At 46.1% G+C, this 132,597-nt stretch overlaps 1 protein-coding gene across 3 annotated transcripts; it reads right to left on the bottom strand.

Annotated features, from left to right (window-relative positions):
• Positions 1 to 11,625: 11,625 nt before the first annotated feature.
• rnf103 (ring finger protein 103) lies at positions 11,626 to 87,535 on the bottom strand. 3 transcript variants are annotated; one of them, XM_038793293.1, is made up of 7 exons: positions 86,909 to 87,527; positions 70,681 to 70,820; positions 36,585 to 36,645; positions 30,166 to 30,345; positions 16,333 to 16,454; positions 15,324 to 15,438; positions 11,626 to 13,918 (listed from the first exon to the last, which is right to left on the bottom strand). In XM_038793293.1, the coding sequence occupies exons 1-7, from the start codon at positions 87,132 to 87,134 to the stop codon at positions 13,776 to 13,778; spliced, it is 987 nt and encodes a 328-aa protein (XP_038649221.1). In that variant the 5' UTR covers positions 87,135 to 87,527; the 3' UTR covers positions 11,626 to 13,775. The 3 variants fall into 3 exon arrangements, with proteins under 3 accessions (XP_038649221.1, XP_038649220.1, XP_038649219.1); XM_038793292.1 differs by lacking the exons at positions 70,681 to 70,820; positions 86,909 to 87,527 and adding an exon at positions 43,994 to 44,132; XM_038793291.1 differs by lacking the exons at positions 11,626 to 13,918; positions 15,324 to 15,438; positions 16,333 to 16,454; positions 30,166 to 30,345; positions 36,585 to 36,645 and adding exons at positions 60,281 to 62,307; positions 68,272 to 68,387 and having other exon boundaries at positions 86,909 to 87,535.
• Positions 87,536 to 132,597: the final 45,062 nt, after the last annotated feature.

Genomic DNA, 132,597 nt, shown 5'->3' with positions numbered 1-132,597 from the left:
CATGCTACTATCATAGAATTTACAGTGCAGAAGGAGGCCATTTGGCCCATCGAGTCTGCACCGGCTCTTGGAAACCGCACCCTACCCAAGTTCAACACATCCACCCTATCCCAATAGTCCAGTAACCCCACCCTACACTAAGGGCAATTTTGGACACTAAGGGCAATTTATCATGGCCAATCCACCTAACCTGCACATCTTTGGACTGTGGGAGGAAACCGGAGCTCCCGGAGGAAACCCACGCACACACGGGGAGGATGTGCAGACTCCGCACAGACAGTGACCCAAGCCGGAACCCTTAATGCCATGCATCTTTATCTTATGCAGCAACCTTTTGTGTGGCACCTTGTCAAAAGCTTTCTGGAAATCCAGATCTACCACGTCCATTGGCCCCCCGTTATCTACCGCACTGGTAATGCCCTAAAAAAAACTCCATTAAATTAATTAGGCAATGAACATTAGTTAGGATGAACATAATTACTCTGGAGAGAGTGCAATAGAGATTTACAAGAATACTGCCAGGGCTTGAAAACTGCAGCTATGAGGAGAGATCAGACAGACTAGGGTTTGTTTTCCTCAGAAGAGGAGGCTGAGACATGATCTAATTGAGAGCTACAAAATTATATGGGGCCCCAATTACCAGGGGGCATAGATTTACAGTGATTGGTAGAAGGATTAGAGGGGATGTGAGGAAAACCTTTTTTACCCAGAGGGTGGTGGGCATCTGGAATTCACTGCCTAAGTTGGTGGCTGAGGCGGAAATGCTCAACACATTTATAAGGTACCTGGATCTAATACTGTAACCAGCAAGGCCCTGGACCAGGTGCGTGCTGGAAAATGGGATTAAAATGAACAGCTCGTTTCTTGTTTCCCTTGGTCGGCGCAGACAGAATGAGCTGAATGTTTTTTTTCTGCACTGTAACATTTCTGTGGTTCTACCTATGATCATTCCCCAGGTCAGCCCACTGCTCAGGATAATGGCATTTCAGTTCCCATAGGGAATGCCACAATTACTTTGTAGCCATCTGGGATGGCCACTTTCAGCATATAAAATAGACACTCGCAGAGCATACAGGGAAAAATGGACAATGCAAAGTAGCAAGCAGGCACAGAGCCTGAATGTGTATTTAGATGACAGACTGCAGTCAGAACCGAAACTCTTGGCCGATTTGCACATTGATGGCATATCTCCGATAAACAAAAGACTAGTGCTCAGGTAGCTGATACCGTCGCAGACATTCCAGCGCCACTACCTCAGCAAGAAGATACAAACAAAGCAAGGCCAATGGCCACTTAGGACACGCCCAGCCATCAGGGCACCCGCCCCCTTATTGGCTCAGATCGATGGCAGTGATCAAGAAGCTGCCCAGTTGATTGGGACCACGTTTAAGGCCCGCCTAAAAGTGCGCGAAGCACCCCCCCTCCCCCCCGAGTATAAGAAGGATCCCCGTCATGTGTTCGCTCTCTTGGATTCGGCTCTCAACTGGAGAGACCCTTCCACCTGCACCACCAGAAGCAAGTTCAAGTTCAACGCTCGCTACCAGACGGACGACCTTAGCTGTACTCCTGCTACCTCTTCGAACCCAACAGCCTCAGATCCGAACAACGGCTACTGTTCCTCTGACCTAAGTGGGCACCCGAAGTTAAGTGTAGGTATTAGTGACAGATATAGTTTAGCCTGTAGTGTTATTGTGCATGAGTAAATCATACTGTGTGTAAATAAAGTACCATTCACTTTGAACTAACTAACTGGTGTATTGGCTCTTTGATCGATATTCGGTTGAACCTTGTGACGGTATCAAGAGGTACTTGGCGACTCTGAAAAGCATATTCATAATTAAGATTAAGAAAAGCGACCTTATTAACCGCCATACTTATAGCCACTAAAAGATAGCAACATTACTGGCGACTCTGGTGGGACTCGAACCCACAACCTTTGAATTAGAAACCCAATTGGAAATATAAAAAACCACAAGCGTAAGACCAGTATCGATCAAATCTCCAAGATTCAGAAGTGTGTAATTTGCATGCGTACTAACAAGGGATATAAGGTAACCTCGATAGATTTTGTTGCATAAAACTGTCAGGAGTCTTGTAGACCGAAAGTAGCTTAAGCCGTACCCGTATTTGCATCACCCCTTTATTCCCCCCGTTCCAAATTTATGATAGAAACCCAGAGATTACAGTAGGGATGGCAATCAAGGCAATGGAACGCCTTATGCATCCACAAGAGCTCGAGGTCGCAGCGACCAATAGAGCAGAGCAGTGTCCCATATGGGAAGAGGAGATTCGGAAGTATCTAAAAGGGAAAGGATGGCCCCTTTGGAACAAATTTTGCGCAAATGAGGAAACAGGTCCCGGAAGCATAGGACAGACTTGGTGGGATAACCTGACCGAGATTCATACAAACTTTTCCTAAACTCTTTTTAAGCCGATGGCAATCGTGTCCTGCTTGGCACAATTGCGAGGCACAGAGGAGGACGTGAAGACGCTCCACAGAGAGATTCAAGACAGAGAGAAGAATAGTGAGGGAGACGTCACCGAATGCGAGAAAGTTAATAAGCAACTCAGAGAGCAGTTAGCAGCGAAAGACAAGGAGATGGCTGGTGTCAAATGGCACACCAATCTTGTCTCACTCACCTAAGCAGCTTTCAGTCCCAGTACGATAAGGCCTACCAAGACACGCAACACACGGTATTGGTAAGAGACAAGACAGAACTCCAAGTCGAACAATTAAAGATGCAATATAAGGATTTAAAGGCAGCCCTACGAGCACTCCACAGTTCCACCATGGAACAAAGGCAGAGAGTTCGGTGGACCACGTCAAATGCCGAAAGCAAATTGCAAAGACCTGCAATCCCTGCTCTCAATACAAAATGGTTTCCAAGATACATTTGGACCCCAGCTAGATCAGGAAAATGGCCCCGATTGGCAGGAGCTAAATGAAACTGCAAGCACCCCCACCCCTGACTACACAGGTAGTGCACAATCCCATGAACCCTGTCACCACACAGCACAGGGCCACAACAGACGGAGACCCCAATTTTCTGTACACCACCCATTAACTGTCACCCAATTAAAGGACGCGTGTGACAAAATCAAACCGTTCCAACCCACATCGGACCCGCACCATTATTTTGCGAGAGTTAAGCAACAGGCGACCATGTACGGCCTGGACGAAAAAGAGCAAGTTAAGCTCACGGTTTTGAGCCTTGACCCCTCAGTCGTGGCATCACTTCCCGACCCACAAAATGTAGAAGGAGGTATCCTCCAAGAAATGCATGCAGCGATCCTAGATGCGAATCGGCTACAATAAGGGAGATCCCGTAGAAGGACTCAATAAATGCAGACAGAAAAAGACAGAGCACCCAACAGTGTTTGCTGGACGCCTTTGGACCCACTTTCTACTGCAGTATTTGGAGAGTTAGTCCACGCCCATTTGACACCAGAAAATATGGCCAAATGGACTTGCATCTTAGACTTCGACTCGACCGAAGCAGGACAGAGAGCTTGCGCCAATTATGACCCCTCAGATGACACACATAATGAGGAATGAGTATTGAAGAAATGATCCTGAGCTTGGGAACAGTCCCTTCAGGGAAGGTCAGAACAAGGAAAAGTAGAGGAAGAGCAGGCAGATGCTAACATGCATCCAGTCAGGACACATCAAAACCCCGCATGGGTAAACGAGGGAAGAAAACAGCCCACAGCAGCCTAAATCACAAGAATGCTATAATTGTGGACAGTTAGGACATTATGCCCGAAAATGCAATGCCCCCCCCCCCCCAAGAAACAGCAGCGAAACCAGGCAAATGCCCCAAATAAGAACAAAGCCAAGCCCATTCAGTGTTAATGCCCGTTCCGAGAACGCAGACATAAACGGTACCGATTGCCGGTGTTTGGACTCCCCAACTTGGGTCTGCGACACCCTTTGGGACAAATCCGGAAGACCGGTAGTAGCAGGCACAGTCCGGGGACACCCCGTAGAATTTCTTTGGGACACAGGAGGGTCCCGCACCACGATAAATTCCTCCACAATGTTCCAACGGGATACATGGCCCACCACAGACACTATTACCCTTAGCAGCTTCACAGGACACTTACAGCAGGGACACATTACGGCCCCTGTGCTTACACAGATAGGCAACATTAAGACAAAACACCCTGTTGTTCTAGTAGATCTACCCCAGACAGCCAAACACATTTTGGGGATAGGTTTCATGAGCTCCCACAATCTTTCGTTCGACCCCGTCAATAGATGTGTGTGGAGAATGGCAAAGGCAGCACGAGCCCCCGCCACGCTCACAGTTGGAGACTATGCACACAGGGTTAGCGCACTAGGAGACTTCTGCTTTGACCCACGAACCATTAGTCAAGACAAAGAAGTGAGAGACGTTTTACAAAAACACAAAGCATCTTTTGCCCAGCACAAGCACGACTGCGGCAAAATCACAGGTTTAGTTAACATCACAGGTCCCGATTCTAAACCCCAGAAACAGTACGGTTTCCCCCAATAAGCAGAGGGAGAAATTGCAAAAGTCATCCAAAGTTTACTTGACCAAGGCGTACTTCGTTCAGTAGCTTCAATTAACAATGCCCCAATTTGGCCCGTAAGGAAACCCGATGGCTCATGGTGACTGACCATCGATTATAGGGAACTAAACAAAGTGACACCATTAGCAGTCCGACTGTGGCCACGAGTCCCGAGACAATGTTTAAACAGGGACTCCAGTCGAAATTTTTCACGGTTTTGGACATCAGCAACGGCTTTTGGTCCATTCCATTGGATAAAGCATGCCAATACAAATTTGCTTTCGCCTTCCAGGGACAGCAATACACGTGGGCATGCCTACCACATGGCTTCCACAACTCCCCCTCCATTTTCCACAGACAATTGGCAAATGGATTAGCTAAATTTTCCCGACCAGAATGCCTCCTTCAGTATGTAGACGACTTACTCCTACAGACGTACACTAAGGGAGAGCACATTTTGTTTCTCGCCAAATTATTACGACTCCTTCACAAAATCGGATGTAAAGTTAACCCCAATAAGGCCCAGATTCTCCAGGAAAAGATCGTTTATTTAGGCACAGTAATCACCCATGGCAAACGTGAGATCGAGGAGAAATGCATTGACTCCATTGTTAAATTACCCTAGCCCCATAATGTTACAGCCCTCCGATCATTTCTAGGACTGGTTCGCTACTGCAGGAACCACATAGACAGTTTTGCCAAAAGGCAGCCCCTCTTTCCGAGCTCCTAAAAATGCAAGCCCCATGGAAATGGCTTCAACAACACAAGGATGCTGTGGATGCATTGAAACGTGGCCTGAGCACAGCTCCCACTTTACAGGTACCAGGCGCACTCTCCCCATACGCAATAGAGGTAGCATCCGCCGACCAAATCCTTTCGGCCATGCTCCTTTGGGAAAGACACGATCGTTTAGGCCCCATAGCCTACACCTCACGAGTTGTCGATCCGGTAGAGCAAGGATTTTCTGCAACCGTAAGGGACTTGCTCGCAGTTTTTTGGGCTGTTCAGTACTTTGCATACATAACAGGATTCAACCCTGTAACCATTTTGACAGAGCACACCCCAACCCAACTTCTACTCGACGGTAGACTAAAGGATGGCACAGTCAGCCAAATTCATGCAGCACAATGGACCTACTTCTACAAGGACAGGACATTACGGTTAAAAGGACTAAGACACACACGTTTCTAGCAGACAATTTACAGTACGCGGGCACCCCACATGTGTGAGAGATCATGACCACCAAGCACAATGCAGGACCCTTTGTCCCCAAATCAGCTCCCCTGAAACCATGTACACCCCAGAGACCCCAGCCCACAGACACAGACAGCTCTTAGAACATAAGAACATAAGAACTAGGAGCAGGAGTAGGCCATCTGGCCCCTCGAGCCTGCTCCGCCATTCAATTAGATCATGGCTGATCTTTTGTGGACTCAGCTCCACTTTCCGGCCCGAACACCATAACCCTTAATCCCTTTATTCTTCAAAAAACTATCTATCTTTACCTTAAAAACATGTAATGAAGGAGCCTCAACTGCTTCACTGGGCAAGGAATTCCATAGATTCACAACCCTTTGGGTGAAGAAGTTCCTCCTAAACTCAGTCCTAAATCTACTTCCCCTTATTTTGAGGCTATGCCCCCTAGTTCTGCTTTCACCCGCCAGTGGAAACAACCTGCCTGCATCTATCCTATCTATTCCCTTCATAGTTTTAAATGTTTCTATAAGATCCCCCCTCATCCTTCTAAATTCCAACGAGTACAGTCCCAGTCTACTCAACCTCCCTCATAATCCAACCCCTTCAGCTCTGGGATTAACCTAGTGAATCTCCTCTGCACACCCTCCAGCGCCAGTACGTCCTTTCTCAAGTAAGGAGACCAAAACTGAACACAATACTCCAGGTGTGGCCGTACTAACACCTTATACAATTGCAACATAACCTCCCTAGTCTTAAACTCCATCCCTCTAGCAATGAAGGACAAAATTCCATTTGCCTTCTTAATCACCTGTTGCACTTGTAAACCAACCTTCTGTGACTCATGCACTAGCACACCCAAGTCTCTCTGAACAGCGGCATGCTTTAATATTTTATCGTTTAAATAATAATCCCGTTTGCTGTTATTCCTACCAAAATGGATAACCTCACATTTGTCAACATTGTATTCCATCTGCCAGACCCGAGCCCATTCACTTAACCTATCCAAATCCCTCTGCAGACTTCCAGTATCCTCTGCACTTTTCACTTTACCACTCATCTTAGTGTCATCTGCAAACTTGGACACATTGCCCTTGGTCCCCAACTCCAAATCATCAATGTAAATTGTGAACAATTGTGGGCCCAACACGGATCCCTGAGGGACACCACTAGCTACTGATTGCCAACCAGAGAAACACCCATTTATCCCAACATAGGATTTATGTGGATGGCTCCTCCACAGTTTTAAATGGTAAAAGAATCACAGGTTGTGGTATTTATGTAGAGGACGCGCGTTAGAAGAAATCTCACTGAAATTGGCTGGACATCTAGGTTCGCAGGCAGCCGAATTAGCAGCCGTAGCCTACATTGTACAGCACCCCAACTTGTTCCCGACCCCAGCCGACATATACTCCGACAGCCTATATGTCTGCAATAGCTTAACTGAGTTCCTACCCCTTTGTTTCCGCCGACAGAAAACCCCTACCCTCAGCCCCATTACTCCAGCATATCCTCAAGACAGCTAAAGGCCGTAAATACGGTATCGTTAAGGTTCGCAGCCACCATCATTATTCCCCCCTCCCACCCTGGTAACGTTAAGGCAGACGCCCTAGCAAAAGCAGGTCCCACACATGGTCACTTTTGGAATCCCTCTGAGAGTGCCCCAGTACACGCATTCCTGGTCTCACAGACCAATATTCAAGATTTAGCCCAAGCCGAAAAGGAAGACGAAAAGCTCAGGGAGGTTTTAAAAGGTAACTTCCCCGCCCCCTATGATAAGTACAGAAACGCTTTAATAGCACACAATGGCATAATTTTAAAAGATGGTATTTATGTGGTCCCCACCCAAGATAGAAACCAGATTATCTGCCAATTCCATGATAACCATGGACACCAAGGGATAGATTCAACCTTTGCCCACCTCAGACCTCTCTGCTGGTGGCCCGATTTAAAATCCAATGTGACTCATTACATTGAGAATTGTTTGATTTGTGCCCAGAACAACCCAGACAGGTATGTAAAGAAAGGTCAACTCAGTCACTCCTGCCCTGCTAATGGCCCCTGGAGGAATCTACAGATGGGGGGTAGGTCCCCTACCCCTCCTGCAAAAATGGTTTTAAATATGTGTTGGTAGTGATCGACATCTTCACGAAATGGGTGGAAGCTTTTCCATCCAGAACTAACACGGCTAAAACGACAGCCAGCCAAGATTCTAACACAGCAAATTTTCACACGATGGGGACTTCCCCGTAGTATCGAGTCAGACCAAGGCTCACACTTCACAGGAGGCGTCATGAAATATGTCCTCACAATTTTCGGCTTACGACAAAAATTTCATACAGCCTATCACCCCCAATCCAGCGGGATTGTAGAACGCTTGAATCGAACCCTCAAAGCAACCCTGAGGAAAATGTTACAGCAGCATAATACAACATGGGACACAGTTCTCCCATTTGCACTCACATTCATTAGGAACACGGTATCAACTTCAACAGGATACACTCCCCACACCTTCATGACCGGACGACCCATGAAGGAACAGAATACTTATTAGGGCTTGATTTGGCCAGCCACACAGTCACCGGCCTCACCCATGAGAAAGCAGTACAACAAATCCTGGAAAACGTTAAAGCAGCCCAGCTCGCCACAGCTGTTAGGCTTGGCATACAGAATAAACAGAGTAAAGCATGTTTTGATAAAACGGTACACCCAATGGAATTTTCAGTAGGACAGCAGGGATCATGCTCTCCCCGTACAACCCCAGTTCATTTATTTTCCCCAAATTCGCAGGACCCTATTCAATTTCAGACAAAGTCAGCCCCTCCGTGTATAAGATCACCTATCCCAATGGCAAGTCTGGATGGTTTCACATAAACCAGCTTAAGGTTTATGGCACACAGAGCAACCACTCCCACCACAACTCACTCGCAGCAGCAGACGAACACGCCCCGGCCACGGACGACCTATTCCTACCCTCCCCCAACAGTCCAGCCCGTCTACAGACACCACTTTGACTCCACCCCCAGACACACGACTCCACCCCTCCCTTCATTCGATCAGCACCGACAGCATTGATACGTTAGACCGCATGGAACCGCCACACGATTTAAATTCTGTACCAGGCCCACTCCCAGCAACTCGGAACAGGAAATGTTTAACCCCTTTGAGACCACTTATGTAAAAGCTCCCGAACCGGACCCACTGCCCGATGATGATGGATTGCCCCCTACCGCCTCCAACCTAGACACTAAGCATTGGCACCGCGACAATTCCTACCAACTCATCCGTAACGATGAGATGGACCCCACATCGACCCAGGCCGCCTTGGCACAGCTACTCCAGTCATGAGTGTGGCAACCAGGAGAAGATGATGATTCAGAGTCTGACTCCCACCAGGCTAGCCCCTTTGCAACTCTTTTTACAGTAGAACAATGAGGTGTCCAGATGATGAGAAAAAGGATTGAGATTTACAGTGCCCTTCTTTCTGATGGGAGCCTGCCCGCTTTCTTGTTTTTAAAAAAATGTTGAATGTTTGTATGTTGTTCGATTCACGATAGTTTATTCATGGCCCCACACCAAATCTTGATGCAGTCATCACTGCTCTTTTAATGCCATACGGCAGTTAAAGGGACATGTTTGTCGGCAGACACCAGTTGACACAGTAATAACTACTCTTCTGATTCGACGGCAATCATAAGAACCAGTTTATACACGGTGAACACAAATTCTTTCCGTTCTTGTCCGGTCACCCAGGCAATGGAGTAACGGCGCTGGTCCCCGCCCTGCCTGAGAACCCCTATCTGGTCAGCTAAGCTCAGGTAGTGCACCTATGGCACTGGTCACTGCCCTACCCAGGGATTCCACCCATTCTTGCTCCGCCGCGGCCCATATGCACCCCATTCAGAGCTTTTATTTTGAAACTCTTTTACTGTTTCTGAGGATGTGGTTTAAAGAATACTCTTTGCCACAAGTTTTGTTTGCTTTCCGGGGACCCTGAGGTCACTATTCCCACATGATATTTACATGTTCATACACTTGGGTGAAACAATTTGCTGCTGGACGGGGAAATTATCCGCCCACTCACCGCATCGATCACACAAGCTGCGAGACTGCTCGCACTGTGACAGTATTTTCCTTTCGGATGTCTTGTCCCCAAAAATATTTGGTTTTAAAAAAATGAGGGAGTCACATATGGTGACAATTCTAATGGACAATTGATGGAGAAACGGACAGACATGAGAGATATTAAACAAGGTAATAACAGATATTTTGCTTGCCTCTACAGGAAATCCAAAACACCAGCAGAGGAAGACGAAGAGAAAAATGAAGATGGACATAATGACCTACATTTGGATCATCGTGCGATCACTACAGTTGCGCGCGGACACGACCCCCCCTTAACCCCCACCCCACAGGCTGTGACTGTTTCCCATCCCTGCCATACACCACACCCAGAAACAGCCACTGACATATCAACCTGGTGCGACAACCTCATAAAATGGTTTCATACATTGTGGAAGCCCTACTAGTGATAGCAATACTCTGCAGTTTCACCCAGATACTGAGACTTTGGAAATGGCGAAGGAAAGTCTCCTGCGCTCCAGTATACACACTTAGACCCCCTATTTTCAGACTCCAGCAAACCCCCCCCCCCCCTCTCTAAATAGTGCATCGACTTTTTCTTTTTGTTCTAATAAAAGAAAGGATTTGAATGTTCCGTACTTTACCGCCAAGAGACAGAGAAATGTAATGCTGCTACTGTATAATTTTATACTGTTTGTAAATTCTTTTATTGGATAAACAGCCTGAAGACAGTTTAGAGGAAGATAGTTAGAGATTCCCGTGTTTGAAGAAAGAAATGTAATGTATGCTTGAATGTTATAGTGCCCCTTAGGATTTTATAATATGATGTAAATAAAAGCAATTTAGGTAAAGATTCAAATCCATAGGACAGTGTAGGATAGAACCTGTCCTTGATTGCGGGTGCTCGACTTAGGCATAGAAGAAGATTCAGTAATGTGATCCTTCATGCTTTGCGTTGAGGATCATAAGGAAGGAGTGTAGCCATTTAGTATTGGCCACTTTCAGCATATAAAATGGACAGTCGCAGAGCATACAGGGAAAAATGGACAATGCAAAGTAACAAGCGGGCACAGAGCCCGAATGTGTATTTAGAAGACAGACTGCGAACAGAACCAAAACTCTTGGCCAATTTGCACATCGATGGCCCATCTCCGATAAACAAAAGACTAGTGCTCAGGTAGCCGATACCGTCCCAGACATTCCGCCGCCACTACCTCAGCAAGAAGATACAAACAAAGCAAGGCCAACGGCCATTTAGGACACGCCCACCCATCAAGGCACCCACGCCTTTATTGGCTCAGATTGATGGCGGTGATCCAGAAGTTGTCCAATTGATTGGGACCAAGTTTAAGGCCCGCCTAAAAGAACTAACTAACTAACTGGTGTATTCGCTCTTTTGATCGATATTCGGTTGAACCTTGTGACGGTATCAAGAGATACCTGGCGACTCTGAAAAGCATATTCATAATTAAGATGAAGAAAGGCAACCTTATTAACTACCATATTTACAGCCACTAAAAGATAGCAAACAACTTCCAAAATACCTCAAGTGTCCCATGCACTGCTGCGCGCCCGAACCCCCCAGCAGATCAGGGACGAAAACAATGCACAGGCTTGGGTGGCCACCTGAAATCCTTTGCCCTGAAGAAAGATTCTGGCAGTGATTCCTCCTTTACTTTACATAGATCTTGGAACTAGAAATCTTCATTCTTGTATTCACATTCTGGTTTGTTGACGAGGTAGCAGGGCAGAAAGATTTACAAAAAAGATATTCCAGCTTTCCCAAAGTATTAATTACAACATTCCACAATCTTATAATATGTATAAACCAAATCCTTTATTAAAGTTGCTTCAGAGGTTATGAATCTTTTACATCACAGACAATGTCAATAAGCTGATACCAATGAGCCACACAAACATTTAGGCAGATATGAACTTTGTCATGGGCATTTTTCTAATCCCCTTTGCCTCCATTCTGAAATGCTTTTGCGGATCAAGAGACTAAATAATTGGGACCGCATTAATGGCAGTGTGAAATTGCAATACAACCTGAAGTACAGTATAATAAATTCACACTTTTAACATAATTTGGAGTGCCCACCTGAAGTGTGTCACTGCAGTCAATCCGGCTTCAGTATTACTTCAACATGAAGAAAGGGGCAACTGACTAATTCTGTCAAAAACAGATTATGGTACAGTTCAATTGAGGACGTTTATCTGTATAATAATGCAGTCCCCCTGTAAATTTGAGATTAACCATCAATGGAATTACCAAATTAAAATACAACAAATGATCCAAAATACGTTTCTAGCCAAAATTCCTGTCCAATTTTGAGAATCAGTGTCATGGCAAGTGTCTCTACAATCTGCTAAACCAAACCCAAAAGCCATAATCCATTCATAAATATGTATCAAAGCAAAACAGCCAGTAAAACAATTGTTCTAAAAAAAAGTTGCGCAACTGAGGGGAAAGTGTGACCCGATCTATAACTATTCTGACATTGTAACAATGACTACCATCAACAAGTACTTCATTGGTTGTAAAACGAGATGTCTTGAAGTCACGTTTTAGAGTCACGAAAGGCTCCATTTGCTTTCATTGCTAACATTGAACAAACCCAGTTGCCCATGAACGTCAGTGTCTTGTGATGGGGAGCTCAGTTCTCTACAAGTTAGCTACAGAAAATTCTGTAACCAGTTTTCCCTCCCACGTCGCAAAAAAACCCAAAACAATAAAAGGACCCCATACACTTAAACGAATCAGCCGCACGTAACATAAGAAAGGTAGGTGCGTTGTCCACAATCTCGGAGGAAGGAAAAAAAAATCTGTAAATGTTACATCACCAAGAATAGATCGTGTCATTTGTAAAGGACTTACTCACCAATCAAATGAGTACTAAATCAATAATGGCCTATATCCAAATTAAAAATCAACACAGAGATAGTTCTATTCTCATTAAAGGCAACAGAGCTGAAACGTTAACTCCGATTTTCTCCCAGAGATGTTGCCGGACCTGTTGAGTATTTCCACCATTTTCTGTTTTTAATTCAGATTTTCAGTATCTGCAGTAGTTTTCTTCTCTGGTACCATTCGGGGTTGTTTGACAATTGAAGTCCAGCAACTTTAAAGGAATTTCAGTGATCAAAGACTAAGGCAAAGAACTCAAAATAATCCCAAAACGCTGGGTGATTTTATACTCATAACATCTCCACAGCGTCATTAAAGCCCAGTATGGCAACAATAAACAATAAAACAAATTAGAAACAGACTTGATTTAGATAAAGTAAAAAACATAACCCTTGTATGGATGGGCATATCAACTGTCGGACTCTTTTTGCAACTCAAAACTACAATCATGCTCAAGTTAATTTATGAGGCATTTTGAATGTTTCCTACAAACTGCTATTAATAGTGGTACGATTGATTTTAAAAATAATGCTTATGGACTGTTTGTTGTATTAAATAAGGCCACATAGACAAAATGTCTTTACATACACTATCCATTTAACGAAGGTTCAAAAGTGTAGACAGGTTTGCTAATGTCGCTGTCAAATGGGGACAGGACAGGATAAAAACATGCCATAACCATATTCTCTTGATAAAGATTAAAGTACAGGAACTCCAAACTTTATTATATGCCCGGGAAGTGCACTTTATACTATAAGAAATTAACATTAAAGTGCTGAATTATGTTGAATAATAAACTGGTCAATTGGCTAGAAAAAGCTGATTTAACGCAAAGGGAGGAATAACGTTCACAAGTGCAATTTTTGTTTTTCTTGGGAAACTTTTCCCATCTGTACAAATTTAACCACTCTACCATTCACAAAGCAGGAAATGTTTACTTTGGTATTTTGAAAAACAAAATTACACTGGACAGAAAGGAGGGGGAGTGCAACAGGATCATGTGGTTATGGAGTGAAGCTGTGAAGTGGGAACTGTACAGCTGAGTTATTTGCACACATCAACTCCGAAGGGCAGCCAGTCGTGACTGCATCTCTTCAATATCTTCCTCTGCCTCACCCTCTTCAGGTGCAGCTGCAGCCCCTTCCAGCTCTGGCTCTGGGAGAGCGTCTGTGACTTTGCTGGGAGCTTTCCCAAGAGCGCCTGCAAAAATAAATGCAACAAAAGACGTCAAAGGTCAGGTTCTGATGATAGGTCATTGACCTGAAAAATTTACTTGTTCTCGTTTCACAGATGCTGCCCGATCCGATTAGTATTTCCAACATTTTCTATTTTTGTGTTGAAAGCAAGTACTGGCCTATCACTGTTGTGTATTAAGAAACAGAAACAGAGGCAAACTCGTCACTCCCTCTCTCTTCAATGATGATCATTGACTTATTGCAGTTCTGTAATCCCAGGTATCCAACAATTCATACAGTATTGTTCCAACTGTTACTCAATTGAGGTTTCAGCAGTTATTACCAAGGCCAGCAACCTGCTCTGTCCTGAAAGCTGGCTCTCAGGGATACTACTAAATTTCATAAAATTGACACAGTGGCGCAGTAGTTAACACTGCAGCCTCGTAGCTCCAGGGACCCAGGTTCAATTCTGGCCTTGGGTGACGGTCTGTGTGGAGTTTGCATTTTCATTTCTGTGAGTTTCCTTCAGGTGCACCGGTTTCCTCACACAGTCCAAAGCTATGCAGGTTAGGTGGGGGGATTGGCCATGCTAAATTGCCCCTTACTGTCCAAAAAAGGTTAGGTAAGATTACTGGGATAGGGTGGAGGGGTGTGCTTAAGTAGGGTGCCCTTTCCAAAGGCCGGTGCAGACTCGATGGGCTGAGTGGCCCCCTTCTGCACTGTAGGGATTCTATGTTACTGCTGCCTCACAGGGTCAGGGACCAGGTTCAAATGAGGCTCAATTTCGGCCTTGGGTGACTGTGTGGAGTTTGCACGCTCTCCTCGTGTCTGCATGGGTTTCCTCAGGGTGCTATCTATCCTTCGATAGCTCAGGAGGTAGAGTGGAGGACTGTAGATGATTAAAGCTGACATCCGTGGGTCGCTGGTTCAATTCCTGCTCAAAGGAAGTCGTACCTCCCTTTTATGGGCGGCAGGGCAGCACGGTGGTTAGCACTGCTGCTTCACAGCGCCAGGGTCCCAGGTTCATTTCCGCTTGGGTCACTGTCTGTGTGGAGTCTGCACGTTCTCCCCAAATCTGTGTGGGATTCTCCGGGTGCTCCGGTTTCCTCCCACAAGTCCCGTAAGACGTGCTTGTTAGGTGAATTGGACATTGTGGATTCTTCCTCTGTGCACTCGAACAGGTGCCGGAATGTGGCGACTAGGGGCTTCTCACAGTAACTTCACTGTAGTGTTTGGTTTCCTTCCACCGTCCAAAGATGTGCAGGATAGGTGGACTGGCCATTATCAATTGCCAGTGTCCAGGGATGTGGAGGTTAGGTTATGGAAATGGGTCAGGGGAGTGGCTCTAGGGTGCTCTTTCGGAGGGTCAGTGTAGACTCAGTGGGCCAAATGGTGTCACTAAGGATTTAAACATAGTGGCTTTAGTTTACCTGCAGTAACCTCAAAAAGTATCTGATCGATTTCCATCTCTGCTGCTTCTTCCATTTCTTCCTCATCTTCCATGCTTTCAAAAGTATCCTCTAGCATCTCCTCAATAATCCCTGCCTGGGAATATAAAACAACATACATTATGTAAAAGTAGTTTATTTATCCCATTATGCACAATACTAACATCATCACAGTGTCACATATTCACAGAGTGAGAAAGAAATACCAAGTTACTGAACTAATCCACAAAATAATCTGAGACAGCAATAAGTACGAGACTGATAAAGGCACAAGAAACCTTGCTTTCAGTTCTTATCTACAACTGAAACATTTTGTCTCTTCTTTCCAAAAGACGCAGACTGATCTGCTCAGTCGTTTACAGCATTTACATTCTGGTTGAGATTTCTAGCAGTTTTTTGCTTTTCGCTTAGTTCAGTAAATTAATCTACTGAGCAGTTGTGCCAAATAAACCAGCTTTAATCTGCATCCTTTGCTGAATTGGTTAATCTTTGGTTGGGCAACAAGACATTACAATAATTTATATCTCCTCCAATCTAGTATAATACATCCACTGATCACGGTGCTACCTCCCCTATATTGGGGTTGCTGAGGGTGTTATTGTGAGAGATACAGGATCACGCCCTCAATGGTTGAATAGCCCATTAGGAGGGGGAAATAATAGCAAGAAAAGATATTGAAGCAATCCAGAGCAGCTTGAGTTTATGCTGAACATTAGGTCACAGGTTTGATTTCAGCCGTGTGAGGCAGCAGAAGAGGTCTTACCTCCCAGAGCGCTCACGCAGGAACTAGATAGATGACTAATAGATGACTATTACCTCCCAATTCCTAGTGGGATCACCCGAATCTGATCAGTCAGGATTCCTTCTAAAAGGAATGGGTCTGCATTTTTATGACAAGTATCAGGCAGTATGTCCGATATGCAGTCAACCTAAAACATGATGGCTCTACAGAGCTGCAACTCCAAAGGCTGGAGTCTGGTTTTTGTCTCACCTTCATCATTTCTTTGGACAGATCTCTCATGGTGGCTTGAATTTCAGGGATTTTTACTAAATTCTGCATGGCTTTCATCACCTCTGTGCTCTTCTGCAAGGAACCAGTGACTCTCGATATAGCTGTGGAGAGAAGGGCACGATAAGGAGTTGAAAATTGAAGATTGGAGCAATAATTTTCTGATCATCTCTCTGGGAGTTGAAAAAGTTTCAGGGCTCCACCATTCTGAGCAGAAAACCTCCAGCAATAACAATGATCACAGTGGTCCAATCTACATATAAATTAAAATGAACATTGTGCCCAAACATGTGGCAGCTCTTAAAATAAATTTGACTGCAGAGGAGTCAAAAATGTGTTTATTTTAGTGAAGGCATTTATAAAATTGAAATGCCTCTCATATTGGGGGTGGGAGGCAATAAAGTTGGGCATGTAAAACAAAACAGAAGAGGTTGAAAGTGAAGCGTTGTTACAGATGCTGAAGATTTTCAAAAATTCATTAAGGCAATGTGGCCAACATTTATTGCCCATCCCTAATTACCCTTTAGAAGGTGGTAGTGAGCGGCTTTCTTGAACTGCTGTGTTAGGGAGGGAATTACAGGATTTTGACTCAGCGACAGTAAAGGAATGGCAATATATTTTCAAATCAGGATAGTGAGTGACTGGGAGGGACAACTCCAGGTGGTGGTGTTCCTAGGTACCTGCTGCTCTTATCCTCCTCGGTGGTTATAGGTTTGGTAGGTGTTCTCTATGGAACCTTGGTGAGTTACTGCAGTGCATTGTGTAGATGGTACACATGGCTACCACTGTTCATTGGTGGTGGAGAGAATGAATATTTGTGGAAGGGGTAGAATCAAGCAGGCTGTTGTGTCCTGGATGATGTCGAGCTTCTTGAGTGTTGCTGGAATTGCACTCATCCAGGCAAGCGGAGAGTGTTCCATTACACTCCTGACTTGTGCCTTGTAGATGATGGACAGGCTTTGGTGAGTTATTTGCTGTAGAATTCCTAGCATTTGACCCACCCTGGTAGCCACAGCATTTATACGGCCAGTCCAGTTCAGTTTCTGGTCAATTATAACCCCCAGGATGTCGAATCATGGGGGATTCAGTGATGGTAATGCCATTGAATGTCAAGGGCCGATGGTTAGATTCGCTCTTGTAGAAGATGATTTACTGTCACTTGTGTGGCGCAAATGTTACTTGCCACTTGTCAGCCCAAGCCTAGATATCTCCAGGTCTTGCTGCATTTGGATATGAACTGCTTCAGTATCTGAGGAGTAATGAATGGTGCTGAACATTGTGCAGTAATCTACGAACATCTCCACTTTTGACCTTATGATGGAAGGAAGGTCATTGATGAAGCAGCTGAAGATGGTTGGGCCTAGGACACTATCCAGAGGAACTCCTGCAGTGATGTCCTGGAACGGAGATAATCTACCTCCAAACCACCACAACCATCTTCCTTTGTGCCAGGCATGATTCCAGACTGATGGGTTTGTAATTGGCGGGGATGGATTTGTCCTGTTTCTTGTGTACAGGACACACCTGGGCAATTTTCCACATTTCTGGGTAGGTGCCAATGTTGTAGGTGTACTGGAACAGCTTGCCTTCAGCACTATTGCAGGAATATTGTCAAGGTCAATAGCCATTGCAGTATCCAGTATCTTGGAGTAAATTGAATTGGCTGAAGACTGACATCTGTGATACAGGGGACATCCAGAGGGCTAGATGAATCATCCACTTAGTACTTCCGGCTGAAGATTATTGTGAATGCTTCACCATACCATTTGCAGATATGCAGGGCTCCTCCATCATTGAGGATGGGGATATTTGTGGAGTCTCCTCCTCCAGTTGAGTTGTTGAATTGCCCACCACCATACACTGTTGGATGTGCAAGACTGCAGAGCTTAGTTCTGATCTGCTGGTTGTGGAATTGCTTAGCCCTGTCTATTGCTTGCTGCTTATGCTGTTTGTCGTGCAAGTAGTCCTGTGTTGCAGCTTCCCAGGTTGACAGCTCGTTTGTCAGTATGACTGGTATTGTGCCTGGCATTCCCTCCTGCACTTTTCATTGAACCTGGGTTAATCCCAGGCTTGGTGGTAATGGTAGAGTGGGGGATATGCCATGCCATGAAGTTACAGATAGTGGTTGAGTTCAATTCTGCTGCTGCTGATGGCCCACAGTGTCTCATGGATTCCCAGTCTTGAGACGCTAGATCTGTTCTGAATCTATCCCATTTAGCACGATGGCAGAGGCACACAACACGATGGTAGGTACCCGCAATGTGAAATAATAATCGGTTATTATCACAAGTAGGTTTCAATGAAGTTACTGTGAAAAGCCCGTAGTCGCCTGTTCGGGGAGGCTGGTACGGGAATTGAACCCGCGCTGCTGGCATTGTTCTGCATTATAAGCCAGCTGTTTAGCCCACTGTGCTAAACCAGCCCCTTTACAATGTGAACTATGTGAATGTGGTACTTCATCTCCAGAATGGATGTGCAGTGGTCACACTGTTTTTTAAAGATTTTCTTTTAAATTTAAGAGTTCCCAATTTTTTTTCCAATTAAGGGGCAATTTAGCGTGGCCAATCCACCTAATCAGCACATTGTTTTGGTGTGGCGGCAAGACCCACGCAGACACTGGGAGAATGTACAAGGTGGGTCACTCTTACCGATGTCGTCATGGAGAGATGCATCTGCAGCAGGCAGGTTGGTAAGGATGAGGTCAAGCATATTTTTCCCTCTTGTTGGTTCCCTCCCCACCTGCCACAGTGCCAGTCTAGCAACTATGTCCTTTAGGACCCAGCCAGCTCGCTCTGTGGTGGTACTATTTATCCACTCTTTGTGATGGGGATTGAAGTCCTCACCCAGAGTACAATGTGGGTCCGTGCTACCCTCAGCATTTCCTCCAAATGGTGTTCAACTTCGAGGAGTACTGAATCATCAGCTGAGGGGGGGGCGGTACATGGTAATCAGGAGGAGGTTTTGTTGTTCATGTTTGACCTTGTACCTCTGTTACCAATCATTCAATATGTTCTGTTCTACTTAGATAATTGTGAATGGAGTATTGCGGGAAAAAAATTGAAGATACTATTTTCCAAATGTTACATGGGTCACCCTCTACCTCAAAAATAGTTTTGCATTTTTATATAATTTGTCAACATCCAAATACACGTGTACAGTTATACACCTTTATGAAAATGGGATATAATTTACATATTTAATCTCAGAAAGCTTGGCAGCAAGTGTGGAATGATGCACGGTCCTTCTGTATACTACTCTCCAGCCCCGTAATTCGACTTGCATTTCAACACGATGCTCCCCTGGGAATGCAAATTTTTACATTAAAAAGCATTTGCTATGTATAAATATTTTTTTGAAAAATAAATTTTAAGCAATAACTGTGATATTTGGGTTTAGCCACAATAAACTGGCCAGGTTGCTACTTCTCCAAAAACTATCTGAATGGGAACTGGTTCTTTCACAATGACACTGCCTCTTCACCCCAGTTCAGAGGCATTCTATCCCCCAGTTGAAATGGGAACTAGCCCATAGTTCACAGAAGTACTAGTTATCATTAATGTTCTTTGCACTGCTTGTTTTAGCTACAACTTCTAAGTAATGTCATGCTTCTGTCAGTGAGTCTGTGGGCAGGAATGGCTCATTGGCTGTGAAACCAAGGAACACCTATTTGTAATCCACAGCGCAGAGTATAATCCCCAGGGAAAAGCAACATAAATCAGAGATAAACTGCTCTCGGCAGGCAGTTACATCATCATCAGGGAGTAGAGTCCGGTTTGGGGATTAGAAAAATCTGGCTGGCAGAGTTACTTAAAGCAAGAACTATATTCCGTGGGAAGAGAAATTATATATTTTTTAAAATACCATTGACAACATTTACAGAACACTCCACACTTTCAGTTTGAGACATATTTGTACCCATTGTGGGTGGTACTTGGATGTGGGCAGCAATTCTAAATTTACTTGCTCCACGTTTAGGAGAAGTTAAACTATGTTTACATTTCTGCTCACATGTCAGTGCTTTCTGATTTATTCATTGAAATTCTGAATCAGTTATTTTTTCTTATAAAGTAAGCTGATATTTTGGGTAAAATTGTATTGTTTGTTACTCCCGAGTTCCCTACTATATTGATAACACTTGTGACACAGTGGCTAGCACTGCTGCCTCGCAGCGCTGAGGTCCCAGGTTCAATCCCGGCTCTGGGTCACTGTCTGTGTGGAGTTTGCACATTCTGCCCGTGTTTGCGTGGGTTTCGCCCCCACGGCCAAAAGATGTGCGGGGTAGGTCGATTGGCCACACTGAATTTCCCCTTAATTGGAAAAAATGAATTGGGTACTCTAAATTTATTTTAAAAAAAGAAAAAAGATTGCAATATGCATATTTAAACCCTTCATTCGTGGACTTTTTCAAAATTCATTCATGGAATGTGGACAACGTTGGTTAGACCGAGAGACACTCCCCAACTGCCCTTGAGAAGGTGGTGGCGAGCTGCCTTCTTGAACCGCTGCAGACGAGGTGTAGGCACACCCACAGTGCGGGTAGGGAGGGAGCGCCACAATTTTGACCCAGCGACAGTGAAGGAACGTCAATACATTTCCAAGTCCCCAACAGAATGTGGGTCATACAGACCCATATCTCTGCTGAACGCAGACACCAAAATCCTAGCCAAAAGGCTAGAAGACTGTGTGCCTGAGGTGGTCACAGAGGACCAGACGGGCTTCGTCAAAGGTAGACAGCTTACCGCGAACATCAGGCGCCTGCTGAACGTGATAATGACCCCCTCCGGGGAGAGAACACAAGAGGTGATCGTCTCCCTGGACGCAGAAAAGGCCTTCGACAGAGTCGAATGGAAATACCTCATAGAGGTACTGGAGCGGTTCGGGCTTGGAACAGGGTTCACCGCTTGGGTAAAGCTCCTATACAACGCTCCCATGGCGAGTGTACGGACCAACAATACCAACTCCCAATACTTCCAGCTGCACAGGGGCACCAGACAAGGATGCCCACTGTCCCCGCTGCTGTTCGCACTAGCAATCGAACCGCTAGCAATCGCGCTCAGGGCAGCAAAAAATTGGAGGGGGATCCGAAGGGGAGGTAGAGAGCACAGAGTCTCACTCTATGCGGATGATCTGCTCCTCTATATCTCGGACCCACAAAGCAGCATGGACGGAATCATAGCGCTCCTGAAAGAGTTTGGAGCCTTCTCGGGCTACAAACTCAACATGAGCAAAAGTGAGATCTTCCCAGTACACCCGCAAGGGGGGGGGGGGGGGGGGGGCAGCACTAAAGGGGCTGCCGTTCAAACAAGCCCAAAATAAATTCCACTACCTGGGGATCCAAATAGCCCATGACTGGAAAGGGATCCACAAATGGAACCTCACCAGCCTGACGGAGGAAGTTAAAAAGGACCTGCAAAGATGGAACACACTCCCGCTCTCCCTCGCGGGGAGAGTCCAGACGATCAAAATGAACGTACTGCCCAGGTTCCTTTTCCTGTTTAGATCCATTCCGATCTACATCCCCAAGGCCTTTTTCAAAGCGCTGGACAAACATATCATGGCGTTCGTATGGGGGGGGGTAAAAATGCTAGGATCCCAAAGAAGGTCATACAAAAAACAAAATCCAGGGGGGGGCTAGCCCTCCCGAATCTACAATTCTACCACTGGGCGGCAACAGCCAAGCGAGTAAGGGGATGGATCCAGGAGCCAGAAGCCGAGTGGGTGCGTGCGGAGGAGGCCTCCTGCATGGGAACCTCCCTCCAGGCCCTCGCCACGGCAGCACTCCCATCCCCACCCAAAAAACACTCCACCAGCCCAGTGGTGACAGCCACCCTCCAATCCTGGAACCAACTGCGGCAGCAATTTGGCCTGTACAAAATGTCGGACAAGGCTCCCATCTGCAACAACCATAGGTTCAAACCAGCACTGACCGACGCCACCTTCAAAAGGTGGAGGCAGGACGGGGGGACACTGACAGTCAGGGACCTATACACGGACGACAGGATCGCAACACTGGACGAACTGACAGAGAAATTTCAGCTAGCTGGGGGGAACGAGCTACGGTACCTGCAGCTCAAAAACTTCCTACGAAAGGAGACAAGGACCCACAACCGCCACGACAGACACTATTGGAAGACCTACTGGACGCAAGTATCCTAGAGAAAGGGAACTGTAGTGACATGTATGACCGACTGGTAGATAGGGACGACACCGTACTGGACGCAACAAGAAGGAAATGGGAGGACGACCTGGGGATGGAGATAGGGTGGGGACTCTGGAGCGAAGCACTGCATAGGGTCAACTCCACCTCCACGTGCGCAAGGCTCAGCCTGACGCAACTAAAAGTGGTACATAGAGCCCACTTAACGAGAAACCGTATGAGTAGGTTCTTCCCGGAGGTGGAGGACAAATGTGAGCGGTGCCAAAGAGGCCCGGCCAACCACGCCCACATGTTCTGGTCTTGCCCCAGACTTGTGGAGTACTGGACAGCCTTCTTCGAGGCTATGTCCAAAGTGGTGGGGGTGAGGGTGGAGCCATGCCCGATAGTGGCGGTCTTCGGGGTTTCAGACCAGCCAGATCTATTCCTGGGGAGGAGGGCGGACGCCCTTGCCTTTGCCTCCCTGATTGCCCGCCGTAGAATCCTGTTTGGCTGGCGGTCAGCAGCACCACCCAGAGCTGCAGACTGGCTGTCCGACCTCTCGGAATCTCTCCAAATGGAGAAAATCAAATTCGCCATCCGAGGGTCGGACGACGGCTTCCACAGAACGTGGGAGCCATTCATGCAACTGTTCCGGGACCTGTTTGTGGCCAACGTACATGAGGAAGAATAGTCGGGTGGCCAAGAACCAGGGGAAAATGGACGGGAATCGGGGGAAGGTAGCCGGGGGGAGGGGGGCTACGGGCTCGGTATGGGGGTTTGATGGCAAGCCAAGGCCCAAAACCAAACTATAAATAAATGCCTATAAACATGTGCCTCGGCCATATTGGGGAATGTAAAATATGTATGCTGGCTAAAGGGGGCGGCCACAATTATTGTTATGAAGATGCTTACCTGTAAATATTCATGTTAAATTTTTGTGTTTTCCTTTTTTTTTTCTCTCTCTAATAACTTGTAATTTGTCATATATAAAATATGAAAACTCAATAAAAAAACATTTATAAAAAAATACATTTCCAAGTCAGGATGGTGTATGGCTGGAGAGGAACTTGTAGATAGTGGTGTTCCCATGCATCTGCTGCCTTAGGTGGAAGATGCTGTTGAAGGAGCTTTGGTGAGTTGCTGCAGTACATCTTGTGCATAGTACGCACTGTTGCCCCTGTATGTCGGTGATGGAAGGAGTGAATATTTAAGGTGATGGGTGGGATGCTAATCAAATGAGCTGCTTTGCTTCTTGATCTGTTGGAGTTGTACTTATCTTGAAAGTGGAGAATTTTCCATCACACTGCTGACTTGCATCTTGTAGATGGTAGTCAAGCTTTGGGGAGCCAGAATTCCTAGCTGTTGACCTGTTTTTGTAGCCATAGTATTTACATAGCTCTTCCAGTTCAGTTTCTGATCAATGGAAAACTCTGGGATATTGCAGGGAGGGATTGTTATGACCACAGCAGATTGCTCAGCAAACCAAATCCCAGAGGGAAACTTGGCTTACTGGGTCATATGCATTTTTTTAGTACTCCAAAAATGAGAAAGAAAAGTGCTGATCTCAGCAGCAGGGAACCAGGTAACACTTTTGCAATTTAAAAAGTAACATTAGAGGCTTATTAATAAAAGAGGGAAAAAAACTTCTGCACTTAAAGATTACATTTACACAGTTTAGTCTTACAAACTATTTCCCCCGAAAGACTCAACTTGGTCAGACCTACAGGTAAATACAACCCAAAGCAAAAATCCCTCATAGATGTTTAAAAATCCAGTATTACCCCCAAACAAAACTACTGTTACTTTAGTGAGGCATACCGCACAAACTCTCAACTAGTATACCAAACTATACCACACAACATACCACACAAACACTCAACTTCTATACCAAACTATACCAACAAAAAGTAGGGCGGTAGAAAGAGGGAAAATCGATCGTGGATACCCAAGGAAATAAGGGAGTGTGTCAAATTGAAGGAAAAAGCATACAAAGTGGCAAAGATTAGTGGGTGACAAGAGGACTGGAAAATCTTAAGGGGGCAACAGAAAGCTATTAAAAAAGCAATAAAGAAGAGTAAGATAGATTATGAGAGTAAACCTGCTCAGAATATAAAAACAGATAGTAAAAATTTCTACAAATATATAAAACGAAAAAAGAGTGGCTAAGGTAAATATTGGTCCTTTAGAGGATGAGAAGGGATAATAATGGGAGATGAGGGATTGGCTGAGGAACTGAACAGGTTTTTTGGGTCGGTCTTCACAGTGGAAGACACAAATAACAAGCCAGTGACTGATGGAAATGAGGCTACGACAAGCGAGGACCTTGAGATGATTGTTATCACTAAGGAGGTAGTGATGGGCAAGCTAATGGGGCTAAAGGTAGACAAGTCTCCTGACCCTGATGGAATGCATCCCAGAGTGCTAAAAGAGATGGATAAGGAAATTGCAAATGCACTTGTGATAATTTACCAAAATTCACTACACTCTGGGGTGGTCCCGGTGGATTGGAAATTGGCAAACGTGACATCACTGTTTAAAAAAGGAGGTAGGCAGAAAGCGGGAAATTATAGGCCAGTTAGCTTAACTTTGGTAGTAGGGAAGATTCTGGAATCTATCATCAAGGAAGAAATAGCGAGGCATCTGTATGGAAATTGTCCCATCGGACAGACGCAGCATAGGTTGATAAAGGGCAGGTCGTGCATAACTATTTTAGTGAAATTTTTTGAGGACATTACCAGTGCGGTAAACAACAGGGAGCCAATGGAAGTGGAAAGCATCAGAAAGCAATTGACAAGGTGCCACACAAAAGGTTGCTGCATAAGATAAAGATGTAAGGCATTAAGGGCAAAGTAGTAGTATGTATAGAGGATTGGTTGAAAGCAAAGAATGGGGATTAATGGGTGTTTCTCTGGTTGGCAATCAGTAGCTAGTGTTGTTCCTGAGGGATCAGTGTTGGGCCCTCAATTGTTCATAATTTGCATAGATGATTTGGAGTTGGGGACCAAGTGCAATGTATCCAAGTCTGCAGATGACACTAAGATGAGTGGTAAAGCAAAAAGTGCAGAGGATACTGGAAGTCTGCAGAGGGATTTGGATAGGTTAAGTGAATGGGCTAGGGTTTGGCAGATGGAATACAATGTTGACAAATGTGAGGTTATCCATTTTGGTAGGAATAAAAGGAAAAGGAATTATTATTTAAATGATAAAATATTAAAACATGCTGCTGTGCAGAGGGATCTGCGTGTGCTAGTGCATGCGTCACAAAAAGTTGGTTTACAGGTGCAACAGGTGATTAAGGTGACAAATGGAGTTTTGCCCTTCATTGCTAGAGGGATGGAGTTTAAGACTAGGGAGGTTATGCTGCAATTGTATAAGGTGTTAGTGAGGCTACACCTGGAGTATTGTGTTCAGTTTTGGTCTCCTTAGCCGAGAAAGGACCTACTGGCACTGGAGGGTGTGCAGAGGAGATTCACTAGGCTTCACAGCTCCAGGGTCCCAGGTTCGATTCCCGGCTGGGTCCCTGTCTGTGTGGAGTCTGCACGTCCTCCCCCTGTGTGCGTGGGTTTCCTCCGGGTGCTCCGGTTTCCTCCCACAGTCCAAAGATGTGCGGGTTAGGTGGATTGGCCATGCTAAAATTGCCCGTAGTGTCCTAATAATAAGTAAGGTTAAGGGGGGGGGGGGGGGGGGGGGGGGGGGGGTTGTTGGGTTACGGGTATAGGGTGGATACGTGGGTTTGAGTAGGGTGATCATGGCTCGGCACAACATTGAGGGCTGAAGGGCCTGTTCTGTGCTGTACTGTTCTATGTTCTATGTTCTAACCCCAGAGTTGAGGGGGTTGGATTACGAGGAGAGGTTGAGTAGACTGGGACTGTACTCATTGGAATTGGATGTGGGGGGGCGGGGGGGGATCTTATAGAAACAGATAAAATTATGAAGGGAATAGATAGGATAGATGCGGACAGGTTGCTTCCACTGGCGGGTGTAGAACTGGGGACATAGCCTCAAAATAGATTTAGGACTGAGCTTAGGAGGAACATCTTCACACAAAGGGTTGTGAATGTATGGAATTCCTTTCCCAGTGAAGCAGCTGAGGCTCCTTCATTAAATGTTTTTAACATAAAGATAGATAGTTTTTTAAGTTATGGTGTTCGGGCGGGAAAGTGGAGCTGAGTCCACAAAAGATCAGCCATGATCTCATTGTATGGTGGAGCAGGCTCGAGGGGTCTGACGGCCTACTCCTGCTCCTTATCTTCTTATGTGCTCACATCCACACTGCTGTGGAAATCCAAAACTTCACAGGAAGACTTATTTTTGCAGCCTTATGACTTTTTTTGGCTGGCTGGGTGGCTGCACCTTCTCCCAGCCCAGAGCTGCTTCCAGCAGGTCTTTCTCACACAGCCACCAACATCTATCAACATCTCTCCTTAAACATCCCTTATGCCTTCCATCTATGATTCCATTGTCGTCACCAGTTCTTTGAGGCAAACTTGTCCCAAATTTAAAAATCTTTCATATTTTCCTATAACCCTCACATTCAGGTAACATAACAGTTAATAACCTTCTCTTTGATTATTGCAAGCTCTAAAAGCCTCTTCCCTTTGAAATGTAACAGCCAATAACAGCAGGTCCCTAGGTATCTTTTAATGTCAATTTCCAAACCCAGTCTATTTACTTATAAGCCACTTGATCAGGCAAGTCTAACTACTAAGTCATGTATCTAACACCTTCAGTCCGCTCAAATCTCCCACACACAATGTCTCCATTAATCTTTTCCCAGCTTAATTAAATCATTTATATCCATACATAGTCTTCTTCACGGAACAAGACTATCTCCCCTCCCTACCAAAATATCAAAAAATAACATCCATTCTGATAATAATAATCTTTATTGTCACAAGTAGGCTTACATTAACACTGCAATGAAGTTACTGTGAAAAGCCCCTTGTTGCCACATTCCGGCACCTGTTCGGGTACACTGAGGGAGAATTCAGAATGTCCAAATTACCTAACAGCACATCTTTCGGGACTTGTGGGAGGAAACTGGAGCACCCGGAGGAAACGCACGCAGACATAGGGAGAACATGCAGACTCCGCACATAGTGACCCAAGCCGGGAATCGAATCTGGGACCCTGGAGCTGTGCCGCAACAGTGCTAACTACTGTGGTACTGTGCTGACCCATTCTCACAGATATTCAAAATGGTAATGCCAATGAGTGTCATGGGGAGATGGTTAGACTCTCTTGTTGGAGGTGGTCTTTGTGTGACACAAATGTTACTTGTCACTTATCAGCCCAAGTTTGAATATTGTCCAGGTCTTGCAGCAAATGGACATGGGACTGCTTTAGTATCTGAGTAGTCACCAATGGTGTTGAACATTTTGCAATCATCGGCGAACATCCTAACTTCTGACCTTATGGTGGAGGAAATGTCATTGATGAAGCATCTAAGGATGGTTGGGCATAGAACACTACCCTGAAAAGCTACAGCACCAATGTCCTGTAACTGAGATGATTGACCTCCGACAACCACATCCATCTTTCTTTGTGCTCGGAATTACTCCAATCATTGGAAAATTTCCCTCCAGGTTTCCACTGACTTCAATATTTCCAGGGCCCCTTTTGCCATACTCAGTCAAATGCTGCCTTGATGTTAAGGGCAGTTACTCTCACCTGGACTTCAGCTCCTTTGATTTTCATTTCTTTCAGCCTATGAGTATTTTTCGTCTGTATTCACACAGGAAAAAGACAAAGTTGTCGAGGAAAATACTGAGATACAGGCTACTAGACTAGAAGGGCTTGAGGTTCATAAGGAGGAGGTGTTAGCGATTCTGGAAAGTGTGAAAATAGATAAGTCCCCTGGGCCGGATGGGATTTATCGTAGGATTCTCTGGGAAGCTAGGGAGGAGATTGCTGAGCCTTTGGCTTTGATCTTTAAGTCATCTTTGTCTACAGGAATAGTGCCAGAAGACTGGAGGATAGCAAATGTTGTCCCCTTGTTCAAGAAGGGGAGTAGAGATAACTGCGGTAACTATACCAGTGAGCCTTACTTCTGTTGTGGGAAAAGTCTTGGAAAGGTTTATAAGAGATAGGATGTATAATCATCTGGTAAGGAATAATTTGGTTAGAGATAGTCAACATGGTTTTGTGAAGGGTAGGTCGTGCCTCACAAACCTCATTGAGTTCTTCGAGAAGGTGACCAAACAGGTGGACGAGGGTAAAGCAGTTGATGTGGTGTATATGGATTTCAGTTAAACGTTTGATAAGGTTCCCCATGGTAGGCTATTGCAGAAAATACTGACGCATGGGATTCAGGGTGATTTAGCAATTTGGATCAGAAATTGGCTAGCTGATAGAAGACAAAGGGTGGTGGTTGATGGGAAATGTTCTGACTGGTGTCCAGTTACTAGTGGTGTACCACAAGGATCTGTTCTGGGGCCGCTGCTGTATGTCATTTTTATAAATGACCTGGAAGAGGGCGTAGAAGGATGGGTGAGTAAATTTGCAGATGACACTAAAGTCGGTGGAGTTGTGGACAGTGTAGAAGGATGGTACAAGTTACAGAGGGACATAGATAAGCTGCAGAGCTGGGCTGACAGGTGGCAAATGGAGTTTAATGCAGAAAAGTGTGAGGTGATTCATTTTGGAAGGAATAACAGGAAGACAGAGTACTGGGCTAATGCCAAGATTCTTGGTAGTGTGGACGAGCAGAGAGATCTCGGTGTCCATGTCCATAGATCCCTGAAAGTTGCCACCCAGGTTGAGAGGGTTGTTAAGAAGTCGTATGGTGTGTTAGCTTTTATTGGTAGAGGAATTGAGTTTCGGAGCCATGAGGTCATGTTGCAGTTGTACAAAACTCTGGTGCGGCCGCATTTGGAGTATTGCGTACAGTTCTGGACGCCACATTATAGGCAGGATGTGGAAGCATTGGAAAGGGTACAGAGGAGATGTAGAAGGATGTTGCCTGGTATGGAGAGAAGATCTTATGAGGAAAGGCTGAAGAACTTGAGGCTGTTTTTGTTAGAGAGAAGAAGGTTAAGAGGTGACTTAATTGAGGCATACAAGATGATCAGAGGATTAGATAGGGTGGACATTGAGAGCATTTTTCCTCGGATGGTGATGTCCAGCACGAGGGGACATAGCTTTAAATTGAGGGGCGATAGATATAGGATGGATGTCAGAGGTAGGTTCTTTACTCAGAGAGTAGTACGGGCGTGGAATGCCCTCACCTGAAGAAGGAGCCGTGCTCCGAAAGCTCGTGTTTGAAACAAACCTGTTGGACTTTAACCTGGTGTTGTAAGACTTCTTACTGCCTGCAACAGTAGTGGACTCGCCAACACTAAACGCATTCAAATAGTCATTGGATAGGCATATGGACGATAAGGGAACAGTTAGAGGGGTTTCACAGGACGGCGCAACATCGAGGGCCGAAGGGCCTGTACTGCGCTGTAATGTTCTATGTTCTAATGTTAGGTGGACTGGCCATGCTAAATTGCCCTTAGTGTCCAAAATTGCCCTTAGTGTTGGGATTACTGAGTTATGGGGATAGGTTGGAGGAGTGGGCTTGGGTATGGTGCTCTTTCCAAGAGCTGGTGCAGACTCGATGGGCCAAATGGCCTCCTTCTGCACTGTAATTCTATGACTATTTTGTTCGAATCCCAGGACCAATACTAAATACTTACATAATTGGTTCTTCATGCTCATTAGGACAGAGTTCATTTGGGCTTTTGATGCATACAGCTTGCCCACAGTCTTTCTTGATCGTACAATTTCTTTAGCTAATATAGTGCACACATCCTTTTGGCCCTTCTTTGCAGCTTCTTTCACAGATCTTTTAACCTTTTCCTCTTCCCTTTGAATGTCTATCAAAGAGAGAGAGAAGAATTTTTAAAAACAAGCATTAAGAAAAGAATATGCATTTATATAGGGCATTATCTATTCAATGTCTTATTACATCTCCCAAGACACCTCAATATGTTTCACAAAATTACTTTGAACAGCATTTGTGGGGTGAAGTGAACCAGTTGAACATACAATACGCAAATTAGGAGGAGTAGGCCACTCGGCCCCTTGAGCCTGCTTCAACATTCAATAAAATCATGACTAATCCGACTGTAATCTCCACCCCAAATTCCCGCCTTCCCATGAGAACATTTCACCCCTTGTTTACCATGAGTCAATCTAGCTCTGCCTTAAAAATATTCAGAGACTCTGCTTCCACCATCTTTTCAGGATGAATGGGCAGAATGGTAGCACAGTGGTTAGCACAATTGCTTCACAGCTCCAGGGTCCCAGGTTTGATTCCCGGCTGGGTCACTGTCTGTGCGGAGTCTGCACATCCTCCCAGTGTGTGCGGGGGTTTCCTCCAGGTGCTCCAGTTTCCTCCCACAGTCCAAAGATGTGCAGGTTAGGTGGATTGGCCATGCTAAATTGCCCTTAGTGTCCAAAATTGCCCTTAGAGTTGGGTGGGGTTACTGGGTTATGGGGATAGGGTGGAGGTGTTGACCTTGGGTAGGGTGCTCTTTCCAAGAGCCGGTGCAGACTCGATGGGCTGAATGGCCTCCTTCTGCACTGTAAATTCTTTGATATAATTCTATGAAGAGAGTTCCAGATGCTCATGACCTTCAAGAGAAAAAAAATCTCTTAATTTCTGTCTTAACTTATTTTTAAACAGTGACCCCTAGTTCTAGATTCCCCACAAGAGGATACATCCTCTCCACCCTGTCATTACCCTTCAGGATCTCAATCAAGTCACTTCTTACTCGTGTCCCTTTGTAGCCTCCTTTTGCCCTCTTCCCAATTTGCTTTCCCACCTACCAACAAATTTTAAACCCGGCCTTCAGTCCCTTCATCCAATTATAGAAATTGTAAAAAGTTGAGGTCACAGCACTGATCCCTGTGGCACCCCACTTGTTACATCCTGCCAACTTAAAAAATACCTTTTTATGTCAACTCTGTTCTCCGTTGACTAGCCGATCTTCAATCCATGCCAATATGTTACCCCCGACACTACGAGCATTTATTTTACGCAATAACCTTTTGATATGTCACCGTAACAAATCAAAGTATAGTATAGTCACTGATTCCGCTCTATCTACAGCATATGTGACTCCTTTAAATAATTTGTTTAAGACCCTAGGATGAAGCTCTTCTGGACCCGGGAATCTGTCAGCCCGCAGCCCAAACAATTTGCTCAATACCACTTCCCTGGTGATGGTCGTTTTTCTGGGCTCCTCCCTCCTTTTCATTTCCTGATCTACAGCTATTTTTGAGATGTTTCATATATCCTCCATAGTGAAGACCAATGCAAATTGTAAGGGGAATAGATAGATGTTTCTGTGGCCACAAAATGAGACTCCAGGATGGTAGCACAGTGGTTAGCACTGTTGTTTCACAGTGTCCGGGACCAGAGTTTGATTTCCGGCTTGGGTCACTGTGCAGAGTTTGCATGTTCTCTCCTTGTCTGCAAGGGTGCTCCAGTTTCCTCCCACAAGTCCCGAAAGATGTGTTGTTAGGTAATTTGGACATTCTGAATTCTCCCTCAGTGTACCCGATCAGGTAGAAAGACAGAAAGAGGAATAAGAAAAGTGATAGGCAGAGAAATCAAGGGCCAGAATCAAACAGGCCAGTGAAACATAATGGGAATGGGACAAGGAATGTTAAAAAGACAAGTCTTAAGGCTATGTGCCTTAATGCGCGTGGATGAATTAATATTGCAGATAGATGTGATGGGGTATGATATAATCAGGATTACAGAGACATGGCTGCAGGGTGACCAGGATGGAAATTGAACAACCAGGCATATTCAGTATTTACGAAGGGGAGATTAAACGGAAAAGCGGTAGGGTTGCATTGCTGGTTAAGGAGGAAATTAACACAGCAGTGAGGAAGGATATTAGCTCTGATGATGTGGAACCTGTATTGCTAGAGCTGAGAAACACCAAGGGGCAAAAGACATTAGTGGGGGCTATATAGACCCCCAAACTGTAGCAATGTTGGCATTGGCATTAAATAGAAAATCAGAGATGCGTGCGAGATTAGGGTTAATCCAGTTGAAGGTAGTGCAAAGGGCTCATTTGACCAGGTCTAGGATGAGTAGGTTGTTTGCGGGAGTGGAGGATAAGTATGAACAGTGTGAGAGGGGTCCAGCTAACCATGTGCACATGTTCTGGTCGTGTACTAAGCCTGTGAGGTTCTTGGTCGCCTTCTTTAGCACCATGTCAACAATTCTGCAAATTGAACTGAAGCCCTGTCCCTTGGGGTGTTGGACCTGTCGGAGCTGCAGACGGGACAGGGGCTGATGTTCTGGCCTTCGCTTCGCTGATTGCTCGAAGATGGGTGCTGATTTTGGAGGGGAGCTTCTCTGCCCAGTGCCTCGGTGTGGCTGTGGGATCTTATGGAGTTTTTATATCTCGAGAAAGTTAGGTACACGGTGATGGGGGCAATTAAGGGGTTCTACTAGAGATGGTAGCTGTTTATTCTGTATTTTAAAGAGCTGGTGACCGTTAGTTGCTAGGGATGGGGAGAGGTGGGTAGGGGAGGAGGGGGGCCTTTTTTTGTTGCGGGTCTTTGGGGGGTTGTTTGTTACTGTTCTACAGTTATTTATAAAATTGAAAATGTTGAATAAAAATATATATATTTTTATAAAATAGGATAAAGGAGAGACACTCTCTTCTCTTCTCTGCCAGATCGGCGCCCGACTCCAAAAAACGGTCAATTACTGCATTTATTAACGGAGTTCTGAGAAATGGAGGAGTCTCGGCCAGAATGGGAAACAGCATTCAGTGTACCTAAACCATAAATGGCCCAAGTGGATGGTCTGGGACCTGTCGGACAGAGACATTGGGAAGAAGCCCACTCAGCGTTAGGAAAACTTGTGTTTAGATGTGAGACAGCCCTAACAATACTTAATGGCATTCGAGAGTTAAAAGAAACAGAGGTAGAAAATTTAAGACACAATAAAGATGTGGAGCTAGAAAATTTAAAACAATAGTTGAAAGCTGCAAAATCAGATTTACTTTGAGGTGCAAAAGAATCAGATTAATTTGGTACATATGAGCAAATTGCAAGTGGAAACTGAGAAAGCTTATCTGGAAAAGAAACGAGCTGTTAGTGAACAAAGCTCAGTTCAAAAAAAGCCCCAAAAGATTGAATAAGAGATGTGGTAATTTACAAGCAACTGTAAAAGCGTTGCATCAAACATGTACAACTTTTCGACATCAAACCACTGACCATTTGGGATGTCAGCATGAGATTGATAAGCTGAAGTTGCAATTCCAGATCTGGAGGGATCTGGTGCACCTTTGGAGCTGTAAAATTAAAGAATAAGGAGGAAGGTGCAATAGAATGAAGTGCACTGGACTAAGTCACACAAGAATACAGCGATTGTGAGGAAGTTGAGAGGTTTGACCCTCCTCCTCCTTGGTCTGAAAATCCTAGCCCCAGTCCCTCCACTCCGCAGTACGAACCCATCACAACAACACAGACCAGAGGTATGGAGTATGATACGCCACATACAGTTATCAGAAATAGCAGTATATGAACCATCTGCAGGTCCTCATCAGTTCTTTAATTACGTTCATCCATGGGGGTTCTTCATGCTTTAGATCCGGAGCAGGAGGGGAAACTCTTGTTGATGTGTTTAGGTTCGGCTGATCGCTCAACCATACCGGACCTGGGAGACACTCGAGGAAATGAAAACGGCCAAACTAACGGCTGTGGGATACAGTAGAGAGGACCCAGTAGAAGGTCTGAATCAGCGCAGGCAAAGGAAAGAGGAACATCACACATCCTTTGCAAACACCTGTGGACACTAATGCTCCAAGGTTGTGACACGACAGTTAAGAGAATCAGAACACCTACTTTCCCCGCAGACAATCCCCTGTTACGAAGGGGAACAGCACGAATGTCAGGTCTTGACAGCGAATGATCCCAAGGGACCATTCATGCCAAAACAAAAAAAAAGGGGCGGGTGTCTAGGGCACCAAGGCCTGGGCCGGGGATGCTGCCCCCACCCTTAAAATGGTTTGGTCAGGCACAGAAGGCAAATGAGGAACAGATCAGTGATGGAGTGTTTCCAGCATCTTATAAGAAATGAAAAGCTAACATTGAGATAGAGGATGGTCTCATCCTTAAGAACGGAAGATATGTGGTGCTAGCCCAGCGTCGGAACCAGATAATCTATGGTGCTAGCCCAGCGTCGGAACCAGATAATCTATCAATGTCATAACATCAGGGACACCAGGGTGTGAATACAACTACGGAAAGAATTAAAAGTTAGGTAGGACCTGTGAGGGAGGAAGACTGTCTTTGCACTATGTTTATATTTGTATGTACACTATTTCTTCTGTTATTGTTACAAAATCACAAATACCTCAATAAAATGTTATATTAAAAAAAAGAATTAAAAGTTTATACTGGGGGCCCAAAGTAGATGGAGATGTAAAGCTTATGTGGAGAGTTGTCTGCTTTATGCCCAAAATAATCCAGACCACTATGCTGAGAAAGGCGAGCTCAGGCACACCAGGCCGGTAAATGGGCCATGGATGAATTTGCAACCAAACTACCTTGCCACCATGTAAGGGGGGGTTACAAATACATTTTGTCATCATTGATACCTTCAGTAAATGGACTGAAGCATTCCCTACCAGGACTGACAACAAAAGTAGCAGCCAATGTGGTGGTACAGCAGGTGCTCACTAAATGGGGACACCCCTGTAACGTTGATTCAAACCAAGGAACTTGTTTCATCACTCAGGTGATGCAGAATGTAATGACTCTATTCAGAATAAAACAGAAATTCCACATGACCTATCCTCCACAGTTAGGCTGGCACGGTGGCACAGTGGATAGCACTGCTGCCTCACAGCGCCAGGGACGCGGGTTCGATTCCGAACCTCGGGTGACTGTGCAGAGTTTGCACATTCTCCGTGTCTGCGTGGGTTTCCTCCGGGTGCTCCAGTTTCCTCCCACAGTCCAAAGATGTGCTGGTTAAGTTGATTGGCACTGCTAAATTTCCCCTTAGTGTCCAAAGGTTAGATATGGTCAGGATTATGGGGTTACAGGGATGAGGGGGGGGGGGGGGGGGGCAGTGGGCCTGGGTGGATGGGGTGCTCTTTCGGAGGGTCGGGGCAGGCCCGATGGGCTGAATGGCCTCCTTCTTCACTGTAGGGATTCTATAGCGATATAGCGGAAAGAATTAAATTAACCTTGAAAAACATGTTTCGGAAATCTGACCAACAAACTCCATTTGGAATGTCTGCCCTATGTCCTAAAGATAGTATGAAATAACGTCTCCAGGTTTTACTTTCCTTGTCCTAATGATAGGACAGACACCCCATGAGAGGAGTGGAACCCTTGTTGGGATCTGATATGACAGAGCCGGAATTGACAGCTGTCAGCTATGAAAAAACTGTCCAGCAATTGAGGGATAATATCCAAACCGCCCATGTGGCCGATGCAGTTAAAGTGGTACAGAAAAAGGGCAGCAAAGCATATTTTGATAAGGTCAAGCTTGTGGAGTATGAGATTGGGAATAAAATCATGCTCCAAATTCACCAACCTGGAAGGTTTTGTCCCTCGAATACAATCTATTGTAGACAAAACAAGTCCCTCAGTGTACAAAGTCTGATTTGACTCTGGTAAAACCAGATGGTACCATGTAAACTAGTTGAAGCGATTCAACCTCGTGTGTTGCTGGATGTCGGTTAGGAAGACGCAGATCCACCTGCAGCTCCTCTCCTAGTAGAGAATGGAGCATCTGCAGGCACTGATGCTAGCTCTGATCAGGCGACAGGCTTGTACAAGTGCCGAAAGGCAAGAACTCGAAGGAAATGCCCAAAGTTGAGAGAGAATAAAAAGGGAAATGGGAGAAGATTAATCCGATAAGATGAGAGTGAAGAAGAAATTTTGGCTGATTAGATAGCAAGATTGAAACTGTAAATAAGGGAATATGCTATTTCAGATTTTTATTGAATTCAGATTTCACCATCTGCCATGGTGGGATTCAAACTTGTGTCCCTAGAACATTACCCTGGGTCTCTGGATTACCAGTCCAGTGACAATACCACTTTATAAAATGGAAAAAACAACTTTCACTTACCTCGGATTTGTCTGTCAATCACTCTCATTTCCTTTCTCATTTTTAAACCCCATTCTGTAATCTATTCAGAACCAAATTGGAACAGTATTAAAACCACCTCATTTTTTCTGAACATTGATTAGGTTAAAATCATGGGAGCATCCTACGCAGATGCATTGAGGGAGTAGTTACACCACACAAACTGCAGCAGCTCCTCGAGGCAGTTCACCACCACCTTCTCAATGGCAACAACAAAGGCTCACCCAGCTCAGTCAACTCTCCTCAATCACATCTTAATTCTTTAAATAATCTTTATTGTCACAAGTAGTCTTACATTAACACTACAATGAAGTTACTGTGAAAACTCCTCGTCACCACATTCCGGCACCTGTTCGGGTACATGGCGGGAGAATTCAGAATGTCCAATTCACCTAACAGCACGTCTTTCGGGACTTATGGGAGGAAACTGGAGCATCTCGAGGAAACCCACACAGGCACAGGGAGAACGCACTGACTCCACACAGACAGTGACCCTGGCCGGGAATCGAACATGGGACCTGTTGTCGATTTATCTCTACTACTTGGTCTTTCCTGTGGCTCTGTTCCAATTAGGGCAATCAGTGAATTTGGCTTCTTTCTATTGTCTATGTCCGAATGCTTCAAGTCGTCAGGTATCGAATGATACCACTACAAGTTTTAACCGGCTATCGATCAAAGAGCCAAACACCAGTTAGTTAGTTCAAGGTCAAAGGTACTTTATTTACAATCAATCATGCAGCATAAACACTACTAGTTAACTACACCTATCACTAAGACAACCTGTACTTAACTTTGGGCACCCATTTAGGTCAGGAAACAGTGGCCACTGTTTAATTCTGGATCTCTTGGGTTCGAAGGGGTGACTGTTGCTCGGCTGGGCTCATCCGTCTGGTAGCGGGCGTTGAACTCGAACTTGCTTCTGGTGTTGCTGCGATTGGCAATGGCCGTGACCGGGGTACCAAGGCCAAAAGAGAGTGAACATATGGCGAACTCTTCCTTTATACTTGGGGGGGCTTTCGCGCTCTTTTGGGCGATCCTTCGATTTGGGCCTTACTAACTGGGTGATCCCTGATCACTCCGTTCGATTCCTTAACCAATAAGTGGGCGGGGATCTGGATGGCTGGGCGTGTCCCAAGTGGTCAATGACCCCGTTGTTTGCATTTCCCTTGGACAACAAGTGGCGCCGAAATGTGTGGGACTGTCCCATTGCTGGAGTACCAGTCCTTTGTGTTGGGGGAGATGGGCCATCACCTGCTAATAGGCCTGATTAACATGCTAATGGGACGGAGTTTCGATGCCGTCTGGACTTTGCTGACAAATATGCATTTCAGGCTCTGTGCCTGCCTGGTTCTTGGCATGTCCGTTTTACCCATCAGTCTTTGTGAGTTGCTCTGCACTTAGTTGGAAGTGGCCATCCCAGGTGGCTACAGACCCTGGAGCTGTGAAGCAACAGTGCTACCCACTGTGCGGCAGCATCTAGGGGCCTGTGCCAAAACTAACCTGTCACAGTCCTACTCACCAAATTCTACCTTCCAACCAAAGTCTCAGACACCTCCAATACCATTTGGAGTATGTCCTGTTCCACCAGCAGGTCACACCCAGCATAGGTTGTGCACTGTGGTATGCAGTCAGAGGGAGCAACCCTGAAAGCCCTCGATATCGACTCCGGACCCCATGCGTCTTACAGCTTCACTGGCAAGGAAACCGCCTGCTGCCCCTCCCTCAGCTAATGAATCAGTACTCTTCCATGTTGAATCACTCTTAAAATATAGCACTGAGAGGCAATTGATGTATTTTGGGTGGTGGACTTCAAAGTTCATCACCAAGACTTGTTAGGACCACTAACATGCATTCAGAACAACATATCTGCCAGATTAGGCCTGCGGGCACGACACCAATACGACAGGGAATCTTACTTGACCTTGGCCTCACCAATCTACCTGTCGCAGATGCATCTATCCATGAAGGTATTAATAGGAGTGACCAGGGTATCTATGTGGTGCTGTGGGACATCAGCAGCAGCAGAACTATATTCAAAGACAACGTGTAACCTCATGGCCTGACATATTCCACACCCTGCCAAGAGCAGCATCAGGCATACCTAAACATGTCGGTTCTTTACCCAGAGAGTAGTGGGGGCATGGAATGCACTGCCTGTGGAAGTAGTTGAATCGGAAACATTAGGGACCTTCAAGCGGCTATTGGATAGGTACATGGATTATGGTAGAATAATGGAGTGTAGATTAATTTGTTCTATTAATTTAATGTAAATTCTAGGATAATCTATGATTAATCTAGGACAAAGGTTCGGCACAACATCGTGGGCCGAAGGGCCTGTTCAGTGCTGTATTTTTCTATGTTCTATGTTCTATGAGATGCCAACCTGCTGAAGCTGCAACACAGCAATTGCACACATACCAAACGATGGAAACAGCATGCTATAGGAGAGCTAAGCAGTTCCAAAATCAACGGATCAGATCAAAGCTCTGCTGTCCTGCTACATCCAATTGTGAATGGTGGTGGACATTAAACAACTAACCAGAAGAGACTCTCCATAAATATATCCATCATCAATTAACACAGAACTAAGCACCTTGTCCAAAGATGTGCAGGTTAGGTGGATTGGCCATGCTAAATTTCCCTTAGTGTCCAAAACATTAAGTGGGGTTACTGGGAGGGTGGAGGTGTGGGCTTAGATAGGGTGCTCTTTCCAAGGGTCGGTGCAGACTCGATGGGCCGAATGGCCTCCACTTACACTGTAAATTCTATGATTCTTTGATTGTGCAAATGACAAGGCTGAATCATCTGTAATCATCTTCAATTGGAAGTGCAAAGTAAATGATCCACCATGGCATCAACCTGAAGTCCCCAAGATGACAGATGACAGTCTTCAGCCAATTAGATTCACTCCATGTGATATCAAGAAACAGCTGAATGCACTGGATATTGCAAAGGCCATAAGCCCTGACAACATTCCAGCAGTAGTACAGAAGACTTGTGTTTCAGAGCGGCACTCTGGCACTCCTGCTTCATAGAGCCAGGGATCTGGGTTCAATTCCAGCCTTGGGTAACTGTCTGTGTGGAGTTTGCACTTTCTCCCCGTGTCTGCGTGGGTTTTCTATGGGTGCTCCGGTTTCCTCCCACAGTCAAAAAATGTGCAGGTTAGGTGGAGTGGCCATGATAAAACTGCCCCTTAGTGTCCAGGGAAGTACAGGTTAGGTGGGGATATAGGGATAGAGTGGGGCAACGGGCTTAGGTAGGGAGTTCTTTCAGAGAGTCGGTGCAGATTCAATGGGCTGAATGGCCTCCTTCTGCAGTGTAGAGATTCTATGAACTATCTGTTTGCCTCGCAAAGCTGTTCCAATACAGCTACAACACTAGCACCTACTCAACAACATGGAAAATTGCCCAGATTTGACCTTTCCACAAGAAGCAGGACAAATCCAATCTGGACAATTATCACCCCATCTTGATGATCAGCAAAGTGTAGATCACAGTGCTATGAAGCGGAACTTATATCGCCATTCCCGAGCCACTGATGCTCAGTTTGGGTTACCCAAAGGCCATGTTACAGCCTTCATCAAAACATGGAGAAAAGAGCTGAATTCAAGAGGTGAGGTGAGAATGACTGCCCTTAACATCAAGACAGCATTTGACCGAGTATGATATCAAAATTGAAAGCAATGGGGGAGTCAGTGGGAAAACCCTCCACTGGTTGGAGTCATATCTAACACAAAATAAGAAATGGTTGCCATCATCAGAGTCATCTCAACCCTTGGGCATTGTTGTAGGAGTTCCTCAGGGTTGTGTCCTCCCCCCAACCAACTTCAGTTGCTTCATCAATGATCTTTGTTCCATCATGAGGTCAGCAATGGGATGTACACTGGTAAATTCAAAGTGTTCCGTATCATTCACAATCCTCAGATACTGAAACAGTCCATGACCATATAGATGTAGCAAGATCAGGACAACATTCAGGTTTAGGCTGAATAAGTGTCAAGTGACATTCGTGCCACACAAGTGGCGGCAGACAATGGCCATCTCCAACAAGAGAGAATCTAACCATCACCCCTTCACAGTATTACCATCACCATTCTGGGGGTTGACATTGACCAGAAGTCAAACTGGACTAGCCATATATATTGAGGCTACAAGATCAGGTCAAAGGCTGGAAACTTCGCAGCAAGTAACTCATCTCTTGACTTTGTAAAGTTGTCAACCGTCTACAAGGCACAAGTCAGGAGTGTGAAAGAATACTTTCCATTTGCATGGATGAGTGTAGCTCCAACTTCACTCAAGAAGCTTCACATCATAGAGGACAGAAAACCCTACTTGACTGGCACTCCAACCACCACCAAACACGTACTCCCTCTACCACCAGTGTGCAGTGCGTACTATCTATAAGATGCACTGCAGCCAAGCCTCCTTCAAAATCACCTTCCAAAACTGCAACCTCTGCCACCTCGAAGAATAATGGCAACAGATGCATGAGGATACCACGACCTACAAGTTTCCTCCAAGTTGCGCACCATCCTGACTTTCCTTCAGTGTCATTGGGTCAAAGTCCTGCAACTTCCTTCCTAACAGCACTATTAGGTGTACCAACACCACATGAACTGGAGCTGTTTAAGAAGGCGGCTCACCACAACCTCCTCAAAGGCCAGTTAGAGACGGTGGACAATAACTAAAAATATATAAATTAAACCAGTCAACACTGGGTTTTATAATTCAAATAGGAATTAAATAACACCGAAACTGTTGTCAGTAGAGCTGCAAATACAGTTTTAGGTTACAATCAAAACTATAATACTCGGGCGGCATGGTGGCACAGTGGTTAGCACTGCTGCCTACGGCGCCGAGTTCAATCCCAGGCCCACTGTCTGCGTTTGCACATTCTCCCCATGTATGCATGGGTTTTACCCCCACAACCCAAAGATTGTGCAGGGTAGGTAGATTGGGCAAGCTAAAGTACCCCTTAATTTGAAAAGAAATGATTGGGTACTCTAATTTTGTTTAAAACGCAATTCTCATGGACGACTAACAGCTGTTATTTCTGCAAAATATAATGACCAGCGATTTAGACATGTCAATGGTTTTTGATGCTATCACTATCTTTCCCCCATGGTCAGGCCATAGAATCAATAATCAAAGATATAGGGAAGGGAAATAAATCACTGAATAATGAATCAGAGGGTTATTTGTTATTCTAATACATTCGTAACATACAGTAAGACATTTAGCAGTGTGAGGGGCATCCTTCATCCAGATAGTTTGTTTTTCCGTATTTTCTTAATTGGCCAGGGTTTTAAAATCTGTTTTTCACCCCTCCCAGGTTATAAGGCTCCAGGCAAGTAGGGCGTGTCTGTATCATGATGCACAAGGCATCACAACTATATGGGACAGAGAACTCTAAAAATCCACTCTGCATAAACAACATGCGCTAAACTGCACTCAAATCATATTCCTCATTTATTTCTGCACTCGTCATATTCCCAATGGCCGGCAAAATCCCTACAGTAGCTAATTTAAAATCTTCATCCTTTGTACAAGTTCTGCTATGGCCTGAGGTCTCTTTCACTCTGCAGACTCCTCTGGCAACACATACTGTACTATCCCGAAAGATGTGCTTGTTAGGTGAATTGGACATTCTGAATTCTCCCCCAGTGTACCCCAACAGGCGCCGGAGTGTGGCAACTAGGGGATTTTCATAGCAACTTATTTGCAGTGTTATTGTAAGCCTACCTGTGACACTAATAAAGATTATTAGAAGATCATTATTATAGCTTGTGCCCTCTGGTTCAATTATTCCCTTTCTGTGACAATGCTGCTACAGAATGCCTACACTCTGGTGTAAACCACAGTTGCAGCACTCCAGGGAAGAATTCATTCAACTTCTGAAATGTTCAATTACACAGCAAGACACTGTTTAAATCCAAGTATTTCATTCCTTTGTGTGTAATCCTGGACAGTGACTCAGCTACTCTGAGAGAAACAAAGCTGACACAAATTTAGTTCTCATCTGCTGGATAGCTTGCAGTAATTTGCTCTCTCAAACCAGAATAGCTGAACTGGAGCCAAATTTAGTGCCTGGAGACAAATATAGTGCCCTCCAACCATTAAGGATTGTATCAACTAGCTCAACACAGATCTTGTGACATTCCTGGTTTGTATTCTTCACTCTATCCTTACAGTCAGAATTAATATTTGTACACCTTATTTCACAACCTCAGGACTTCTAAAGGTGACCTACATCCAATTTTAAGTGTAATCATTATTGTGATGTAGAAAATATGGCAACCAATTTGAGTACAAGGCCATAGTAGTTGCAATCTGATGCATTAAGGACAAGATAATTTGTGTTAGGGGCACAGATTGGGCAATACATATTGGGCATAACACTGGGTAGATCTCCCTTAATATTTATTTGAAGAATTTCATGGAATCTTTAACACCCACCAATCTGGCCAGCAGAGATTTTGCAACACTGGATCCATAATATTCTGACTCAATGATGACATGTTAAATGCCCAAAAAGATTAAAAACATGACCAGGCTTGCAGCAAAGTTTGTATTGATATGGAGCCCATAAAGTAAACTACCCCAGGCGCATTAACACACAAAATGTGATATTGGGTCACATATGGGGTTATTAGTACAGATGGACATAACCTTGGTTAAAGAGGGGAAATAAAGAGTGGAGAGATTTGAGGCAAGCAATCTGATACAGGTAGATAGTGGAGGAATCAAGAGACAATGCTGAGGTAGGGTTGGATGTCATCTGTGTACATGTGGAAACTGACACTGGGTTTGTTGGCAAGGGCCAGCATGTCGATGAGAGAGGGGGAGGGAAGAGGTGGAAAAAATCTTGCACCGATGGACCTGGATCAGTCCATGGCAAAGCAGTGCACTGAGGGCCTGAAGCAATGGAGCAAGTATGCTTGCCAACTCAACCAAACTCGCTGACTGCCCGGCCTTGTTACGTCACCCGACTGGCAGCTGGATTACCCACTCATACACAGGCTGGGGCTCCATAGGGCCAATAAGCAGCGGGAGGCGGGACCTCCACCTCTTCTCCCCCCACCCTACCAACCACAAAGTTAGGTTTACACGGCGTCAACAACACCCAGTGCAGGAGACCAACGAGAGAGAGAGTTAGTGAGTGAGTGAAAGGTGGAATCGCCGTTTGGAAAGTCGGATTTAAAACCGAAACCGGGAGGGGGAAACCGTAAAAAGACACTTTTTCTGTGCTGCTGTTCCTCGCTCAGCGCAACTATCCTGACAAGCTGATAATGTTACTCAATTTGGATGAACGATGCGTGGCAATCAGTATTTCAAATATACACAGATTATAGATATACACATGAAATAAAATACTGCTTTTATATAAATACCAGATCCTTGGCTGGCCGCTCCTGCGATTTACCGAACAACCCCATGTCGCCGAGGCTGGAAGCTGATTCTGGCCCCGCCTCTCGCGCGAGACACTTTCCGCTCTCGGTGACGTCAGCTGCCCGCTGCTTTCTGCTCAGCCGCCACAGGAGGCGCTGTGGCGGAAGAGCCCAACAACAACTGAGATTCCTGTCACACCTTTCACCCTGTATCAGGAGGAGGCTCCACCCTCCCTTCTCTTCACTCTATTACAAACTGAGTAGCGTAGACATACGTCACAATAACTGTGATGATGCAGGATGACCATTGGTTCAGGCAGGCACAATATTAGATTGTCGCCTCTAAATGTGTAATAAACATCCCATGGCCCTACACTGGGACTTTAGGAAACAAAATAGGACACCGCAGGGAGGAGGTATTAGGACAGGCCCACTAAAGTTAAGAAGGGTCTGAAAGGAGAAAAGCGAGATAGAAAGATACAGAGGGGTGTGAGGATGGAATGGGTGGGCGGTACAGTAGCACAGTGTTTAGCACTGTTGCTTCACAGCTCCAGGGTCCCAGGTTCGATTCCCGGCCTGGGTCTGTGCAGAGTCTGCACGTTCTCCCCGTGTCTGCGTGGGTTTACATTGAATACATAGAACATACAGTGCAGAAGGAGGCCATTTCATAAGAACATTTCGCCCATCAAGGGCCTGGTATGTACAAAGTGAATGTGGGACTGCTTAACTTAACAACTAGGAGTAGACCATCTGGCCTATCGAGCCTGCTCTGCCATTCAATAAGATCATGGCTGATCTTTTGTGGACTCGGCTCCACTTACCCGCCCGCTCACTGTATCCTTTTATTCCTTTACTGTTCAAAAATCTATCTATCGTTGCCTTTAAAACATTCAATGAAGTTGCCTCAACTGCTTCACTGGGCAGGGAATTCCACAGCTTCACAACCCTTTTGGTGAAGAAGTTCCTCCTCAACTCAGTCCTAAATATGCTCCCCCTTTTTTGAGATTATGCCCCCTAATTCTAGTTTCACCTCCCTGCTTCTATCCTGTCTATTCCCTTCATAATTTTACATATTTCTATAAGATCCCACCCTCATTCTTCTAAATTCCGATGAGTATCGTCCTAGTCGACTCAGTCTCTTATAAGCTAATTCTCTCAACTCCGGAATAAGTAGAGTGCCGCCCACAGTGATATAAGAAGCTACATAAGAACAGTTGGCTGTTGGTCAAATATATGTTAAGAACTAGAATTGGTGATAGCTCCATGTCTGTACCCTTTACTATATTAATTACTTGTAACTAGATACAAATATATAGGGCGCGATTTAACCAAAACGTTTCTAAGTGTAGTAGCGAGCGGGAACTGCCGCGAGCGTCCTGACACTCAACCCAGCAAGGCCTTCACTGCGATAAAATGTTAATCGGTCCACGTAACAAGGCCGTAAATCATGGTCCTGCTGGCTGATTCACCGGGACCGCACTCGCCAGCCCCCACTAAAAGGGAGAGCAGCACTTAAACCGTTCCTGCACAGCCAACCCCATTCAGCTTATGCCGCCAAGATGATCAGCCCCACGATTCGGTGATGCCGACCTGGGAAGGCTATTGGAAATAGGCGAGGCCAGATGGGATGTCCTGTTCCCCGAGAGTCTCGGAGGGTCAGCCACAGGGTAGCCAGTGCTGTCTGGGACAAGTGGCAGCGGCAGTCAGCTTGGGGAGGGTGACTACGAGGACCGATACCTCGTGCCGCAAGAAGGTCAGCTGCCTCCACCGGGCCGCTCGAGTGAGTTTGCACCAGACGCTTGACACCCCTCTCCCCAAAGAGAATGCGCCAGGCAAAGCCCCGCCCAACACTGTTCAGTAACCCGGCCCACCCATGTCCAGCAGTGCCGACCATGCCACTCATTTGCCACCCCTCATAATTCCCACCCCCCTATATGGCCCAACTCCCCATTCCCCCAATCGGTCCCCTCCTCCAAGCCCCAAACAGCTCCCCCACCCCCCGCGATGAACCATACATGCGGCTAACGATGCCCCCTTTGTGTCCCTGAAGGATAAATTGGCTCACAACCAAAGGGAGAGGACACAGGGAGTGGTGGGGTGCCGGACATCAGAGTCCTCACCCGGTATAAGGAATGGGCTCTGGGGCAGGTAGCCAAGGACAGAGCAGTGACCACCATAGCAGTCAGCGGCGCGTGGAGCAGAGGTTTTTTATTTTTCTTTATAAATGTTTTTTATTGGGTTTTTGAACAAAGTATATTTACCGTTATGAACAGAGAATAAGATATATATATATATAGAAGAGAAGGGCACAAACATACCAAAAAAATAAATAAATAAATAACTAGTAAGGTATTATGCACCAGTTCAACAGCAGCAACTCTGTACAATTGGCAATATCATTTATAACACATAAGTAGGCATCTGTTTGTAGGGGGGGGGGGGGGGGGGGGGGGGACTGGGGGGTTAGATATACATCTGGGTGCCGGAGAAACAATTACAGGGGGCAATACACGAATGGGTCTGGTGTTGGTGTTGTCACTTGCTTCTCCCGGACGGATTTCGCTACCGCTGTCATCTTGCGTTCACCTCTGCTTCAGCCATTCAACCCATCTTTCGCCTGGATTTTCCTTGCTCTCTGTTCCTGTAGATGCCAAGTTTGTTATTGTTTCCTGTGCCCTCCTTCCGGCTATCATTCCCCGGTCTTCCGCCCACCTCTCTGGTACTCCTTTATAGTTCCCTGTCTCTTCACTCTTCCTCCCCCCCCCTTCTGCCCCCTTTCCCCCTCCCCCACTCCTGTGTTTCGCCTTTCTTTCCTCTTAGGTTTAGCTGCCCCCCACCCCTCCCCCAGTCTATCCCTCCCTCTCATGCCTTGGTTACTTTCCCCTGATTCTTGGCTACCTGGCTATTCTTCTGCTTGTTTGTTGGCCACAAACAGGTCTCGGAACAATTGCATGACTGGTTCCCACCTTCTGTGGAAGCCATCCTCTGACCCTCGGATGGCGAATTAGATTTTCTCCATTTGGAGAGATTCTGAGAGGTCAGACAGCCAGTCTGCAGCTTTGGGTGGTGCTGCTGACCGTCAGCCAAACACGATTCTACGGTGGACGATCAGGGAGCCAAAGGCAAGGGTATCCACCCTCCTCCCCAGGAATAGATCTGGCTGGTCTGATACCCGAAGACTGCCACTTTCGGGCATGGCTCCACCCTCATCCCCACCACTTTGGACATAGCCTCGAAGAAGGCTGTCCAGTACCCCGCAAGTCTGGGGCAAGACCAGAATATGTGGGCATGGTTGGCCGGGCCTCCTTGGCACCGTTCACACCTATCCTCCACCTCCGGGAAGAACCTACTCATACGGGTACTTGTTAAGTGGGCTCTATGTACCACTTTTAGCTGCGTCAGGCTGAGCCTTGCGCATGTGTAGGTGGAGTTGACTCTATGCAGTGCTTCGCTCCAGAGTCACCACCCTATTTCAATCCTCAGGTCTTCCTCCCATTTCTTTCTTGTTGCGTCCAGTATGGTGTCGGCCCTTTCTACCAGTCGGTCATACATGTCGCTACAGTTCCCTTTATCTAGGATGCTTGCGTCCAGTAACTCTTCCAGTAATGTCTGTCTTGGCGGTTGTGGGTACGTCCTGGTCTCCTTTCGTAGGAAGTTTTTGAGTTGTAGGTACCTTAGCTTGTTCCCCCTGGCTAGCTGGAATTTCTCTGTCAGTTCGTCCAGTGTTGCTGACTGTCGGTGTCACTCCGTCCTGTCCCCACTTTTTGAAGGTGTCATTAGTCAGCAGTGGTGTGAACCTATGGTCGTTGCAGGTGGGAGCTTTGTTTGACATTTTGGTCAGGCTAAATTGCTGCCGGAGTTGGTTCCAGGACTGGAGAGTGCGTGGAGCAGAGGTGAGGATCCACTGGCCCCTAGACACAGACTGACGTCTCCCAGTCTCAGGTGGGCATTTCCAGATCACTGGGGGATGTGTCCCAGTCTCAGGTGGGCATTGCCAGGGTGCTCCAGAGCATGACACAGTCACGGAGGAGCATCGCCGAGGGTGTCAACACTATGCGGTGAACATTGGGTAGCTACCAGTTTTGGCAGAGCCATTTGACGTAAGGCCAACCAGGGCTTGATCCAGCTGCTTCTCTGTCCCGAGGTGAACAGTAGGGCCCTGTGGGCACTGACTGGGAGGAGGGGGCACGGTGTGTCAACCCAGAGCCATCCTACAGAGTGGCACCAGCAGCCACCAGTTCCCCCGGGTTCCAGCCCCTGACAATGGCACGTCTTGTAGTCAGCACCAGGTATATTGAGGTGGAGCAGGGCATATGCTGCCAGAAAATGCACCGGGGCCCTCCAATCCCAGTGGACGCCGGCAAGGGGCATCGAAGAACGTGGTAAGAAGCAGGTTTCCTCTGCCTCTGATGTGCATCATGGAGACACATGGAGATACAGCACAGAAGGGTAAGCACATCGAGGATCACTGGGTGCCCGGTGGGGGAGGAGGGTGTGCATGGGGAGGGATTGAATTTTGTTTATTGTCACGTGTACCAAGGTACAGTGAAAAGTACTTTTCTGTGAGCATAAATAACAATAATAATCGCTTATTGTCACAAGTAGGCTTCAATGAAGTTACTGTGAAAAGCCCCTAGTCGCCACATTCCAGCGTGTTTGGGGAAGCCAGTATGGGAATTGAACCCGCGCTGCTGCATTGTTCTGCATTACAAGCCAGCTGTTTAGCCCACTGTGCTAAACCAGCTCCGAAAGCATACAGATGTGTAGTGTTCATGAGGTCAGTTCATAAAAGGGTCGTTTAGGGGTCTGGTAACAGCGGGAAAATAAGCTGCTTTTGAGTCTGTTCATGTGTGTTCTCAGACTTTTGTATCTCCTGCCCGATGGAAGAAGTTGGAAGAGTGAGTAAGCCAGGTGGTCTTTGATTATGCTGCCTGCTTTTCCAGGCAGCGGGAGGTGTAAATAGAGTCAATGGATGGGAGGTTTCTGTGATGGACTGGGTTGTGTTCACGACTCTCTGAAGTTTCTTACTGTCTTGGGGCAAACAGTTGCCATACCAGGCTGTGATGCAGCCCGATAGGATGCTTTCTGTGGTGTATCTGTAAAAGTTGGTAAGAGTTAATGTGGACATGCCGAACTTCCTTAGTTTCCTGAGGAAGTATAGGCACTGTTGTGCTTTCTTGGTGGTAGCTTCGGCGTGGATGGACCAGGATAGATTTTTGGTGATGTGCACCCCTAGGAATTTGAAACTGCTAACCATCTCCACCTCGGCCCCGTTGATGCTGACAGGGGTGTGTACAGTACTTTGCTTCCTGAAGTCAATGACTAGCTCTTTAGTTTTGCTGGCATTGAGGGAGAGATTATTGTCATTACGCCACTCCACTAGGTTTTCTATCTCCCTCCTGTATTCTGACTCGTTATTCGAGATCCGGCCCATTGTGGTTGTATCGTCAGCAAACTTCTAGATGGAGTTGGAGCCAAATTTTGCTATGCAGTCGTATGTGTACAGGGATTATAGTAGGGGGCTAAGTACGCAGCCTTGTGGGGCCCTGGTATTGAGGACTATTGTGGCGGAGGTGTTGTTTATTCTTACTGATTGTGCTCTGCAGGTCAGAAAGTCGAGGATTCAGTTGCAAAGTGAAGAGCCAAGTCCTAGGTTTTGGAGCTTTGACGTTTGTCGTGATGAGCCAAACATGTGATTGGAAACTCATCACGAATTGTGAATAGACCGATTTAGACGAACAGCTTTGTCATGGGGACGGTGCAGTCAGTAGTTAGGGAACAGAACCTGAAACAATGGCGTTAGCCGTCCCGATATTGATTAGGAGGTGCAATATGGCATAGCAGTTTTCATATATTTAAACCATACCGACTTGCCACTGCCTCAATATTATGATTCTAGAATGATACAGCAGAGGATGCCTTTGGCCCTTTCTGCCTGTGCTTTTTCTTTGAAAAAATTATCCATTCAGTTTCACTCTTCCCCTTAGTCTTATAATGTTTCCCCTTGGGCTCAGCACCTCCCTCTGGGAGCAATTAGAGATAGGCAATAAAATTGATGTCCTAGCTAGCGACATCCATGTCCGGTGAAAGAAAAAATTCCCCATTGAAAGTTTTAAAAAACATTTTAAAATAAATTTAGAATACCAATTTTTTCCAAATAAAGGCCAATTTAGCGTGGCCAATCTACCTACCCGGCACATCTTTGGGTTGTGGGGGCGAAACCCATGCAGACACGGGGAGAATGTGAAAACTCCACATGAACAGGCACCCAGAGCCGGGATCGAACTTGGGATCCCCAGCGCCGTGAGTCTGCAAAAACGTCTCCTTTGAAAGTTAAGGTGAATCTGTTTCCACCACCCTTCACTATTCCAGTTCATTGCGCTTCACCAAGTAATTATTTTCCCTCATGTCACTTTTGCTAATTATCTTCAATCTTTGTCCTCTGGTTATTTATTCTTCTGCCAGTTTCTCTTTACTACCCTTAGTACTACCCTCTGCTACACTTAGTAATCTTAAATAGCTCACAATAAGTATTTGATGGCAAAAAAAATGTAGTGTTGCAGGGAAAGGGCTGGGAAGTGGGACTTGGGTTAAATTCCCTTGTGTGATTGTGTGGAGTTTGCATTTTCTCTCGGTGCTCCGGTTTCCTCCCACAGTCCAAGGATGTGCAGGTCAGGTGGATTGACTGTTCTAAATTGTCCCTTGGTGGCCAAAGGTTGGGGAGGGTGTTATGGGGTTTTGGGGATAGGGAAGGGGAGTGGGGTGCTCTTTCAGAGGGTTGGTGTAGGTTGGATGGGCTAAATGGCCTCTTTCTGCACTGTGGGGATTCTATGATTCTACATTTGCTCTTACAGAGAGCCACCATAGATATGCTGGGTCAAGTGGCCTCCTTCTATGGTACTGAGTATCTTGAGTGCTGTCAGAGCTGCACATATCTAGGCAAAAAAAAACCTCCTCCAGCAGTCCCAAGCATCACAGATGCCAGTCTTCAGCCAATTTTGATTGATTTGATTTATTGTCACATGTACCGAAGTACAGTGAAAAGTATTTTTCTGCGGCTGAGGGAACATACACAGTAGACAAAGAGAATAATCAACAGAGAACATTGATAAATGGTACATCGACAAAGAGTGATTGGTTACAGTGCGGAACCAGGGGCCAAACAAAGTAAATACATAAACAAAGCAGCATAGAGCGTTGTGAATAGTGTTCTTACAGGGAACAGATTAGTCCGAGGGGTAGTCGTTGAGGAGTCTTGTAGCTGTGAAGAAGAAGCTGTTCCTATGTCTGCGTGTGTGGGTCTTCAGACTTCTGGCTGTTGGAAGGGTCTGGAAGAAGGCAATGCTTGGTTGGGAGGGGGCTCTGATAATGCTATCTGTCTTCCTGAGGCAGCGAGAGGTGTATACAGAATCAATGTGGGAGTGGCAAGCTTGTGTGATGCGTTGGGCTGAGTTCACCACACTGCAGCTTCTTGCTATCTTGGACCAAGCAGTTGCCATACCAGGCTGTGATGCAGTTGGATAGGACACTCTCTATCGCACATCTATAGAATTTGAGAGAGTCGATGCAGACATGCCAAATTTCTTTAGCTTCTGTGGGAAGTAGAGACGTTGTTGAGCTTTCTTGACTGTTGTATCAATCAGTCCAGGACAGACTTGGTGACGGTGACCCCCCAGGAACCTAAAACTATCGACCATCTCCATTTCGGAGCCATTGATACAGACGGGAATGTCTGTCATGCTATGCTTCCTGAAGTTGATAATCAGTTTCCGACATTTAGACAGAGGTTGTTTTCGGTACACCATTCAACCAAGTGATTTAATCTCCCTCCTGTAGTCTGATTCGTCGTTTGAGATACGGCCCACCACAGTCGTATCATCCGCAAACTTCTAGATTGAGTTGGAGTTAAATTTTGCCACACAGCCATGTGTATATAGGGAGTACAGTAGATGACTGAGCTCACATCCTTGTGGGGCCCTGGTGTTGAGCACTATTGTGGAGAAGATGCTGTTGCCTATCCTGACAGATTGCGGTCTGTTGGTGAAGAAGTCAAGGATCCAGCTGCACAGGGAGGGGTCAAGTCCAAAGTTGCAGAGTTTGGTTATTAGTCTTGTCGGGATAATGGTATTGAAGGCAGATCTGTAGTCGATGAACAGCAGTCTTACATAGGTGCCTTGTTGTCGAGGTGTTCGAGTGTTGATTGTAGAGCCAGCGAGATAGCATTTGCTATGGACCGGTTGCGGTGAGAGGCAAACTGCAGTGGATCGAGACCATCTGGGAGGCTGGCAGTGATCTGTCTCATGACTAGCTGCTCAAAGTATTTCATGATAACAGACATCACGGCCACTGGTCGGTAGTCATTGAGGCAGGCTACCTTGTTCTTCTTTGGTACTGGTATTATGGTGGTCACTTTGAAGGAGGTGGGGACCTCAGAGTGGAGGAGTTAAATATCTGCGAATACACTGGTCTGCGCAGGCTCTGAGTGCTTGCCCAGGGACTCCGTTGGGGCCCGTCGCTTTCCGTGGATTCACTTTCAAGAAGACAGCTCTTACCTCTGAGGCTGTAATAATGGGTATGGGTGTGTCCAGGGCTGTTGGGGCGGGTGGCACTGATGCATTGGCTGACTGCTCAAAGGGGGCATAGAACTTGTTCACATCATCGGGTAGGGATGCTCCAGCCCGATATTCCACCTGGCCTTGCTTTGTAGCTTGTGATCTTGTGTAGGCCCTGCCATAGTCATCGTGGGTTAGTGTCATTTGCCTGGGACTCTAGTTTGATGCGGTATTGTCTTTTTGCAACCCTGATGGCTTTCCGTACGTCGTACTAGATTTCTTATATAGGTCAGGGTCATCAGGCTTGAACGCCTGTCCGGAACTTCAGCAGGGAGTGACCCTTTGGTTGAGCCAGGGTTTCTGATTGGGGAACACCCGTATTGTTTTCTTTGGTACACAGTCCTTGACACACTTACGAACGAAGTCTGTGACAGTGGTTGTGTACTCGTCCAGGTTAGCTGCCGCAGCCTTGAATATGGGCCAGTCCACAGTCTGCAAGCAGTTGCGGAGGATGTCCTCAGATTCCTCGGACCAGCACTGCACGTGTTTTTTTGATTGGCTGAGCACGCTCGAGTTGCTGTTTGTAAGCTGGAAGTAGGAATACCGACTTGTGGTCGGATTTGCCAAAGTGTGATTGCAGAACGGAGCGGTAGGCACCTTTGATGCTCATGTAGCAGTGGTCCAGAGTGTTGGCACCTCTGGTGGGGCAGGAGATATGTTGACGGAGTTTGGATAGGACCTTCCTGAGGTTGGCCTGGTTGAAGTCTCCAGCTACGATTGTCAGGGCTTCGGAGTGATTTGTTTCTTGGTTGTTGATGGTGGTATGTAGTTCGTCAAGTCAATTCAACTCACTCCACGTGTTATGAAGAAATGGGTGTAGGTAATGCATACTACACAGGTTATGGGCCCCAACAATATTATGGGCGGCACAGTAGCAGTGGTTAGCACTGTTGCTTCACAGCTGCAGGGTCGATTCCCGGCTTAGGCCACTAGGTGCAGAGTCTGCACGTTCTCCGTGTCAGGGTTTCCTCCTGGCGCTCAAGTTTCTTCACACAAGTCCCGAAAGATGTGTTTGTTAGGTGAATTGGACATTATGGCCACATTCCAGCGCCTGTTCGGGTATACGGAGGGAGAATTCCGAATTCTCAGCTGGTACGGGAATTGAACCCATAGGGGCATAAAGCAACCAACTTACAGGTGACAATGTACCAATTATCAAAATAACTTAGATAAATGATCTACTTACACTTATTCATTATGTTAGTTAAAATATAAACATTGACCAGGACAACTCACTTTGAATAGTACCATGGGATCTGTCCAGTCTCACCCTCCCCCCCACCACTACCTTCCTGAAAGTGCCGAGATTGGTTTCTTTATGCCTCTACAGCGTTCGGCTGTTAACACCTCATCTGGGCACATTGTTTGTTTTTTTGCTTAACCCATTTCCACTCCTTTTGGACTATGGGGCCGTTTGTCATTTGCATCCTATTGCAGACATTCACTTTGTGCTTCTTTGCCCATTCCCCTCTCCGCGTACTCACCCACTCCCTACTTTAATTTGCTCAGGGCCTGGAGTGGTCTCTCCTCCATTCTCGTGGAGGATTGTGGACTTGGATCAATCCTGTTTTTTTCTTTCCGTAGTTGCTGCCTGGCCTGTGGAATACCTACAGCATTTTTGGTTTTCATTTCAGAAATCCAGATCTGTAGTATTTTGCTCTTTTGAAATGGTCAGCAGGTACTCTATAGGCTGAATGGCCTCTCTCTCTCTACTGTACTATTCACACAGACACGGGGAGAATGTGCAAACTCCACAGACAGTGACCCAGAGCTGGGATTGAACCTGGGACCTCGGCGACGTGAGGCTGCAAGGTAAATGCAAGTTCTTTACTTGGTCCTTTGTTAAAACTTGAAATTCTGCTGTCTCCTCACAGAGCACAATAAAGAAAATACTAACAATGCAGGTTTTTTCCCCCCAATTGTAATACTATTTAGATGCATGACATTAGGTGACTTTGTTTCCATTTTTTAATGGTGATCAGACTAAGAACTTTCCAATTATAAAACCCTTGTAACTGTGAAACAAATATTTGTATGGGCTGAAGATTCAATAGTAAACAGACCGCTTCTTGCCAGCATAAGTGCAGCAACCCACACCTTCAAATATTTTCTGTAGTTTGTTGACAATCTAGGATTAGTGAACTAATATTGTTTTGCTGTTTTTCATCAGATTTTATTTTGCCATCATTCTTCTCTCAAACACACAATTCATTCACCTCGTCACTGTTTGCAGTGATGCTGCATGCAAAATGACTGGCGTGACAATACTTCAAAAGGAATGCTTTGTATGTGACTTGCTTTCAGACACTACTCTCTTTTTCGCTTTTCTAAAATGTACGGAATTATTCCACATGCATGTACATCCTCTGGTGACCCAAGTGACCCTTCTTCAATGAGCCTCACATTGATTGACGGTAGTCTACCTGACCACAGCTTGCATCATAACCAAGGCTAAACTTGCCTTCACTTCAAGGCAAAATATACTTTCCAACATGGTACTGAAGTGTTTTGGAAAAGGAACACTGGCTGACTTTTCCTCTTTTCTTGCCCAGGAGCACTACAGTAAAATATGGTGTCCTCCTGTAGCCCAGACTGAGATCAATTAAATGAATGCATACCAGGAATCAGACCCAAGACTTTCCGATTTGTATTATTCCATCCATTGCACACTGCAGAAAACGGACTACCCTGCTCCATATGGAGGAATTCAAGACAAGTTATTGTGCTATGTCAAAATTAGTTCCACCTTTACGTAATTGCATATTACAGACGTCTGTGCTTGAGTTAACACGGAGAAAGAATTGGCACCATGAACTATATTCCTAGCATCTGTACAACCCTTTATCACCCCTTGTTCAAGCTGGCAAAGTACATTTCTTGGGAAATTAATGCACTATCCCATTCATAATGCATTTACTAGGCCAATCATTTGATCCTAATAAGAAAAATTTCAGTAAATTTCAAATTTTGTTGGATAAGAGGGTGCATGTGGTGGGTTGGGTTGGGAGCAGCAGGGGATGGAGTTGAAAAGCAAGATAAATATCAAAGTTGAAGGGAGTGGTTTAGCTGATTGCAAGTTCACTGCAACATGTCCAGTTCAGAAATCTATTGTTTAGAAACACCAGTTGTCTGTAAATTCTTTTGAGCAGTACAGTACTTTGGGAGTAGAAACATGGAAGATATCACTGCTTTCTGCTTCAGGTAAATATATCAAAGCTACGTCCTGGTTCACACACTCAAAGATCGTCCTACAGTCCATAAAATTCCAAAATTCAGAAATGACGGTCCCTAGTGTAGCCACCTGGGGTGGCCACTGCCCAACACAAAATGGAAGATTGCAAGGAATGCAGGGAAAATGGACATGTTGTAAAGCAAACAGCTTGCAAAATGATTGTATATTGGGACGACTGCAGAAACCAGTTTTGACTGTTGCAGAAACCAGACAGCACTGTGAAAAGAAACCAGTTAACATACTAATGAGGCGATACCGGGCGATCCCCAGATACAATGGAAACAAGTTAAACACAGATCGATCCATTCTATGGAAGGCCAGACCCTTTGGAGCCAGAGAAGCCCAAAACAATAAGTCCCAAGAACCGCCCCAGCGACCGAGGAACTGCCCCATGATTGGGGAGTTCAAACAATCGATTGGGAAGAGAACCAAAAGGGGCGCGGATCCCCTGGGACCTATAAAAGAAAGGTCCCACACATGGTTCAGTCTCCTGATCCAGCCTTCGGACAGCAGCCACCAACAAGTAAGTGCCTCCCAACGACCGCTACCAGAGATAGGCACTCCTGACTCCCTTTTTAATTGATACCATGAAGTCTCCAGAGCAGAGCAAGAGGCCTTGTTCCCTGACCCAGCAGTTCCTTCGAGATAAGTATTAGTTGTTTAGCAGTAGGAGTAAGTTTAATCCTTTTAGCATGTGCATGGGTAGTTATTATAATTGTATTATAATAAACTCTAGTTGTTTGGACTTACTCATTGGTGTACGGTTTTATTGCTTTGAACTTCACCTTGAAGCTTGTGGCGGTGTCTTAACGGCACCTGGTGACTCCAGAGCTTAGAACAAGAAACAGAGCCAAATTGATTGTTCAGCACACTCCTCCAGAAGCAGCAACACTAGCTTTCTCTACTGGAAAAGTTATCGTGTAACAGATGAAAATGCTGGATCAAATAGTTCACCTAATTATTTCATTCCTTTTAAAACAATATATTCAAATTAAGTGGGAATATTAGATCACATTCAGGAAGGTGCTGCTTTATTTTGTCCTTTTCTCTCATGTACTTGTCTAGCTTCTTTTTATAATACAATAGTCAGATTCAATTAGGACCAGGGCAGTTCTGTCAATAGGTTGATACAGCTGGTTGACTGCAGTGAACAAGAAATTGAAACTGTTATTCATATAATCTTTGAAGAAAACACGGGCAAGGTCATTAACACATTCAGCTTTGCACCAGTAATATTGGATTGGCGTTCAATCAGATGGTTAACAAATGGCTTAGTTAAAGATGCTTATATAGTTTGAGAGAAAACATTCCAAAGGCTTCACATGAGCATTATCAAAATCTTTGATGGGGTAGACAATGTTAGGAAATATAGTCAAAATCTTAGTCAGAGGCAAGTTCTGAAATGTTGTAAAAGAGGGGTAGGATAGCAGAGATATTTCAGGTGGGAATTTCAGAGCTTACAGCCTTGGCAGCTGAAAGGACAACCACAAATGATGCAGTGGTTAAAAATAGATACGTGCACAAGGCTGGAATTGGAAAAGCACAAATATCTTGAGGGGGCTGTGGGGCTGCAGGAGATTCAGGATATAGGGAGTGCCGAGGAGGTATGCGAATAAGAATTTTAAAATTGAGGCATTGCCAGATCAGAAGCCAATACAAGTCAGCAAGCACGTGGGAATACAACTTGGGAAGTACACAGACAGTGTAGTTTTATAGCACCGAGACAGGCTGGCGAAGAGAAGGAGGAAGAAATCAGAGGTTTGAAGTGGCAAGCTTAATAGACAGCTAGACCAGCCAATTCTTGAATGAGAGTTGATTGAGCAGAGGAACAGGAGAAGACCATTCAGCCACTCAAGCATGTACCATCATTCAATCATAAGAATTAGGAGGCAATTCAGCCCTTCGAGCCTGCTCCGCCGTTCAAACAGATCATGGCTGATCCCTTCCTGGTCTCAAAGCTACCCCACCCCCATGTTCTATCTCCCTTAACACAATCGACTAACAAGAAAACAATCAATCTCAAATTTAAAATTATTAATGAAGCTAGCATCTGTTGCTTCGAGAGTTCCACACTTTGATCATTCTTTAAGGGACAAAGTGATTCCCAATTTCTCGCCAGGATGCTGGACCCTAATTTTAAGGTTATATCCTCGTATGCAAATTATCTCACCAATTAACTACATATATTACTCTTACTCTTGTCTTTTATTGCCTAACAAACCCCAAACTAGGTCAATAATTTGCCAATTCCATGAGCTTCAGCTGTGGACAGCACAGTGGTTAGCACTGTTGCTTTACAGTTCCAGGGCCCCAGATTTGATTCCCGACATGGGTCACTGTCTGTGTGAAGCCTGCACATTCTTCCCATGGCTGTGCGGGTTTCCTCCGGGGGCTAGTTTCCTCCCACAAGTCCCGAAAGACGTGCGGTTAGGTAATTATTTGGACATTCTGAATTCTCCCTCAGTGTACCTGAACAGGCACCAGAGCTTGTAAGAGCAAGTAAGCCAATACAAGTCAGCATGCACGTGTGAATACAACTTGGGAAGTACACAGACAGCAGTGTTTTGGACAGTGTCGTTTAATAGCACCGAGACAGGCTGGTGAAGAGAAGGTTCGAAGTAACTTCATTGCTGTGTTAATGTAAGCCTACTTGTGACAAAGATTATTATAAGGAAGATTATTTAGTTTCTTGCAGCGAACTTTATTGAACGCCTGCTGGAAGTTCATATGAACTACATTAGGGATCTAACCTTTGGTTTCCTCTCCCTGTAAAAGTTTTGAGCCTAAAACAGAGCTAGAGGAGCCTCATCTTCTAATGATAATGCTATTTGTTTGAGAAATATCAACTGATAGAACAGATAAATATGCAAGGGCATATTTATTATATTAATGTTGCAATGAATGAGAAATTCTGAAAACACCATTGTTTACATTCTGCAAGAACAAACTAGCTCAGTCACCCATCAATAATGGTGTTCACTGTGCATTAAAATATAAAAGCAAATTACTGCGGATGCTGGAATCTGAAACAAAAGAGAAAATGCTGGAAATCTCAGGTCTGGCAGCATCTGTAGGGAGATAAAAGAGCTAACGCTTTTGAGTCCGATGGCTCTTTGTCAAAGCTGTGTCTTCACTGTGCATTCAAAAGGGACAATGCTGGAAAATCTCAGCAGGTCTGGCAGCATCTGTAGGGAGAGAAAAGAGCTAACGTTTCGAGTCTGATGACTCTTTGTCAAAGCTTTTCTCTCCCTACAGATGCTGCCAGACCTGCTGAGATTTTCCAGCATTGTCCCTTTCGTTTCAGATTCCAGCACCCGCAGTAATTTGCTTTTATTTACTGTGCATTCACCTGTTTTCCTGCAGCCCACATCACCTTTCTCAACAGTCCCGTCCAGCTCACTGACCATCCCCACTCACCACCTCCCTCACCGAAACATAGGAATTAGGAGCAGGAGGCAATTCAGCCCTTCGAGCCATTCAATCAGATCATGGCGGATCTCTTCCTGGTCTCAAAGCCACCTCCCCACCTGTTCCACATTAAACTCCCATCTGCCAAATTTTGGCCCAATCTCCTAGCCCATTTATATCGGTCTGTAAAACCCGTGGAGTGAGTGAAGGAAAGGTAGCAGCAAACAGTAGGGAAGCTGCTAATAGGGGGCGGTGGAAAGAGTTGGTAAATGGAAGTTAAGTTTTGTACGTTATTAAACTGTACACTTGGCATAATGTGCAGTTACTCATTGTTTATCTTTTATATTATCTTTAATAATTATTTTTTGAAGATGCCTTTTTGAAGAAATTCATTGCACTGCATCCCATCAGTATTTATAAATTCTACTTGTGGTCTGATTAGGATTTTCCAATATCCCAATAGCCTTCACTATTTTTCTAGTAAATACTACTGCCCAAGAGCATAGTTTCATCTTCTGTTGCATTTACAACATCACAACATCTGATCCACAAGATCCATGCAATCCATGGTTGAAATCTTCCAATTCACATTGGCACCACCACGTCAGAAAACAGCATGCTTACCTGGTTATATTTAAAAAGGATTCAACTTCTGATGCAGCCTCTCTGAAGAACCCACTCAGTCCAAGAATCTGCTTACGGTCTATGAAGAGGATCAGTGGAGACGACATGCTCTCCGGAGTGGGGCAGTGTGCGCGTGCGTGCGCAAAGGAATTAATCAGGTCGGAAGCGGGGTTGTAGAGTTAGAGGGCGATGAGTAAAGAATACAAGTAACTCGGTAGTATCTCATTAAGATACATTAAGTAAATAGGATTAAAAAAGCACAATAAGCATCTTAATAATAATGGGTTCCCTAATCTTTGTGTGACATGTTTTTCAGAGCGACCCATAGTGTTATTGCACAATTCATTAACTGCACTGGAGGCGGTCAGTTTTCTTGAACCTTCTTTTAAAAAAAAGCTTCAAAATGAACAGATGCATATTACACTTTTTTTTTTAATTGACTCCTTTTACAATAAGCAGATTTTCACTTCAAAATAATCACGAGCTGTCTGTCCCCAGATCTAGATAAAGAAAATTCTTCTGAATAAAATTATAAATTCATTTAATTTTTTTTTTCTAATAAAGTATATCAAATCAGTAGGTCTTTCTTTTTTGTTCTTAGGTAGATGTCAATTTTAATAGTTGAACATACCGAAACAGAACTAACAAGAATTAGTATGTTACTGTTAAAAAGCATCCAGAAATAAACAAGGCGACTTTATTCGACGCATCAGTAAATGTAGTGTGGTTATATTGTGGATCAGCTCAAATAAAACCTACATAAAACTAAATGTAAACCACAAAAAAGCACAAACATGGAACAACATCACAATACATATTAAACGTTAAGATATTTAAGAGCCTGAAATAGATGTTAATTATTTTTCAGACATCTAGGAAACATTGCTGCTGATTATCCTTATCTAACAAATTGATGCTTCTTTTTATACGAAACCCATCTGCACACGGGGCAGCAGTGTCGCCCTCCTGCCAACCAGACCACAATGCACTGCTGATGGAACACATGACCACAGGGTAGCCCCATTATTAAGCAGCCATTTTTGAAATTTTCCAGGCACACCACGCATTCTGAGCAATGCAGCATGTTATTGGGCCAAGTTGACCAATCTGGCTCATCATCTTCAGTTACACTTGTGTTTCCATGTAGTCTTGGTGTGCTTTGAGAAATACTGCCAGAACTTCTCTCACCAGCACTGCTTTCTTCATTAGTTTGTACCTTTCCTTCAGCGGGCAACAGGCGTGCACTTGACTCTTCATTATCACTTACCCCTGATTTATTACACATTACGTCGTGGTTTTCACTTTCAGAATCACTATCAGTCTCATGGCAACTTTCACTTATTTCATCTTCAGAATGCCCTGCAACACATTTAAATCGCCATGTTGGGAGGTTCTTTATGTAATCTGTTGGTATCAATGGGTGCAGCCATAGGTCTGGGAATGCAAGTCTCTCCAGCAACAAATCAGGATCTTCCTCCCAATCCAAAGTGTGAGGGTAATGCTGAAATGAAGCAATTGGATGGAACAAATAGCTTGTATACCAATCCCACAGACTTGACAGCCACTCAAGGTTATTAACATTTACTTCATCATCATTATTATTACGTCTCCTTTTTTTCTCAAAGTAATCTATTAGCAAACCATGGCCCAGGTATGTGCTGAGAAACAGTGCCGGATGGGATGAGTAGAAAGTCCAGTCAGCTCGTACCCAAGAAGCCAAAGTGGTTGTGTTGGCATACCTCAAAAATTTTAAACTATATTCATAAAAACTTTCCAAATATGGTAACTGAAGAAATCCAATTATAGGTAGCCAGGACATTATTAATAAGGAGTTATAAGTTCCAAGTGTGCTTATAAGAACCACAAATCGTTTTATTGTAGCACCTTGTGTTATGAACAAGTCCATCCATGCCATTAAGTTAACCAAAACTAAACTTAAGACAAATAGATCATTTACTTCAGGCTGCAATGATCGAAGGAATACATCCATTGCATGATGTGATATAAACTCCCCTGTAGTGTTCCCGTATTTATAGATTCCTTCAGGAGTTTTCACTATATATGCTGGGAACTGATGTACACCAATCTCCTTCATGCGAATGTCATTGTTCCATTTCTGGACATCAACAAATATGAATTCCACACGACCTGTAAACTTGACACTGAGAACAGAGTAGAATGCAGGCGGTTGGTCCAGGTTTGCAAACAAGTACATCTTTACAAGATACCGGTCACTTTTGTTCCATTCTTCCATTAACTGATCAGTGCTTCGGATCGTTTTGATCCGAGATGCCACATGTGCATTTATCCATTTAAAAATATGCTCCACTTCAATCCTGCGGCCACTGTACTCCTTTAGCATCACTTTTCCTTTTGAAGTGTTAGTCTGCGGAATGGACATTATGAGTGTGGATTTCATCCACCCTCTTTTGCTACAGTACCTGTAGAATAAAAGCAGATAGAAAAGTGAATCAGTTTTTAAAATTATATGCACACCTTAAACAGAGAAATAGCAACTGCAAAATGATTTGTAAATGGAGCTTACATTCGGGAATGATGACTATGCTTCTAAGTAGCTGCTTGAACAGTGAAAATATCATATGGTTGACACAGGGCATGAGAAGAGTTAGGAAAAGTTATCAAAGGTATGATTTAAAAGAGGAGGCACTGGGAGATGCAGGAGAGAGGTAGTTAGATGAGAAATTGTGGATTTAACAGCCAAACCAACATAAGCCAGCAACAGCAGCAGGGGGTGAAGATAGGATACAGGTAATTTGTGAAATAATCTTTATTGTCACAAGTAGGCTTACATTAACACTGCAATTAAGTTACTTTGAAAAGCCCCTAGTCGCCACATTCCGGCACCTGTTCGGTTACACTGAGGGAGAATTCAGAATGTCCAAATTACCTAACAGCGCATCTTTCGGGACTTGTGGGAGGAAACCAGAGCACCCGGAGGAAACCCACACAGACACGGGGAAAACATGCAGACTCCGCACAGACAGTGACCCAAGCCGGGAATCGAACCTGGGACACGGGCACTGTGAAGCCATAGTGCTAACCACTGTGCTACACATGAAGAAATTGGGTCCAGGTATTAAGAAAAAGTGTGGAAAACGATTTAACGAACAGTAAGCCTGAATTAGAGGCAGAGGTAAGCAGCTTTTGTGCAGAGAGGATCTGGGGATTGAAATTCTGCTCTGGGTCAACAGGATGGCGAGGTTTCCTGCAGCTGTCTCAGCAGGGGGAAAGATGGAATCAGTGGCAGGGTGCAGAATTCAGGCAGAGATTGAAAATGACAGTTGGCGTTTTCAGTATTCATTTGCAGGAAATTTTGATTCATTTACGATAACGGGTCTGATAACAGAAGTTATTGAGGTTAAAGGAAGCAGAGAAGAGCTTGATTAACAGCGTACCTGTGAATCATAGAATCCCTGCAGTGCAGAAGGAAGCCATTCGGCCCATCATGTCTGCGCCGATCCTTCAAAAGAGCACCGTACCAAGACCCATGTCCCCCAGCCTATCCCGATAACCCCACCTAACGTTTGGACACCAAGGAGCAATTTTAGCATGGCCAATCCACCTAACCTGCACATCTTTGGACCTTGAAAGAAAACCGGAGGGGCCAGAGGAAACCCAGGCAAACACAGGGAGAACGTGTCAACTCCACACACACAATCACCCAAGATTGGAAACGAACCGCGTCCCTGGGCCTGAGGCAGCAGTGCTAACCACTGTGCTGCCTGGTGGAAGCTGATTTTTCTTCAGCTAGGTTGACCATATCAAACACTGCAGAGATGGGGGGGGGGGGGGGGGGGGGGGGGGGGGGGGGAGTGGGTGTGTCACACCATGGTCATAGATATGGAGGATGTTATTTGTGCCGTTGTATGGTCATTTATTGTTATAGGCCTGGTTCATCTTTGACAATGAAGTAAGTTAAATTGACAAAGAGCCATAAATAGATGTGACCTTCCTTTGGTTTCCATGGAATTTAAATCAACCTCCAGTGTTGAAAGAAATTCTTCATTGTAAATTTAAAATGCACATTTCATATTAAGGTGACTCATGATTTAGAAACGTTAATATCCAAAGCTCACAGTCAGTGTTACTACTGATCAAGAGCAAGTTTTTAGCAAAGAACGGCTAAACTATGATCCTTACATGAAAATAACCCTTTGGAAGGAACCATTAAAAATATATAGGGAATCTGCAGTAGTTACCATGTCAATTATATTTTTTTAAAATATTTCAGATTCCTGCTGTACAGCACAATATAAATCATCTACATCATTGAATAGGAAACATAAATAACCAAACTTAATTAACACCCACATTTATATTAAAAATGGAACACTTTACAATTTGGAGGCAACGCCCAAGATTAAATAAACAGTGCTACGGTCAGAGAAGATTTCACCTGGTGTCTCAATTTGGAGGCAACGCCCAAGATTAAATAAACAGTGCTACGGTCAGAGAAGATTTCACCTGGTGTCTCAGTACTGATGATGGGATAAAACACAAGTACTACTGCTAATAGTGCAAGGGTCATTTCCACATAAGTCACAATAGAGCTGGCCTCTCAGACATCTTACACAAGACAGTAGAATACTTTTAGTATCCCTTTCCTCTCCTCACTATAAAAGAATGCCAGTCATTGTGCAAGAATGATTGCAGTAACTGCACATGCACAATCTGATGTTACCAAATCTTTCACAAAAGTGACCAGATTCAGCAGGGAAAAGTTTTTTGTTACAAGTGGAAACAGTACGGGGAGGGAGGGTAAATAGCCCCCCTATTCGGCTGGTCACATGGAATGTTAGGGGGCTGAATGGGCCGGTCAAGCAGGCCCGGGTGGTCGCACATTTAAAGGGGCTGGGGCGGATATGGCTATGCTCCAGGAGACACACCTTAGGGTGGCGGATCAGGTAAGGTTGAGAAAGGGGCGGGTTGGGCAAGTGTTCCATTCGGGGTTGGATGCGAAGAACCGGGGGGTGGTGATTTTGGTGGGGAAGAGTATGTCGTTTGTGGCGTCGAGTGTGGTGGCGGATAGTTGTGGCAGATATGTGATGGTGAGCGGTAGGCTCCAAGGAGAGCGGGTGGTGCTGGTTAATGTGTACGCCCCAAATTGGGACGATGCAGGCTTTATGCGGCGCATGCTGGGCCGGATTCCAGACCTCGAGATGGGGGATTTAATAATGGGAGGGGATTTTAACACAGTGCTGGACCCAGCACTAGATCGCTCCAGGTCCAGGATGGGTAAGAGGCCGGTGGCGGCCACAGTGCTGAGGGGGTTCATGGACCAGATGGGAGGGGTGGATCCTTGGAGGTTTATGAGGCCGGGGGCCAGGGAGTTTTCGTTCTTCTCCCACATCCACAAGGCTTACTCCCGGATTGACTTTTTTGTCTTCAGCAGGGCGTTGATTCCGAGGGTGGTAGGCGCGGAATATTCGGCGATAGCCATCTCAGATCACGTCCCGCATTTGGTGGTTCTAGAGCTGGGGTGGGGAGGGATCAACGCCCGCTGTGGAGGTTAGAGGTGGGGCTGCTGTCGGACGAGGAGGTATGCGGGCGGGTCCGGAGGTGCATAAAGGGGTATTTAGAAACTAATGATAATGGGGAGATGCAGGTGGGGGTGATCTGGGAGGCGCTGAAGGCAGTGGTTAGGGGGGAGCTGATTTCCATCAGGGCATACAGGGAGAGGGGGGAGAAAAGGGAGGGGGAGAGGTTGGTGGAAGAAATGGTGAGGGTGGATAGGAGGTACACGGAGGTCCCGGAGGAAGGGCTATTGAGGAAGCGTCATAGTCTCCAGTTTGATATATTGACCACCAGGGAAGTGGAGGCGCAGTGGAGGAGGGCACAAGGGGCGGTATACGAATACGGGGAGAAGGCGAGTCGGATGCTGGCACACCAGCTCCGGAAGCGGGAGGCGGCGAGGGAGATAGGGGGAGTTAGGGATGGAGGAGGGAGTCTGGTGCGGAGTGCAAGGGGCATTAACGGAGTGTTCAGGACCTTCTATGAGGAGTTATACCGGTCAGTGCCCCCAGGGGAGGAAGGAGGAATGAACCGCTTTTTGGGTAAGCTGGAGTTCCCGAGAGTGGAGGAGGAGCAGGTGGAGGGTCTGGGGAGCCAGTTGAGCTGGAGGAGCTGGTTAATGCAATGGGGAGCATGCAGTCCGGGAAGGCACCGGGACCCAATGGGTTCCCGGTTGGAATTTATAAGAAGTTTTCAGACCTGCTGGGCCCGCTGCTAGTGAGGACCTTGAATGAGGCAAGGGAGGGAGGGGGGGGCTTTGCCCCCGACAATGTCCAGGGCGTTGATCTCATTGATTCTGAAGCGGGATAAGGACCCTCTTCAGTGTCGATCATATAGGCTGATTTTGCTCCTCAATGAGGATGCGAAACTGCTGGCCAAGATATTGGCCAGTTGGGTGGAGGATGTGGTGCCGCAGGTTATTCACGAGGATCAAACGGCTTTTGTGAAGGGGAGGCAGTTGAATGTTAATGTGCGGAGGCTTCTCAATGTCATAATGATGCCAGCGGAGATAGTGGCGTCGATGGATGCGGAGAAGGCCTTTGACAGGGTGGAGGGTGATGCCTTTGGGAGGGTTTGAAGAGGTTCGGGTTTGGTATGGGATTTATTAGGTGGGTGAGGCTGTTGTATGATGCCCCGGTGGCTAGTGTGGTGACGAATGGGAGGAGGTCGGAGAACTTTCGGTTGTACCGGGGGACGAGGCAGGGGTGCCCCCTGTCTCCCCTGCTGTTTGTGTTGGCGATCGAACCCCGGGCCATGGCGCTGAGGAAATCGAGGAACATAGGGGGATAGTGCGGGGGGAGCATCGGCTGTCGTTGTACACTGACGATTTATTGTTGTACGTGGCAGACCTGGTGGGGGGGATGCCAGAGGTGATGAGGATTCTTGGGGAGTTCGGGGACTTCTCGGAGTATAAGCTCAACGTGGGGAAGAGTGAGCTGTTCGTGGTGCATTCGGGGGACCAGAAGAGAGAGATAGGGGAGCTTCCGCTGAAAAGGGCAGAGAGGAGCTTCAGATAGCTGGGGGAGGGGGCGGCATGGAAGAGGTTGGAGGTGGTGTCCTGTGTGGGCACCAGCCTAGAGGCGCTGGTGATGGCGCCGTTGCCGCTCCCCCCCAGCAAGGTATTCTATGAGCCGGTAGTGGTGGCTATCCTCAAAATCTGGGGGCAGTGGAGACGGCATAGGGCGGAGGTGAAGGCTTCAGTTTGGTCCCCGATACGGGGGAACCACAGGTTTGTACCAGGGAGGATGGACGGAGGGTTTCTGAGCTGGCACAGGGCAGGTATCAGGCGGATGGGGGACCTCTTTCTCGATAGGAAGTTTGCAACCTTAGATGAGTTGGAGGGGAGGTGGGGTCTCCCCCCACAGAATACCTTCAGGTATATGCAGATTAGGGCGTTTGTTAGGCGGCAGGTGGCGGAGTTTCCACTGTTGCCGCCAAGGGGGGTTCAGGACAGGGTGCTCTTGGGGACGTGGGTCGGTGAGGGGAGGATCTCGGCAATCTACCACGTGATGCAGGAGGGGGAGGAGTCCTCGGTGGAAGAGCTGAAAGAGAAGTGTGAGGAGGAGCTGGGAGAGGAGATCGATGAGGGGACGTGGGCGGATGCCTTGGGGAGTGTGAATTCCCCCTCCTCTTGCGTGCGGCTTAGTTTAATCCAACTAAAAGGTGCTGCATAGGGCGCATATGCCTGGGACAAGGCTGAGCCGGTTCTTTGGGGGAGAGGGCAGGTGTAGCAGGTGTTCGGGGAGCCCAGCAAACCACACCCACATGTTCTGGGCGTGTCCTGCATTGGAGGGGTGTTGCGAGGACCTTGTCAAGGGTGTTTGGCTCCAGGGTGGAGCCGGGCTGGGGGCTCGCAATTTTCGGGGTAGCATCGGAGCCAGGAGTGCAGGAGGCGAAAGAGGGCGGTATTCTGGCCTTTGTGTCCCTGGTAGCCCAGCGCAGGATTCTTTTACAGTGGAAGGATGCGAAGCCCCCAAGCGCGGAATCCTGGATCAACGACATGGCTGGGTTCATCACACTGGAGATGGTCAAGTTTGCCCTAAGGGGGTCGGTGCAAGGGTTCTTCCAGCGGTGGTAGCCGTTTCTAGACTTCCTGGCGGAGCATTAGGGAGTGGTCAACTTCAGCAGCAACCCGGGGGGGGTTACTTGTTCGCTATGGGGGATGGGTGTGTGGTTTCATGCTCATTATTTTTGTTAATTTATTGCTTTTGTATGGGGGGGGGTTACTGTTTTTCTTTGTTTTGTTGGTTAAAATTTGTTGAAAATTTGAATAAAAATTATTTTTAAAAAACAAATGGAAACAGTTCTGTAACATAATTATTGTTCACGGACAGAATACAAACAGGCCACTAACCAGACTATATAAAACTTACCTGGGGTCATTGGAACAATTGAAAGCTCCTGTACGTATACCAAACTGGGACACTTTCTTCACCATCTTGTGCCATTGATTCTTGCACAATAAAGGTTCTTTATCCTTAGCTACAACCTGTGAAATAACTTGAGGTTATTATAAAACAAGTAGCCTTGCTATTATCCAGAACTGCAACCTAATCTGCAAATGCCATTTACCAATTCAGAAATCACATGGCATATCATTACTCAGTGACAGAATGGATTCAGGTTTATGACCCACGTTGCTGAGTTTGGAAATGCAGAGGACAATGGGGTGGGAGTGCTGAGAAAGAAAGGCAAGTGTCAAATGTAGTGAAAGTAATGCATTTACTCCTTGCTGATGTTTAAAGTGAATGAACTACTCAAGGATGTGGTGGAGGCAAGGCCAATTGAGGTTTTCAAAGAAAAATTGGATCATTGTCCGAAAAGGAATATTTGCAGTGCCATGCGGAAAAGACAAGGGAATGGCAATGGTGAATTGTTCCTTCAGAGGAGCTGCTCAGGCATGAACGACAAGCCTGAATAGCCTTCTTCTGTGCTGCAACTATTCTATGATGCTATCCCCTAGTCTGTTTACTTATTTAAAGTAATTGCTATTCTCCCCTTAAAACATTGAAGGAAATGCAAAACACGCTGCGTGTGACAGCACAAAAAGATCTGTGAAAGGGCTGTTCCATGTTTCCTATGCAGATTGCAGCATAGATTGTCACAATTCATGATTTTGACCGTATATACAAATTGATAATTCATATTAAATGGGCCCTAGAAAAAAATTACTGACGAAATCTACTCCAACTGCATTAGGAACTAAGGAATTAAGAATGGCCCTGACCACACATCCAAATACAGGCTTTGTAATCTCAGCTCTCAGTATACCCAACATCCCTTCAATAGATGGAGCTAAAACATATATACCAAACAAATGAAAAATTGCACTCAAGGTGAAATTGGTGGTGCATTTCTAGGGATGGCTTTAGATTACATTTTCAATTTTAGCAGATCAATCACTGATCCTAAATTTAGTTCAGTCATTCACCCACATTCAAGACTGATCTCTGAAATCAATTCAAAGATACTGCCATGCATCAAAGTTCATGATGACACTGCCCCTCTCATTTCCTCTGTTAATTCTGACACTACTTTTCTGCCTGATCCATAAAAAAATATTTTTACTTCTGCCCCTTCCCCATTTTCCTCCACCCCATTTCCTCCGGAATTCATGATTCTTAGGTGTATAAATCAGATTGTAATGCTCTGCAATATTATTGTGTACTTTCCTTCAGTGTAGTCTACTTTCTAAACACACTCCCATGGCCCTCTTGTTTGGTGTTGGGGTAATCAAATCCTACCGATATCAGTCTGCTGGAAGAGGAAGGGTATCTTGCTCATGCCGTCATTGCCATACTCTTGGACTTTTTCCATTAAGGTATTTCAAAATGTAATTTAGGTTTTAAGAAACTTAACTACTCGTATCAGTTAACGTTGCCTTCTCCTTATTTTCCTCACCTGAACACATCACTTTAAACTTTGCTGCATTGATTTTCATCTGCAATGAGACTGCACATTTTACAGACTGTTGCTGTTTTCTCCAGATCAAGGTTTGGTGTTATGTTTTGTTAGAGGAAACGTGGAAGGGCTATACAAAATAAAAGATAAAAGAGTGAAGGGGCCTGGGGGTATTGGTTCACAAACCTTTGCAGGTAGCAGGGCAGGTTGAGTTCAAAACACTGGTTTGGCCTCAACTGAAATTTTGGTATCACATTTTAAGAAGAATGTAAAGGCAAAGGAGAGGGTGCAAAAAGGTATTAAAATAATGGTTCCAGGGATGAGCAACTTCACTGATGTGGTTAGACTGGCAAAATTTGCACTGGTCCAATTAAGTTTCTGAATGGTAAGCCATAGGATGTTGTTGACAGGGGAATTGCCATTGAAAGAAAATGGTTAGATTTTTTTCTTGTTGGAGATGGTCACTGCCTGGTACTTAGGTGCCACAAATGCTGCTCATCACTTATCAGCCCAAACCTCAACATTGTCGAGATCTTGCTGCATGTAAGCATGGGCTGCTTCAGTATCAGAGGAGCTGTGAATTGTACTGAACACTCTGCAATCATCTGTGAACATTTATTCTTCAGACCTTATGATGGATGGAAGGTCATTGATGAAACAGTTGAAGATTGGGTCTAGACACTAGCCTGAGGAGCAGCTGCAGTGGCCTCCTCAGACTGATACTTAGCTACTCCAGTTCATGCACTTCTTGAAACAGCAATAACAATTCCCCATTAAATTTAGTTTGCCCTTCATACATTTCCATCAATTTTTTAAAAATCAAGTGTTTAAAAATTTCAGAGGCCCGAAAAGAGCTTTTTGCAAAATATAAAAGTAATTACTTGGACCAGCCAGATCCCATCTTTAGTGTCTTCCACTTGCTCGTAGAAATGCATCTCACCACTAAAGTTGGTGCTGGAGGTAGATTCTGATGCTTCTTCTTCCCGAAGTGCAGAATAAAGTTCACCCTCCATCAAATCACCTGGGGTAACAAATACACCCAATAAGGTTCAAAATCACCACAGTATATTAGACATTTAAGACAGTAGAATTATGTGGCAAGTATGTGTGGTTACTCTTTCTGAACATTTAAAATTAATTTCAAAAGATGCTTTTTATTTTCCAGAAAGTGCTTTGGTGATGTCCCCAGGTTGTGAAAATGCTTGCTTTTAAAAAAATTCAATTGGGGCTGTGGGGGAGAAATCTGGCATTTATTATTACCTCACTACCCAGAAGAATAGCAGAATTTACATCCTGATGAAGGCTCTCTGAAATTGCTATTATTAATGTTCAATTTTTCTGTTTTTTAAATATTTGTTTGGATTGGATTTTTTTATGGTCACGTTTACCGAGGTACTGAAAAGTACTGTTCTGCATACAGTCCAAACATATCATTCCAAACATGAAAAAAAGCATGATGACAAAGCTTTGACAGAGTCATCGGACTCGAAATGTTAGCTCTTTTCTCTCCCTACAGATGCTGCCAGACTTGCTGAGATTTTCCAGCATTTTCCCTTTCATCTTTGTATCCTCATTGGCTGCAGGTGGACTGGGGAATAGCTAATGTGGTACTGTTGTTTAAGAAAGGTAGCAGGGATAATCCAGGAATCTATAGGCCGGAGATCCTCACATCAGTAGTAGGTAAATTATTGGAGAGAATTCTCGGACAGGATTTATACTCATTTGGAAAGATGGACTAATTACTGATAGACAGCATGGTTTTGTGGAGGCGAGATCGTGCCTCACTAACTTGATCGAGTTTTTTGAGGAGGCTTGATGAGGGGAGGATGGTGGATGTTGTTTACATAGACTTCAATAAAGCCTTTGACAAGGTGTCTCTTGGCAAACTGCTACAAAAGGTGAAGTCACACGGGATCAGAGGAGAGGTGACAAGATGGATACAGAACTGGCTCAGTCACAGAAGGCAGGGGGTAGCAGTAGAAGGGTGTTTTTCTAAATTGAAGTTTTGTGACTAGTGGTGTTCCACAGGGATTTGTGCTGGGGACTTTGTTGTTTGTAGTATACATAAACGATTTGGAGGAAAATGTAGCTGGTCTGATTAGTAAGTTCATGGATGACACCAAGATTGGTGGACTGGCAGATGGTGTTGAGGACTGACAGAGAATACAGCAGGACATAGATAGGTTGGAGACTTGGGCAGAGAAATGGCAAATGGAGTTTTATCCGGACAAATGTGAGATAATGCATTTTGGTAAGTCTAACAGAGAAGGGAAATATACCGCAAATGGCAAAATCCTTGGGAATATAGAAAGTCAGAGAGATCTAGGCGTGCAGGTCCACAGATCTTTGAAAGTGGCAACACACGTGGACAAGGTAGTCAAGAAAGCACACGGAATGTTTGCCTTCATTGGACAGGACATCGAGTATAAAAACTGGCAAGTCATGCTCCAGTTGTATAGAACCTTGGTACTGCCGCACTTGGAATATTACGCACAATTCAGGTCGCCACACTACCAAAAGGATGTGGAGGCTCTGGAGAGGGTGCAGAGGAGGTTTACCAGGATATTGCCTGGTCTGGAGGGTTCATAGAATTTACAGTGCAGAAGGAGGCCATTCGGCCTTGAGTCTGCACCGGCTCTTGGAAAGAGGACCCTACCCAAGGTCAACTCCTCCACCCTATCCCCATAACCCAGTAACCCCACCCAATACTAAGGGCAATTTTGGACACTAAGGGCAATTTATCATGGCCAATCCACCTAACCTGCACATCTTTGGACTGTGGGAGGAAACCAGAGCACCCGGAGGAAACCCACGCACACGGGGAGGATGTGCAGACTCCGCACAGACAGTGACCCAAGCCGGAATCGAAACTGGGACCCTGGAGTTGTGAAGCAATTATGCTATCCACAATGCTACCGTGCTGCGTGGAAAGGCTGAATATACTCGGACTGTTTTCATTAGAACGACGGAGGTTGAGGGGCGACCTGATTGAGGTCTACAAGATTATGAGGGGCACGGATAGAGTGGATGGGCAGACACTCCTTCCCAGGGTGGAAGGGTTAGTCACCAAGGGGCACAGGTTTAAGGTCCGTGGGAAAAGTTTAGAGGAGATTTGCGAGACAGGTACACAGAGGGCGGCGAGTGCCTGGAACGCGCTTTCCAGGGGAGATTGCGGATCAGATACATTAACGCCGTTCAAAAGGCATCTCAACAAATACATGGATAGGATGGGTATAGAAAGATGTGGCACTAGGAAGTGCTGAGAGTTTTGAACAAGAGTGGTATCATGACCGGTACAAGCTTGGAGGGCCAAAGGGCCTGTTCCTGTGCTGTATTGTTCTTTGTATTATAATAATAGTAATAATAAATCTTTATTATTGCCACAGGTAGGCTTACAATGAAGTTACTGTGAAAATCAACTAATCGCCACATCCCAGCACCTATTTCGGGTACAGTGGGAGAATTCAGAATGTCCAAAATACCTAACAGCACGTTTTTCAGGACTTGTGGGAGGAAACCGGAGCACCCAGAGGAAACCCACACAGACACAGGGAGAATGTGCAGGCTCTGCACAGACAGTGACCCAAGCCGGGAATCATACCTGGAACCCTGGAGGTGTGAAGCAATGGTGCTAACCACAGTGCTACCACTGTAATCCCGTGGAAGAGAAAAACAATTCTATGCGATTGTAAGTCTTGCCTGTACCATCAAAAAAGAGCACTTGTGAGATGCGGAGAAGAAACTTGCAAGGAGAGCCAAGAGACGCTAAAATTGCTGCTACAAACCTGGCCAATTTGAAAACTAAGTATATATATTTATAAATTTCAAAACAATACTTATTTTCAAAAAAAGGAAAACCAATGTCAGTTTCTTTAAAAAGTTCAAAATGAACACGTGTTCAAGCTAAAACATGTAGACTATTTTCAGGATCAGAAGCAAAATTATTTAGTAATTAAATATTGTGTTAGGTGATAAAATCTGAAACTCTGGGCACGATTCTCCCCAAAAATATCGAAGTTCATTTGTGTCAGGTTTTTCGGGACATTTCCCGCCAGCTCTGCCGGTGAATTCACCACCGCTATTCAATGACACCGTCACTTTCTTGGGCTCTGGGGAGTTTCTCACTGGTTTAGCCCACACTTCAATTTTTTTAAGCACTGGGGAGTTGAACTCAGATCGGCCACCATTTTGAAAGGGTGCCCTGATCTCTCGGAGCTTGTGGGTCACCCACATCCCCCCCCCCCTCACCCACATATATGGACACTATCTACCCCCCCTCACCCCAAGTGAGGACACCCCACTGTGGAGTCCCTGGGGCTCCCTTTCTTCAGCACCCCTCCCACCCCAACATCCGCTCCCTTCCAGGACCCCCACCAACCACCCTACTTACCTGCCCTCATCCTTCAAACACCCTTCCCCCTTCATTGTCCCCTGATCCTAACACTGCCACCCTGGCACTCAGGCAGTGCTCCTTCTGGCTTGGCAGTGCCATCTGGACACCTTGGCAGTGCCAAGATGCCACCTAGGCAGTGCCAAGATGCCACCTAGGCAGTGCCAAGGGTCCCACATTCCAGGGGAGGGCCAGGGAGCCACCCTGCACTTACCCTGATCACCCAGGGGGCTCCAATAGCCCGGGAGATCCTCTGGGTGCCCTTCCACCTTAAAAACCCAACAAAATTTATTATTGTTTAAAATGTATTTTAGAACAAACGTATGCATGAACAGTAACGTACACACACACACACACAACAACCTCAATCCACAGTTTGTACAAAGTTTACCCCTACCCTCCACATCCCCCGCAATGAACAGTTCCTCAAACATTGTCACGAACAACTGTCACCATGTCTCAAAATCCTCCTCCGACCCCCTCAACTCAAATTAGATTTTTTTTTCGATCCGTAGAAAGTCATACAGGTCCCCCAGCCATGCCACCACCCCCCGGTGGCATATACGACTTTCAATTCAACAAGATCCTTCGCCAGGCAGAGAACTGAAAGCCACAACATTGGCCCACTTCCCCTCCATCAGCTCCGGCATTTCTAATACCCCAAAGATCGCCATCATTGGGTCCGGCCTGACTTCCAACCCCACAATTTTGGAAAACACTGCTTCCCGTACCCGCCTTCCCCGAACAGGCGCCGGAATGTGGCGACTAGGGGCTTTTTACAGTAACTTCATTTGAAGCCTACTTGTGACAATAAGCGATTTCCATTTTCATTTCAGTACCTCTCCAACTTCTCACAGCCCAAGAACATGTGCATGTGATTTGTTGGCCCTCGCCCGCACTCTTCAGACACCCCTTGAAAGAACCCACTCATCCTCGCCCGATATGCACACTATGCACTACCTTGAGCTGAACCAAGCCCATCCGCGCGCAAGAGGTTGCGTTCACCCTGCACGCCGTCTCACACCACAGACCCCCAGTTTATTTTCCCCAACTCCTCCTACCATTTGCACTTGATCATCACCACTTGCGCTCCCCCAACCACCCACATATATTCCCCATACCTACCCTCTCCAGTCTCAACGGTGAGCAGCAATTGTTCCAATAGAGCATACCCGAAACCTGCGAAACACCCCCCACTCCTTTCTTTCGAAGCCCCGCACCTGCATATACCCAAATTCACTCCCCCTCGGCAACTCAAACCTCTCCCGCAACTCGTCCAATCCCACAAACTGCCTTTCCAGATATCTCACTCTCTCCAGTCCAGCCTCCCGCCACTTCCCATATATCCCATCCATCTCCCCCAGCTTAAACCCATGGTTCCCGCCCAGTGGCGTTAACACTGTCCATCTCTCAAATTTAAAGAGCCTCCTCAGCTGATTCCACATCCTAACCATCAATTGTACCATCAGGCTCCCCGTATACTTCCCCGAGCCAATGGCAATGGAGCTGTCACCATGGCCCTCAAGCTGGATCCCCTACAGGACTCCTCCTCCATCATAACCCACTCTTCCCCCTCCCACCATCGCTTCACCTTCTCCATGTCCGCTGCCCAGTAATAGTGTAGCACGTTCGGGAACGCCAAACCCTCCTCTCTGCCTCTATAGCAGGGCCCTCTTTACCCTCGGCACCTTCCCCGCCTATACAAATCCCAAGATCACCGTCTCCAACTTTTGCCGGGTCTGGTAGCCAGTAGATATATCAATCTTGGAGAAAACCTCTCCCTCTAAACCACTTACAGTTACAAAGTGCCCAAACCAATACCTTTGAGCCAGTCCTGCCCTGTGTGCGACCACTCTCTTCATGGCCGGCACTGGAAGCCCCTACAAAATTTATAATGATTTGAAACCATCACCCAGAGTTTCCGGTCTCTGGATAGTCCGTAGATGCAGTATGGGTCCCTTGGAAGTTCTAATATAGGGACTGCCTATAGTGTTAACTTTCAACGTGAAATTCGGTGTCGTCGGTGAACTTACTAATCAGACCTGATACATGGATAGGAAAGGTTTGGAGGAATTTGGGCCAAATGGGTTTAGATAAAGTGGGCTTTTTGGTTGGCATGTACCAGTTTGGTCCGAAGGGCCTATTTCCATGCAGTAGATTCTATGACCTCTCGGTCTCCATGTCTGGTGATAGGTTGACCACCAATATTCATTACAAACCAACACGACTCCCACAGCTACCTCGACTACAGCTCCTCTTCTGTAAAGACTCCATCCCATTCTCCCAGGTTCGCCACCTGCCTCTTTACCTCCTCTCTCCTCACCATTCAAGGCCCCAAACATTCCTTTCAGGTGAAGCAGCGTTTCACTTCCACCTCCTTCAATTTAGTCTACTGTATTCGCTGTATTCCGGTCTCCTCAATATCAGAGAGACTAAATGCAGACTGGGTGAAAGTGATGCGGAACAAATTTATTCAGACCATCACATGACCCTGACAGTCCTGTTGCTTGCCAGTTTAACTCAGCATCTTGCTCTCATGCCCACGTGTCTGTCCTTGGCCTGCTGCAATGCTCCAGTGAAGTCCAACACAAACCGAAGGAGCAGCATCTCAGGGGACTTTGCAGCCTTCAGGATCCAACATTGAGTTCAATAACTTTAGACTGTGACCTTTCTCCTCCATCTCAACTCTTTTAAAAAACATCCCAAACATGTTTTTGTCTCAATGCAAAAACTCTTTCACCCATACCATCCATCTCTTGTTTTAACTTTGCTACATCTTTGTTGCAATCTCTCCCAGCTGCAGTATAACATCCAACACATTTTCCCTCCCTTTTTAAGTTCCAATGAAGAGTAAAAACAGACTTGAAACGTTAACTCTGTTCTCTCTCCCTACAGTTGTGGCCAGACCAATGTTTTTCCAGCATTCTCTGTTTTTGTTTCACCCATATGCTGCTGTTGGGCTGCTGCTTGGCTGACATCATAGTGATGACTGTGAATTATCGAAAATGTTAACCTTGTAATGCTAACTTAAAATTTACCAGGATACTCAGAATCGTGTATACAGCAACCCCATCTCAATAACAAACAGAGAGCTGCTACATTGTAATACTTTGGTGGTTTTCGAATCGTACATTTTATGATAGGTCAGAAACTCGAGAGTCATCAATCCCCTTTATAACGTGGTCATTTCAATACTGGGGGCGGAATGGATTAAATGGAAATAAATCAACAGTAAATGTCAAAAGAGAATGAGGGCAGTAAAACAAGGCAAGCATTTGTTTCACTTCAAAGTTTCCTCCTCCCCCCATCCCCCCATGGGATAGGGTTATTACAATAATAAAATGAATTCTGCATTACAATTACTATAATTAAGGGGTGCTTCAGTTTTAATGCATGCGCATCCCAGGAAGCCCTGCTCTAAAATTAAAATGGTACTGTCAGAGGAAGAAAATATTTTCCTATCCTGCTCTTTTCGACAGGCAAGAAAATAAATGCACTGGAGAAAGAGCTCAAGTCAGCATTATTTCAGGGGCAACACGGTGGCGCAGTGGATTAGCCCTGCTGCCTCATGGCACTGAGGTCCCAGGTTCGATCCCGGCTCTGGGTCACTGGCTGTGTGGAGTTTGCACATTCTTCCCGTGTTTGTGTGGGTTCTGCCCCCACAACCCAAAGATGTGCAGGCTAGGTGGACTGGCCATGCTAAATTACCCCTTAATTGGAAAAAAAATGAATTGGGTACTCTAAATTTAGAAAAAAGTCAGCATTATTTCTGTCCATAATCATTTGCAGTGTTACGATTTTACTGCACGTGGAAACAAATATTTTAGAAACTTAAAGTAACAGTTTAAACGCAACAAGAAACACTGGATCAGATAAATAGAGGGAAATACAATTGAGTTATTTCCATTTATAAATTATAATTCCTAAATTTAGTTTTGAGCTTGAATTTTTTTTGGTAAGCAAGGGTGGGGTGAGGGATGTGAAGAGTCAAAAGATATTGCCTAATGAATAGTTTGATCAGAAATCACCCATGGAATTGTAGTGTGTGCACACAACACCTGCTGCTTAAATTAGATGAGCTCCCCATAGTCTATACATGTCAGATAAACATGGGACAGGTGCAGTACCCATATGCTTCACTGCTAAACAGGTACATCAATAACAGAAGGGCCAACTTCAGATAACAATCTGTATGTACTTGATCTACCAGATTCCAATACATTACTCGAGCAATCAATATTTCGAACGTACCTACAATTTCTCTCACTTTACATGTTTATATTTATCTTCTAATAAAATGTAATAGGGTGGCTTCACCCACACAACCCAAAGATGTGCAGGTTAGGTGGATTGGCCACACTAAATTGACCCAAAATTGAAAAAAAAATGAATTGGGTACACAAAATTTATTTTAAAAAATAATAAAATGTAATTAGACAGGTAAGTTAATCTGCCCAGTCTAACACTGCAACTGCAAGAACAGGTTTATCCTGTTACTCTCAAATGTCTGGACATTAAAATTCTATTTTACCTTCCTGGTCTTCAATCAATCAAAATGTTTGGCCAGGTGACTTAGCAAGTCATTAAATTAGTATTTAAGTTGACAGTATGGTTTGCAACCACCTTTGAGCATTTATTCCAGAAAATATTTTATTATCTCCTCCCACAAACTTATGGACAACCATATTTTGCCTCTCCATTACACCATAATGAACTTTATAAAAAGAAAAGATGCTCACATTAGCTATTTGCACAAGGACCAGGGGCACAAATTCAATGTCTTAAGATGCGTGTTGGGGGGGAAGATGCGAGGTAGATTTTTTTTAAACCACAGTAAGCGGTAAGCAGTAATGACATGGAATTCGATGTCTATGAGGGTAGAAGAGAAAATCATTGATTACCAAAGGAAACTGGATGGGCACATGAGACAAAGAAACGTGCAGCCCTATGGGAGAGAGTGGGGGAATAGGACTGACTGTTTTGCAAAAAGCCTCATGGACTCGATGGAACAAATGGCCTCCCTCTCTGCCATAATAATATATTAGGGTCTGGTTTAGCACAGTGGGCTAAACAGCTGGCTTGTAATGCAGAACGTGCCCAGCAGCACGGGTTCGATTCCCGACCCGGCCTCCCCGAACAGGCGCTGGAATGTGGCGACTAGGGGCTTTCCCCTGTAACTTCATTGAAGACTGCTTGTGACAATAAGCGATTAATTATTATTAATATTAATATTATTAGTTTAAAATATTTTTATTCTTCTCCTTTTTCACATTTTCTCCCAAATTTACACCCACCAACAATAAACAATAATCAGTAACAAACGTAATGTCAATCCTCATATCAATAACAACGATCCCATCCTCCCACCAACCCAAACATTAGCCCGCATGTTCACATAAACAAATGACAAAAAGCAATCAGGAATCACCCATAGTTACCATTAACACCCACAGCCCCCCTCCCACCCACCCGCCCCAACTAATGTTCAATGTTATCCAGTTCTTGAAAGTGCATAATGAATAATGCCCATGAATTGTAGAACCCCCTCCACCCTTCCTTTCAGTTCAAACTTCACCTTCTCAAGAGTCAAGAATTCCAACAGGTCCCCCCGCCACATCAGGGCACAGAGTGGAGAGGCTGCTCTCCAACCTATCAGGATCCACCTTCGGGCGATCAACGAGGCGAAGGCTACAACATCTGCCTCTTCACCCGTTTCCAACCCTGGCTGGTCCAACGCCGTATGGCCTCCCGGGGACCCGGGTCCAGTTTCACGTGCACCACTTTAGAAATTACCCTAAAATCTCCTTCCAATAATCCTCTAGCTTTGGACAGGACCGAAACATATGAACTTGATTAGCGCCCCCCACCCCCCCCCCCCCCCCCCCCCGCCACAACGTTCACACACATCTTCTACTCCTTCAAAGAATCGGCTCATCCTCGCTCTCGTGAGGTGTGCTCTGTATACCACCTTCAGCTGTATCAGCCCCAACCTCGCGCACGAGGTGGAGGCATTCACTCTCCGGAGCACCTCACACCAGAACCCCTCCTCCATATCCTCTCCCAACTCTTGCTCCCACTTTGCTTTGATCCCTTCCAGTGGTGCCTTCTCTTCCAAAATAGCTCTGTAAACCACCGACACTACCCCCTTCTCCAGTCCCCCTGTCGTCAGCACCTCCTCCAGCAATGTGGAGGCCGGCTCCACACCGGGAAGCTCTGAATCTCCTTTCTGGCAAGATCTGAAACCTGCTTGTATCTAAACATTTCCCCCTGCTCCAGCCCATACTTCGCTTCCAGCTCCTTCAATCCTGTGACCTGACCCCTAAGAAACAAATCTTTTAGTGTCTTAATCCCCTTCTCCTCCCATTTCCGAAGATTTCCATCGCACTTCCCTGGCTCAAATCAGCGCTTCCCCCGAATCGGCATTTCCCTTGACCCTGCCTCCAACCCGAAGTGTTGGCGAAACTGCATCCAAATTCACAATTAAGCTATTATTACCAGACTCCTCGAGTATTTCCCCGGGGCCATCGGGAGAGGCGCTGTTCCTAGTGCTTTCAATCCTGACCCCCTGCACAAACTCTCCTCCATTCTGACCTACTAAGAATCAGCCCCTCTGACCCAGCTCCTCACCTTCTCAACATTTGCCGCCCAGTGATAATACATCAGGTTCAGAAGACCCAACCCCCCCTGCCTGCCTTTTCCTCTGTAGCAGCACCGTTCTAACTTTGGCCACCTTCCCACCCCATATGAACGAAGTAATCATTCCCTCAATCTCGCCGAAGAAAGCCTTTGACAGGAAAATAGGCAGGCATCGGAAAATAAACAGAAATCGCGGCAACATGCTCTATTTCACCGCCTGTACCTGACTCGCCAGCGACAGAGGGAGACCATCCCACCGTGCCAGATCAGCTTTCACTCTCCCCATCAAACTAAAAACGTTGTACCTGCAGAGCCCCCCCCCCCCCCCCCCCCCCCACTCCCAGGCAACCTGCACCGCCAGGTATTTAAAGTGAGTCCCTGCTCTACGGAATGGCAGCCCCCACCATCCCTGTTTGTACCCCGAGAAAGACCCAAACACCCGAAGCAGCTCCAATATTCCCCCGATCGACACACTCTGTTCCGACACGTATAACAGCAAGTCATCGGCATATAAGAATATTAATATTATTACAGTAGTCCCCCGTTATACCGCGCTCCGCAATACCGCGGTTCGCGATATACCGCGGGGGGGCTTATGGACCCCAACTGTCAGTTGTGTCAATTTCAGCGTCTGACCTCTCCCCCCGCCCCCAGTAGACTCTCAATGGGAAGCGCTAGCATAGATTTTTAAATAAATTTAAAACCCCCATCGTGGATATCCGCGGCTCGGTTGCAACGCGGGTGGCTGTCTTGGACCCCAACACCCGCGTTATAAAGGGGGACTACTGTAGTGTCCCAAGTAGGCTTACATTACACTGCAATGAAGTTACTATGAAAATCCCCTAGTCGCCACACTACGGCGCTTGTTCAGGTACACGGAGGGAATATTTCAAAGTCTGTGCAATTTCAAACTGACAACCTCAATCAAAATGTAGAATGGTTAAAAGGACTTCAACATCTAAATCACAACATTGGTTGATTCATAAAAACTTGAATGTTTTAAATAGGTCAGTACATCATTGATGAATAGATTTTCTAAACCATACTCAAAAATGGATACCATCTTTACCTCGAAACTATTGAATCACAGAATCTTTACAGCACAGGAGGCCAGAGTCTACATTGATTCTCTGAAAGAGCATCCTACCTAGTCCCGCTGCCTTGCCTGATCGCCGTAACTGTGCATGTTATTTATTTTAGGATAGCAATCTAACTCTCTTTTGAATACCTCGATCGAACCTACCTACACCAGCCTCAGGAAGTTTGTTCCAGATTTCAACCACCCACTGGGAGAAAAAAAATTCTAACATCACTTTTCCTCCTTTTGCCAATTATTTTGAATCTGTGCCCTCAGGTCCTGATGCTGACACGAGTGGGAACAGTTTCTCACTACTTATCCTGTCCATACCGCTCGAGATGTTAATACCTCTATCATGTCTCCTTTCAGCCAACCTTTCTCCAAGGAAAACAGTTCCAAACTCTCCAAGCTATCTTCATAGATACAGTATAAAAGCAAATTACAAAGAGTCATCGGACTTGAAATGTTAGTTATTTTCTCTCCCTACAGATGCTGCCAGATCTGCTGAGATTTTCCAGCATTTTCTCTTTCGGTTCATAGATACAGTTCTTTATCCCTAGAATTATTCTCGTGAATCTCTTCTGTACTCTGTCCAATGCCTTCACATACTTCAAATATGGCACCAAGAACTGGACTCAGTACTCCAATTGTCGCCTAACTAGCTTATACAAGTTCAACATGACCGTACACTTGTACTCAAGTGCCCCTATTATTAAAGCCCAAGATGTTATATGCTGATTACCTGCAATCAACATGCCTTGCCATCTTCAATAACTTGATGTACATAGAGGTGCTTCTGTTCTTCCGCCCTATTCTTCCCATATTCTTCCTGTTGAAATTAATTGCCTCATTTCTTTCCATTGAATTTAATCTGCCACTTAACTGTACATTCCACCAATACATCTCTCTTACTGAAATTCATGACTATCCTTATCTCAGTTGACAACATTTCCAATTGTCGTATCATTTGCGAATTTTGAATTCATGCCCCGAACACTGACCCCTGGGGAACTCTAATCCAAACCTTACTCCAATGTGAAAAACAACCATTTATCACTGCTTTCTGTTTCCCGTCACTCAGTCATTTCTTATTCAAGTATCTACTTTCTCTTTTATTCCTTAAGCTAGAATTTTGCTCACAGGTCTTTGTGCGGCACTCCATCAAATGCCTTTTGAAAATCCATAAACACGACTGCATTGCCCTCATCAAACTTCTGTTACCTCCTCAAAAACTCTCACAAGTTAGTTAAACATGATTTTCCCTGAAAGAATCCATGCTCGGTTTCCTTAATAATTCTGCACTTGTCTAAATGACTATCAATTTTGTCCTGAACTATAATTTCCAGAGGTTTCCCTACCACTGAAGTCAAACTGATTGGTCTGTAATTACTAGCTTTATCCTTGCCCCCCTTTTTGAACAGGAATGTAACATTCACAATTTTACAGTCCTCTGGTACCTCCCATCCAAGGAAGACTGGAAGATTATCACTGTTGCCATTGCAATTTCCATTCTCACTTCTCTCAGTACCCTTGGATGCATCTCACCCAGTCCCAGCACCTTGCCTATTCTAAGATAACCTTTCTACCACTTCCTCCTTCTAAATTGTAAATCCCTCAAGTGTAGCAGTTACCTCCTCTCTCACCCAAGCCTGGCTAGCATATTCTTCCTTTGTAAAGACAGATGCAAAGAACTAATTTAATACCTCTTCTATTTCTTCTGCCTCCACATGCAAGTCCCTTTTTAAAATCCCTATTCAGCCCCGCTCTCTCTTTTACCACCCTTTTATTATTTGTATGCTTTTAGGAGACCTTGGAACTCTCTTATGTTAGCTGTCAGTCTTTTCTCATGCTCTTTCCTTGCTTTTCTTATCAGTTTGGTCACTTCCCCTCTGGTCCTTCTATATTCAGCCCAATACTCCATTGTATCTACCTGGCATCTATCGTTTGCGCATTTCTTCCTCTTCATCTCTGGGTGGTCTGGATTTATGTCTTGCTTTTCCCCTTCAAGGAAATATACCTTCACATTGCCCCAATACCTTTTCATTGAAGGTGGTCCATTGTTCAACCATTATCTTTTCTGTCAACATTTGATTCCAACTCAAGGTTGCCATTCCCCAATTAATTATCCCTGCGCAGGATTGTTCCTTGTCCTTTTCCAACGCCAACTTAAACCATAGTCACTTTATCCCAAATGCTCTCCCACTGATATTTGATCCACTTGGGCCAACTCATTCTACAGAACCAGGTCTAATAGTGCCTGCCCTCTCGTTGGGACTGGAAACATACTGCAGAAAATATTATTGAATACATTTCAGGAACTCTTGCCCCTCATGTCCCTTTGCATTATTTCAATACCCGTCTATATTTGGGCAACAGAATTCCCCTATCCTTGCACCTCTCTAATTTCTTTGCAAATGTGCTTCTCTACATCTCTTTCATTAGTTAATAGTCTATATACCACACCAATTACTGGGAGTAATCCTGAGATTTCTTATAGATCCGTGCTTTTTATTTCCCCGTCTAACCCACTAAAATCTGCTTTCAGGACCTCATCTCTTTTCCTACCTATGTGACTAGTTATAATGTGGACCACGATCTCTGGTGGTTCACCTGCCCCCAAAAGAATGTCCCACATGTGCTATGTAAAATCCTTGACCCTGGCACCAGGACTGCAGGTAGTGCAGGAATCCCGAGGCTATCTCGCTCTCGAACTGCCTTTCCATTTTGGTGAGCGAGATGGTTCTCAAAATCACCGAATTGTTACATGCAGGAGGCCATTTGGCCCATCGTTTCTGCACCAGATCTCCAATTGAGAGGTCTCACCTTCTCCCTGTAACATTGTATGATCTTTGGAAAGACTGGACAGGCAGGCATAGAGGCGAGTTGAGGAGGATTTAGTCCTGGTAGGTGGGTTGCACCCATGCCATGCAGGTGCCAGAAAACAACCATCTCCAACATGAGAGAATCTAACCATTTCCCCATGACATTCATTGTCCTTATCATTGCTGAATTCCCCACCATCAACATTCTGTTGCTTATGGCGCTTTAAATGCATATTCGTGTATTTTTATGAATGCAATAAGGGTTACTGTCTTCACTACCCTTGCAGGCAGTGAGTTCCAGATTCCCAAAACCCTCAGTTATTGGACCATTTCGATGGAGTTCTGGTTGACCAAATCCTCCTCAACCCGCCTCTATGCCTGCCTATCCAATCTTTCCAAAGAACATTCAATGTTACAGGGAGAAGGAGAGAGAAAGGCTATGCAAACTGCTCAATTGGAGATCTGGTGCAGAAACGATGGGCCAAATGGCCTCCTTCTGCATGTAATAATTCAGTGATTTTGAGAGCCATCTCGCTCACCAAAATGGAAAAGCAGTTAGAGAACGAGATAGCCTCAGGGGATTCCTACACTACCTGCAGTCTAATTCTAAAATACCATGTCCTCTCTGCCTTTGTAGCTGCAGTGTAACCACCACTATACATGTGTGATCCATGTAATCCTCAGCCTTGCGGATGCAGCATAGTGACTGCAGCAGCCACACAGTTTCTGTAGATGTACTCATGGAGGGCACTTGCCACATTCTGTAGGATGCACATTTCACATGGCTGAACTGCACTGACATACCTTAAAGTTTATATAAGTGTTTATTACAGTATGGTATAATATAGCTCCCATCACTCACCAATTGTTTCCTCTGTGCCGAATCTGAAAAGGCCTATGCTTACCAACTAAACTGACAGGACTCCTCTGACTTCGTTTTTAGATTTTGTCTGTAAATTACCAGCATTCTCTCTGCTGTTTTGTGGCTTCAATGCCATTCAGTCAGCTTCTTCTTCTGCAACAAAGGGCCAGTTGAAGGATGGAGCCTCCATGAGCACCTTCTTCCCCTTTTCAGCAAACTCCCTCACTCATCAAACTCCAACTGAAACACAGTAATGCACCCAAAGCAACACTCCAGTGCAGACTGAAGTCTCTCGATAAGCTTTAGAGCCCTTAAATATACCAATAATATTTCATACATCAATATTCACACATTAAACCTCACTTTCTAAAGCTGTCACACAGTAAATAAAAATCTGCTGATGCACACTTTTTAAAAGATATCAGTTTTTAAAAAAATGTTAACTCATTAGCAGAACACTTCTCCAACTTGTGGGTCATATCAAGTCAAATACAACAAAGAATTCTGCACCAAAAAGACAAGTGCAAAACAGTTTTTTTTGGACCATGCTCCTTTAACAATTCATCAACAACTTATTGTCCAAACTGTTTCAATACATTTCAATAACATGAGTCACTATACAAACCCACGAAAATACTGGAAAATCTCAGCAGGTCTGGCATTGGAGAGAAAGTCAACCTTTCAGGTCTGTGACCTATCAGAACCACTGGTGAAACACCATTGACCAGAAACACCAACCCTGCTCCTCTATCCACAGACACTGCTGAATATTTCCTGCACTTTTCGGTTTAAAGTTAGGTTTGCAGCACTGGCCGGCAGGCAGTGCGTCGCTTTTAGAACATGGAGTGCAGAAGGAGGCCATTCGGCCCATCGAGTCTGCACCGATCCACTTAAGCCCACACTTCCACCCTATCCTCGTAACACAATAACCCCTCCCAACCGTTTTGTCTTTGCACTTGCAAGAAAACTGCCATAAACTGTCGAAACAAAGAAAACGCCAAGGTCTGGGATCAAAATATAGTAGGCGGCCAGTTACAAAATGTCGAAAAGGAGCGGAGACAAAAAAAAATGTCGACGAAATAACTAAACAATTCCTTGTGGGTGAATTAATGTCCTGGGAGGAGGGAAGGAGGAGAGAAAAGAGCAGCTTTGCAAAGACAAAAAAAAAACACCGCCCCACCCCTCTCGACCACCTGATTATTTCTAATAAAAAAACAGAAAAAAAACATCAGGGACAAGGGGGTGAGTGAGTTCAGGTTGCCCCATCCCTCCCTCCCTCAGGAGGTCTCCTTTTGCAAACAGCGCCGGTGATTCCCCCTACCTGATTTCTGCACCAGCTCCCGGACATCTTTCTTCTCGGGTAGGCCGGCGTAGCAGATGCCCCTGCACTCCAGGATGGTGCGGAGCTTCTTGAAGCTCAGGGCCACGGGGTCCACCAGCTGCGTGGCGAACACGCCGGTCTCGCACCAGACGATGGCCTCGAAGAAGCGAGCCAGCACGAACAGGACAAGGAAGTAGAGCAGCAGGAAGAACAGCTTGAGCCACATCTTCCCCACAGCAGCGGCGGCGTCGCCGGCCCCGGGGGTGACGAGGAGACGGGGGGGGGGGGGGGGGGATTTATTTATCTTTAAACCTCCCCTCCCTGTTTAAACCGGGCCCTCAGGCTGCAGCTGGCCCGACACAACCGACATCTCAATCGCCTCGGGCCGGCCTTACGTCTCTCTCTCTATCCCACACGAATATTCCCCGCTTGTCAGATCTCTTCGCCAGCCCGATCTGCCTGTCTCTGACCACTGTCCTTTTCTGTATTTGTTTGTCAGGTCGGTATTTGGGTCTCGCCCAGGTTTCAGGCCCAGCCCAGGATCCACCGCAGCACCATCCTCCCGGCCCCCATCCAGACGCCGCCGGCGCTCCAGCCGCAAGCGCGACGTGCGCCTGCGCACGGGAAAACTGACCTCACCCTCTGGTGTCTCATTTGCATGGCGCTTATTAATTATGCGTGGTTCATTGTGACGCGCAGCGTCTATTTCCATATCGATTCATTATGGAAACCCGCGTTTTTATTATTCATTTATGCAAATCCATTTGTGACACGTAGCGGGAATGACCCAGGCAGAAATTTCAGGCCGGCAGCAGCTCCAGGAACTCAATCCCCAACAGCACTGTGGCTGTACATCCCTCTGCAACTGGATCCTCGACTTTCTGACACACAGACCACGATCAGTAAGAATGAACAACAACACCTCCTCTACAATAGTAAGAAGTCTTACAACACCAGGTTAAAGTCCAACATGTTTGTTTCAAACACTAGCTTTAGGAGCACTGCTACTTACTTCTTACTGTGCTCACCCCAGTCCAACGCCGGCATCTCCACATCATCCTCCACAATAGTCCTCAAAACTGGGGCCCCGCAAGGCTGCTTACTTAGCCCCCTACTATACTTGCACACACACAACTGCGTGGCAAAATTTGGTTCTAACTCCATCTACAAGTTTGCTGACAAAATACCATAATGGGCAGGATCTCGAATAACGAATCAGAATACAGGAGGGAGATAGAGAACCTACTGGAGTGGTGCAGCGAAACAATCTATCCCTCAATGCCAGCAAAGCTAAAGAGCTGGCCATTGACTTCAGGAAGCAAAGTACTGTACACAACCCTGTCAGCATCAACGGGGCCGAGGTGGAGATGTTTAGCAGCTTCAAATTTCTAGGGGTACACATCTCCAAAAATCTGTCCTGGTCCACCCACACCGCGCTACCACCAAGAAAGCACAACAGCGCCTATACTTCCTCAGGAAACTAAGGAAATTCCGAATGTCCACATGAACTCTTACCGGCTTTTACAGATGCACCATAGAAAGCATCCTATTTGGCGGCATCACAGCCTGATATGGTAACTCCTTGGCCCAAGACCGCAAGAAACTTCAGAGAGTCGTGAGCACAGCCCAGTCCATCACACAAAACTGCCTCCCAGCCATTGACTCCATCTACACCTCTCGCTGCCTGGGGAAAGCATGCAGTATAATCAAAGACACCTCCCACGCAGCTTACTCACTCTTCCAACTTCTTCCATCGGGCAGGAGATACAAAAGTCTGAGAACACGCACGAACAGACTCAAAAACAGCTTCTTCCCCACTGTTACCAGACTCCTAACTGACCCTTTTATGGACTGACCTAATTAACACTACACCCTTGTATGCTTACCCGATGCCGGTGTTATGTTGTTACATTGTGTACCTTGTGTTGCCCTACTATGTATTTTATTTTATTTTCATGTACTTAATAATCTGTTGAGCTGCTCGCAGAAAAATGCTTTTCATTGTACCTCGGTACACATAACAATAAACCAATCCAAATCCAAAGCGGAGCTATAACGTGAAGGAGGCTGAGGTAGGCATGAATGACATCACAAGTTTTAGAGAAGTAGATTTGACACTGCAGGGTGGGAAAGGGTGGTCATGGGAAGGGAAGTATCAAGCCATGATAACCAGGGCGGAAGGTTTGATGCCAGGAAATATGAGAAATGAGATGTAATGAGGAAATCTGGGTAAGCAAGAGTTACGTATTTCAGTATACAGTGAAACACAGTGCATCACAGGCAGAAAGGATCTCTTCCTACCAGAGAATGAACAGAGACAGAGAAATTTCACTTGAAATTATCACCTTCTGCTTATGGTGCATGAGAATGAGAGAGAAACCATACATAATACTGTTAGACAATAGCTGATTAATACCTAATGAACATTGGTCTGGTGACCATGAAAACGAGAAGGTAAAAAGGGCTGAGAAACTAAACGTATTGTGAAACCATCTTCACCCATGCCAATCAATAAAGGTATTGAGGGCCACCATTACGTGGCTCGGTGTCAGATATTGTTTCAGAACCAGCCTGTACCCGCCTCCCCTAACAGGCGCCAGAATGTGGCGACTAGGGGCTTTTCACAGTAACTTCATTTGAAGCCTACTTGTGACAATAAGCGATTTTCATTTCAGAATGCTGCTGTAAAACACCTTGGAAATTTTTATTATGAAAAGTTTTATATTACGTATATTCTTTTCATGTACTAAATGATCTGTTTGAGCTGCACGCAGAAAAATACTTTTCACTGTACCTTGGTACACGTGACAATAAACAAATCCAATAAACAAATGCAATAAATATAAGTTGTTTTCGATGTATTCAATACTGTTCTGCAGTTTGAAGATATAAGTTACACATGGACTGAACACCATCCTCAGGTCTGTGTAGCTTATCATAAATGGATACTTTAATGACTAGCTTAAAAAAGTAGAAGAGAATTACAATGGGAGATTGGACCTGATCTAGAAAGAATGAGCTCAAGAAGTCACAATGAATGGATTTTGTTTCCATGGTCAAGGTTGCTTGGTTTGTAAATATTGTTCTTTATTTGGAGCATTAAACTTTGAATAAGGGAAACTTTGTAAACATATTTTCTGACTGTCATTGCTGTCTTGAAGGACATAGCTGCCAGACTACAGTAGATGGTGAGGGGGTCACACAAAGAAAAGACCTACTTGACCATCAAATCATAGATCAACACTGGTTCAACAAGGAGCAGACAATTGCAGGAGCCAATTGGGTGCCATATATATATATAGTGAAGCTATAACATAGGATTCGATGCATGCTAAACAGCAGAAGCAACACGCTATAGTTTGAGCAAAGCAATTCCACAGCGAACGGATGAGATCAAAGCTGCAGTTCTGACACATCCAGTCATGAATAACGGTGGGCAATTAAAGAACTAATGAGATGAGGCTCTCCACGGTTTTGAGCGAGGCTCAAGTGAAACCATGTGAGGGAACAAAGAACAAACCTTCATTGCTGTGAAGCCAGATGGTGCCCAGAGAGGTTTTGTGGGTGAAATCATCAAATGTTTTGAACAGAAAGGTTTTAAACTGGTCGCCATGAAGTTCCTTCAGGCTCCTGTGACCTGCTTGACAAGCTTTATGTGAACTTTCAAATAAAATCAAATATGTGAGTTCTGGCCATGTTGTTGCCATGGTGTAGAAAGGTCTGAATGTGGTGAAGACAGTTATAGTGTTGCTTGGTGAGACCAATCCAGTTGATTCCAAACCTGGCACAATTTGTGGTGATTTCTGTATTCAGACAGGAATATTAACCATGGAAATGACTGTAGCAAGTGCACAGAAGGAAAATTAACCTTTGGTTTAGACCGGATGGAATACCAGAACTGAATGGCCTGTCTGAATCATTTACAGTGCAGAAGGAGGCTATTCGGCCCATCAAGTCTGCACCGGCCCTCAGAAAGGGTACCCTACCAAAGCCCATGCCTTCATCTATTCCCGTAACCCAACCTAACGTTTTGGACACTAAGGGGCAATTTATCCTGGCCAATCCACCTAACCTGCACATCTTTGGACTCTGGGAGGAAACTGAAACCCACGCAGACATGGGGAGAAAGTGCAAACTCCACACAGTCACCCGAGACCGGAATTGAATTCGGAATCCTAGAGCTGTGAGGCAGTCGGGTTAACCATTGTGCCACCGGGCCGCCCATTCCAAATTGTTATCAGAAGCTTTCTTTTTTTACTGATTTCTCACAACGTCTTTGTCCTGTGTCTTTGTCCTGAATGTTGAAGCAAATAACCATGCAATAAATGAACTGAAAAAGAAATACTGAGGAGGAGGCTCCAGTACAATCCACATCCTCAATGATGGTAGAGTCTGTTGTGTTACCCGCCTCTAACACAGATGTACCAATCATAAATAGAAAATAGGTGCAAGTAGGCCATTCAGCCCTTCGCATCTACTCCACCATTCAACGTGATCATGGCTGTGCCTTATCTCAAAGTTATACACCAGCATACTTGAGTGCTGGAGATCCCCTCTCAGTCTTCTAAATTCCAGTGAATACAGGCCCAGTGGACCCAATCTCTCCTCATTTGACAATTCTGCCATCCCAGAGATCGGTCTGGTGAATCTTCGGTGCATTCCCTCTATGCCGTGTATATCCTTTCTTAGATAAGGTGACCAAAACTGCACATAATAATCCAGGTGTGGTCTCATTAAGGCCCTGTGGAGCTGCAGTAACACATTCTTGCTCCTGTACTCAAGTCCTCTTGCAATGAAGGCTAATAAACCATTGTTTTTCCTAACTCCTTGCTGTACCTGCATGCTCACTTTCAGTGACTGGTGTACAAGGACACCCAGGTCCCTTTGTACGTCAACGTTTCCCAATCTATCACCATTCAAATATTACTCTGCTATTCTGTTTCTCTACCTGAAGTGGATAACTTCATATTTATCCACATCATACTGCATCTGCCTCATATTTGCCCCTCACGCAACTTGTCAAAATCACCTTGAAGCCTCTTAACATCCTCCTCACCACTCACCTTGCCATCAAGTCTTGTGTCATTAGCAAACCTGGAAATATTACTCTTGGTTCCCTCAACCAAATTATTGATGTCTATTGTGAATGGCTGGGGCCCAAGCACTGATCCCTGCAGGACCCCAATAGACACTGCCTGCCAGTTTGAAAAATACCCATTTATTCCTACTCTCTGTTTTCTGTGTGCTAACCAATTCTCAATCCAGGATAATATATTACCCCCAATCCCATGCTCTTTGATTTTGCACATTATCCTCCTATGTGGGACTTTATTAAAAGCCTTCAAAAGTACAAATACACCACATTCACTGATTCTCTCTTATCTATTACAGTAGTTATATCCTCAAAATCTCCAGTAGATTTGTGTAACATGATTTCACTTTTGTAAATCCGGACTTTGATCCCATTGATATTTTCCAAGTGTCCAATTATCGCACACTTTATAACTGTCCCATAGCACGCTGATGTTATCTGCGAGGGTATCCCAAATTGGAACACCGGATTGTGGGGGTGTGTGGTTTTATTTTGCTTTGGTGTGAGGAGACAAGTGAAAGCCCAGTGAGAATAAACAGCTCAGTCATCATGTAACAATTATTAAAGACTATTTATTAAACTAAAGAAAAAACAAATAAACACAAACAGGACTACTCTACTCTCATACAATTATGATGTATAAATTACTAAACACACATCTTCGTGCAACATCTTCTTCTAAAACCCTTTCTATTCTTGGGTTATTGTACTGAAGAAGGCAGGACATTCCTGAAGGCAGGGCAACCCTGAACATAGAACACACAGTGCAGAAGGAGGCCATTCGGCCCATCAAGTCTGCACCGACTCACTTAAGCCCTCACTTCCACCCTGTCCCCGTAACCCAATAACCGTTCCCTAACCTTTTTGGTTACTAAGGACAATTTATCATGGCCAATCCACCTAACCTGCACGTCTTTGGACTGTGGGGAGGAACCGGAGCACCTGGAGGAAACCCACACAGGCACAGGAAGAATGTTCAGACTCCGCACAGACAGTGACCCAGCGGGAAATCGAACCTGGGACCTGAAGCAACAGTGCTATCCACTTGTGCTACCGAAGAAGGCAGAGCAATCCTTAGGAAGGCAGGGCAATGCTGAAGAAGGCAGGGCAATCCCGAAGAAGACAGGCAATGAAGAGGAAGGCAGGGCAATCCTGAAGAAGGCAGGGCAATGCTGAGGAAGGCAGGGCAATCCTGAGGAAGGCAGGGCAATGCTGAGGAAGGCAGGGCAATGCTGAAGAAGGCAGGGCAATGTTGAGGAAGGCAGGGCAATGCTGAGGAAGGCAGGGCAATGCTGAAGAAGGCAGGGCAATGCTGAAGAAGGCAGGGAAATCCTGATGAAGACAGGTAATGCTGAAGAAAGCAGAGCAATCCTCAGGAAGGCAGGGCAATCCTGAAGATGACAGGCAATGCTGAGGAAGGCACGGCAATCCTGAAGAAGGCAGGGCAATGCTGAAGAAGCCAGGGGAATCCTGAAGAAGGCAGGGCAATGCTGAAGAAGACAGGCAATGCTGAGGAAGGCAGGGCAATACTGAAGAAGCCAGGGGAATCCTGAAGAAGGCAGGGCAATGCTGAAGAAGACAGGCAATGCTGAGGAAGGCAGGGCAATGCTGAAGAAGCCAGGGCAATCCTGAAGAAGGCAGGGCAATGCTGAGGAAGGCAGGGCAATGCTGAAGAAGACAGGAAATGCTGAGGAAGGCAGGGCAATACTGAAGAAGCCAGGGCAATCCTGAAGAAGGCAGGGCAATGCTGAAGAAGCCAGGGCAATCCTGAAGAAGGCAGGGCAATGCTGAAGAAGACAGGCAATGCTGAAGAAGGCAGGGCAATGCTGAAGAAGGCAGGAAAATGCTGAAGTAGCCGGGGCAATCCTGAAGAAGGCAGGGCAGGTGAAGGCCATCCTCCTGAGGTCTGCTCAGAAAACAATTGCTTGAGTGACATTGGTGATCTTCTTGCCACACAAATGGAACACCTGTTCACAGCAACTCCGTGAGTTACAAAGCTTTCTCAGCAAAGTTGGAAATGGAGGGAGATAATAAATTTATTTGAATTTTAGCATTTTTTTATTAGACATCATGGAAGATGAAGTTCAATGGAGAGAAGTGTGAGGTGATATATTTTGGTAGGAAGCACATGGAGAGACAATATAAAATAAGGAATAAAATTCTTAAGGGGGTGCAGGAGCAGAGGGACCTGGGTGTGCATGTGCATTGATCATTGAAGGTGGTAGGACAAGTGGAGAGAGCAGTTAATAAAGCGCAGTGTTCTGGGTTTTATTAGTAGAGCATAGAGCATGAGAGCAAGGAGGTTATGCTGAACCTATACAAGGTACTAGTTAGATCTCAGCTGGAATATTATGTATGTTCTGGTTGCCACGATACAGGAAGGATGTGAATGCATTGGACAGATTGCAGAAGAGATTTAAAAGAATAATTCCAGGGATGAGAAACCTCAGTTATGAGAATAGATTGGAGAGGTTGGTACTATTCTCCTTGGAGAGAAGCCTAAGAGAAGATTTGATAAAGATGTTCAAAATCATGAAGGTGTTGGGCAGAGTAGACAGGGAGAAACTGTTCCTGCTCGTTAAATGGTCAAGAACGAGAGCACAGATTTAAAGTGATTTCCAAAATACGCAATGTGGTGTGACACAATGAGTGGTTTGGGCCAGGAATTCACTGCCTCGAAATGTGGTGGAGGCAGATTTGATCAAGTTATTCAAAAGGAATTAGTTGATTTCATGAATAGAAACAATGTACAGGGGTACGGGGAAAAAGGCAGGGGAATGATCCTAAGTCATGATATTCATTTGGAGAGCCGGTGCAGACATGATGAGCCAAATGGCCTCCTTCTGTGCTGTAATGATTCTGTGGTTCTGTTGCAGATCTTCTTGGTCTTGAGGCATGGGCATGGAATGCATATCTCCAGTTCGTTTGGGTCTGGTTGTATCCCAGATTTATCCAAATAAATTGACGTGGCTTACAATTATTTGGCACTTCTTGCCGTTTACATTGATCGAGTTTGATCATGCTGAGCCTTAGTGATACCCATAACTACAAAATTATCTGTTACATATGCAATGCAAACATTCATGTCGAGAGGGCTAGAATACAAGAGTAGGGATGTACATCTCAGGCTGTATAAGACTCTGGTCAGACCCCATTTATTGTGAGCAGTTTTGGGCCCCGTATCTAAGAAGGATGTGCTGGCCTTGGAAAGGATCCAGAGGAGGTTCACAAGAATGATCCCTGGAATGAAGAGCTTGTCATATGAAGAACGATTGAGGACTCTGGGTCTGTAGTCATTGGAGTTCAGAAGGATGAGGGGGGATCTTATTGAAACTTACAGGGTACTGTGAGTCCTGGATAGAGTGGATGTGTAGGAAAAACTAGAACCAGAGGATACAATCTCAGACTAAAGGGATGATCCTTTAAAACAGAGATGAGGAGGAATTTCTTCAACCAGAGGGTGGTGAATCTGTGGTACTCTTTGCTGCAGAAGACTGTGAAGGCCAATTCACTGAGTATCTTTAAGACAGAGATAGATAGATTCTTGATCAATAAGGGGCTTACGGGTTATGGGGAGAAGGCAGGAGAACGGGGATGAGAAAAATATCAGCCATGATTGAATGGCGGAGCAGACTCGATGACCCGAGTGGTCTAATTCTGCTCCCATTTCTTATGATCTAATTTGGGATATTTTCGGTGTTTCTGCCCATAAGCTGCTGGAATTGACCTTTCCTACAGACAGAGAAAATGGTAATCTCTGGAAACAATATCTTCCGAATAGTGTTGTAAACGTGGTTAATTATTCTGAGCCTTTGATAAACGAACAGACCAAATAACATGGGTGTGATTCTCTGTTGCCTGACGCCAAAATAAGGAATGGCGATCGGGTGGAGAATGGCTCCCGATGCCGAAATCGCGGCAGGCGCCGGTTTGAAGCCGGACCGCGATGCTCCACCCCTCCAAATAGGCATAATCGAGACATGCACCGCGCACAGTCACAACCCTGTTGGAATGTCATTAGCGGGCCCACCCGCAATGCTCCGCCTCCGATGGGTCGAGTTCCTGACGGTGTGGGACACATGTGGTCTCAACAGTTGTGAGCCTGGAGTGGCGACTGCGGAAGGAGAGTGCGGGCGGGCGGACAGTGACCAGCACCACCACACTCGGCCGAGATCCGTGCCACTGGCCAGGGGGCTTCTGCAGGGCTGGGGAGTGGTGGGGGGTGGCCTGGAGGTGGGATGTGGGGTCAGGATGGGCAGGTACATGGTCCAGCACAGCCGATGCCATATTTTCTGGCACGATCGGTGCGTGTGTGGGGGGTGTAGGCATACACGTGACTGCAGCTTGTCAGCCATGCGCATGTGCAGCATAGACCCGGTGATTCTCCAACCATTTTCCGCATGTTCCACGGGTGTTTCACGTGGCGCCATGGCTCGCCCCTCACTGGTAGCAGAATCGGTGCGGATTTCGTGATTATTTCCCCGTCATGAAACACCTCAGATCCTCCATTGGAGTCGGCACTTCGCCTCAGGAACGGAGAATCCAGCCCCATGTTTTACATCAAATTTAGAAAAGAATTTTGTTCTGGTCATTTTTGGATTGAGCTCCTCCAAGGTGAGAATTATATGAAGACACTTCTTGAGTGCTATATTTACTCATTTTGGATCCAGACATGCACAAATGGTAACATCTTTTATGATTACGGTGGTTATTGAGTTGCACCAACTGGTATGATGCTGAATATGGCAAATAATTTAATGTCATACCGTCCAATTTGATCTGTCCTTGGTGTGTACACTACAGACATCCAGTTTGTCCTTGACGTATACTCTACATTTTCTTAGTAATCAATTGAAGGGATTACATCATCCTTCAAATATAGAATGGTGTCTCTCTGAAACCTTCAATAGTCCCAAACCTGTCCGGATCCGTTCGCTGTAGATCTGAAACTGACGATGTAGGTTCAAGCTTGCCTTTGATTTTCAATACTGGTGCTTTGTTTATTTCATGAATTGTCATGATTGTAAGCTCCTTGTGTGTCAGTGTGCTTGCTCCCGCTGGATCGTGTGTGACTACAAAATTTGTGATGGCTGTGCTGAATTGCTTTTAGTGTTATTTCACCTACACGGTGGTTTGGCACACATGCTGTCAGCTTGGCTCTTGTAGGCTGTAACATCAATTTTCACTCGTTCAGATACATATTCCCAAGTACGCTCAACAATGGAACATTGGTAGTAGGTCCCATATCTATCTTGAGATGAAGAGAGTTCAGAGTCATTCTTTTTAGTATGTATTATACCTATCACGGTATAAGCTTCCAAGTGAGTTGTTGCATTCATGTGCTGTGATACTGTTACGGTGTGGAAAGACTTCACCTTCATATTTCAACATTCTCCTCTGTATCTTTTATGTGATCTAGCTTGTGGTCCATTTCATGAGTACACCTGTGTTTAGATTGATCTCTGACATATTCCTTCTTGTTTCTGCCAACTGTGTGGGCTTTGCTTATTGTTTGATTGTGGCTTGTTGGAGGCTTTGATGACACCTTTGTAGTCAGATTGTTGTGTCCAATGTCCTTTCAGACCACACGTCTTGCAGTAGTATCAAAATACAGGACAATTCCTTGGTTGGTGTATAAGGCCACATTTCCCACATGTCTTGCCTATGCCTTGATACTTTGACCACTTCATCAATAGTTATTGGTACACTCAAAGGTTGTAGGCGTTGCAGGTTTTAAGGTTTGGGAGCCACAGGCCACTCAAAATAGGCAATTGAGAACTCACAAATGATTTTAAGGTACTTTATTAAGTTTATTAAGAAGCAACAACTTAGATATGATGCATACGCTAAATTGAGAAGAAAATCGTACGACCCATGCTGGTTGAGAGGGGTTTATTGATCCCGGAGGAGAAACACATCGGTGGTACAGAGTCCGCTAATCTCAGTAGTTTATGGTGCCAGTTTTCTGTTCAGTAGCCAAAATTTTAGAAAGTTCTTTCCTGATCTTTCTCCATCTTCCCTGTTTTTCTCCACCTGAAGAAGGCAGCTAGCTGCCTGGTGAAGACTGATACCTGCCCCTCTGGGCATCATTAATACACATTATTTCTGATGGTCTTATTTCAATCATTTATTCAATTGTCAATTAGCAAGGGACAGAAACTCAAAGTGGTGCCTCCTATTTCCGTCGGAAGTCAGTTAAGTCATCATGTGGCTCATCCTGTTTAACCTTCAGATAGTTATTTTAAGGATGCATCATGAGGTCAATGTTCTTTATCAGGATCAGCAATGCCTTCTTTCAGTGGCTGTGATAAAGGCATGGCCTTGGTAGAGATAACGGTTTTCACTGTTTTGTGTATGTCAGCCCAAGAAGCTGCTCCGGGTGCTTTATTTATTATACAGAAAGGGAGAGATATGCCTATAATGCTCAATAAATCTCTTTGGGTTTTATAAAGCTATTTTACAATACCGCAATTTATTACTGTGTTGCCTGCCTAAAATTATGGCTTAACCTTTCCTACCATCCTTGATTAGGATGTCAATAACTTGCCCTTTTTTCTTCTCTAACAGGCCTTTCTGGAACATTTTGTTTGGAGTTGATATAATAACAAGCTCCATGATTCTTTCTGATAATCTTACCTCTGAGAAATCAGGCACTGCCCTTGTCACAACATCAACTCACAAATTGGTCAATTGATTCTCCTGGTTGTTGCCTGAATGCCATTAAGCTGACAGTCGGTGGGTCCAAAAATTGACCTTAACTCAGAGCTGGTTTTCCAATGAAGGTTTTTGATATTCATTTATTGATTGAGTGATATGTATTTATTGTCACATGTACCGTAGTACAGTGAAAAGTATTTTCCTGCGGCCAAGGGAATGTACACAGTATGTACATTGTAGACAAAAGAATAATCGACAGAGTACATTAACAATGGTACATCAACAAATAGTGATTGGTTACAGTGTAAAACAAGGGCCAAACAAGAACAGTATAGGATGTCGTGAATAGTGTTCTTACAGGGAACAGGTCAGTCCAAGGGAGATTCGTTGAGGAATCAGGTAGCTGTGGGAAAGAAGCTGTTCCTCTGTCTGGATGTGCGGGTCTTCAGACTTCTGTATCTTCTGCCTGATGGAAGGGTCAGGAGGAGGGCAAAGCCTGGGTGGGAGGGGTCTCTGACAATGCAGTCTGCCTTTCTGAGGCAGCGAGAGGTGCATACAGAATCAACAAGAGGGTGGCAAGCTTGTGTGATGTGTTGGGCTGAGTTCACCACACTCTGCAGTTTCTTGCGATCTTGGGCTGAGCAGTTGCCATGCCAAGCTGTAATGCAGCCGGATAGGATGCTCTCAATGGATCATCGGTAGAAATTTGTGAGAGTTCATGCAGACATGCCAAATTTCTTTAGCTTCCCAAGGAAGTAGAGACGTTGTTGGGCTTTCTTGACTGTTGCATCAATGTGAGTGGACCAGGACAGACTGTTGGTGATGGTGACCCCCAGGAACTTAAACCTATCGACCATCTCTACTTCGGAGCCATTGATATGGCTCTGCCAGGCCCAGGACTGTGCCTGTGGCCTGACTCTGCTAGGCCCACGGCTGTGTCTGCGGCCTGACTCTGCTAGGCCCACGGCTGTGTCTGCGGCCTGACTCTGCCAGGCCCAGGGCTGTGACATGTGGCCTGACTCTGCCAGGCCCAGGTCTGTGCCTGTGGTCTGACTCTACCATGCCCAGGGCTGTGCCTGTGGCCTGACTCTGCCAGGCCCACGGCTGTGCCTGTGGCCTGACTCTGCCATGCCCAGGGCTGTGCCTGTGGCCTGACTCTGCCCGGCCCAGGGCTATGACATGTGGCCTGACTCTGCCAGGCCCAGGGCTGTGCCTGTGGGCTGGCTCTGCCAGGCCCAGGGCTGTGTCTGCAGCCTGACTCTACCATGCCCAGGGCTGTACCTGTGGCCTGACTCTGCCAGGCCCAGGGCTGTGCCTGTGGCCTGACTCTGCCATGCCCAGGGCTGTGCCTGTGGTCTGACTCTGCCAGGCCCAGGGCTGTGCCTGTGGCCTGACTCTGCCAGGCCCACGGCTGTGCCTGTGGCCTGATTCTGCCATGCCCAGGTCTGTGCCTGTGGGCTGGCTCTGCCAGGCCCAGGGCTGTGCCTGTGGGCTGGCTCTGCCAGGCCCAGGGCTGTGCCTGTGGCCTGATTCTGCCATGCCCAGGGCTGTGACATGCGAGCTTCGTTTGGCTCCACCTACAAAGCAATTTCGGTTGTGAAAACTCTGTTGGCTCCACCCACAAAGCAATTTTTGACGAGTAAACACAATATTCCAATGGCTTTGCACCAACAATCTGAATCGACTTTTATAGCCTGATTCTGCCAGACACTGACTTTCCTGGCTGACTATCAATCTGGCAGTCTTCCCTTTCAATTACTCGTGCTCCTGAATCTGTTATGATGGGGTTGTCCCGGGATTCCTTGGTTTCCTATTCATAAGTTCGTAAGATATAGGAGCAGAATTAGGCCATTGGCCCATCGAGTCTGCTCCGCCATTTTATCATGGCTGATATGTCCCTCCTCTGCTACCTACAATGTTACAGTAAGATGTCTTACAACACCAGGTTAAAGTCCAACATGTTTGTTTCAAACACTAGCTTTCGGAGCACTGCTCCTTCCTCAGGTGCTCCTGAGATCTGATGGAGTAAATGGGTTTAACAACATCTTAAACACTCAAATTTACTGAATGCATTTACAGTAATTTAGCTCTACCTTCCAAAACAAAAGCATCTTTCTAGACTGTCTCTGTTCTTACAAGCATTGCAGATGTGTTTCAGAGTCCAGTGTCGATAAAGCATCTGGGGGCTACAAACTGCAGAATCACAAAAAACATCCACTCAATCATGCACTTTTTACGACCTTTGATGGATTCTCCTATTGCTTTGATGCATGAATGTGCAGTAAGGCATTGTTCAATGACAGGATTGGTGTCATTTCAAACATGATGTTAAACCAAAACTTGATTTAAAAAAAAAACCTTTGTCACAATTATAGTAATAATGATCACTTATTGTCACAAGTAGGCTTCAGTGAAGTTACTGTGAAAAGCCCCTAGTCACCACATTCCGTCGCCTGTTCAGGGAGGTTGGTACAGGAATCGAACCTGCGCTGCCGGCTGTCTTCTGCATTACAAGCCAGCGATTTAGCCCACTGTGCTAAACCAGCCCCTGTAGGATTACATTAACACTGCGATGACGTTACTGTGAAAAGCCCTTAGTCGCCACACTCCGGCTTGACTATCAATCTGGCAGTCTTCCCTTTCAATTACTCGTGCTCCTGAATCTGTTATGATGGGGTTGTCCCGGGATTCCTTGGTTTCCTATTCATAAGTTCGTAAGATATAGGAGCAGAATTAGGCCATTGGCCCATCGAGTCTGCTCCGCCATTTTATCATGGCTGATATGTTCGGGTACACTGAGTGAGAATTCAGAATGTCCAAATTACCTAACAGCACGTCTTTCGGGACTTGTGGAAGGAAATCGAAGCATGCGGAAGAAACCCATACGGACACAGGGAGAACATGCAGACACCCCACAGACGGTGACCCAAGTCGGGAATTGAACCTGGGACCCTGGCGCTGTGAAACAACTGTGCTAACCACTGTACTACCGTGACGCCCATTTTGTTGCAACTGGGATGGGAGGAGTGCGCAGTTTATCTGGCTCCATTGCCAGCGAACAGCGCGCCGCCAAGAAACATGCGGCCGGAGAACTGAAGAATCCAGCCCATGGTGTGTCCAATGATTTGGAGATCTGATTGCAAATATTACACACAAATTCACTATTGAAGGGGTGGGTGAGGACACTGAATTTGCAGCGTGCTCACTAGTCCTGTAGGTACCTGACTTTGTTCTCCTCAAATGATGACAGAGACTTCTGTATTTGTGTTCCCATGCTAAAATGATTGCAGAATACTGCCTTTGGTAAATGGGAATCCTCCATGTCAACCACATGGCAGGTTCAGTCAAGCTGAGCTCTGATGAATATGGGCTCTCCTGCCATGTCTGCAGCACTGCGCCAGAACCTTGGTGTTAATGGTTTTGTCCTGCCATTTGATATTGCAGATGGATCTTAGAAGTGAAGGTGGAATGCATCTTGTTATTTTATACAACACTGATAGGTTGTCAATGCCTCACAGCCACAGTGAACCACTGCCGAGTAAACTTCGATCTTTGTTTTAAGACACATTTCACGGTTTTTCCAAAGCCTGTGGGTAAGCCTGTTGAACGCTGAGCTTGCTTTGGACAGCCATAGACAATTTTATCATCTAACGTGGTGTAGTTACAAAGGATATTCCCAAATTAAATGATTACACTTAATATGGAAACTATCAGAAACTATCAAAATCCACTAAATGAACCATTGGCGTACAACCAAAACTTCATTATCAAATTATTAAGATGCCATATTTCCAATGTCTCAAAATTCTTTGGGTTCAATCTTATGAGCACCACCCCCCACCTTGCAACTTATACCATCCGTTTTTAACTACTGGCTCCTTATGAGTCAGCGGTGCCTACACCAGAAAACATGCCTCCATACGAAAAAAGGAAACATAGCCATTTCTAATCCCAGCAGATAATTAGCCTTCTTTATGTGCCCACCACGCTCCAGTCAAGGGGCCTGACCTTGGGACCGAGTACATTCAATACTCCTCTGCTTTGCCTGTCTGTAGGAAGAATAGAAAAGCAAAACATTATTTAAATGGAGAGGGATTCAGAATTCTGCGGTACAAGAGGGAATCTGAGTGTCCTCGTATATGAATCACAAAATGTTAACATGGAGGTACAGCAAGTAATTAGACAGGCAAAGGGAATGTTGGCTTTTATTGCATAGGGACTGGAGTACAAAAGTAGGGAAATCTTGCTACAACTGTATTAGATGTTAGTGAGAACAAATGTTTAGTCTCCATTTAAGGGAGACAGTTCAGAAAAGGTTCACTTGTTTGCTTCCTGAGATGAAGGGTAAAGTTGAGCTGATTGGACCTCTGTTCATTGGAATTCAGAAAAATGAGAGGTGATCTTATTGAAACAAATAAGATTCTATTTCCTATGCTGTTATTTGTGTGAGTGTGTCCTTCACTTGCTGCCTGGGTTGCAGTAACCTATTCCTAGCCTAAATATCTGATACTACCTAACTGTCCACCGTAGGTGTTCCAAACCAGATGTTCTCTTTTGTTCTTTCCTCCCTTTGACCTGCCGCTGAACTTGCACAAAAATGAAACATCTTCTGCTTCTGATGAATGTCATTGGTCTGAAAAGTTAATTCTGTTTTTCTCTCCACAGATGCTGCCTGGTCTGCTGAGTATTTCCAGCAGACATTGTCTTTGTTTAAGTGACAGCTTATATTTGTACAGCATCTATAAAGAAATATCCACAGGGTTGGACAACTATCTTGTTCAGGATACAAATGGTTAAGGTCTAGAAATTGAAGGCCATTTATTGATGGGGTTTGAAAATTGGCTAAGTGGCAAGAGGGAGAAGGTAGAGTTAATAGGCAGTTACTCAAAGTGTTAAGATGTGACAAGTGGTGTTCCACAAGGATCCATGATGGGTTTTAATTATTCACTGTATTTGTGAACAGCTGAGATAATGGGATGGAAAGCCATGTCTAACTGTTTGCTGGTGAGACAAATTAAGCGGCACTGTAAACAGTGTAGAAAGATGGAAGCATAAAATTACAATGGGTTTCTGAGAGATAGGTGAATGAATGAAAATGTGGCAAATGGATTTCAATGTAGTATTACAACACCCTGAGCTAGTACATGGTTAATTTCAGCCCCATTGTCCCCGGATCCCAACACAAGTGAATTAACCAGTAATTCATATAATGTTTCTGAGATCTTTGACCCTTGACTGCTCCAATGACTTACTGGTGCCAGATTTGTAAGAAAACACAAAAAACGTTTATTTGTAACCAGAGATAAGACATGCAATAATTATAATAGAATATCCGCCAGCTAACCAATTACTCTCCCTTTTACCATCCCCCTCTACTCAAATACACACAAGCCAGAGACACACACAGGGGAAGGGAAGGGGTAAAATGATAGGGATTAAAATGAAGAAAAAGAGATGAGTGTCCTTTTTCAAAAAACAAATTTTTATTCTCCTTTTTCACATTTTCGTCAAAGTTTACACCCACCACCAATCAACGGTAATGAATACAATGTCAATCCCCTTATCAATAACAATCACATCCTCCCACCAACGCCCAAACAGCAGCCCTATTGTCAACACAAACATCAAATAAAAAAAGGAATCAGGAATCACTCGTAGTCACCATCAACATACACAGTCCCCCCCCCAACCCCCCACTAATGTTCGAAGTCATTCAGTTCTTGAAAGTGCAAAATGAATAACGCCCATGAATTGTAGAACCCCTCCATCCTTGCCCTCAGTTCAAACTTCACCTTCTCAAGAGTTAAGAATTCCAGCAGGTCAACCCGCCACGCCAGGGCAAAGGGTGGAGAGGTTGATCTCCACCCCAACAGGATCCGCCTTCGGGCGATCAACGAGGCGAAGGCTACATCTGCCTCCGTACCCGTTTCCAAACCCGGATGATCTGACATCCCGAATATGGCCTCCCAAGGGCCCGGGTCCAATTTCATGTGCACCACTTCAGAGATTCCCCTAAAAACCTCCTTCTAGTAATCCTCCAGCTTTGGACAGGACCAAAACATATGAACATGGTTTGTGCCCCTCAAAGAGCCGCGCATCCTCGCGCTTGTGAGGTGTGCTCTATATACCACCTTCAGCTGTACCAGTCCCAACCCCGCGCACGAGGTGGAGGCATTCGCTCTCCGGAGCACCTCACACCAGAACCCCCACTCCATACCCTCTCCCAACTCTTGCCTCCCACTCTGCGTTGATCCCTTCCAGCGGTGCCTTCTCCTCTTCCAAAATAGCCCGGTAAACTGCCGACACTACCCCCTTCTCCAGTCCCCCTGTTGTCAGCGCCTCCTCCAGCAATGTGGAGGCTGGCTTAACCAGGAGGCTCTGTAGCTCTTGGCAAAGTCTCGAACCTGCATGTATCTAGACATTTCCCCCTGCTCCAGCCCATACTTCGCTCCCAGCTCCTTCAATTCTGCAAACCGACCCCCTAGAAACAAATCCTTTCGTGCCCCATCACCCTTCTTTTGCCCATCTATGAAATTTTCCATCTCACTTCCCTGGTTCAAATCTGTGGTTCCCCCGAATCAGCATTTCCCTTGATCCTGCCCCCAACCTGAAGTACTGGCGAAACTGCCTCCACATTCTCAACGATGCTATTACTACCGGACTCCCCGAGTATTTCCCCGGGGCCATTGGGAGCAGCGCTGTTGCTAGGGCTTTCAATCCCAACCCCCGACACAAACTCTCCTCCATTCTGACCCACTGGGAATCCACCCCTCTGACCCAGCTCCCTATCTTCTCCACAAAATGAGTGTCCTTGTCGCTGATATTAAAATTGCTGTAGCCAGTTGTATTCCCAGAATGCAGAGTGTTGAAATCACCAGTTGGATTACTAATGAAATTCTTATGGCTGGAGCATTCAGGCAAGACTCTAAGGCTGTGAGATCCCCTCAGGGGAGTCACTTTAACTTGTATAACCTGAACCTTCACATGGAAGATCCATCTCAGGTCACTGACGTGATGCTGAAGAAAGGACCCCAAAACCTCTCTAACTTCGGACAGGACCGAGACTTATGTACATGATTGGCCGATGTTACGACACCCAGGGCGAGTGCACGGTCAATTCCAGCCCCACAGACCCCGGAGTCCCTACATGTGTGAATTATCCAATAATTCATATTTTCCAAAGATCTTTAACCCTTAACTGCTCCAATGAGTTGCAGACACCAGATTTATAAGTAAAACATTAACAAACTATTTATTAATGAAAAAGAGAAAAGATGAACAAATAAGAAAATAACAGGATAAACGTCTACCACACTACCTAATCCCGAGATCCCTTCCCATCCTCCTGCCCAACCACACACAAGACAAACACTAGGTAATGGTCGGCAGGGAATAAAGAGATAGGTCTGAGATGGGTCTTCTCTGTGGTTGCAGTTTCTGGGTAATATGTTTACTCGAGAGGTTCAGGTTGGCACAATTCCTTCTTTCGATCACCAGATGGTGTTACAACTAGGAATGTCCGGTCAATATTATTCCTATCGCTGGCCACCAGATGGTGCTGTACACAGGATGCTCAGGTCAGTGCACGTCTGCCTTTCTACCACCAGGTGGGCCTTTCGCCTCCCTGTGAGATCAATACAGCTCTGATCCTGGAATTTGGCTGTTTTTCTTTGCCTGATTCCTGTACAAAACCCTGGCAGGTTTCTCACAAATGCTTCCACCTTAAGCTTTAATTATTCGGCTCTTCCCAGCCGCTGACACACACAGTTCAAAGGGTTTGGGAAAACTTGTACTTTCACACTCAAGATCTCTTTCCCAGATCTGTTGGTGTCTGTGCTCCTTTAACGCAGGAAAGTCTTCAGATTTGGCTACAATGCGTCTTAAAATCGTCCAGCACAGAGAGAAAGGGAGAAGGAGAGAGGGAGACATCAGTGTTCTTGTTCCGTGGCTGTTTAACAGAACTGAACAAAAGATGGCACTCTCCAGAACACGCACCTTCTTCCCTGACAGTTTCTGACTGGCTTAGACCATATGACATAGGAGCAGAATTAGGCCACTCGGCCCATCGAGTCTGCTCCGCCATTTCCAAGGCCAGCACATCCATCCTTAGATATGGGGCCCAGAAATGCGCACAATACTCCAAATAGGGTCTGACCAGAGCCTTATACAGCCTCCGTACATACCCGCTCTTGTATTCTAGCCCTCTCGACATTAATGCGAACATTGCATATGCCTTCCTAACTGCCGACTGAACCTGCACTTGACCTTAAGAGAATCTTGAACAAGGACTCCCAAGTCCCTTTATGCTTCTGATTTGCTGGATCGATAACCTGAAACTGACTACCAAACAACACTGTGGGTGTATCTGGTCATTCAGGAAGACAGCTCACCACCACTTTCTCAAGGGCAATTTGGAATGAGCACTAAATGATGGTCTTGTCAGTGACATCCACAGTCCACAAATTCTTTTTTGAAACTACAAAGGATTACATTCCTGTGGGAATCACGTTAACAGGTTTATTTTCCAATCTTCAGTTTAGTTATGCTGATTTTGAGTTTGCAACATTTCATGTCTTTACAAGTATGTATTTTTACAGTCTACAGAGTTGATTTTAACTCCTTCTGTCCTGAGTAAAAGTAGTAGATGTGGTATTTACTAAATGATAATTCCTGGAGTGTACACGGGATGGTTTCCTGGGCCAATATGTTGAGGAACTAACTAGAGAGCAGACCATCTTAGGCTGGGGACTGTGTAATGGGAACGGAATCATTGGCAATCTAGTTGTGTGAAACCCCCCAGGGATAAGCGGCCATAATATGATAGCATTTTCCATCAAGCTGGGGAGTGACGTGGATGATTTTGAGACGAGTGTCCTAAATCTTAACAAAGTAAATTACAATGATATGAGGCGCATGTTCGCTATGATTGATTGGGAAACGTTATTTAAAAGGTTGACTGTGGATAGGCAATGGCAAACATTCAAGGAGCACATGAGGGAACGACAACAATTGTTTATTCCTGTCTGGCACAAAAGTAAAACTAGAAATGTGGCCAAACCATGGTTTACAAAGGAAATTAGAGATAATATTTGAACCGAGGAAGAAGCCTACAAATTGACCAAGAAAATTAACAGGTCTGAGGAATGGGAGCAGTTTAGAATTCAACAAAGACGGATCAAGGGATTGATTAAGAAAGGTAAAATAGAATACGAGAGTAAGCTTGCAGGGAACATAAAAGCTGACTGTAAAATTTTCTATAGGTACATGAAGAGAAAAAGATTGGTAAAGTCCCTTACAGTCAGAAACAGGGGAATGTATAAGGGACAAAGAAATGACTGAGCAACTAAATACATACTTTTATTCTTTCTTCACAAATGAGGACACAAAAAAGATACCAGAAATATTGGGGAATGCAGGGTTTTGAGAGAGGGAGGAACTGAAGGAGATCAATATTAGTAGAGAAACTGTGTTGGGGAAATTATGGAATTGAAGGCTGATAAATCCCAGGGCCTGATAATCTACATCCCAGAGTACTTAAGAAAATGGTTCTGGAAATAGTGATGCATTGATGGTCATCATCCAAGATTCTATAGACTGGAACAGTTGCTGCAGGTTGGAGGACAGCTAATGTAACTCCCCTATTTAAAAAGGGAGGTGGAGAGAAAACAGGAATTATAGACCAGTAAGCCTGCGTCAGTAGTGGGAAAAATTCTAGAGTCATTATCAAAGATTCTATAGCAGAGCACTTAGAAAACAATGGCAGGTTCGGACAGAGTCAACATAGATTTATGAAGGAGAAATCATGCTTGACAAATCTACTGGAATTCTTCGAGGATATAACTCGGAGGGTTGGTGAGAGGGAGCCAGTGGATGTGGTTTATCTGGAATTTCAGAAAGTTTTCGACAGTCCCACATAAGAGTTTAGCATGTAAAATTAAAGAGCATGGGATTAGGTGTAGTGTATTGAGATGGATTGGCAGACAGGAAACAAAGAGCAGGAAATAACGGGTCGTTTTCAAATTGGCATGCAGTGACTAGTGGGGTACCACAGGGATCAGTGCTCGGATCCCAGCTATTCACAATATATATTAATGATTTAGATGAGGAAACAAAATGTAACATCTCCATCCAGACTCACCCATAATGCCACCCAGACTCGAAACGTTAGCTCCCTTCACTCTCCACAGATGCTGTCAGACCTGCTGAGATTGTCCAGTATTGTTCCAGTACTCCAGTTGTCTATAAAAGTTTAACATAAACTAACGCCTGTTAATAAAGTTTCTGATGCTCAACCTGGAATGTAAAGAGGGGTGATTAAGGCTACAAAGAGTGCTGATAGTGGCACATAAAGAGATTAGAATGTGTTAATGGCAGAATAAAGGTGAGCAGTGTGTCAAAGGGGAGCTAGGAATAGATGGCCCTGGGTTGGGGGGAGGGGTGGTCGGGATGGGGTGGGGGGGGGAGGAACAATGGTGAGGGAAAATGAAATGAAAATCGCTTATTGTCACAAGTAGGCTTCAAATGAAGTTACTGTGAAAAGCCCCTAGTCGCCACATTCCGGCGCCTGTTCTGGGAGGCTGTTACGGGAATCGAACTGTGCTGCTGGCTTGCCTTGGTCTGCTTTCAAAGCCAGCGATTTAGCCCAGTGAGCTAAACAACCCCTAAACTAGCCCAGTGAGCTAAACAGATGAAAGGAAGAAATGAAAATAAATTGATAGAAATAAAAACACTGCCCCTATACCTTCTCCCTGCTCACCATCTCAGGACCTAAACACTCTTTCCAAATGAGGCAGTTGTTCACGTGTACCTCCTTCAATCTGGTCTATTGCATTTGCTCCTACCAATGTGGTAAGCAGACTGAGTGACCACTTTGCAGAAAACCTCCAGTCCATCTGCAAGCAGGACTCAGACCTTCCTGTCGCTTGCCATTTCAACTCACAGTCCTGCTCTCCCGTCCACGTCCATCATTAACCTACTGCGATGTTCCAGTGAAGTCCAGTGCTAACTGGAGGAACAGCAGCTCATCTTCCAATTAGGCACGTTTCAATCTTCCGGACTTAACATTGAGTTCAACAATTTCAGATTGTGAACTCTCTCCTTCACCTTCACCCCATTTTTATTTCTATCAATTTACTTTTATTTTCATTTCTTCCATTGATTTGTTTTCCCTCACCATTGTTCCCCCGCCCCTCCGTCCTAACCCACTTGGGCCATCTATCCCCTGTTCCTAGTTGCCCCTTTGACACACTGTTCACTTTTGTTCTGCCATTCACACATTCTAATCTCTTTATGTGCCACAATCAGCATCCTCCTTAGCCTTAATCACCCTCATTTACATTCCTTTTGTCTCTCTGTTCACAACACAGTTGTCAATCTCCACCTATGCTGGCCCACTATTCAGCCCCTCTGCTTCACGTTCCACCCCCACCATTTCCAGTTCTCTTCAGCTTTGACAAAGAGTCATTCAGTTCGAAAAGTTAGCTTCCCTCTCTCTCCACAGATTCTGTTGGACCTGCTGAGAATGTCCAGTATTTTCTGTTTTTGTTTCAGATTCCAGCATCCTCAGCAATTTGCCTCTATTTTCAGAATCACAGAACTGTTACAGTGCCGAAGGAGGCCACTCAAGCCAGGGTGTCCACACAGGCTCTCTGAATGAACAATTCACTTTGTGCCATTTCCCTTAACCCTGCACATTCTTCCTTTTCATATAACAGTCTAATTCCCATTCAAATGCCTCGATTGAACTTGCCTCCACCACACTCTCCGGCACTGCATTTCCAGTCCTAATCCACTCACTGGATGAAAATGTATTTCCCTCCAGTCACCCTTTGCTTCTGTTCCCAATTACCTTTTTTTAAAAAATAATTTTTATTGAAAAATTTTGATTTTATACAACATTGACGCACCTTAGTAAAATACCGAAAATAACAATAATATTAACAATCATATACATTCACCCCATCCCCATGAACAACCCAGCATTTTAACAACAACGCAAATTAACACATTATAAAGTTACAGAATAAACACTACAATAATGCACCCCCCCCGGGTTGCTGCTGCTATTGGCCAAGTTACCTATCTCTGAGCCAGGAAGTCCAGAAAAGGCTGCCATCGTTTATAGAACCCTTGTATTGATCCTCTCAGGGCAAATTTGACCTTTTCCAATTTTATAAATCCCACCATGTCACTGATCCAGGCCTCCACGCTTGGGGCCCTTGCATCCTTCCATTGCAACAGAATCCTTCAACGGGCTACTAGGGATGCAAAGGCCAGGACACCGGCCTCTTTCGCCTCCTGCACTCCCGGCTCTACCGCAACTCCAAAAATCGCGAGTCCCCACCCTGGTTTGACCCTGGATCCAACCACCCTCGACACCGTCCCCGCCACCCCCTTCCAGAACTCTTCGAGTGCTGGGCATGCCCAGAACATATGGGCGTAGTTCGCAGGACTCCCCGAACATCTGGTGCACCTGTCCTCACCCCCGAAGAACCTACTCATCCTAGTCCCGGACATGTGGGCCCGGTGCAGCACCTTAAATTGGATGAGACTAAGCCTCGCACATGAGGAGGAAGAGTTGACTCTCTCCAAGGCCTCCGCCCAAGTCCCGTCCTCTATCCGCTCCCCGAGTTCCTCCTCCCATTTAGCCTTCAGCTCCTCCACTGACGACTCCTCCACCTCCTGCATTACCTTATAGATGTCAGACACCTTCCCCTCTCCTACCCACACCCCCGAAAGCACTCTGTCCATCGTCCCCTGCGAGGGCAGCAAAGGGAATCCCTCTACATGTCGCCTAGCAAACGCCTTTACCTGCAGGTATCAAAACATGTTCCCTTGGGGAAGGCCAAATTTATCTTCCAGTTCCCCCAGGCCCGCAAACCTCCCGCCAATAAACAGGTCCCTCAATTTGCTGATGCCCGCCCTTTGCCACCCCCTGAATCCCCCATCCGTGTTCCCCGGGATGAACCGATGGTTGCCACCCAGTGGAGCCTCCATCGAGCCCCCTGTTTCCCCCCGATGCCGTCTCCACTGTCCCCAGATTCTTAGGGTCACCGCCACCACCGGGCTCGTGGTAAACCTCTTAGGGGAGAGCAGCAACGGTGCCGTTACCATGGCACCCAGGCTCGTACCTCTACATGACGCCATCTCCATTCTTTTCCACGCCGCCCCTCCCCCCTCCATCACCCATTTACGCACCATTGACACATTGGCTGCCCAATAGTACCCCAGAAGGTTGGGCAGCGCCAGCCCGCCTCTATCCCTTCCTCGCTCCAGGAACACCCTCCTCACTCTCGGAGTCCCATGTGCCCACACAAAGCTCAGAATACTGCCGGTCACTCTCCTAAAGAAGGCCCTGGGGATAAATATGGGCAGGCACTGAAAAAGGAACAAGAACCTCGGAAGCACTGTCATTTTGACGGACTGTACCCTCCCCGCCAACGACAATGGCAGCATGTAAGGTAAAGATAGATAGTTTTTTGAAGAATAAAGGGATTAAGGGTTATGGTGTTCGGGCCGGAAAGTGGAGCTGAGTCCACAAAAGATCAGCCATGATCTAATTGAATGGCGGAGCAGGCTCGAGGGGCCAGATGGCCTACTCCTGCTCCTAGTTCTTATGTTCTTATGTCCCACCTCCTGAACTCCTCCTCCATCTGATCTACCAGTCTGGTAAAGTTATGCTTGTGGAGAGTCCCCCAGTTCCTGGCCACTTACACCCCCAGGTACCTAAAGCTCTCCCCTGCCCGCCTAAGCGGGAGCCAACCAATTCCTTCCTCCTGGTCTCCAGGGTGTACCACAAACACCTCGCTCTTGCCGAAGTTTAATTTATAACCTGAAAAGGTCCCAAACTCGGCTAGCAACTCCATCACTCCCGCATCCCTCCCACCGGGTCCGCCACATACAGTAACAGGTCGTCGGCATACAACGACACCCTATGTTCCTCTCCACCTCGCACCAAGCCTCTCCACCTCTCTGAATCTCTCAACGCCATCGCCAGCGGCTCGATTGCCAGTGCAAACAACAAGGGGGACAGGGGGCAACCCTGCCTGGTCCCTCGGTAAAGCCGGAAGTACTCCGACCTCCTCCTATTCGTGGCCATGCACGCCATCGGGGCCTCATATAGCAGCCTTACCCATCTAATGAACCCTTCACCAAATCCAAACCTCCCCAACACCTCCCATAGGTACCCCCACTCCACTCTATCGAAGGCCTTCTCCGCATCCAGCGCCACCACTATCTCTGCCTCCCCCTCAATCGCCGGCACCATGATGACATTCAGCAATCTCCGCACATTCGTGTTCAGCTGCCTTCCCTTCACAAAACCTGTCTGGTCCTCGTGCACAACCACTGGCACACAGTCCTCTATCCTGGTGGCCAGGATTTTTGCCAGCACCTTAGCATCCACGTTGAGGAGAGATATGGGCCTGCATGAACCACACTGCTGGGGGTCCTTGTCCTTCTTTAAAATTAACGAGATCAGAGCCCGCGACATCGTCGGGGGCAAAGTCCCCCCTTCCCACGCTTCGTTGAGTGTCCGCACCAGCAAGGGGTCCACTAGGTCCACAAACTTTTTATAAAATTCCACCGGGAACCCATCCGGCCCCGGTGCCTTCCCTGACTGCATCTGCCCGATCCCCTTAACTAGCTCCTCCAGCTCAATCGGCGCACCCAGCCCCTCCACCTTCTCCTCCTGCACCTTCGGGAAAGAAAGCCTGTCAAGGAACCTCTCCATTCCCCTCCTCTCCCCCGTTGGCTCCGACCGGTACAGTTCCCCGTAAAAGTCCTTGAAGACCTCATTCACCTCTACCTCCTTCCGCACCACATTCCCACTCTTGTCTCTCACTCCAGCAATCTCCTTAGCCGCATCCCGCTTACGGAGCTGATGAGCCAGCATCCTACTCGCCTTTTCACCATGTTCGTACACTGCCCCTTGTGCCTTCCTCCACTGTGCCTCCGCCTTGCTAGTGGTCAGCAAATCAAATTTAGCCTGCAGGCTGCGCCTCTCCCCCAACAGTCCCTCCTCTGGTGCTTCTGTATACCTCCTGTCCACCTCCAGCATCTTTCCCACCAGTCCATCCCTCTCACTCCTCTCGCTCCTCTCCCTGTGTCCCCGGATAGATATCAGCTCCCCACGAATTATTGCCTTCAGGGCTTCCCAGACCATCCCCACCTGAACCTCCCCCGTATCATTCACCTCAAGGTACCCCTCAATACTTGCCCGGACCCTCCTACACACCTCCCCCTCCGCCAACAACCCCACATCCAACCGACACAACGGACGTTGGTCCCGCACCTCCCCCATCTCCAACTCTATCCAATGCGAAGCGTGGTCGGAGATTGCAATGGCCGAATACTCGGCCTCCTCCACTCTCGGAATCAGTCCCCTACTCAACACGAAGAAATCTATCCGAGAGTAGACCCTATGTACGTGGGAGAAGAAATAGTACTCGCGTGCCCTCGGCCTCACAAACCTCCATGGATCCACTCCACCCATCTGATCCATAAACCCTCTCAGTACCTTGGCCGCCGCCGGCCTCCTACCCGTCCTAGAGTTGGACCGATCCAGTGAAGGATCCAACACCGTATTAAAGTCCCCCCCCTATGATCAGACCTCCCGCCTCCAGATCCGGGATCCGTCCCAACATACGCCTCATAAAACCCGCATCGTCCCAATTTGGGGCATACACACTAGACAGTACCACCTTCTCTCCTTGTAGCCTGCCCCTAACCATAACATACCTCCCCCCCTTATCCGCCACCACCTCCGATGCCTCAAACAACAAATTTTTCTCCACCAGAATCGCCACTCCCCGGTACTTCACATCCAACCTGCCCAAAGAGCAGCACGGTAGCATGGTGGTTAGCATCAATGCTTCACAGCTCCAGGGTCCTAGGTTCGATTCCCGGCTGGGTCACTGTCTGTGTGGAGTCTGCACATCCTCCCTGTGTGTGCGTGGGTTTCCTCCGGGTGCTCCGGTTTCCTCCCACAGTCCAAAGATGTGCGGGTTAGGTGGATTGGCCAGGCTAAATTGCCCTTAGTGTCCTAAAAAATAAGGTTAATGGGGGTTGTTGGGTTACTGGTATAGGGTGGATACGTGGGCTTGAGTAGGGTGATCATTGCGCGGCACAACATCGAGGGCCGAAGGGCCTGTTCTGTGCTGTACTGTTCTAAAAAAACCCCGAGTGGAAAACCTGCCCCACCCATCCCTTCCTCAGGCGGACCTGGTCCGCCACCCTCAGGTGGGTCTCCTGAAGCATTGCCACATCCGCCTTTAGCCCCTTCAGGTGAGCCAGTACCCTCGACCGCTTCACCGGCCCATTCAACCCACTCACATTCCAGGTGACCAACCGGATCAGAGGGCGTCCCGCCCCCTTCCCCCGTCGGCTAGCCATAGCCCGTCGACTGCCCGCCCCAGGCCAGCACCCCCTGCTCGACCCCGTCCCCATAGCGACAACCCCTCACCTCTGTCCCCCCAGCCCCCACCAGCTCCTTCCTGACCCTACCAGCAGCAACCCGGTATTCCCCTTTCCCCCCCTCCCTTCCCCCCCAGGCTAGGAACCCTCCCAGCCGCGAACCGTCCTCCATTGTACTTCCGTGGGTCAGCTAACTTCTGCTGACCCCGGAAACTCCCACCAATAGCCCGACCCCTCCCGAAGTGGGATCATCCCCCAATCTATCCCTCCTCCTGGCAACGCTCCAGCATGGGGAAGAACCAGTTAAGGCCCCGCCTCCCCCGTCACCGTCTCCACCCCCCAGCCCCGCAGCGCGGGAAACCAGAGGAAAGCCCGCGCTTTCGCCCTGCCCCACCACACCTTTCTGACGCAGCTCCCAAATATCAGCCCCACTCCATACCCCCACTCCGACATAGAATACAACATACCCCCCCGAGCCTCTCCTCAAGATACACAGCCCAAACAATGCCCCACAGCACAAAAACATAGCAGAACAACCCCTCCGTAAATAACCATATCAAAATTGCAAAAGTACTAAAACATAACAAAAAAAACAGAAGAAAAAGAGAACACAGCAACAGCAGAATCCAGCACTAATATCTTACAGCCGACCTCGCAACCCCCAACCCCTAGTTCAAGTCCAGTTTCTCCGTCCGCACGAAGGCCCACGCCTCCTCCGGGGAATCGAAATAATGGTGCCGGTCCAAATAAGTTACCCACAGGCACGCGGGCTGCAACATTCCGAACTTTATCCTTTTTCTATAAAGCACCTCTTTCGTCCGATTAAATCCGGACCGCCGCTTAGCCACCTCCGCACTCCAGTCCTGGTAGATCCGCACTACCCAATTCTCCCAATTGCTGCTCTTCACCTTCTTGGCCCAGCGCAGCACGCACTCCCGATCACTGAACCGGTGGAACCTCACCAGCACCGCACACGGGGGTTCATCTTCCTTGGGCCTCCTGGCCAGCACCCTGTGCGCTCCCTCCAGCTCCAAGGGCAGATGGAGAGACCCGGCCCCCACTAGCGAATTCAGCATTACAGCCACATAGGCTGTCAAGTCCGATCCCTCCAGCCCCTCCGCAAGGCCCAAGATCCGCAGGTTTTTCCGCCTCATGCGGTGATCCAGCTTCTTGAAGCGTTCCTGCCACTTCTTGTGGAGTGCCTCGTGCCCCGCCACCTTACTCACGAGAACCACGGCCTCATCCTCTCGTTCAGTGGCCTGCGTCTGCAACTTCTTGATGGCAGCATCCTGGGTGGACTGAATCTCTGACAGCCTTCTGTTCGTTTCCTGCAGAGAGCTCAGTACTTCATCCTTGAATTCTTTAAAGCAGCGCAGGAGATCAGTTTGTTGCTCCTGGGCCCAGAGTCTCCATTCCTCTGGAGCTCTGTCGGTGGCCATCTTGGATCCCTTCCCCCGTTTTTTCTGAGGAGCTGCTGCTGTTTTTTCCCCCTTTCCACTCCGAGTTCGAGGCATGGACTGCAGGGAAAGTCGTTCAGCACACCTTCCCCCACCGGGAGACGTCGAAAAATTTCCGTTTTGGGCTCTCAAAAGAGCCGAAAAATCTCTTTAAAACAGGAGCTCCCAAATGTGTGGCTTACTACTCCATCACAGCCACCGGAAGTCGTTCCAATTACTTTTAACCTCTGCCTTCTCATTGTTTTTCCTTCAGTAGTGGGAACAGTTTTTCTCTCGCTACTGTGTCCAGACAAAGAACAAAAAACAAAGAAAAGTACAGCACAGGAACAGGCCCTTCGGCCCTCCAAGCCTGCGCCGACCATGCTGCCCATCTGAACTAAAATCTTCTACACTTCCTGGGTCCGTATCCCTCTATTGCCACCCTATGCATGTATTTGTCAAGATGCCCCTTAAACGTCACTATCGTCCCTGCTTCCACCACCTCCTCCAGCGAATTCCAGGCACCCACTACCTTCTGTGTAAAAAAACTTGCCTCGTACATCTCCTCTAAACCTTGCCCCTTGCACTTTAAACCTATGCCCCCTATTAATTGACCCCGCTACCCTGGGAAAAAGTCTCTGACTATCCACTCTGCCTTTGCCCCTCATAATTTTGTAGACCTCTATCAGGTCGCCCCTCAACCTCCATCGTTCCAGTGAGAACAAACCAAGTTTATTCAACCTCTCCTCATAGCTAATGCCCTCCATACCAGGCAACATCCTGGTAAACCCCTTCTGCACCCTCTCTAAAGCCTCCACATTTTTCTAGTAGTGTGTCGACCAGAATTGAACACTATACTCCAAGTGTGGCCCAACTAAGGTTCTATACAGCTGCAACATGACTTGCCAATTTCTGTACTCCATGCCCCGGCCAATGAAGACGAGCTGCCGTATGCCTTCTTTACTACCTTCTCCACCTGTGTTGCCCTTTTCAGTAACCTGTGGACCTGTACACCAAGATCTCTCTGACTGTCAATACTCTTGAGGGTTCTACCATTCACTGCACATTCCCTACCTGTATTAGACCTTCCTGAATGCATTACCTCACATTTGTCCGGATTATACTCCATCTGCCATCTCGCCGCCCAAGTCTCCAAACGATCTAAATCCTGCTGTATCCTCTGACAGTCCTCATCACTATCTGCAATTCCACCAACCTTTGTGTCGTCTGCAAACTTACTAATCAGACCAGTTACATTTTCCTCCAAATCATTTATATATACTACGAACAGCAAAGGTCCCAGCACTGACCCCCGCAGAACACCACAAGTCACAGTTCTCCAATCAGAAAATGCTACTTTCTGCCTTCTCCATTGCTACTTTCTGCCTTGTATGACCTAGCCAGTTCTGTATCCATCTTGCCAGCTCACCTCTGAACCCGTGTGACTTCACCTTTTGTACCAGTCTGCCAGGAGGGACCTTGTCAAAGGCCTTACTGAAATCCATATAGACAAGATCCACTGCCCTACCTGCATCAATCATCTTTGTGACCTCCTCGAAAAACTCTATCAAGTTAGTGAGACACGACCTCCCCTTCACAAAACCGTGCTGCCTCTCGCTAATACGACCCCTTGCTTCCAAATGGGATTAGATTCCGTCTTGATGAATTCTCTCCAGTAATTTACCTACCACTGACGTAAGGCTCACCAGCCTGTAGTTCCCTGGATTATCCTTGCTACCCTTCTTAAACAAAGGAACAACATTGGCTATTCTCCAGTCCTCTGGGACATCACTTGAAGACAGTGAGGATCCAAAGAGGATCAAGGCCTCAGCAATTTCCTCTCTTGCCTCCTTCAGTATTCTGGGGTAGATCCCATCAGGCCCTGGGGACTTATACAGCTTAATATTTTTCAAGACGCCCAACACCTCATCTTTTTGGATCTCGATGTGACCCAGGCTATCTACACACCCTTCACTCGAATCAACATCCACCAATTCCTTCTCTTTGGTGAATACTGATGCAACTCGTGATTTTGAATTACTCGATCAAATTTCGTCTCAGACTTGTCTTCTCCATGGATAATTCATCGTGATATCGAGGGAATGTTGCATTTAAAAAATATATATTTTAAATCCAAACAATATAGAAGTTTCCAGTCATAAAGAACATGTGCAACCATATTACCAACTCTTTGTCATTTTATATTTTTAGAAATTGACTAAATTTACTGCCCAAAACAACACCCCTTCCCGTCCCCCCAATTACAAGCTGCCGACAAACAGAACTTTAAAAAGAGATAAACGGCCTCCACCTTGAGTAAAATCCCTCCTCTGACCCCCCTCCAAGCATACGTTATCTACTCCATTTGCAGAAACTCTGTCACACCACGCCAAAACTCAAGGTGGCAACGGCGACATCCATCCAAGTAATATCTGTCGCCGAGCAATCAGGGAGGTGAAGGCCACAACATTGCCCCCCTTCCCCTCCAGCAGCTCCGGCAATTCTAATACATGAAAAATTGCCATCAAAGGACACTGCTACAATCTCAACCCCATGATCTTTGACAAAGTCTCAAACACTGATGCCCAGAACTCACCCAATTTCCGACAGGACCAACACACACGCACGTGATTCGCCAGTCATCCCTGCACACTGCTCACACCCATTTTCCAACTTCATGACGAACCCACTCATTCGCGCTCGGTCATATAAGCCTTGTGAACCACCTTAAATTGAATCAAGCTCATCCTGGCACAGGAGGAAGTAGAGTTTACTCTGTACAGTCCTTCACTCCAGGCCCCTTCTCCCCACTTCCACTTTATTGCTTCTAACCGAGTCCTCCCTGTATCCAGCAACCATCCATATATGCCCATGACCTTCCTTCCCCGAGCTTATAATATGATAACAGACTAATCATTCACGTATGCCTTGGGAGCTGGAAGAATGAAGGAAACCCTTTACGGACAAAGTCCCACACTTGCATGTACCTAAATTCGCTCCCACTTGGGAGCTGGTATTTCTTCTTCAACTCCTCCAGCCACGTGAACCTACCCTTCACAAACAAGCAATTGAGTTTGCGTCCATCCTCGATGGTGCAAACCCATGATTTTCACAAATTGGTGAAAGTAACGACATGACTCCCGAATCCAAAGTGCCACCTGGGCGGTTTCCACACTTTGAGGGATGCCAGCACCACCAGGCTCGCAGTATACTGTTATAACCTGCCTGCTTACCATTGGCTGGGGACTAATGACAATCCCACAATCCTGTGGGAGTATGAGCTTCCCCAATGAGGGGGGCGGAGAAATCATTAGCAGACTCCCTGCATAAATAGAGCTGGCCAGTTTGGAACCAGAGAGAGGAGTTTGGCAGCAAGAGAAGTTGTTGTTGCTGTTGTTGTATATATATGTTAATTTGTAAATAAATGTTATTTCTTTGTATCCTGAAAACTCGTGCTGGATTCTTCGTGGCCCTCACAAAACTGGTGACGAGGGTTAAAGTGAATAGCTGTCTACACTGCTGAAGCCACCTCCCTGGATTTTGTTGGACACAGGTTGGAAGTTGTTTTCTATTACACCATGCCTCTGTATGGACGTTTGGATGTTTTTGATGCTGCGCTGGAAAGCTGGAACCAGTACGCACAAAGGATGCGTTACTATTTCCGGGCAAACAACATCACCGAAAACGAGTGCCAGGTGGTCATATTGCTCACCGCCTGCGGCCCGCATACGTTTGGGGTGATTAGGAGCCTTACGTACCCAGCTGCGCCAGACACCAAAACGTTTGATGAACTTGTGAACTTAGTGGGGCAACATTTTAACCCAACCCCATCCACGATAGTCCAACGTTACCGGTTTAATACCGCTGAAAGGACCCCAGAAGAATCCCTTGCCGACTTTCTATCTAGGCTACGCAGGATTGCGGAGTACTGTGACTATGGTGAGACCTTGTCAGAAATGTTACGCGACCGTTTGGTTTGCGGTATTAACAATGCGGCCACCCAGGGAAAGTTGTTAGCCGAGCCAACATTGACTTTTCAACAGGCCATTCAAATAGTATTGTCCCGAGAGAGCGCAGAACGAGGAGTGCAGAATTTACAGGGAATGGAGGTGCATGCCTTGGGGCGCAACCCCTTCCGTCCAAAAGCATCCCCCTGCACCCCTGCGGTACCTTGGGCAAGGCGACGTCCGGATCGACGCCAGTGGCCGTCAGACATTCCTCCCCGAGGGGAGCCTTCTCCAGAACCAATGGATGAGGAGCCATGTCCGTGTCAGACTTGTAGGCGCCAACCCCATCGCGGACGCCAGTCCTGGGGGCGCCGGAGGCGCCGTAGTTCCGACCGAAACTAGGGCCAGCCCAGGGGCCGTACCTTTCATTTGGTGAACCTGCGGCGACTACTCCCGAGGACGTGGAGACGGAGGATGACTGGCTGCCTGCAGCTGCATTGTGTGGCAGCTCCCCGTGTGGCCCCCATTAAAGTGACAGTACGGGTCAATGGTCACCTGCTTGAGATGGAGTTGGACACTGGCGCAGCGGTCTCCGTGATCGCCCAGAGGACATTCGACCGCATCAAGTAGGGTATACAGACCCTTACATTAACTGACACACAGGCCAGGTTGGCCACCTATATGGGGGAACCATTGGACATTGCAGGAACTACGATGACCCCTGTTGTTTATGGACGCCAGGAGGGGCATTTCCCACTTATTGTGGTGCGCGGCCCAGCCTGTTGGGTCGGGACTGGTTGCGCCATTTGCCGTTGCAGTGGCAGCACATCCTCCAAACAGTTTCTGGAGGGTTGACTGAGGTGCTAGGACGATACCCAGATGTATTCCAGCCCGGTTTGGGGAAAATAAAAGGAACTGTAGCCCGTATCCAAGTCGAACCAGGAGCCACGCCGCGCTATTTCTGGGCGCGCCCGGTGCCTTACTCCTTGCTCGAGAAGGTAGAAGGGGAGCTCACTCGTTTGGAGACTTTGGGTATCAGGCCCGTCCGTTTCGCTGACTGGGCAGTACCAATTGTACCTGTAATGAAGCCAGATGCCACAGTTCGCTTGTGTGGCGACTATAAACTTACAGTGAATACGGCTTCCCGACTCGACCGATACCCAATGCCTCGCATAGAGGATCTCTAAGCGAAGCTTGCAGGCGGACTCTCGTTCACAAAATTAGATATGAGTCACGCCTACCTACAGTTGGAGCTGGACCCTGCCTCCCGGCCATATGTAACGATTAATACACACCAGGGCCTGTATGAATATACACGTTTGCCTTTTGGAGTATCCTCTGCCTGCGCTATTTTTCAATGCGTTATGGAGGGCATTTTGAGAGGTTTACCGCGTGTTACTGTTTACTTAGATGATGTTTTGATCACAGGGACGTCGGAGCAGGAACATTTAGAAAATGTGGAGGCTGTCCTTAAGACGCTTTTCGGAGGCTGGAGTCCGTTTACGTCGCACAAAGTGCGTTTTTCAGGCGAAGGAAGTAATCTACCTGGGTTATCGAGTGGACCGCGAAGGTTTGCACCCCGTCGCAGAGAAGGTGCGTGCGATTCAACAGGCCCCCGCACCGATTGACACTTCGCGTCTTCGTTCGTTTCTCGGCCTCGTAAACTATTACGGAAAGTTCCTCCCCAATCTGGCAACTACGCTGACCCCGTTGCACCTTCTGCTAAAGAAGAATCACACCTGGGTTTGGGGTCAGCCGCAAGAAACCGCTTTCCGGCGGGTAAAACAACAATTGTCGTCTTCTGGGTTACTAACCCACTATGATCCTGGAAAGCCTTTGCTCGTCACATGTGATGCATCCCCGAATGGTATTGGGGCCGTCCTGTCCCACAGGATGGAGAACGGGGCCGAGCGGCCGATAACTTTCGCCTCCCGCACATTGACTGCAGCGGAAAAAAAGTACGCGCAGATCGAGGAGGAGGGTCTGGCAGTGGTCTTTGCGGTGAAACGTTTCCACCAGTACGTATATGGCCGCCACTTCACTATCATGACTGATCATAAGCCTCTGCTGGGACTTTTCAGAGAGGATAAGCCAATACCGCCCATTGCTTCCGCACGGATCCAGCGCTGGGCTTTGTTGCTCGCTGCATACGAGTATTCTCTGGAACACAAACCAGGAACCCAGATAGGGAATGTCGACGCACTGAGCCGATTGCCTTTATCGACCGGCCCCATGTTAACTCCCACGACCGGTGAGGTGGTTGCAACCCTAAATTTTATGGACACCTTGCCTGTCACGGCATCACAGATCCGTGAGTGGAACCAAACGGAGCCAGTCCTGTCAAAGGTTCAGCACATAGTCCTGTATGGAGGGCAGCATAGATAGCTCCCAGGCGAGTTGCGAGCATTTTCCTCCAAGCTGTCCGAATTCAGCGTGGAAGACAGCATCCTTTTGTGGGGGACGCGTGTGATTGTCCCGGAAAAAGGGCAGGAGCTGATACTGAGAGACTTGCACAATGGGCATCCAAGTGTGACCAAAATGAAAATGTTGGCCCGGAGTTATGTCTGGTGACCAGGCCTCGACACCGACATTGAGAAGGTGGCCCAAAACTGCTCCATTTGCCAGGAGCATCAGAAGCTTCCGCTGGCCGTGCCCCTACATCACTGGGAATGGTCAGGGCGGCCTTGGGCGCGCTTGCATGCGGATTTCGCCGGCCCTTTTCAAGGATCCGTGTTCCTGCTATTAATCCTCGCCCAGTCTAAATGGCTAGAAGTGCATAAGATGGGAGGCACAACGTCCTGCGCTACAATCGAGAAGATGTGTTTGTCTTTCAGTACGCATGGCCTCCCCGAGGTGCTGGTCACGGACAATGGCACTCGTTCACAAGTGAGGAGTTTGCAAGGTTCATTAAGATGAACGGCATACGCCATATCCGCACTGCCCCATACCACCCGGCTTCAAATAGGTTGGCGGAGCGCGCAGTGCAGACATTCAAACGAGGCCTAAAGAAGCAGCCTTCCGGGTCGATGGACACGAGACTGGCTCGGTTTTTGTTTTCATATAGGACCACCCCCAATGCGGTGACTGGAGTAGCTCCCGCAGAACTCCTAATGGGCCGGAGACTTTGCACCCGCCTTAGCATGGTTTTCCCAGACATTGGCGCAAAAGTACGCCGCACACAAGAACGGCAGGGACATGGTTTTTCTCGGCATCGGCTGATTCGGCAGTTTACGCCCGGTGACCCAGTGTTTGTTCGGAATTTTGCTGGTGGTGCCCAGTGGGTCCCTGGCGTAATCTTTGGCCAAACGGGCCCTATCTCTTACCAGGTACAAGCCCAGGGGTGTCTCCAGCGCAAACATGTAGACCATGTTCGGTCCAGAAGACTATCCCTGCCAAAGATTGCCCGCCCTAGGGGCTCATTCCTACAGCCGCAGAGACCAGACACAATGGAAAGTATTCCTCACAATCTTCCTCTGGTGTCTCACTCAAAGCCTGCGCAGGTCGTGACAGAACCGCGTGGAGATAAAGACGCCGAGATGACGGAGGCAGCAGACTCTGACTCCGAAATGGAGACACAAGACACCTCAGAGGGGGAATCCTCGGGCAGACGGGCCGTGGACGTACAACCGTTACGTCGTTCATCACGGAAGCGCCGGTCTCCATCTCATTACACGCCGCCTGATCCAGCGCCTCGTGCAAATGGTGTCCGGCCTGCGGCAAAACGAGTCCGACACCCTCCTTCGCCAGGGTCTTCGGTGGATTCCTTGGACTTTGGGGGGGGGGGGGGGGGGGGATGTTATAACCTGCCTGCTTACCATTGGCTGGGGACTGATGACAATCCCACAATCCTGTGGGAGTATGAGCTTCCCCAATGAGGGGGGCGGAGAAATCATTAGCAGACTCCCTGCATAAATAGAGCTGGCCAGTTTGGAAGCAGAGAGAGAGGAGTTTGGCAGCAAGATAAGTTGTTGCTGCTGTTGTGTGTATATATATATGTTAGTTTGTAAATAAATGTTATTTCTTTGTATCCTGAAAACTCGACTGGATTCTTCGTGGCCCTCACAAAAATACCTAGCCAGGGAGAACGGAAGAGGGGCTGTGACCAACGCCTTTAAGCATGCCCCGTGCAAGAAGTCTCCTCCATTTGCCCCCAACCTGACCCCCGCTTCCCCACCACTGCTGCACCTTTTCTACATTAGTTGCCCAATAATAATATAATAAATTTGGCACTGCCAGCCCCCAAGCACGTTCACTCTGCAAAATAGGTCTCCGGATTCTAGGGTGTTTGCCTGCCCACACATATGCCGAAATTAAATTATCCACCCTCACAAAAAATGCTTTTCGGAGAAAAATGGTGAGAGACTGAAACACGAACCAGGAACCTCGGGAGAATGTTAATTTTTATTCCATCAAATAAATGAGGGTATGGCATTGCTGCCTATGGCATTGAGGGCCCAGGTTCGAATCCCGGACTTGGGTCACTGTCCATGTGGAGTTTGCACACACTCCCCGTGACTGCGTGGGTTTCATCCCCACAACCCAAAGATGTCTAGGCGGTCAGGTGGATTGGCCGCGCTAAATTGTCCCTTAATTGGAAAATAATAATTGGGTATTTCAAATTTATTAAAAAAAAGAAAGCAGGAGCATATCCCACTTTTCAGGTCCCCTCTCACCCCTTCCATCAATCTGGCCAAGTATAATTTGTGCATTGTGGCCCACTCATGTGCCACCTGAATTCCAAGATATCTAAATCTCGTTTTGGCCAGCTTAAATGGCAAGGATTCTAAGTCTGTGCACCTACTCAGGGAATTTGCCAGGAAGACCTCACTTTTGGCTGCATTACATTTGTACCCCGAGAAGGCTCCAAACTTCTTTAACAATCCCATTATCCTCCCTATACATGAAAGCGGATCTGAGACACAAGGTAACAAATCGTCCTAAAAAAGGGACACCTCGAGGTCTCTCACCCCCCCTTTCAATGCCGTTCCATTCTTTCAACAGCCTAAGTGCGGTGGCTAGGGGTTCAATAGTTAATGCAAATAACAATGGGGACAACAAACATCCCTGTCTTGTGCCCTATGCAACCAAGCCCAAGCTGTCCTAGGACCTCGAAAAGGTACTTCAATTCCACCTGATCAAAAGCCTTCTGTGCATCCATAAAGTTAATTACTTCTGGCACTTTTCCATTAGGCATAGTCATGACCACATTCAAAAGCCGCCTAATATTAGTCGCCCCTTCACAAAGCCAGTCTGATCCTCAGAGGCCACCCCTCGCCAATACCTTTATTAATGCCTTCACGTCTGTGTTCAACAGGGAGATGGGCCTATAAGATCCATGTTCCACTGGGTCCTTATTCTTCTTTGCGATCAGGGAAATGGACGTCTGCACCAGCATGGTCAGCAATTCATAAGAACATAAGAACTAGGAGCAAGAGTAGGCCGTCTGGCCCCTCGAGCCTGCTCCACCATTCAATGAGATCATGGCTGATCTTTTGTGGACTCAGCTCCACTTTCCGGCCCGAACACCATAACCCTTAATCCCTTTATTCTTCAAAAAACTAAGTATCTTTATCTTAAAAACATTTATTGAAGGAGCCTCAACTGCTTCACTGGGCAAGGAATTCCATAGATTCACAAGCCTTTGGGTGAAGAACTTCCTCCTAAACTCAGTCCTAAATCTATTTTGAGGCTATGGCCCCTAGTTCTGCTTCACCCACCCGTGGAAACAACCTGCCCGCATCTATCCTATCTATTCTCTTCATAATTTTATATGTTTCGATAAGATCCCCCCCCGCATCCTTCTAATTTCCAAAGAGTACAGTCCCAGTCTACTCCACCTCTCCCCGTAATCCAACCCCTTCAGCTCTGGGATTAACCTAGTGAATCTCCTCTCCACACCCTCCAGCGCCAGTACGTCCTTTCTCAGGTAAGGAGACCAAAACTGAACACAATACTCCATGTGTGGCCTCACTAACACCTTATACAATTGCAGCATAACCTCCCTAGTCTTAAACTCCAAGCGCTAGCACACCCAGGTCTCTCTGCACAACAGCATGTTTTATCATTTAAATAATAATCCCTTTTCCTTTTATTCCTACCAAAATGGATAACCTCACATTTGTCAACATTGTATTCCATCTGCCAGACCCAAGCCCATTCACTTCACCTATCCAAATCCCTCTGCAGACTTCTGATATCCTTTTTGCTTTACTGCTCATCTTAGTGTCATCTGCAAACTTGGGTACATTGCGCTTGGTCCAAATCATCTATGTAAATTGTGAACAATTGTGGGCCCAACACTGATCCCTGAGGGACACCAGTAGCTACTAATTTCCAACCAGAGAAACACCCATTAATCCCCACTCTTTGCTTTCTATTAATTAACCAATCATTTATCCATGCTACTACTTTACCCTTAATGCCATGCATCTTTATCTTATGCAGCAACCTTTTGTGTGGCACCTTGTCAAAGGCTTTCTGGAAATCCAGATATACCACATCCATTGGCTCCCCGTTATCTACCGCATTGGTAATGTCCTCAAAAAATTCCACTAAATTTGTTCAACACAACCTGCCCTTTATGAACCCATCCTGCGTCTGCCCAAAGGGACAATTTCATCCAGGTGCCTCGCTATTTCTTCCTTGATCATAGATTCCAGCATCTTTCTTACTACCGAAGTTAAGCTCACTGGCCTATAATTACCCGCTTTCTGCCTACCTCCTTTTTTAAACGGTGGTGACACGTTTGCTAATTTCCAATCCGCCGGGACTACCCCAGAGTCTAGTGAATTTTGGTAAATTATCACTAGTGCATTTGCAATTTCAGTAGCCATCTCTTTTAGCACTCTGGGATGCATTCCATCAGGGCCAGGAGACTTGTCTACCTTTAGCCCCATTAGCTTGCCCATCACTACCTCCTTAGTGATAACAATCATATCAAGGTCCTCACTTGTCATAGCCTCATTTCTATCAGTCGCTGGCATGTTATTTTATCTTTCACTGTAAAGACCGACCCAAAAACCTGTTCAGTTCCTCAGCATTTCCTCATCTCCCATTATTAAATCTCCCTTCTCATCCTCTAAAAGGACCAATATTTACCTTAGCCACTCTTTTTTGTTTTATATATTTGTAGAAACGTTTACTATCTGTTTTTATATTCTGAGCAACTTTACTCTCATAATCTAGCTTACTCTTCTTTATAGCTTTTTTAGTAGCTTTCTGTTGCCCCCTAAAGATTTCCCAGTCCTCTAGTCTCCCACTAATCTTTGCCACTTTGTGTGCTTTTTCCTTCAATTTGATACTCTTATTTCCTTAGATATCCACGGTTGATATTCCCTGTCTACCGTCCTTCCTTTTTGTTGGTATAAACCTTTGCTGAGCACTGTGAAAAATAGCTTGGAAGGTTCTCCCCTGTTCCTCAACTGTTCCACCATAAAGTCTTTGCTCCCAGTCTACCTTAGCTAGCTCTTCTCTCATCCTTTTGTAATCTTCTTTGTTTAAGCACAAAACATTAGTGTTTGATTTCATCTTCTCACCCTCCATCTGTATTTTAAATTCCACCATATTGTGATCGCAACTTCCGAGAGGAACCCTAACTATGAGATCATTAATCAATCCTGTCTCATTACACAGGACCAGATCTAGGACTGCTGGTTCCCTCATAGATTCCATTACATACTGTTCTAGGAAACTATTGCACATACATTCTATAAACTCCTCCTCAAGGCTGCCTTGACCGACCTGGTTAAACCAATCGACATGTAGATTAAAATCCCCCATGATAACTGCTGTACCATTTCTACGTGCATTAGTTATTTCTTTGTTTATTGCCTGCCCCACCATAATGTTACTATTTGGTGGCCTATAGACGACTCTTATCAGTGACTTTTTCGCCTTACTATTCCTGATTTCCACCCAAAATGGATTCAACCTTATCCTCCATAGCACCGATGTCATCCCTTACTATTGTCCGGATGTCATCCTTAAATAACAGAGCTACTCCACTTCCCTTACTATCCACTCTGTCCTTCCTAATAGTTTGATACCGTTGGATATTTAATTCCCAGTCGTGACCATCCTTTAACCATGTTTCAGTAATGGCCACTAAATCATAGTCATTCACAATGATTTGCGCCATCAACTCGTTTATCTTATTGCGAATACGAGCATTCAGGTAAAGTACACTTATATTGGCTTTTATACCTCTTTTTTGAATCTTAACACCTTGATCAGTAACCTCTCCTAAGTTATTTTTCCTCTTAACTTTTCTCCTAATTTTCCTTGTTGTTGAACCCATATCTTCATGTAACAACCTGCCGTGTCGCTTTCCATTCATGTTTTTACTTCCCGTTTTATTCCTTTTAGTATTACTGGGCCTATTCACTGAGCTCCCCTCAGTCACTGTACCTTGTACTGTTGCCCTGTTTGATTTTTGACTATGGCTTCTCTGCCTTACACTTTCCCCCTCACTGCCTTTTGTTTCTGTCCCTGTTTTACCACCTTCGACTTCCTGCATCGGTTCCCATCCCCCTGCCACATTCGTTTAAACACTCCCCAACCGCTCTAGCAAATAGCCTCCCCTAGGACATCAGTTCCAGTCCTGCCCAGGTGTAACCCGTTCAGTTTGTACAGGTCCCACCTCCCCCAGAAACAGTCCCAATGCCCCAGGAATCTGAAACCCTCCCCCTGACACCATCCCTTCAACCACGTATTCATCCTATATATCCTGTCATTTCTACTCTGACTAGCACATGGCACCGGTAGTAATCCTTAGATCACTACCTTAGAGGTCCAATTTCTTCACTTCCTTACTAGCTCCCTGTATTCTGCTTTTAGGATCTCATCCCTTTTTTTACCTATGTCCTTTGTACCAATGTGTATCACGACCACTGGCTGTTCACCCTCCCCCTCCAGAATGTCCTGTACCCACTCCAAGACATCCTTGGCCCTAGCACCAGGGAGGCAACATCTCATCCTGGAGTGACGCTGGCGGCCAAAGAAACGCCTGTCTATTCCCCTTACAGTTGAATCCCCTATAACTATTGCACTGTCATATTTATCACCCCTCCCCTCTGCGCAGAACCAACCGTGGTGCCACGAGTTTGGCTATTGCTGTTTTCCCCTGAGAGGCCATTCCCCTCAACAGTATCCAAAGCAGTATATCTGTTCTGCAGGGGAATGGCCACAGGAGATTCCTGCACTACCTGCCTCGCTTTCTTGCTCGGTCTGGTGGTCACCCATTCCCTTCCTGCCTGTGGAGTCTGAGCCTGCGGTGTGACCACCTCTCTATACGTGCTATCCACAATGGTCTCCAACTCGCGGATGCTCCACAGTGTCTCCAGCCGCCGCTCCAGCTCTGAAACCCGAGCTTCCAGGAGCTGTAACTGGAGACACATCCTGCACACATGCTGACCCTGAGGACTGGAACTGTCCCCAGCCTGCCACACGGAGCAAGAGGAGAAGACCACGCCTTGGAGCTGTACTGCCATGATGTATTCCTTTAAATTAATTCCCCTCATGCCAAAGAATCATTATACATCTCCAATAGATGTGGTGCCAGCGAAGCTGAAAATTGTTTATAAAATGCCACCGGAAAGCAGACAGGCACCGGTGCAAACTCATTGGCAATACCTCCCCATTCTGATTAACATCCACATAATTCTCAACAGCACGAGGCTACCTTCTCACAAACCTTATTGTCCGGCAGGAGTACTGAACCTCTACAGGGGCCACTGGACCCGATCTGTTTCTAACCTCACGTCCATAGTATGACGCGCGGTCCAATATCACTCATCTTATATTCCACTCCCGCAATCCCCTAAAGTATCCGGCACGGTAGCATCATGGTTAGCACTGTTGCTTCACAGTGCCAGGGTCCCAGGTTTGATTCCAGGCTTGGGCCACTGTCTGTGCAAAGTCTTCTTCAGTGTTTTGTTCAGTTTAAGCCTGCTATATGGTATAATAATCCATCAACATGAAATGAAATGAAATGAAAATCGCTTATTGTCACGAGTAGGCTTCAATGAAGGTACTGTGAAAAGCCCCTAGTCGCCACATTCCGGCGCCTGTTCGGGGAGGCTGTTACGGGAATCGAACCACGCTGCTGGCCTGCCTTGGTCTGCTTTCAAAGCCAGCAATTTAGCCCAGTGTGCTAAACAGCCCCTGTTCCACATTATTCCACATTGGAGGAGAAACCAACCAGCTTCAATTTTCCTGTCATGTTTCCCACCAAAACACCCATTAACTGGGTAGAAAGGGCCAAAACCGAAGCCTCCAAGCGGTAGCCATCTTGTTTGCAAAAATCAGCTCATGATTGGAATGCTGCACTTTTGAAGATGCTGTCTTTTAGCTCAGATATTAAACTGGAGCCCAAGCATTTTAGCTGGATGGAGAAGAACTCTGGTACTCTTCTGAAAAATAGCTGGGAAGTCCTGGCCAACATTCAACATCTTTTAACTACCACCACAAAAACAGATTAGCTGGTTATTCATCTACTGTTTTTTTCTCCAAAGAGCAACAGTGACTTAATCTCAAAAGCAACTTAATACCTGTGAATCACTTTGGTATTTCCTGAAGATGTGAAAGATAGTATATTAATGCAACTTCACAGAATGGCTGCAGCACCGAAGGAGGCCTTTCAGCCTGTTGTGTCTGTGCTATCTCTCCAAATCATCATTTGAAGCGGCACGGTGGTACAGTGGTAAGTACTGTTGCCTCACATTCCTGCAGTCCGGCAGGAATGTTCCCTTCCAGTCGGGGAACACTTCAGCAGTCAAGGACATTCAGCCTCTGATCTTTGGGTAAGCGTTCTCCAAGGCAGCCTTCAGGACGCGCAACAATGCAGAATCGCCGAGCAGAAATTTATAGCCAAGTTCCACACACATGAGTACAGCTTCAATGGGGACCTTGGATTTATGTCACATTACATTCACCCCCCACCATCTGGCCTGGGTTTGCAAAATCCTGCTAACTGTTCTGTCTTGAGACAATTCGCACCTCTTTAACCTAGGATTAGCCCTCCCTCTGGATCTGTAAAGACTTAATTACCTGCAAATGCTCACATTCAAAGTATTGTCTTGCATCTTTGACTTTGTCTATACATATGTTTCTGGAACCTACCTCTTCATTCACCTGAGAAAGGAGCAGTGCTCCGAAAACTAGTGATTTGAAACAAACCTGTTGGAACTTTAACCTGGTGTTGTAAGACTTCTTACTGTGCTCACCCCAGTCCAACGCTGGTACCTCCACATCATATATTATTATAGGAGGTTGTTAAGAGTCAACCACACTGCTATGGTCCGGAGTCACTTGTAGTCAAGGTAAGAACATAGAACATAGAACAGTACAGCACAGAACAGGTCCTTCGGCCCTCGATGTTGTGCCGAGCAATGATCACCCTACTTAAACCCACATAACCCGTATACCCGTAACCCAACAATCCCCCCATTAACCTTACACTACGGGCAATTTAGCATGACCAATCCACCTAACATCTTTGGACTGTGGGAGGAAACCGGAGCACCCGGAGGAAACCCACGCACACACAGGGAGGATGTGCAGACTCCACACAGACAGTGACCCAGCCGGGAATCGAACCTGGGACCCTGGAGCTGTGAAGCATTGACCACCATGCTACCGTGAGGCCCCTAGGGACGCAGATTCCTCAGGATAGTCACTGATACTAGTTTTCAATTCAAGGTGTAGTCATTAACTGAATTTAAGTTCCACCAGATGCTCCGTGGGATTTGATCTCCGGTCCCCGGAGCATTAACCCCCTGGGTCTCTGGTTTATTAGTCCAGTGATATTACCAACACGCCACTGTACATTCTTCCTACCTACATTTTAATCACAAACGTACACTAGACATCACTGGCCCCAGAGAACCTGCCTCAATTTCAGTGAACTAAATTCCTCCCCATTGATCCCCTTAGCCCTGGGCAAGGAAGGATCACAGCAATAGCGGGTCAAAGGTCAGATCAGCTGCTTCCCAGTGCCCAATAAACAAGCCATCTCATAAAACATACAACCCAACCAACAGTATAAACAAAATCCCATTAACACGCGGCCGCATGCTGATTTTGGAAAACATTACTCTCCCAACCCTTGCTAATGACTCTCCTGTATACACATTTGATGTTTGTTGG

Source organism: Scyliorhinus canicula, chromosome 3, assembly GCF_902713615.1.
Source record: "Scyliorhinus canicula chromosome 3, sScyCan1.1, whole genome shotgun sequence".
Lineage (NCBI taxonomy): Eukaryota > Metazoa > Chordata > Chondrichthyes > Carcharhiniformes > Scyliorhinidae > Scyliorhinus > Scyliorhinus canicula.
Note: the sequence above shows the minus strand (reverse complement) of the source record. Positions and strands in the feature narration are given on the sequence as shown.

What these genes read in the sequence shown, in the direction of transcription:
- rnf103 (XM_038793291.1), bottom strand. Translation starts at nt 87,134, where the DNA reads ATGTGGCTCAAGCTGTTCTTCCTGCTGCTCTACTTCCTTGTCCTGTTC. An exon ending in GGAGCTGGTGCAGAAATCAG is followed by an intron (nt 70,821 to 86,908) that starts GTAGGGGGAATC and finishes TTGTTACCCCAG; the next exon opens with GTGATTTGATGGAGGGTGAA. An exon ending in AATTGTTCCAATGACCCCAG is followed by an intron (nt 62,308 to 68,271) that starts GTAAGTTTTATA and finishes TTTATTCTACAG; the next exon opens with GTACTGTAGCAAAAGAGGGT.